We start from the raw sequence: 144,179 nt of genomic DNA, 5'->3' as shown, positions 1-144,179 counted from the left end.
TATGTTCTCCGTGACTATTTGATAAACGACATTGTGTCTGACATCATTAGTCCTCCACCTCTGATTCATGTGGGGAAGTTGGCAGTTACTTGCGGAGAACAGGTTTGTACTGGTACAGAATCCAGGAAAACTGGTTAGGTTAACTGCCCGCCGTTACATAACTGAAATACTGTTGAAAAACGGCGTTAAACCCAAAACAAACAAACAAACAAATGGTACAAAAGACATGCACAGTGAACATTGTTCACAACAATAGTCATGCGTTATGAATTGTCTTATTACTGGGAATGTGTTAAAAGTGATAAAACCATGTACTTAATTCTAAACAGCCATTTAAAACAAAACATAAAAATGTCTGTTGCATTATATCTTAAAAAAAAGCCTAAGCACTTTGTGTTCCCCCTAATTGCTTCTCTGAAATAATTATGCAGTTTGTATATAAAACTTAACTAAGGCAATAAAACGTGAAATAAAACACACATAGAGACAGATTTAAACAGTGTATGATGATAAGAAGAATAATTTGTTTGTTTGTATTCGCGTTTAGCAACAATTTTTCAATCATATAAACGGTGGCGTTTACTTGTAGCAGTGAGCGTAATGCCAATATTTACAGTACTGCCTCACTGGAATATCACGCAGAGGACACGTGATATGATACCCCACCCTGTCACATTATACTGACATCGGGCTTACCAGTCCTAGCACTTTCCTTTAAACGCTGAGCACCTAGCGAGGGAGGTACTAGTTATATTTTTTATGTCTTTGGTTTGACGCCGCCAGAGAGCGAACCCACGACCTCCCGCGCTAGTAGCTACCGTAACAATAATACAAATTTGTATATTAAAGGTCCAATACTAAGGAAAGTGAACGTTTTAATTTCTTTTAAAAAGCACAGAAACTATTTCATTTTATTGGAAAATGAAAGTTGGTATGTAGAAATTCGAAATAAATCGCAGTATATGTACAATTATTTTTCTATGAAGTATGAAGAAAGTTAAAAAGATCTGGGGGGGTCATTCTGTCGATTCATTGTAATTTCAACATAATACATATACATTTCTTTGAGTTCCAAAGACCTTCTGTAAATTTTGACCTGCCAATCTTCATTATTTAGTGTATTGCAGAAGTCTATACACTGGCTATGAAAAAAATTACCAACTCACTTTCCCTTAGTAATGGACCTTTAACAAAAACAATATTTGTTTTGCTTTTTTTAGGTTAAGAGTCACACTAACACGCAATAAGGTAATATAATACGACTTTTTATGTTCTTGATGGTAGAGGAAGACCCTAAGTGCCCCTTCGAGCGTCACAAAAAGAGTATAACATTACGTAAACATATGTGTAACTATGTGGAGAGTATCTACCGTACAAAACTTGTAGTTAATTCCCCAAGTTCAATTTAGGTTGTATTTCTGGTCTATATTTAGTTCGATAATCAGGTCACCGCGGATTATCTCACTTGTTTGGCTCGTTATAACAATCATCAGATACACATGCCTTGGAAGAATATTAGTTTACATCACCCCATCTTAAAAAGCGACGTTAGGGACATTTTCTGAATAACAAAGATATAAGTAAACATTGACTGAAATGTGACAATATTTTTGGGGGAAAACAAATCTAACAGTGTCTTTTGGAAATCAAAATGAAATACACAAAACTTTGGTGTTTTAGCTCACTTTAAATAGTGTTTCCATTTCACGTTTTGAAATTAAACAGCTCACGTTTCAAATAATTATTTCAGTTCAATCTCTTGTAAATCGATCAACAAACTGTATTTTTCTAAGGTAGAATGTACGTGTAAGTTATTGTTTGTTTTGTGACTCGTGCATACTCACTTACATTCATAAGTAGGCTATAAACAACAACACTCGGCCCAAATAGCCTATAAGAAACGAAATCGAATTTGCCTTATGTACAAACAGTCACAAACAAAAATCATGGTATGAATATGTGAAATATATAATTATACGGCGTTTAATTTTAGATAAACTGTTCTGTAAATGTGGGGATAAGGTGTGAGACGTATTTCTGCTACTGACCGACCGTTTAAAAGATACCGTCTCAATACGGTGCCCAAGTATGTTTCACTATTTCTTTGATCTATATATTGTATCTTTGTGCATATATGTTAGTCGTGTACACGCCCATACGCACAGTCATTGAGGGTTGCAATGTGAGAGGTCTGTGCTCTTGGAACTTCACCTATTGGATATTCATCCTTTTTTGCTGTCAGTTTTGACGCATAATTTGTGCCAGTGCGATTTTTCTTGCTGTTTGTTTTGTACACCGCTACTCACTTGTGGATTCGATATATACCGAAAAGATGCAAATGGTTTCGCCTGTCCTCTTTTATGGCCCCATTGAGCTAAAACGAATTCTCTGCGAATGAACCATTTTATGTATCTTCATTTAATTTGGTCCATAGCATCCTTGTATGGTCCTCTCTCAAGATTGTGCAAATAGTTACACTACAACCAGAGCTGTATATATAACACCTTTAAATGTCTTCTGCTAATGAACCACTTGGTGGATCTTCGCAACACTTGGTGTGTAGCTTTCATGTAAGGTCGCTTGTTGTTCAAGCTTGTTTTGGTTCGTCTCTCTAAGGCGCCACCAGAGCAACAAAATCTTAAACAACTATGGTCTTCTTGATATAATGTTTCATCATACAGTGTTTGTGATATTTAAATTCACGATCAAACATTCAAGATCTGGTGAACGTTAGTAGTATAATATTAATTAAATTCATTTTTGCAGAAAAGCATTACTGTATACTCAAGGTAATAGGATATGTGTAAAAATGACCTTTCAATGTCATATGTTACTTTATATGTCATTGACACGGTGTTAATTGCAAACATAATTGTGGTGTTAACATCTTATATCATCAACGTCAGAGGGTAGTAAAAATAAAAATAATATTTCCTTTCAGATATACAAGAAAATGCGCTTGAATAACATGACGTAGAAACATTTTATTTGCTAATTACAATGGCAGATGATGAAGAAGAATACGTTGAACATTTATTGTAAGAACAAAAAAAAACAAATGGCATATACTTCATATGGTAAAAAAAACACGAAAAGGCGTTTAAAAAACAACAACAGCAACACAAGGCGAAATATGCGTTAATGTCGGCACCTTAATTCTTTAGTAATCATACACAGCCAAATGTATATATATGCATGTACCATAGAATCTTAAAATAAGTATCTTTATTGGCGCCCGATTGTAATTATTTTGCAGAACAGAACAGAACAGAACAGACATTTTATTATATCTAACTTGAACATTTACAGTTCATCGTTATATACAAATAAAATCATACATGCACGCAGTAATGTAATAAATAATACCAAATAATGACAATAAACTAATGCAAGTAAAAAGAACATAATTATAATCTATTGCAATGAATTCACATGATTTGATCTTAGCTTAAAGGCTTTTTTACAAAACAGAGCCAATTCATTCAACACTTTAACATTTGTAGAATTTAACAATTGAATAAATTTTAACATACTTGGGTGTTTATAGTTATATCTAGGAATAAAGTGTGCTCTTAATAAGGCATACATTGGACAAATTAAAACAAAATGATATTCATCTTCAAGGTCGTTACTTTGACAAAGTATGCATTTTCTATCGTTTCTATCTATATTTCTATGTCTACCAGTTTCAATAGAAAGCTGATGTGAAGATAAACGTAATTTAGCTAAAATATTTATTAAACTATGACAATTCATTTTACTAATATATTCTGACATTTCAAAATCTTGTTTTAATTCTTTATATAAAAACAAAGAAGATCTTGAACATATATCTTGTCTCCAGTTATTTATATATATATCTATAAGTCTAGTGCGCAAGACGGGTACAAACATATTAATATCTATGGAAGACGGAAATATCCATACTTCATGAAAGCCTGCGCTTTGTAATAAATCCCTTACTTTTGAAGCCCAATTTACAACATTATTATTTTCAGCATCATTTCTTAAGACGTTTAAAGTGCTTGATAAAATACAGTTATTATTCTTTTCAGCATATAACTTTAAAAAATATTTGACAATTCTAACTTGTCTTGCTATATATAGTGGGTATCTTCCCAATTCCCCATACAACGCAGAATTTGATGTAGACATTTTAACATTTAGTATCCATTTCATAAATTTTCTATGTATTCGTTCGATGTTTTCAGCTCTATCAAAACCCCATACTTCACAAGAATAATTTAATATATAGGCTACATATGAATCAAATAAATTTAACATGATCTTTACAGGAACTTCTAAATCTTTTGTAATGGAGAATAATGACCCCATAGCTTTAAGAGCTTTACCTGCTAACGTTTTAGTTGCGGTCATAAAAGATCCGCCATTGGATAAAACTATACCCAAGTAATTGAAACTTGAAACGAATTCTAATTCTTCGCCATCATAGTAAATGTGTTCGTTTTCATTTATCCTTCCACCTTTTTTAAAGACTAGGACCTTTGTTTTATTAACATTTACCTTTAGCTTCCATTTATTGCAATAATCGTTTAAATTGTTTAATGAACTTTGTAGTCCTGACGCCGTCTCTGAGAAAATTACGGCATCATCAGCAAAAAGCAATAGATATATCGTTAGTTGATCTAATGTTAAACAAGAATTATTGTCGCTTTGTAAAATCATCTCTATATCATTTACAAACAATGAAAATAGTATCGGAGAAATTATCTCCCCTTGTGATAATCCAACATCACAGTTGAAAAAATCTGACAAGGAACCCATATGCCGTACACATAATTTAAATTCGTCATACAAAGATCTTATAATACAAAATAAGCGTCCATTTACACCAATTTTTAATAATTTTACCCATAATGCATTCCTATAAATAGAATCAAAACATTTCATAAGATCCACAAAGCAACAATACAATTTCTTTTTCTGTTTTAATTGTCTTTCTATAAAAGCTTGAAGGAGAAAAATAGCATCTACCGTGCTGTAATTAGATTTAAAACCAAACTGAGCGTCGGTTAGAATATCGTTCACATAGGCCCATTTTTTTAATCGTTCATTTATAATAACAGTAAATAATTTAGCAAAACAGCTTATTAATGTTATCCCTCTATAGTTTGTCGGTTCATTAGAATCACCCTTTTAAAAACAGGTATAATCACACCTTGTGACCAAGATTTCGGAAAACAACCTTTATCTAAAATGTAGTTAAATAAGATCTCTAAGGGTTTGTCTAGAATATCAATACCTTCTTTAAAGTACTCGTACATAATATGATCAAAAGAGCTTGCTTTATTTGTACCTAATTTTTTAACTGCCTTTCTTATTTCGTCAATCGTGAAAGGTAAATCAAGCTCCTCAAATACAGAGCTTAAGTTTGCATTATTGTCAAAACTATACAAATGCTCCTCTATTTCATCATCTTGCTCTACTGACAATTCTGATGCTAAATTTTTAAAATGATTGTAAAATTCTTCCATTTGTATATTATCACCAGAACCTGTAGATTTACTTTGACGGAACAACTTCCAAAAATCTTTAGGTTTCTTATTTCTCATTTCATTCATAGTTGAGGCTTGTTTTCTATTAAAATTCCGTCTTGCATTCCTACAGTGATATTTGTAATCCTTTTTACTTAAAAACAATATTTCTCTATTTTCAATTGTTTTGTTAGCATTAAATTCTGACACGGCGTTTTTATATAAAGCATATTTTTGCTTACAACTATCATCAAACCATTTGTTTTTTCTATTGTTATCGCTAAAATATGTGTGAACTGTCGTCGTACGGCAGTTTTCAAAATACACATGACCTCTTTCGGATAAAAACCTTGTAAATAAATTAACTTATATATCTGGATCATGATTATTTTGTTTGCATTCATTTAAATCTCGACAAAGCATTTCTATGTCGCGCGAAATATCGTTTATGAAATCCGCCCTGTAATCCGGGTTCCATTTATATATCGTACTTTTCCGAGGTTTTGAGCTGATTGGCGTTGTCATTACTTTCAACGAGAATGAAATCGGAGCGTGATTTGAGTGGGCGTTTAAATCATGAACATAAAACTTGGAAATATTTTCAAAATTGCACGCTTTAGTCAATAAATAGTCAACGACGCTATTCCCGTTATACGTATAACATGTCGGTTTACCGTGATTAGCGTCCATATCTAATCGCCCGTTCACAATGCGAATACCCGTTGATTTGCAAAGATCAAGTAATTGTTCCCCAAAGCGGTTTGAACCACGATCCGTCGTCGTCCGCGGTAAAAATGAATCAATATCAAAATAATCATAATCTCGTAATGATACATCGTAGTCTATAAAATCGGATTTAGTCCCAATCCTTGAATTTGTGTCCCCACACACAAATACCTTTCCTTTATTTTGATAAAGTATAATATCATTCTCTAACTGTCTAAATAAATCAGTTTCATACAGACTGTGTATTGGTGAATTTTCGGGGGCAATGTATGTAGAACATATATAAATATCGTCTTGTACTTGAAAGAAATGCTTATCAAATTTTAGCCACATTATACAATCAACATCATTTTTTATTAATTTTACACCTTTAATAATAGAGTTATTAACATAGGCTAAAATGCCCCCACTGCTCCGCTTAGCCCTTTTATTCTGAAATTTCCTATACGAATGAAAAAGTTTGTATCCATTTAGCTCTATATTTGATGATTTATTGGTCCAAGTTTCACTGAGAAATATAATATCGTATTCTCCAATGAAGTTTGTGAAATCAGTGTTAGTTCTTTTTAACTGCGAGAGTCCTTCAATATTCCAACTTATACACCGGATTTCTGCCCTGTATCTCTCCTAGCCGGAACCGGAAGCCGTCTCACCCCTGTATAAACGACCATCGATGTAGAGCTTGTCCGTTACCAGATAAGCTTCTTTTCCAGACTTCCTTGCATCGAGCATGACCGGAATCAGTTTCCGTCTTACACACAGGTACATTTTGTCTATTCATGATTTTTTTTAAAGTTACTTTCAAAAAAAAAATGTTTATGACCTTTTTCTTGATGCATTTATAATGAACATTAATACAGAATGTCTGGTTATAACCAAACTTATTGTCCATATTTTCATCTGCATTAGATTGAATAATGTTGCTGTTACACTGCCAGTTTCAAAAAAGTGACCATTAATTGTTAAACAGTATTCGTTTAAATTATACAGGTAATCAAACACATAATGTAAAATGACGGTAATGATGTTACGACGTGGCGGGTCGTCGGTATGTGTGTAGTATCATAAATTGTAAACTCCTAATTCCCTTGTCAAATGACTGTGGCAACATTGTAAATTGACGTCCATAAGTTCCCTTTGGGGACACCCTCGTATACACTTGGTTACTATAAGCATCTCTCTTGGAGGTTCATATTTTCAAAAGCAACCTTGGGAATCTGATTTACTAGATGCTCTGCGAAAAATGAAATTATACACATTTATTGATCAATGATATAGACGAACGTTTTAAAAAGTTTCATCCACTCAGTTTCAAACACTTTTATTTCATTTGTATGAAGCGATGTTCACATCATCTGACAGTACCTTTGCTATCAGCAACACCCTGCATGTTAATTCATGTGAAGGGATACTATTATGCAGCAAAAATACATCAGTTAGAAACTTATACCAATATTTTCTGCTGCAGGACAAACATTGTATTAAACTCAAACAACAGTCTGAATCATCAAGGAGATCTGCTTAATTTCAACTTCATTCTGGTAGGATATACAGAAATGGTTAATGAAATATAGTAGTTTCAAAATGATAGGATAAGAAGCTGACAGCAGACGGAAGTTGATAATTCACTGGATAGATATTGTCTTTACTTCCCCATTCTTCCTGATACCATAATAGTTTTACTTGTTTATAAATTTATTAACCCAAGGAAGCGTACCTATTCCTGAGTGAATTTATATCTCATGCGCAAAATCGTTATTTTCAATTTCTGCGCAACTGATGTGATCCATAATATCATATCACATACTGGTTCGAGTTGTAAATTCGGCCACTTTATGCGGTTTTTCATAAATATTTCTTTCGTTATACCATTGATTTGTATAACTTTTTTAGCATATGTGCTTTAATACAATCAACATTGATTGTTATCATTAACGGCCATTTACAGTATGGTAAACAATACAACAGCGCTTGAAATAACGGACAAGTTGAGCCTCTACCTTCTAAAGGTTGTAAATATTCGGCCACTTTTTAAACATAAAGCTGGTTATATTTTCAACATTTTCTTGGAAATAAATCGATGCTACAGCCAAAATCGTTCTTTTTCAACAAACTGCAATCAGTTTTCAATAACATACCTCGTGGGAAATATTTGCCAACAGAGATTTAATAAGCGCCTGTCATCCTTCTCACACCGGTATGACGTAGTTTAGTTTTTACGTCACTGTTTATCACACATTCTAGCATAAAACTGCTGTCTTTTCGGGGGTGTTTCAACAGGAGAGTAAAGAGAATCTCGCGCTCACGTGCTGTTATAACACCTTTTTATAAATGCGCGTTCCGTGGCAAAGCATAAACATATACGGCCCTACAACGGATAATTCAAAAGGAAATGACGTCAACATGAAAAAAAAAACAACGAGGACATGGAAATTCAATGACGTTGAGGGACAATTTATTCGTTTGCTTGGTTTTAACGCGTTTTATGCTAGTTAGCGCATGTTCTTTTCGTGTTATAAAGTTTAAATTTGAATTAACCCTTGCCGCGCCTCATCATAAAGGAGCGCGTGCGATGACGTCACGCGACCCGCGAGACAAAATATTTGCTTTTTAGAGTACACAACTTCAGGGAAGGACAACTTTTTTCTATTCACCTCAACTTGTTGTTTTTTGCCGACTTTGTTGCTAACGCAAGACCTTATGATGACATAGATGCGTTCTCAAGCATCTAGCTGGAAAAAAAGCTTTAATGTGGGTGGCCGAATATTTACGGCCTGGCCAAATTTACGACCCGAACCAGTACTCAACAGCGCTATTTTATTTTCTGCACATGTGATAGATCTATTATTTTTTCATATATTCCGTTGAGAGATTGATACTTTCGCATTGATCAAAAGACTGAGACGATAAATTTTCAGACGAGGTGCTTATATATACTCTAGGATTAAATTACCTTTTCTGGTGTCTACGCTTGTGTATGAACCCGGCCGATTTTTCTTTTTTTCTAATGATTTGTTTTACGTGCCAAAAATTTCGAAAACAATTTTTTATCAAATATTAAATCGAAACTATCACCATCAGACTGGAAATTATCTAACCAAGAAAATGAGTGCTCACACTTGTATATTTCGTTCAGAAATAAGAAAGTTATCACCGTTTTTCGATTGTTAATGCTATCAATTTCAACATTGGCACGATCTTTAAATATGCGCCGCATAATATATGGGTCAGTGATATGTAAACGTCTCGACTATATCTATCAAAAAAGTCTTATTACACAGCAAAGTCGCCACACTTTTAGAGTGCTCACAAGTAAGGACTCTTTAATTCTGTCTTCATTTTTTTGGTAAGTAGAGTCTAATTATTTTCAATATTACATAGATTATTTAAATCATTATGTAGATGTTAGAATATTGTTTTTAATTCAGTTTTATCAAGTGTATCAATGTATTATATTCAATTTGGTGGTTGTTAGTCATATGGTCAGTAATGGAGTCAAAGCAAGAACAGTTAGACCTACAAGCATTTGTGAGAAACTTTCACAAGTAGAAAAAGACAACTTGTTTGTGAGGAATTTGACGGCGGTGTATAAAGAAATGCACTGGACGTTTCATTTGATGCCTCAATTTCAAGAGGTTGCTAGGGACTCAGTTAGCATATATCATCAATTTAAATTTACATGGTCACTTAGTGGCCAACACTGGTATTACTATTTTCAAAGTATTAGGCATTTTTACACGAATCACGTTTGTTTACATTATTCCCTTCAAGTTACCATGATTCCAAAATTTAATCAGAACAATAAACAACATTTATAGAAGACAACAATCATCTAAAATGTTTGGACATTAAGCATTTCATTTGCTCGCTTATATATGTTTTTGTTCAATCCGATTATTCACTAAAAATATGTGTGCTTCATAATTTCATGGGGAAAATAACTGCCGTGTTTAAAAGCATGCAAGAAGCGCTTTTTTTTTGCAATGGAATTCTACCCATTATATGAATATTAAATAATTCAGTAAGAAGTAGTGCAATTTGGACTGAAAAACAAATAGTCAAACATTTTAATTCTATCAACGGTGACACTAAGACTCGTGTTACAGTGTTGATATTTTTGGTCAATTTAGTGTTGTTTTTAATTACATTTATCAGTTTCTAGAGATTGGATACTATCTTACGAATATTCTGTGCTTACCTTTATTAACATAATTTTCAGCTCTTCCGTCACAAACAGTACAACACAACTGAATCAAAGATTAACGAAGCATCCAAAGGAACTTGTCCAACTGAAATTAAACCGAGAGTTAAACTTTGTCCAGTGCATTACATGCAAAAAACTGATAGAAACAGAATTCCCCAGAATATCGTGCAAGCTCGATGTAACTGTAAACAGTGTTTCCATGACAGTTCGTCCCTCTTGGTCGGGAGGTGTGAGCGATTGCAAGTACCGAGAAAGTCGGCGAATGTGAAAATAAGCAGGACATAGAACACGTGACCCTTACATGCACCTGCGGGGTGCAACAGTTTGAAATAATTAATGTATAAATCTAGTAAATATTATGCTATTATTCTTCATTTTTCTTCAGACATTGAAAGGGGGGATGGGGGCGGGGGCGGGCTTGTTGACACCCAACTAAATGTAAAAATATAAGTATTAATCTGACTTACCTTATTTTTTTAAAATAATGTCTTGCCAATTTAACAGAAAGCCTAGACTACTCAACATTTGATAAATGTTACAAATACGAAGACTGCTTGAACGTGGTTTGGTCAATTTTATATATACCGGATAGAACAAAATATTTACCTTATATATAAAGGTTTGAATATCTTAGATGTCAAAAGTCTAATGGCAATGAACAGTGTAATCTAAGCTTTTTAGAAATGAAATATGTACGAGAGAACACGCGTAGACCATGCAGCAAAGCATAACATCACGTGTACAAGTTAAATAAAACTATAAGAGAAATATAAAACATAACATTGAATGACTAAACATATTTTACTATTTCCATGTAATATCAAATGTTTGGTGTAAAGGGTCCTGATGTAAAAACTGGCTTTCAACTGTGGACTGTTTTGAAGGATTTCTCTTTGCAAATTTTTAATCCCAGCATGCATTGCAAAGACGTACATCTAATATTCAACTATAAGACCAAGAAATAAAAGAACACCGAGTGAGAAATGTAAAAAAAACACACAATATGTTGCTAAATGATTGACCCTGGTCAGTATATTACAATAAAATTTGAAATTTCTATATATAACCGAAATGGAGTCAGATGCATCTGCAGTATACAATACGATATTCAATTTATTTTTATGTACTGTAATATATCCTTGACAATGATATACGTTTATGAAACTGTTCTAGTTTTATGTCTTGCCACATACTTAACATGCTATCATAACATCTCTAGTAGTAACAGAAATTTATCAATTCTTTACATAATACGTCTGCATAAAATGTTTCTAAAATTCATAATTTGTTATAAAAATAGACACTTTCAAAATTAAAAGTTGCGGTTTTTCACACAAGGTTTATTTTGGGATATAATGATGTGTTGCAGTGTCAAAAGCCACAAAACAAGTGTCACTTTACTTGTAAAAAGAGACTGCATCATGCATAATAATATTTGATATTTGTCCTATCAGAAGTAAATGTGTTGCATATTGGTATGTGACAATTCATTTCAATTTCAGTGTAGAAGTATGGAGACCAATTTACCTCCGGTATCAGAATTTAGTAAACATATGACTTCTTGTTTATGAGGAAACTGTGCAAACGTAATGAGAGAGACAAAGAAAACACCTTTGTATAAAACAAGCATGACACTGCAATATCAGCAACGGACGAACATTTCCATCAGACATCCGACTGAATGAGAAGTGGTTTTATCTTGGCAACTACTACAGAGTTAAACCACTCTTCTCGCGCGACATTTATGTTATTCTTAACGTAAAATATAGAATTTATCTCACTTCAACATTCACGAAAAACAAACAAATACTCTTCAAACGTCTTTTAACTGCCAGGTTACCTTATCTTTCTGATATTGACGATAGCGTATCTTATGTTTTGTTTGTTATGCCTTTTAACAATAGTAATATTCTACGTATGTGTACAGTATATTGAAACCATACTCTCAACAATAAAACAAATCCTACTAACTTACTAATAATTTGTCAATAAGTGGTCCGAAGTGAAATAGTAAAACCGGATGAGATTTACTTCTTTCTCTTTTTTTCACACACAGAAAAATATGTGACTACATCTGAGCACCAAGAACAAATTAAAGTAAGATCTCCCCAAACACGGGCTTAATATCGAAATATATTCTAGTCGGTGTCCATTCTGGTTATTCATATAACATAGTTCCACCGAAGCCGATGTCAGTGTGTTTGAGAAGTAATGCACATTTTATTACCATCTGCTATAAGAAGACACAATCCAACCAAGACTGCTATTATTTCGACTGGTAGTTTTCTATGGTTCGGTAGACTCTTCCTAACAAAGCAATAGAGCATTATTTATATACAAAATTACGAGTTGATCTTAAACTGCGTCTCTTTTACAGTAACTTTTTTTCAAGTTTGTTATGTCAAGTTCTTTCACAATTCTTCTTGTTTAAAACCTGTGTATAAGGTTTAGTAGATTAAAGATCTTGCTGGCATCAGATACATGTACATATCAACACTTATGACAAGTTTTCTTAATTTGAAGGCTTTTCATGAACGAAATATCTCACTTTAATATAGAAATGCACAATTAACCCTTGTCAGGTGCCATCAGGGTGTGAAAATAAAGAATCATCTTTTATTTAAATATCATCCGATAGGCCAGAATGGACAACTATCCATCGATCAACTTCAAAGAAACGTTTCATACTAACACCCACTGACAGCCAGAACTCTTAATACAGAATTTGATGAATGAGTTGTCAGTGTAGATAGTAGGTCTTACTTCCGATCAAAACTGTTCATCTTCCGCAGACGACCACATCAGATCTTTCCATGAGAACAAATTGATTTGTTTGAAATTTTCTCCAATCAGACAAACTATTTCGAAATCGTTTTCACATGGTCAACATTTTATGGTTAATGAATTATTCAACACAACATAAAACGCCATAGTTTCCTGCTCCTTTTGATCGATCGCAGCCGTGTAGAAATAATAAACTCTAAAAGAAGAAGCATAGAATGCATCAAAGCAAAATAATAGGCTTCACGTCGAACCGACACAGTTATTGGTCATATGGCGACACTCCAGCTTTGATAGTGGAGGAAACCCCCAGGTGCTCCTCTATGTATTATTTCATCACGACCGGGTACCTAAGTAAAATCACCGATCTTCCGTAAGCCAGCTTGATGGCTTCCTCAAATGAAGAATTCAGCTCCCCGAGTGAGGCTCGAACCCACATCGCAAAACATATAAGAATTTAAATGATTATAAATTGAGTACAAACATTACATATATGTCATATCTGTTGATTTTAGCCGGAACTTAATTATTCTAATCAGACTAAAAAGTAAAGAAGCTACATTCAATGGATATAATGGTTATAATAAATTTAATCATGATGCTCTATATGTTTTAAATTTCAATGATCAGGACCTGTTTCTATAATGTACGAGTATTTAATCTATAAACCCCTTAATCTGTTCATCCCTAGTAATACAAGTCAAAAGTAAACAACTTAGACATCTGTTAAATTTGAAATTTTTTCAACGGAAGTGATTATTATATCATTCTTTCTTCCCCGTCATTTTGGTACTAGTATAAATAATACTGTATTGTGATATTATCCATTTATTTCTACACTGATTACCAGTTTAAATAGCATTTTATATTTTATGTTTTATCTTAAATATTTTATCTAAGATACGTTTTAAAATTCCTACCTGTCTAGTCATGGTGAGAACTAGTATTAATATTTATGATAAAAGTCAATAGCTTTTGCGATCTAGACATTCCCTTCTTTTTATTTTTTAAAAAAGTTTTTGTACATTCTATATACCAAACAGTTAACTGCAGAGGCATAACAATGACAGCCAGTTTATTTCTGTTACTTTTAATTTTAAACCTAATTTGAAACTCTTTGAACGTGTAACACTATTTCCGTACCATATATTTTATGTCGAATTTGCATTTTCACAATGAAACGGCAATTATGTTAAGAGTACTACAAGGTTTAATTTCAATTTAAATTTCAGATTTGCACAGAGCATCATATTACGACGTTGTTCGTTATTGGGTATATGTTCAGTGTCGGGGGCGATGCGAAGACAGCTGAAGGACGATGTAGCAAACTGTCACAGAGAAGAAAGGATTATCTAATTGGAAATTTAACGACTGGAGATTTTGGATTACATTGGTCGTTTTGGTTATTACCTCCAATTCAACGGGTTGCTAAACAACACATTCCACCTGCTCAGTAAGTTATATCATATTATAAGATTGAAACTTAATTAGACAATTTCTATGACTAAATAAAAACAACTTTATACAAATGAAAAATACCATTTCTCTTAAATATTGTTGATTGGAGTAATTTTCGTTTACTAAAAGAATCTGCTTTGCAAATCTAACTGTAAATGATATTTTTACAGCGTTTCTCTGGCAAAAAGGTCAAGACATTCGTTTCTTTATGGAGAATTTGGACGGAGATGTCCGAAACGAAACAGACCAGGAGTAAATTTGTGTCCAGTTCATTACGTAATGCAAAACGATAAAAACAGAATTCCTGAGAATATCGTGCATGTACGGTGCAACTGTAAACACTGTTTCCATAACGATTCATCCACCTTGATCGGGAAATGTGAGAAAGCGTACGCATATACACCGGTTTGGAGAAGAAATGAAACAAAATGCGAATATGTGAAAATCATGGAAAGCGTGGCGGTTGCGTGCACATGTAACATTAGAAATAAACGAGTTTGGCCGGCAAATTCTAATGGAATTTATTTGCAACATGTTTCATAATGTGAAAACTTTTAAAATATCTTCTGAAATTGTACTAGAAAAAAAAAATCTGGTGAAAATGATGATTTAGGTTCTAACAAGTAAAGAATTGTTTCTTTATAAATATTATACGCATCAAATGGCTCATTAAGTTCCTATTCAAATATTCAGTAAAAATGTACAATCTTCTAGAAAACTCAGTTGGTAGTTGGTGAATAAAATCTTGCATTTTTTTTATCTTCATATTGTGGTCACGAAATGCACAATTACAATTAAACTGGATCCTAATAATATTTTATTAGTTTCCCACAACACAATTAATTATTGTAAAAATATGGTAAATTTTTATAAAATTATTAAATGATTTTTTCGACATTTTCATATGCAAAACATTAAGAACACGTCGCGGCTGAGATATATTAGCATTACTGCAATACACAATTGGTATTAAAATTGTGTTTCTAATACATGTGCTCATTAGATAAATTCGCAATATCTATGTGAAAATAAGGGATGTGTTTTGTATGACAAATGACTTAAACAATAGGAATTCTTATGTGATTTGGATAGACAAAACTACAGTAAGGTAACAATATATATATTATTGTTTTAATTTATGATTTGTAAGCTACAATATAGAAGCTCCATTCTAAGAAAATCTAACTAAAAGGTAGAAATAACAGAAAACTTTTAATTAGGCAATGTTTCAACATACACCAGTCCTATCAAAATTTGTCATTAGTTTTCATGATCTGACAAAATTATTTTTATCTCTCCATTCTGCATATGCATCGTTTTTGTGAGTATCTTGGTAGGACATTGTAGTGTATAACTTACTTTACATTCTACGTCAATATTTGTGTTCGAAATTGCTTTGTTGAGCTCACTGAAGTCACGTAAGAATTTCTATTGTTTTAGTTTATTTTCTTTATGCCAAACTTCGCTATTAAGATATAAGAACTGATCGCTTCTGGTAGGGAAAGGAAACTTTTTTTTATTGAATCATAACATGGCGATTTTTGGAAAGAACTGAATATTCTTTGATTTTTTTTGTCTTTCCTCACAAATTCAAAACCTGATACCAACTTAACACAGATGTTGTCCTATGAAAAAATCAAAACGTTAAAAACCCTTTTAAAGTCAAAACATTCCTTCAATCTAATTTGCCAGAATAATTGAGATTAAGGTAAATAAGTGTTTTTATAAAGCTCTTGCAAAGTTCGAAGATGTTCACAAATTCGCTGCAACAGAACAGGTTAATACGATGGTAAATAAAACTTGCAATGGGGGCTTAACCTAATATTTGAATTTTATTATATTCAGTACAAATACATTTTACAACATTTGATATGTCCTTGTGATAACTGATAAAGACCTTATGCAAGAGGCTCATTACAGCTTTAATTTCAAATGTAAATCAATGAAAATAAGAAGAAGAAAAAACCACACACACACACACACACACACACACACAGACACACACACACAGAGATGGTCAATGCCTCTGAATATTTCTACACATGATTTAAGTAATTTCAAAATAACCCTTCATTTTATAGAAAAACAGTTCTATGTAAACGACAAATGAAATGATTCTTAGTGTACTTACAGAGAAATTAGAAATCCCATATGTTTAATCCTGTATAGCACTGTTCTCAGATATACCAGCTTTAACAATGTAAAGCTATTTTCTTTTTTCGCATTGCTAATATACTATTCTATTGCACAAGAAGCTAGTCATTCTATTTTATTTCTATACTTTTCATATGCCTCAGAACTGGATTTTTGATCTTACATCTTTATAAAAAATATGTGAAAACATCCGTTGGAAGCATAGAATGCAACCAAGCAACATAATAGCCGACTCGGTTTGATTGAGTCTTTTCATAAGAGGTAAGAGAAATATGCAACACCCCTCATGCCTCCTAGCACCGGCTTATGCAGAATTCTGTTATAAGAACAAATAAATTAAAGTATATCATGATCCCAAAGAATCAGCAATTATAACAACACCGAGTCCAAACACAAGGAGACTTGGTGACAGCCAATACAAGGCACTTGAAGACTACTGTTGTTATAGTTTATAAAATATGTGAAAAGATCCTTTAGAAGAATATAATGCGATCAAGTAACATAATAGCTGAGTCCATTCTCACACCCCTAGCACCGGCTTTAGCGGCATTCTATTTAAGTTCATGTGATTGTTCTTCATGAATCCAAAAGGACCAGAAAATAAAACATTTCTGAAACATTTTATTGCAAATATTACCTGATATCTCTTTAACTTAAAACAACAATTGCACGAGCAGCACACACTAATCAGACCAATTTCGAAATTGAAATAAAATATTTATGAATGATCAAAAATAAAATTAATGAATAATTGAAATACATGAAACTGATCCGTAAATGAAATTGTCAATCAACATCAATCTACTTCATACAAATATGCGAGTTGAATCTGTTTTTAGTAAGTTTAAGTGCGCCGCGTACAGCAAAAGAAAGAATTGATTGGAACCAGTAAACTTTAACAGTATAATCTATTAAACGAAACAGATGAGGTATAGAAAGATTTCGTCTTTTCACACCTTTCTTTTCAACCATTAGAAAAATTTAAACAACAAATTTAAAAGTTACATAGTTCCCAAAAAATCCGAAATGTTATTAAAAAAGAGTAGGAAGGAAATTTTATGTTGTTCTACTTTTGAGGATAAAGTAGGTATCAAGAAACCTGTGTTGTATATACCAATTAAATTAATACAGAAGTGTCAAAAAATTTATCCGAAACTGTAAAATAGAGGATCCTAGTTTTTATATTTCTGTTTTGTTTCCTTACATCTTTTCAAAAGTGACTAAAGTATGAATTTTTTTCTATTGAAATATATTCCTTGAAAAATGTTCAAAGGATAAAACTTGATAGTTCTGAAACGTCTACCTCATTTCGTAAGGAAACCCATTCCCATACAGGTCTTTGTCGACTTTCGCTTTTGAAAGAAATATTAAGGATACGAGCACTAAACTAATGGAACAAACAAATTCGATGAATTGGTATCCCCCGCCGAAAGGATTTGTAGTGAGTAATGGCAAAAAAATATATCCGGCAAAAAGTTAAGGATGTTACTACATGTAAGAAGCAAATAGTTTCATTTAATTTAGTCAAAATCAATTTAAGAGAAAATGAATGTTTTAATTGAGATAATAAATGTATGTTGTTATGTTGATCCTGACTAATGAAATTATTATATCCCCACAAAACGAAGTGTTTGTGTGTGTGGGGGGTGGGAGAGAGGGGAGGGTATAAAGCTTGTCGGTCGGTCTGTCGGTCCGTTGGTTTTCATGGTTTCCGGGTGATAACTTATGAAAGGCTTGACCGATTTTAATACTTTTTGGTACACAGATGTAGCATTAGATAATACAGGATAAGTTCGACTTTGGGGTCAGTAGGTCAAAGGTCAAGGACACAGTGACCCTGAACAGTAAAACGGTTTCCGGATGATAACTTGAAAACGCTTGGGCCTAGGATCATAAATTTTGGTACACAGGTGTAACATCATAAAATACAGGCCAAGTTTGACTTTGAGGTCAGTAGGTCAAAGGTCAATGTCACATTGACTCGGAACAGTTAAATGGTTTCCGGATGATAACTTAAGAACGCTTGCGCCTAGGATCATAAATTTTTGTTCATAGAAGTAACATCATGAAATCTTGTCAAGTTCTACTTTGAGGTCAGTAGGACAAAGGTCAAGGTCACAGTGACTCGGAACAGTTAAACGGTTTCCAGATGATAACTTGAGAACGCTTGGGTCTAGGATCATAAATTTTTGTACACAGGTGTAACAAGATTAAATACAGGTCAAGTTCGACTTTGAGGCTAGTAGGTCAAAGTCAATGTCACAATAACACGAAACAGTTAAACGGTTTCCAGATGATAACTTGAGAACGCTCGAGCCTAGGATCATGAAAATTAATAGGGAGGTTGGTTATTATCTGCAGATGACTCCAAATGATTTTGAAGTCAGTAGGTTACAGATCAAGGTCACAGTGACCCGGAACATTTAAACGGTTTTCGGACAATAACTTCAGAACGCTTGGGACTAGGATCACGAAACTTTATAGGAAAGTTAGTCATGACCAGCAGATGACCTATATTGATTTCAAGTTCCAAAGGTCAAAGGTCAGAGTGACCCGGAATATTTAAACCTTTTTTGGACAATAACTTGAGAACACTTGGGCCGATGATCTTGAAACTTCATAAGGAGGTTGATCATGACCAGCAGATGACCTCTATTGATTTTGAGGTCAGTAGGTCAAAGTTCAAGCAAGTTCTTTTTTGACATTAGCTTAGTTCTGTGACAAGGCCATAATGTGGGGGTATAATTTGTTACTCATTTGACAACTCTAGTTTTGAATTGAATTATGTTTACTGTAATAAGCTTAGCTGTTAGAATTAAATGGAGTTATTTGAAATGTGACTTTGAAGTGTAACTAGAAAGATATAAATGTCTTCTAGTAGTTTGGCAACAAGTGTTGCTATTTAACATGAACATTTGAACTTAAAAGAACAGATGTCCTAAAGACAGCACAATCAAGTAAGATATCTTGAACGGCGGGGTGGATGTGGATGTTGAAGGTTTGAACATTTTTTAAAAATGACCGGGTGAGGGTAAAAAACTTCACATGTTGATTATAAATATTGATGGAAAATTAAAAATTAAAAAAATATTGGGGGGGGGGAGGGGTGCATGATCGGGGTGGTGGGCATGACTGGGCGGAGTAGCGAGGTGAGTACAACTTTGCATGTTGATAGATATTCATGGAAGGTTTAAAAAAAAATATTTTTTGGGGGTGGGGGTGGGGGGGGGGGGGGAGGGGGAGGTGGTGTGACCGAGGCAAGGGGGTGACCAGGTGTGGGTACATAACTTCACATGTTTATAATGAATGTTCATGGTAAAGAATGAAAGAAGTTTAATGAAATTCTACCATTTGGTTATTTTGTTATGTACAAATTTGTGGATTTTTAAACAATTAAAGGGACATAACTCTGAAGTTAGTGAAGAGATCCGGACGAAATTGTGTTTGCTCTACCACATTATGGTGATCTAAATTTAGTTTAAGTTTCATAGTTCTAGGTCAAATGTATCACAATTTATGAAGCAGAAATTGTCATATTTATAGTATCCTATATAATTAACACAAGAAACTTCTAAGGGCCATAACTCTGGGCAATCTGACTGAAACCTGCATAGCCTCATAGTGGTGAACATGTACATGAAGTTTTATTTCAATATTCATAACCACTTCCTAGGTATGGCTTCGGACGGACGGACGGACGGATAACGCCAAAACTATATCCGTCGGGGGAAAATAAGAGGAATAAAACCCTTCGGGTAATTAAAAGGAAAACTCGAAGAAAGCTTTGCAAAATACAAGTTTTATACTATAATAAATCGTCCATAAAGACTTACATAGACAAATCATTTGTGCAAATGTTTAGATTCTCTTGAAATACATATGTATTTGAAGATGAACATATTTATTCCTTATATATTTTGACAAAACAACGAAGAAACAATTTCGAAATAAAGCATATGGTAGAGAAAATCACATGAAAGCTTATAAAAGCTAACCAACTGTTCAAAGGGGACAATGATTGTTTTAAGTATTATTTTTGTTAATTTACTTTAATTTACAAATACCTAAATGTAAAGTTTTAGAGATTATTGAAACGTTTTAGTTGCAACCATTGTTGCCATTTCCATCTATATGTTACATGCTATAGATATATCAGTTTGTTATAAAGGTTTATGTCATATTCTATGAGCCTGTTGCTAAGTCTCTTTTTATTTAAATTGTTGACTACATGTACATAGTTTAAATTTCAGAACATACACATAGACATATAGAAAATGTTCTACAAACATATATTTTACATATAAGGAAATGCTTTTCTGATCAACAGTATCTAGAAAAAGATTCTACAAGAATATTGTATATAATTTCTGTATACTACGTGAGAATATTGTTTTACATATTGTTAGTATTTCCATGCAAACTATTTTGTGTAGTCTAAACTTCATGAAATTTTATGTCAAGCAATCCAGTGTCTATCTTTCACCAAAATATTTTAACTCAAATATAGAAAATCCTTTTCTAATGTATGCAGCGTTTTGAAGTATAAAGTGATTGTATTGCAGAACTACACCAAAATGAAATGTCATACGGCTGTAGTCGTTTATTTTTAAAAAAACTTCCATTGTTTTACTAGAAGTACATATTAAAACTGTGTTCAGCTTACATACATTGTGTACTATTTTAAACCTACTACATAGTATTATTAATACAAATAAACTTGTTAATTTCATTTTTACATAAACTATATGAAGTAATTGTTCATATTTTCAAATGTGATATCTTGGTATCATATACCTTTAAGCTACAAAGACAGAATCCGCGTGTAATCAGTGTTTGGATTCTATAAACTTAGGATTTTTTCAGGTATTCTTTTTAATTTTGCATTTTGTAAATTTCTTTGAATAAAGTGTGTTACTGTTATTGCTGTTGGCTTTTGTTCGAGTTACGCATGGCTCGTAAAATATTGCACAGTCATTCACATTTACTTAAGTCTTTGCAAGGTAGTTCAATTATCAGTGATGCTCAACGAACTAAAAGTAAAATAAAATGTTCTTAAAACATATAGGTCCGAGCGCGGTAATGTCTTTCCAGCTTTTATTGTTGAAGGAAGGCCACAGGTGCTCCTCCGTGCATTATTTCATAACGTGTAGGAACCTCGCTAGAACCACCGACCCTACCCACAAGGCAACGGAGGCCTCTCCCGCATTATTATAACAGAATATACATTAGTTGACAGGCCTGTAAATATTGCCCTTTAGATGCGACCTCAGGCAAATTCGGCAATTTTAGATATAAAATATATATATATGCTGGGATCGCAAAGGTGTCAATAGCATTGTTCATATATCACTTAAGCATACCAAATGGAATGTTTTAATTTAAACGTTAATCTATTAAAACTAACTAAATAATCAAGGCCTTCGCATTGCTTATCGTCTAATTTACCACGGTTCAGTGTTCAGATGCACGGACATTGAACTATAATTGCGTTAGTTCGAGTATATTAACGACAAACCGTGATAAAGCAGACGATAAACCATAAAAAGACTTTGTTTATTTGCATTCTCTCGTTAAAACATGATTAGAGAAATTCTGCTGAATGTTATTCATCCGAGTAGAATTGAATGGACGTCTGATGTCATAATTAACATCGTTATTTTCTCTCACCAGTCCCCGTGCCAACCGTTGTTTATTGCAGAATATACAACGCTTTACTTCCTTTTTTGTTTAGCTAACAATACAATTGAGCCATAAGGTAAAACATCGTATTACTAATATAATGTTATTAATGTGTAATACAAGACATGATGTGAAATAATTTGCAAACGTGGTTTATGAAGTTTCTGTCCCCGTAAATTATAAGATGATACGCACCCGAGCATAAGCCTCAATAAGATTTAATATTATGTTATCAAAGGCAAAGGTATCTTATACCAATGTTTCACACATATTTACAATTTCAATGTAGTAGGATGGATTTACAATCACCTGGAGTCATTGACAGGGTTGAGGAAGTATGTCGACATATCCGTTATATTGAATTACCAAAGAGACAGAGAAAACACCTTTCCGTAAGTCCGGAAAGACAAATACAATGAAAAAAAAAAGCCGTCTGTGTGCTACAGTGTAGAAAATGTGTGTTAAAAACGATTTTTTGGGACTAGACACCTAACGATAGGTACAATGCAGGCAGATAGTAGAGTTAGGGCCCGGACAAAATAAGTTCTGATTCGAGAGAAATCTAAATATCTCAAAAAAACATGACTTTATGGTTTATTTTCTATGTTTATGATATAAAATACTTATACAGTAAACAAGACAACAGGTGTTACTAAAAGAAATATTATGTTAAAAATGTGAAATTCTTGTCACATCTTAGTTTTTCTGAGAAATTTTCTGTTTAACAAATATCTTTCAAAAGTCGTACGAATCTGGAATTTATTGAATGATTTGTGTACTTTATGTACTAAACTCAATTCATTTGTCTTGAAAGTTAGTTTATGGGTTGTTTCAGTTCTTGGTGTTCATATTCGAATACATTTTAGATATCTAATGCATTTATACCCTAGGGTAGGCATGGTAACTTACACTAGTGCGCTGAAATTGGTAAACTGTATACTGAAGTAAAAAAAAAATGTGTATTAAAATATCTCTCATAGAAAATAATTACATTGTCTTGTAAGAGCATTCCTCCTAACCTAAACATTGGTTAAATGTATACAACTAACTGCACATCAGACAGCAAGCTCTGGAAACGGGTCTTTTATCATATATTATTATTCTTAATATAGAGAAATTAACACCTGTCATTGTCAACATTATATACAATTGGGTTGATATAAGTACCTTTATCTGCAATGTTTTATTTGCCTTGAGTGGATTTTGCCAGGCCTTGTTACCACGAAGCGTTTGTGTCGAATCTGAGCCCGTTTGACAAAATCTACCAGAACCGAACGCATTAGTTTGCATTAGTTTTGGGATAGCTACCTTTTTAAAAATTTCATTTCATTCAATTTCTTCCTTTACGGAGACCCAATTTAGTTCTTTAGCGTCGAGCTCGGCTTGGTACTTGAATAGTTTGATACAAGCGTGAGCATGCTTCTCGAATGGCGCATTTAGAAAGTACTGCGGTTGGCAACTGTTTCTGTTACACATTTCTTACATTTCGAGCAGTTCTTCCTTCAACAGTTTAGTGTTACAATATTAAAAGCTAAAATGTCTGTCTTTTTTTACCTTTGTACCTTTTGAAGATTGTGGAATGGACATTATCAACTTGAACTACATACTTTGGTGAAAAATTAGGAATAAGTATCTCATTTATTTACATGTACTTATTATTTCTAACCCTGGTAGCTGTCTTGGTCGAGAAGAGAAGGGCGACACATTCAATTAAATCCCCAAAAGCACTTCTTAATGCAGTGTGAAGAATGAACATAAGTTTCCTCAGTGAGTCTAACTTCCTCTCGGAACTGTTTCATCTTCCGTAAGAAATTCATTCTTGCGACGACCACATCACATATCTCCATGAGAACGTACTGAGACTGATTATTTCCTTCAAACAACAAAGCCATTCTTTTTAAATATTTCTTTCTATGGTCATCCTTTCTCGAAAATGTCTTTTTCTCTTATCAGCAGTTAATATTGAACAGCAGTTAATATTGACCTACCCATCGGTTGATTATGCCATTTTCCCATCTCGACTGAAAAGTTTGACAAATGACAACTCTGTCGGAGTCATCAAAAGCAAATTTATCTTGTCATGGCGTCTTGCTTTTTTGTCAGCTTCGTCAACACCACATGGAAACACTTGCACTCGTGTAGGATGATTCAATACGTAGCTGCACCAACAGCTGGTCCAGGGTTTTGAATGAGAAATCAGGAGCACTTACATCTAATACCGAACTCCATTTCTGTACAGAATATATATATAGCAGGGTAAGGGCTAAGCCGATACAGTCAATGAATACTGTCGTCTGCTAATCTTAAATTACAATTACTAGGACCTGTTTTTATATTTACTTTGCTATAAAACCCTTTTTCAATACATTCTAGTAATAAATGATAAAAATAGAAAATTAGACCATCAGAGGAAAACAGTGGTTACAAAATAACATTATATAACAATCCATAAAGCTACAACTTTTTCAACATAACGAAAAGCGGAAGTGAGTGACTATATTATTGGTTGGATTAATTCCTTTTTTTCCCCGTGAAACAAGTATAAATTGAAATGTTTTGTGATATTTATTTATTTATTTCTACATTATTTACTTGTTTTCATATCATCACTGCTCATAGCATTTTATATTTATTTTACTTTTATACATTTTATACCTAAAAAAAACTATAGTATTAGTATCTACCTAGTCATGGTGAGTATTGATATCTATGATTCTTTTTTTTCTAAAAAGATGTTTAATTTTCTACATGTAAAAAAGTAAATAAATAAATAAATAAATAAAATAAAATAACAAAAGAGGGCCGTAAAAGATACGCTAAGCGGTTTTCATATACATTCCACTTTAAAACCACATTTGAAACTCTAGAAGTGTAATTTTATTTCTACACCATATATTTTATGTTGAATTAGCATTTTCACACTGAAGCGGCAATAATGTCACGGTTACTACAAGGTTTAATATCATTTTATAATTCAGATTTACCCAGTGAATGTTTTTACAATGCTGTTGGTTTTTGGGCATTTGTTCAGTGCAAGGGGCGCGGCAAGGCGATGTGGTGAACTGTCCCAGAGAAATAAGGATAATCTAATGGTGAATTTAACAACTGAAGATGCTTTCGGATTACATTGGTCATTTTGGTTATTACCTTCAGTTCAGAGAGCTGCGGAGGAACAAATACCACGTGCTGAGTAAGATTTTATATATTTTATGTTATTTTCATGTAGAAAACAAAATTTTCCCAGTGAAATTAATTGCAACATTTTTACTAATATGTATGTTGAATAAACCCAATTTCCGTTATACGTGGAAGTGAAATAGTCTTCGTAAATCTAACAGTTAATGGTATTTTTACAGCGTTTCACTGTCAAAAAGGTCAAAACATTCGTTTCTTTATGGAGAATTTGGACGACGATGTCCTAAACGAAACAGACCAGGAGTAAATGTGTGTCCAGTTCATTACGTGATGCAAAGCGATAAAAACAGAATCCCTGAGAATATCGTGCATGTACGGTGTAACTGTAAACATTGTTTTCACAACGATTCATCCACCCTGATAGGGAAATGTGAGAAGGAATACATCTATACACCGGTTTGGAGAAGAAATGAAACAAATTGTGAATATGTGAAAATAATGGAAAGCGTGGCGGTTGCCTGTACGTGCAATATTAAAAATATTGAAATAAAACCAGCAATTTCGAAAGGAATTTATTTGCAGCCTGTTTGATAATATAATGTCTTTTTAAATGTTTCCTTAAATGTTTTTGGGGTTTTTTTTGAGAAAACAAATTGTGATAAAAGATGATTTAGGCTCTATTTAATAATGTGATGTTTACTTCATAAATATTATATTCATCAAGAGGCTCTTTGAGATTCTGTTCGAATTCTAAATAAAAATATATATTCATCTAGAAAACTCAAATGGTAGTGATTTATTCCTCATTTTAGATTTGTCATACATACTTTACTTTTGTATGATAGTGTTAAATATTCTGGTCATGAATTGTTAAATTTTCTTAATCAAAAGCCTTCACTTGGTTTCAAACAATACATTTCCGTAAAAATATTGTAATATTTTGAAACTTTCATTTGCCAGACATTTACACACTGTCCTATAAAAATGGTTCAAAAGGTCTTCAGAACTATTACAAAATTTATATAAGATTAGTGCACAAACTTGCCACAATGGGAAGAAATTCATGAGCACCGCTTTAAAATGATAAATAACTGAGATATGCTTGCAATAGGTAATGGTTCAATACGGATATATTTTCAAAATCCTGACATGGCTAACTGGTTTATAAATGGAAATTGAGACACATATGTTTAAAGGCAAATGCCTATTTTATTTCTCAATGAAAACCTTTTTGGTGTATTTTAATTTAATTTGATTAATTCCAATACAATCCAGGTAAATACAGAATTTGAATGTACTATCTGTATATCGGGTGAAGTATGTTTGTGATATTTTGACACAGCCTATCAAAATAATAGCAGACTCGCTATCATTTAGTCTATTCATGATGATAAAGTGTTCAAAGAAAAAACATGATAACCAGCTAAAGCTGATAAAAAGGGATTTTTTTGGTTGTTGTTGTTGTTGTATCTTCGTTTACTTTTGTTTTTGTTAAATCAGTTTACTTCACATATTTTAAATGTTTAGTTTTAGATGTTAATAAACTGTTTTCGTTGCAACCATTGTGTTATATTTCATATGTTATTGTACAGTAGATCCTATCACATTATGACAGTACAAGGATGTTAAAATACCGGAGGTGCTCGACAAATGAAAATTTAACATACTATTCAATGCTCTCAAATGTCAAGAAATCATAAGACTTGATGCAACAGACAATGAAATAACTTCTCCAATAAATGCGGAAAAGGAAAGTTAAGCAGTTTTGATGCGGCCAGTGAGAAAGAAAAACATGATAGAGAGAGTTTAATTTCTAGCAAACTTCGCGCTCATTCGCCAGTTATATTTTATTCAATTATGAAATAAACTATACGGAAGTGTAGATATAAATAACAGAAGGAACGTTTTGGTAATTTTGGAGCATCACGTTACCTAGGGGAAAACTTTAATAAAACGCATAACATAGTTGGACTGAGCGTCAATATTCTTTAAATAGAAACGCAAGTGGAATATTGGACAAAAAATCAAGGTCATTAAAATACTTGAAAAGAAGATGGAATGTTGGAAAAGTCACTCCCTCCCGCCTTCCCTGGTGCTGACTTTGAGCTGATCTCCATTATACTACTATGTTGTGGTCTAATAATGTACATTATACGGTGAAATACTGGGCATAAATCATGGGCATTTCAAAATGGAAGAAAAGACTCATAATGCATATGTGGAATATAGAACAAAATGTTAAGGTCATTTATGCCTCATTTGTACAAGTGATATACTGTACAAATATTCAGGAAATTCAAAGATTATTAAAAAAGTGGTAGAAATTTGACCAAATTCAAGGTTATATAAAAATATAAGAACAAGAATTGTGTCCATAGGACACGGATGCCCCACAACATACTGCGCAAATTTATATTCAGGTTCTTCACTTATGAAACTCTGAACCCATTTTTTCAACAAAGAGTATGAGGATTTGAACACACACAATTTCTTCAGTGGAATTAACAAAGGGCCATAAAATTCGTAAAAATGGTCACAGCCCATTTTTATGGCCCTATTCAGATAAGGCTGTACATCTGAGCAACTTTGAATCCTTTCCTTCAAAAAGTATATGAGACGTTGAGCACGCCAAATTTCTTCACGATGACCTATTATGTGAAATTAAGAAGTAGCCATAATTCTAGAAAAAAAATAGCCAGTGAAAAAAGTCCATTTTATGGCCATCTTCACATCAATGTCATTCATCTGTGAAACTTTAATGCATATCCTTTCAGTAGTGTTTGAGTTGGACACACAATATTTTTCTCTATATTCTATGTAGCAAAACTATCAAAGGGCCATAACACAAAATGCCCTATATTGTACAGGTAGAATTTTGGACAAAGTATCAGCAAGTAGCTTGAACATTTGACGTAAAAATCTAAGCTATTTGTAAATACTATTAAGGTCTCATATGTCATATGTAGACATATATTCCTTACTTCAGTCACGTGCACACATTTTGTATACATGCACTGGCTTCCTTTACTGCAGTGATGTGTACATGTTTTATATAAAAACTACCTTCTTTACTAAGAGATTTATTCGACGCCGCCAGGAGGCGGTGTCGAGTATATGGGATACACTTTTATTTTGGACCCTGTAAAGATGGTAAGAATAGTTTCGGAATGATAAACTGAACACAGTGAATAGTTTGTAAAAGGACCCTCGATATTCCACGATAGATTTTAGTGAATAAAAAAATGGCAAAAAAGAGAACATAAGAAATGTATGTAATGCAACTTATTATGTGATATAAAACAATGTTATCTGTCTTTCCTCTCCTTATTTGTAGAGCAGAAAATATTTTTTATTTACAATTTCGTCAAAATGTTGATCCGATTTATTGATAAGGGAGGTTACTCTGTAAGTCAAGTTTTCTATTTCTGACCTTAGCATGACCTACTTACCTATCTAATTTTCTATAAATAGAACACACCGCAGATATACCATACTGCAACGCGTGAATTGCGGACAAGGGAGCGTTCATGCATTTTACAATAACCTTTCAGTAAACTTCGAAGAGAATATTAACCAAGAGGGCCATGAAGACCCTGTATCGCTCACCTGACCTATTGACCTAAAGATCATTAAGATTAACATTCTGACCAAGTTTCATTAAGATATGGTCATAAATGTGGCCTCTAAAGTGTTAACTAGCTATTCCTTTTATTTGACCCCGTGACCTAGTTTTTGACCCAACATGACCCAGATTCGAACTTTACCTAAAGCTCATCAAGTTTAACATTCTGAAGTTTCATGAAGATACAGTCATAAATGTGGCCTCTAGAGTGATAACAAGGTTTTTCTTTGATATGACCTAGTGACCTAGTTTTTGACCCCACCTGAACCAGATTTAAACTTGACCTAAAGATCATCAAGATTAACATTCTGACCAAGTTTCATTAAGATACGGTCATAAATGTGGCCTCTAAAGTGTTAACTAGCTTTTCCTTTGATTTGACCTGGTGACCTAGTTTTTGACCCGACATGACCCAGATTCAAAATTGTCCTAAAGATCATCAAGTTTAACATTCTGACTAAGTTTCATGAAGATACAGTCATAAATATGGCCTCTAGAGTGTTAACAAGCTTTTCCTTTTATTTGACCTAGTGACCTAGTTTTTGACCCCACCTGACCCAGATTTAAACTTGACCTAAAGATCATCAAGATTAACATTCTCACCAAGTTTCTTAAGATATGGTCATAAATGTGGCCTCTACAGTGTAAACAAGCTTTTCCTTTGATTTGACCTGGTGACCTAGTTCTTAATTCTACATGACTCAGATTTAATCTGGACGACTTAAAATCATCGATATTAACATTTTGACCAAGTTTCATGAAGATACAGTCATAAATGCGGCCTCTACAGTGTTAACAAGCTTTTCCTTTGATTTGACCTGGTGACCTAGTTTTTGACCCAACATAACCCAATATCGAACTCATCCAAGACTTAATTGAGGATAACACTCTGATCAAGTTTCATTAAGATTTGGCCAAAATTGTGTACTCTAGAGTGTTAACAAGCTTTTCCTTTGATTTGACCTGGTGACCTAGTTTTTGACCCCAGATGACCCAGTATCAAATTCATCCAAGATTTTATTAAGGGTAGCATTCTAACCAAGTTTCATTAAGATTGGACCAAAAATGTGACCTCTAGAGTGTTTACAAGCTTTTCCTTTGATTTGACCTGGTGACCTAGTTTTGATTCCAGATGACCCAATATCGAACTCGTCCAAGATTTTATTGAGGGTAACATACTGACCAAGTTTCATTCAGATTGGGCCAAAAATGTGACCTCTAGAGTGTTAACAGTCAAATTGTTGACGACGGACAGACGGACGGACGACGACGGACGACGGACATAGGGCGATCACTAAAGCTCACCTTTGAGCACTTCGTGCTCAGGTGAGCTAAAAATAAAAATACGGAAAATTACACTTTGCCTGCATAAAATTCCTTGAAAAAAACGTATTAACAAATTAAATAAAGGAATCAATAAGCATATATATGTTAACATATTTTTAATCTTTTGTCTTATTTTCTTTGTTGATTACAGTGATGTAATGTCAGAATGCGCACATTTTTGCAGATTCATTTTACAGTTGTATATTTATATAATTGTTATGGTTACCTTAACTTTGAAGCATAGAATTTCCCAATTGTGACCACATGCACAACTGGTCAGAATATTTCTAAGTATTTTATAAACTCGTCTTCATTCTAACCTTGCTTATGTGTCATATACTTATTGTTTACAGATATTCACTGTCAACTAAGGTGTGCAATTAAGGGCCATCATTTGGCTGAATTTGTCAGTGACAAGTTAATACTTCTTTAAAATGTGGTTTGATCGAAATATCAAAAGCCATGGGACCATCAACTTATCAAAGCAATAGATTTCCTTGTTGAATTTATATTTTCATTAATTTTATATGACTAGTCAGTTGCTCTGGTTGTATTATATCTTGTTACTTGTTTCTTTTTTCTTCTTTTTTTACTTTTATAGATAGTTTTTTTTTTGTATCTGTCCATTCCTGTCCGACTTAAAAAAAGATTTTCATTAAAACATTTTCTACACTTTGGCAGTGGGTTATTATGCTTGCTAAATTTCTTGTAATATTAGATTTGAATCAAGTTTACCGTTGGTCAAGAAAAATGAATTCTATGATATTTCAAAAGTATATAAGAAAGATTCGTGACATTTGCTTTGTGAATAGGGGCAATATTGAGATAATTCATGTTATATCATTCTTTTCTTGGACAAAATTTTTGGTTGTTTTGACAACGGAAACTGTATAATCTGCATTCTGAAATCTGAAATGTAGGTGACTAAGGACCATGAAACTTCATCAGTAAATAGAAAACACACATTACATTATATGATAAAAAAGAATGGTTTCTGTGAACCACAACTTTGAAATAATTATCTTTCAACATTTTCTCATTTCCCAACAAACTGCATTTCTGTGAAACTTCATGCACATACTCCTGTATATAAGAACTTTTCACAGGTGCTGACCTTAGTTGGTGAAATAATTACTTTAATTTTGTATGTAAAGGGACCACCTACTCGCAATGTCAATGTCATTGCAGGTAGAGGATTTGTATTGCATGGTAATACTTTTCTATCAATCTTATTTTTCATGCTTTTAACATATATTGTATTATGTGCTAATGTTGATAATTTGTAACCAGTCAGACTAACCAAACTAATAATTAGGTGATTTCTCATATTGCAAAAAATGTACTTCAGACACAACACTTGGCGGCGTCTTTGATGCTTGCGTCAATGAATTTCCTTGTGTATATCTGGAGAAGGCTGCAATCCTTGGGCGTGGTTATTCATATTGTCCTTGTATCAATGATAGGCCTGTTCAAAATTCTTACAAGTCAAATGGTTTATCGCGGCCAGAAATTTGTACAAACCGGACAGAAGTTGCGAAATTGTCATTTGTGCAGGAAAGAAGCGTTTACCATAATGTCCAGTACTGGACAGGTATAGTGACCATGCACGGCAAGGCCAATTTTCTCAGAGGGGGTCACAGTGTACAAACTCATTACTGTTTTTTCAGGCAAGGGTGGAAAAAAAGTGGTAGACAATGAAAGCAGTAACAGTTTTATTTAAAAAAATAAACAATGAGACAAACATTTCCTACATCTTTGGACGGTTCAAAAATCCCATGTTAAACATACGATAAAGCCCGAAACGTGTGAAAATGTTCCGAATGTAAATCGGGTGAAGTAGGCGCTCTATGTTAAAGTTAGATTATGCGTCTAGATTGATTAAACTCGGCGAGTCTACTCACTTATTACTTGAGGATGAAAAAAAAACGTGTTTTTTAAATTTTGCTCTTAAACAAGGGTTGTGGTTGAACTACTAAAAGTACAACAACAGTTAATTCACAACAAATCGAACGGTATGTTTTATAATCAGTAGAAGCTAGTCGTATTTACCCTTATGAGACCTGTTTCACCCATAAGTAAAGAATTCACAGGTCCATTATGAAATATTTTCCCCAGCGCGCATATACTTGTCCTATTCAATATGATCGCGGCCTATCTTTTATATTTTCAGCTAGAGACAATTAATTTGAACAATTTTACGTTTTAATGACGTTCTTGTTTTTCGAGGTCTCTAAAATCGTATAATACCGCTTTTATTGCAATGCTTTTGTTGTCCAAAAATTCTTTTCGTGTCTTTAAATTAATTGATTATAGGCATGACGAGTCTTCATTTTTTACTTTTCCGTGACCTTTTAGCATCTTGTATTCTTTTATCTCTTATGTTTTTATATATGTGTATCAATCGAAATGTGCATCCTCCAAAAAAATGAAATGTTAAATAGAATGAAGGCGAAAGAATAATAATATGTCCCAATTAAAGATTCTGGACCATGAAAAAGGAAATCTTATTAAGAAGGCGTAAAGAAGCAAAAGACAATAAATTAAACAAGCAAGATTGTATGCTACACAAACCCACATTTGATTTGTAGTCGATGCCATTCACACCTTGAAGTTTAGTCAATGGATTATACTTTGAACTAAAAGAGCGGTTCATGTGAGATTTCGACAAAAATATGATTTTTCTGTAATCTCAATCGCAATCTGTAAATCTTGTGGTATTGTATTCAGATATGTGTAGAGGACAGAAACAGAATCGAGGCTCCTTTGACAGCATTCGGTTAACACAATCGAGAATATTAAACAGATAGCAAAACAATCCTTGAACCTGGCCATTCACGAGTGGAATGCAGCAGCATACACGCTGCAATCGAGTTTGATAAAAATTCTCACATCTATAAAGCAAGTCAGAGGGACACTATCAAAGCTATGGCCAGAAGTCGCAAACCATACACTACTGTACCAATAAAAGCTGAGACTTTCTGGACATCCTAAATCACAGATCATAAAGTAAATACATCAAGATAGTGAAGTGAAAGCAAAGTAGACAAAAATTAAGTGGAACACGTTGGCTGAAAGCAATCTACAGCCTTGGTACTTCAAATATAGAGTGAATAATTAGCAAAATACCAACACCCAAAACTGTGTAAGAGCAAACCGCGTAAAAAAGAAACAGGAATTATTCAATGCGAGTTTCAGGTCACTAAACAAGTAGATCAGAAGAAGAAGTTCTCGCAGTAAGTGATGTTGACACAGATGATTAGTTTATAGTGTAGACTATTTTAGAAGGATGATGAACAATATCTTATATATTGGCCATCTTAATACAATGTAAAATAATCAAAAAATATTTTGCATTGTTTAAGTTGTTATATAAGTTCAGAGAGTACGTTAGCCTTGGACCTATGATTACTAGACAAGCCAGTTTGCATTTGTCAACTTGAGATACTGTTGATGCACTTTTGCACTAGTTTGTTATATCAAACTAACATGCTAATATGTCAGAAAATGCACACGACTGATGTTAGGGTATGGATATATATTGTTTAGATTTTTCGTATATCAAGGTATTTCTAGGGCAGTCCGAGTTGGAGCCCGGAGTCCGAGGCAGAGACTTAGGAAATGCGTCTCGTAGATATCAAAATATTCAGAGATAATTTAGAAGATTAAAAGCTTGTTAAGATAAGACTTAAGAATTTACAAAATGTTTTTGAAAGTTATGTACAAAATGTTCTACTGTGTGAATAAACATAAAAAAACGATTCGATTTGTGTTTATTACGCTACACATCTTTTTTGTGGAGCCGTGGACCAGTATCGAACCGAAATACACTAAAGTCTTGAAGACCGGTGAGTGTTAATTTTGTCCTTTTGTACTTTATATTGCTAAAGATGACAGATCAAGAAATTGCTCGAATTTTTCAACATTTAGGGGAACGGTTACAAAATATCTCATCCATATTGGGAACACAGGATACAGAACAGGTTTTTTTTTATACCTTTGAAGGGTATCCAAAAACAAATTTAGATACTGGATGAAAAGCATGGAAAAATATAGGGTTTTAACTAGGTTAGATGGGAAAAAACTAAAATTAGTCGCATACCAATAGAGCAACGGCGCAGTTAGTGATTATATCCAAAGATATCTTCGCGAACATCCTAGGGAAACATGGGTAGATCTTAAACAAGAATTAACCACTCGATTTGCAGATATTCAAGATTCACATGTTTTTAGTCTGCTTAGAAATATAAGACAAACTCGCGGTGAAAGTGTCCAAATTTTTGCAGAAAGACTTCTCTCGCTTGCAAAGGAAGCATTTACTGATCATCAGGGCAACCGTGCTATTGTAGAAAGACAGCTAGGAGGATTTTTATTGACGGTTTATTACATGAATTTTTTTTAAAAAAATGAAGGTTTTAAGAGATAACCCAAACACATTACAGACCGCTATTAGAATCGCTATGCATGAACAAAATTCAAGGGCAAGATTTGATTGAACCACACTTACTCTGAGTCAAGGGCAGAAACGAAACATGAACCGATGGAATTTGATTATGTAAGACCGCAAAAAGGTTGTAGACTGTAAAAAATCTGGTCATCTTGTAAATGAATGTCGCCTGAGGCGAAAGCAGATAAATGCAATAACACACGAGAAAGAACAAACTGCGAAAGCAAATAACTTTCAGTCAACAAACTGGAAGTCATGCGTTGAATGCTGGGGTTGCGGGAATATTGGTCACATTCATAGGGAATGTAGAAATACCAGGAGATTGTACTCTAGGCAGCAGGAAAACTAGGCTTCTCCTATTATAATGAAGCCGATAATAGGAGAAAAACACACAAGTAAACATATAACATTGCTATTTGTGGAAACCCAAATTCTTCTTTAATTAAAATAGGAAAAAGGATTTTTCGAAGTCTTGTTTATTCAAGATCTGAGGTTATCTTATTTAGTAGGAAAACTTTTATGTCATTATAAATAAGACCAAAACTTTTGAATAAGACTGAAAATCTCCAATCTCTCAGTGCAGGTAGTTTACGTTGCGATAGGTCCGTTGTATTAAATTTTAGGACAGGAAATTAGGCAAAATCACACTTGCTTTATGTTGAGCCAAATATAAATAGGAATGTAATTTTAGGCAGAGATTTTCTCTATCAGCATAAAGCTCGTCTCTATTATGGTCTCAAGTGCATTAAGATTAATAACACCTACACTCGTTTGGAAGAAGACATACATATATCATCAATCATTAGGCTTCAAACAAATACGGTCTTACGGCCTCAAACAATGAATATTGTAAAGGGAAAATAAAACAACACAATGGCCTAGAGGCAGAGTACTACAAAGTAAAGGAATATCAAAATACTTTTCTTAAATCAGAACCACTACTTCTCTTCAACCGTGACCCTATCTTGCCTATAGATAATCTATTACGCCCCATGATAATGATGACGGTAACATGATCATTGACTAGTAGGCTCATAAGTTATTCACAACCAAAGTTTTGTTACTCAGATTATAAATTGAAATGTCAAATAGGCCCAGCAAAATTTTGTTCCTGTTTAAAAGAAACTCATGTCATAAAATGTTATTCTTCAGGTTAACAATTATGAAGTCAACAGTTTTTGACGAGAAGGACCGTCTCTTTAAGGTGCAGGTTGCCCTTATTCTTTTAAGGCAGGTTGCCCTTCTAGGTGTGACAGTAACAGATAAAAACGTCTTATCAACTACTTGAAAATGGACAGGCACATGGCCTGGGCAGGTTCATTCGTAGGAACTTCCGCGGAGTTTCTGCCTGCCTCCTTGTTCAGGCCATGGAGGAGCTTCGCTTGCAGTTGGGTCGGGGATGTAGTCTGCCCTAGCAATGGTCTCAGCCTAAGAGGACTTGCCCAGAACGTCCTTCGTGACTGGCCACACGAAGTCGCGTCCTGAGGGGTTAGGATCGATTCCTTGGCCTTTAGACGTAGAATACGCTGACTCCCTGATCTCCTCCGAGCCCCCATCCTCCTACAGCGGGACCTGAGCCTGTGGGGTCGACGATGGTCGACCCCGTCCCTTGTATAGAAATGGATCTTGCGGGACTAAATTCCTAAGAATATCATTCAAGATTTTATTCTTCCTGTCTCTATCCCTAACCATCACGCTCCTGTTGTCATGCATGTTCACGTTCTTCTAAAAAAAAACTATTACTATTGTTGCCACGTTTTATGTTTTGACACGGTTCGGTGTTGTATTTCACATGACATGTTTTGTTCATACAAACTCAAGCGCTTATTTAACATATTTTTTATGTTTCGGCACCACTTCAAAATCATGATTTTCCCCTTACTTTTTTGCTGTCTAGGGACAAAACAATGTATAGAACTTTACGAAAATGTTGTTTTAACAAAATTACCAAAGTTTCTAACACGAAATCAAATTGGAATGTCGCTTTAATCTTAGACCATTCTTCTTTTGAAACCTTTTAGACAAAATTCACAAACAACTTGTTTTGGCTGAAACATACCCAATTTTCAAATCAAAACAAAGACGGAAGTTAACATTTTGATGTACCCTCCATTCCTATCTCTATCAAAAATATTTTCAGCGAATTTTCGTACCTTAAGGAACAATACCACCAATTTACATCCAGTCTTACTGATTTCAATAAACTCTCTAGTCGAGAACGTCGCTCACTTTTACCTTTAGGAGGTGTTTTTAAACTATTCGGCACCGCTTCGGATTCTGACGTCTCGGCTATAAAACACAATGTAGTCAAACTCGCAAAAACTCAGAAAAACATCATTCTCATTTTGGAAAATAATTTGTCTATTCTAAATGTGTCCCGCACTCAAATTTCACAAAACCGTCAAACTATAAATGACTTGATTACATCCGTGGACCAATTAGAGCAAAATATCAACTATTGGAAATCAAAAATGGAAAAACATCTTGAAATAGTTCAGCAGTATAGTATACATTTCCACAGTTGACGAGCTCAATAGGATGCGCTACATTTTGAAAATTTCAAAAATCAATTAAATATGCTTAGTAGAGGAAGAGTAAACCCTAGTTTAATTTCGCCTTCACACTTGAAAGCATTTCTATATGAAATTGTATTGCAGGTTCCTCAAACTCTAGCTTTTTCCTTTAAGTATGTTGTACATTAAGCTTTGTTAAAAAAAATAATTTGCACTCTCTTTCGGTGGGTAACGAGTGTAAAATAATCAAGGATTATTTTGAATTGTTAAAGTTGTTATTTGAGGTCAGAAAGTACATTAGCCTTGGACATATGATTACTAGACAAGCCAGTTTGCATCTGTCAACTTGAGATACTATTGATGCACTTTTGAACTAGTTTGTTACATCAAACCAACATGCATACGACTGATGTTAGGGTATGGATAAATTGGATATATATTGTTTAGATTTTTGGTATATCAAGGTAGTTCTAGGACAGTTCGAGCGGGGGCCCGGATTCCGAGGCCGAGACCTAGGAAATGACTCTGGTAGATATCAAAATATTGAGAAATAATTTAGAAGATTAAGTTAGGTTTTAGACGTGAAGCTTGTTAAGATAAGACTTAAGAAGTTACAAAATGATTTATGAAATTTATGTACAAAATGCCCTACTGTGTGAATAAACATCAAAAACGGTTCGATTTGTGTTGTGTTATGTTACAACCAGAAATGAAGACTACTGTTTCATCTGACAATTCACATTAACAATTACTTCATGCTTGCATCATGGAAAAACGTAATTCAGATATCATTTTGTTTCATTTGACAATTTTAATAGACAATGAATTGGGCAAAGACATTGTATGAATGATTTCTTTTGGCATTATTTGTTATTGAATAATGTTCTGTATTTGTTATGGAAATATGTCATGTCCGAATATACCATGTTTCTACACAGTTTTTGCTGAACACCGTTATAAATTTGTCAGTGCAAAACTCATTTAGTTTCATAAGCAATGTTTTTACACAACAAGTAAGTGATACAATTAACCAAAATATGACAGCAAAAGTCATTAGAACAGTATTTTATCCTGGTGTCACTTAAATACTTTTAAATATGTATTATATGTATTTTGTCTTGTTTTAGCTATATGTTTTACACTCATGAAAATGCATATTTTGTGTGTGTTGAATGTGCATTGTTTGAATTGTTTGCAATGTATTCTGTAAAGCACTTTTGAACGTATACGTGTGCATGAAAAGAGTGCTATATATATGTGGTATAATGACAATAATAATAATAATAATAATAATATAAAAGTCCTGCATTTACAACAGCAATGTTTATGCAGGGTGTGTAATGTAGGGACTGACTCAGTCAGGGCTCCAGATAATTTTTTTGGCCAGTGAGTATTTACTCATCATATTTTTTGTGAAAGAGTAAAATTGTAAAATCTGAAACTGACTAGGAGTAATTTTACTCTTGAAAATTTATAATGAATGTAAAAAGAAAACAACCAGAAATTAGTTTTATAACATATTTATTAGGTACATAACACCCATGAATTTGTTTGTAGTTCAGTTTCAATTCAATATTCAAGTTTTTGCTTTTTTTTTCTCCCTTGGCTTGCTTTGGCTTCATTCACCAAAAAATATGAAAGTCCAATATTCAATATAGATCTACCTTAAGTTATATATTTGGGATCATTTTTGTTGGTTTGAAGAATTCAGTGTTTGTTCACTTTTCCACTCTTAGAAAAAGACATTTTTGTTGTTTACTCCGCAGTGGAAGTTGATATTTTAAATCAACGCCGCTTTAAAATACACTACCGTACCGTAAATATTAATTCCCAGCTATTTGATTTACGCACGCATTGAGTGTATAATAAAGTTTTACCTAGGTCTATCGAGTACCATTCAATGCGTGTGTACGTTCAATGTGGGAGAATGCCTTCCATGCTCTGTTAAGTAAAACATCCAGACGAATCACTTTGTTAACGCTAGTAAAAGTAATTGTGTGCGTTTCTGTAATTTTATATACGTTTTTATACGCTTAAAATTATCAGACATGCGTATATGCATTATTTCAAAGCGTAATTTACGCTAATACGCATCTTATCTGGAGCCTTGTAGGGATGTAACTTGAATATACCAGCAAAAGGTCTGTATTTGTGTTTTTTTTCTATATGGTACATTATTTTGCATTTTTGGATAGTAACAGTCACTGCACAAACATTATCTTTAAAATCAGAATCATACTGTAAGGGCAAAAACAAGTTTTCTCAAAACTCTAAAATTGCTAGCTATACTGGCAAAGGCTAACACATTATTTCAAATATATGTACTGGTTGGGACCATCACAGAACCAGTTTCCGGACACACGTAATATCCGCTTTATTTCGTTGTTTCATCTAGATCATTTAGATGTTTGTTCTTCATGTCCACAACAAACCATTATGTTACAAGGCTGTATTAGTGTCAGGTTTTATGATGATAACTCACCTGTGTTTACAAAACAACTTTCTGTCTTAACGGGGCATGAAGATAGCATTGGGCATGCGCAGTAGTTTACACTTGCCGAGGTATCAAGTGGGGAAGAAATAATTAAACTACTTAATGATTGTCTGCTGATAACATATGCTACTTTTAATTTCTCGGCAACAGTTACATAAAATGCAGGGTTGTCGAATTTTGCACTAATTTTATTCTATATCTATTGGAATTATCAAGAATTCGTGTTAGACGAAATTCGAGTTTTTCAAAGTCAACCTCGTTTTGCTTTAGTAGCTGCTATTGGACGTCGGGTTATGTTTCATGTGCATTTTTGAAGAGATGAATGATAATGAAATGTGTAAGAAATAGTTTAATTACTCATCAAAATATTTGTCCGGATACTGGTTAACCTCACTCCATATATTTTGTCACAACGCGATGCTGATAACAAGATCGGTTGCGAAAGGAGCTGAAGTTCGTGTTGTATGGGCTTCATTTATGTCAAATGTTTTATAGGGAATAATGGAGCCGAAATATGAAAATATGTCCGGAAAATGGTTCCGAACCAGTATAAAGGAATGTGTCAAAAATTTAATATATATAGAAAATACAAAGTGTTTAATTTCTCCTGAAATATTTCGAAAAAGGAACGATACGAGTTTTTTTTTACTCCAATCCGATGATATTTTTAAATTACAGAGCATAACTATATCTTTCGACTATTACTATTTGTGACCAAGTAATACATTATAACATGATAACTTTCGCTATTGAGTAGTGTTGGTGAGCGTTATGAAATCTATCATGTTCAGGTAATACAAAGCCTACGCATACTACTATCTCAAACAGTGGCATGACAGAAACGGTTTAAACATTTATCTACACCATCAAGACAAAATATATGCATTTTTATGTCTAGAAATCGACTTACTTACTTTATTTCAGAATTATTTCAAATGCGTGTGTGTGTGTGTGTGTGTGTGTGTGTGTTCGGGTTTAAGGTCTTTCTCAACAATTTTTCAGTCATATGAACGACGGGCAAATGTGTGAATAACCTATCGATAATACAACATGTACGCAGCGTTCGCGTTTACAGTAAACATTCAAAGTTGAAAAGAAACAACAAATGTTATCAAAGTCTAGGTTTTATTTCATTGATGAACATATTGTGTGGAAAACAATACATTTTAAATGTAAACAACATTACCTATACATGAGCTTACAAATCCCTAATAATTCAAGCAGTACGAACACGATAATTCAATATAACCACCTCACTCTTTAACATTGTCATTAATGGTTGACCCTAACTTACTATTTCAAGCACAAAATAAGAACGCATCACTATTTGAGGTGAATTTCCTAAAGATAACGAAATTCTGTTCACGTTCATCGTTTACCGGAAATTAATCTTGGTATTGTCGCTTGATAAAATAGTTATTATAGTTCACTTGATGAAATAGTTATTAAAGTTCCCTTGATAAAATAGTTATTAACGTTCGCTTGATAAAACAGTCATTAACTTTCGCTCAACAAAAAATATTAAAGTTCACTTGATAAAATAGTAATTAAAGTTCACTTGATAAAATAGTAATTAACGTTCACTTGACAAAATAGTTATTAAAATAAATCTAGTAACCAAAATTCGCTTGGTAAAATAGTAATTAAAGTTCGCTTGATAAAAAAATATTAAAGTTCGCTTTATAAAATATTCTTGAAGTTCCCGTGATAAAATAGTTCTTAAAGTTCACTCAATAAGATAGCTATTAAAGTTCTCGATATAAAATATCCTTTAACTTCGCTTCACAAAATAGTTATTGAAGACTGAAACAAAAATGAAAATATCAAATAATTATACCGTAATCTAATGCAAAGATTAGATTGTTCCAATCAATCCAGTCATCAATTTACAAAATAAACTCTCTCTCTCTCTCTCTCTCTCTCTCTCCTGGCAAATCACAACGCAACGCAGTTAGACAGTTAGAATGTTCTGATATTGACACAACAGGTAGTTTGCTATTGACTTAGATTCACAAAATGCCCATTTCATACATTGTATATTCTATTAACATGTTTGGAATAAAAGAACACATTTTACTACTGGCTCAACTGCTTTTGGTGAAACTATAGTCAACTTTTCATTCGTTTCTGTACATGTACAGTTAGCTAAAACATAAATAGAATATAAAGAAAAAACAAAAATGATTTTTTGTGTCTTATACAAATGTACCTGTGATGTATTCAGTTTAACCTATAGCATGCTAGATAAATTGTCGTCTGCTACAAATGTACCTGTGATGTATTCAGTTTAAACTTCAGATCAAATTTGGCGAGAACTTCGTACGGGTCATGCAGTTCAGTATTATGTCAGGCAATAATAAGCGGGGTTTGAAGCAGTGTTGAACCAATACTCAAATATAATTAAAAGTAAAGGATTGTAAGGTCACTTCGACATTGCAAATTCCTCTGTGAGGTGTGATATATCCCTGATTTTTGAAGAAAAAAATAAGCATGTAAATACGCTCTTATAAGTAAAATAAATCACTAGATTGTTAAAGCTTAAATCATACACATAATTACAACAAAACTAAATATTCTAAACAATTTGACCCCAAAAATGAAATATCAGGTTGTGCCTCAGTTTAAGATTATAGGCACACGAAATTAACAATGTTGTAAATGATTGGAAATACTAAAACAAAGTCTGCTAGTATTTTGCATGATTGTGTCCCATGCTTCAAGAGAATCCTCTTAAAGATTTTATCTAATACAGGCCTCACTGATTTTAGTAAAAATTGAAATAAAACATATAAACATTGCAGGGATTAATAATATATATCTATCAAATCTCAACTATGTAATACTATGTGTAGAAGCTATAACACTTGACCACCATTACGTTATGCGCAAAGCAAGGACCAGGAATAAAAAGCAAATTGTTTTCACCTTTTTTTTTGATATATTGTTAGTGCTATGTTTAGGAGATGATTTGCATGACCATGCTTTTTACTTATTTTATTAGCGTATTTATCATGTTTCATTCTGAAAATATATATGAGCCGCGCCATGAGAAAACCAACATAGTGGCTTTGCGAGCAGCATGGATCCAGACCAGCCTGCGCATCCGCGCAGTCTGGTCAGGGTCCATGCTGTTCGCTAACAGTTTCTCTGATTGCGATAGGCTTTGAAAGCGAACAGCATGGATCCTGACCTGACTGCGCGGATGCGCAGGCTGGTCTGGATCCATGCTGGCCGCTAAGCCACTATGTTGGTTTTCTCATGACGCGGCTCATATATATATAAATCCAACATTTTTCTGATTGCGAGACTGGTAAAATAAATGAGGTATTCAAGTAAATGCAACAATATAAAACGACTGTCAAAAACAAAACGACATCCAATTGTAACAAAATTAAAGAGATAAAAGACTGGTTCTAGCTAAATTACAAATTGAATAATAGTTCATAAATATTCATAATGTAACTGATATTATTATTACTATTATTAATATTTCATTAAGCTCACCTTAAAAACCGTAGTGCGAATTAGAAGAAAGTCAATGTTAACAAGAGATCACAGAGTGATCTTGGCGCCCACCAATGTGCCATTTTTGAGTGTTCCAAATTTCAAGACTTACTGACTAGCTCAAGGTCAAATTTCATTTCCGTACACAACACTGTGCAATGGTCCAAATTCGAAAGCTGTAGCCGGAGTAATGTGAAAGTAGGTCACTAGATCAATTTCAAGGACAAAGTTCTTTGTACACAAAACTTTGCATGTGCAACAAGTTTGAAGGCGGTAGTTTGAGAAATTTGGAAGTAGGTCACTAGGTCAATCTTAAGGTCAAAGTTTATTTTGGTACACAAAACTATGCAAGTGGTCCATTTGAAGGCTGTAGCTTGAGAAATGTGAAAGTTGGTCACTAGGTCAAAATCAAGGTCAAATTACACTTCAGAACACAAAATCTATGCATGTGGTCCAAATTTAAAGCCTGTACCTTCAAAAATGTGAAAGTAGGTCAATGTCAAGGTCAAAGTTTGTTTCGTTACACAATCCTATGCATGTGGTCTAAATTTGAAGCCTGTAGCTACAGAAATGTGAAAGAAGGTTACTAGGTCAATCTTAAGGTCAAAGTTCATTTCGGTACACAAAACTATGCAAGTTGTCCAAATTTGAAGGCTGTAGCTTGAGAAATGTGAAAGTAGGTCACTAGGTCAAAATCAAGGTCAAATTTTATTTCAGAACACAGAACTATGCATGTGGTCCAAATTTGAAGCCTGTACCTTCAAAAATGTGAAAGTAGGTCACTAGGTCAATGTAAAGGTCAATGTTTGTTTCGGTATACAAAACTATGCATGTGGTCCAAATTTGAAGGCTGTAGCTTCAGAAATGTGAAAGTAGGTCACTAGGTCAAAATCAATGTCAAATTTCATTTCAGAACATGAAACTATGCATGTGGTCCAAATTTGAAGCCTGTACCTTCAAAAATGTGAAAGTAGGTCACTAGGTCAATGTCAAGGTCAAAGTTTTTTTCAGTGCACAAAACTATGCATGTGGTCCAAATTTGAAGGCTGTAGCTACAGAAATGTGAAAGTAGGTCACTAGGTCAAAATCAAGGTCAACTCATGTCAAGGTTCATCTTGCCACTCAAAACCATACATGTGGTCCAAATCTGAATGTTGTAGGTTATTAACAAGAAGATTTTAAAAGCTTTTCCCTATACAAGTCTATATGAACCATGTGACTCCCAGGGCGGGGCCATATTTGACCCTAAGGGGATAATTTGAACAAACTTGGTAGAGAACCACTACATTAAAAATGCCAAAGCCCTAGTCTTTATGGTTTGGACCAGAAAATTTTCAAAGTTTTTCACTATATAAGTCTATGTAAACCATGTGACCCCCAGGGCGGGGTCATATTTGACCCTAGGGGGATAATTTGAACAATCTTAGCAGAAGACCACTAAATGATGTCACAAACAAAATATCAAAGCCCTAGGCCCTGTGGTTTTGAAGAAGAGGTTTTTCAAAGTTTTTCCCTATACAAGTCTATATAAACCATGTGACCCCCGGGGCGGGGCCAAATTAGACCCAAGGGAAAAAATTTGAATCATCTTGGTAGAGGACCACTAGATGATGCTTCATACCAAATATCAAAGCCCTAGGCTCTGTGGTTTTGGACAAGAATATTTTCAAAGTTTTTCCCTATATAAATCTATGTAAATTATAGAAATAAACAAAGGGCCATAACTCATTCAAAAATTGTTGAACCAGTCTGATTTTCAGGGGGACACAACTAGGGTACCAATACATCATTCTGACAAAGTTTGGTCAAAATCCCCCTGGTAGTTTCTGAGGAGATGCGATAACGAGAAATTGTTAACGGAAGGACGGACGGAATGACGGACGGACGGACGGACGGAAGGACGACGGACCACGGACGCAGAGTGATTTGAATAGCCCACCATCTGATGATGGTGGGCTAAAAAGCCTAAACTGCGATCAATAAATGACCGCGTCGAGAGTTTCCAGTTTCTTGTATATAAGAAATAAAGCTTCTGGATTTCCTAACAGTTATTATTGTCCAAATTATTTATAATGTGTCCTATGTAAGTAAGAAATTCGTTACTTAGATTCGGATAATTTATATCATGTTGGTGACCAAGTATCTGATGAAAGCGGTCGATTTCGTAGATTCAAATATATCGAGCTGGTTAATAAATACTGACGGTGGTCAATATGTAAATTTTGCACTCTCTCTGTTGATGTTTGGAAGAAAAGCTGATACTTTTTCAGGAAAAATGAAAAATATGATAAAAGACGTCATCATTACGCAGTTCGATAAGCAGAGGTTACACCTGTCAAACACTCATGTCGATTTACTACTAGTAAATAGATAAAGTTTTTGATTGGTCTGCATCAGTATACATGTTTATTGGGTTTAACATCACATCGACACAATTAAAGGTCATATGGCGACTTTCCAGCGTTTGATGGTGGACAGAACCCTCTGGTGCACCTCCGGGTATCATTTCATTACATGCGGGCACCAGGGTAGAAACAATAACAGCTGTAATCAAGAACAGCGGTGTGTGTGTGGGCAAATAATTCGAAATTAAGCATACATGTATTAGAAATAATTATAAAACACACCAACGTCTACATCGCTATATAACTTTTATGTTAGGTGCAGACAACAAAGACGCTAGAATTTATCTGTTGACTTATCCATAAAGTACTCACACACTTGCACATTCTCAAACCCTACTTATATATTCGCATATCAGTTAAGTAAACTCATAGTGAAATATCAAACAGAACCTTGCTATTAAATAACAAAACTTCAGCGAAAATCACTTTCACAATATGCACGTCCACCGGGCTCACAACTCAAAATATGTTCATTTATTCCTTGCGCTTCAATCGTTCTGTAACCGCCGCTGCTACAGCCGCCCCCTTTCCACATCTATCAACCGATGGCACCAACCAAAACTAGAAAATAGAGGACAAGAGCCTTAATCGATAATAGTTAATAATCCACTTCTGCATATAGAACTCGCAGTTATTCTGATCGAGATGATTCAAATCGCTAATAGCATTGAGTTGAATGGACATGGCAACAGGTGTTCTTTTCTTGTTGAGAGCTTGTCGATAATATGTTATTGCCTTAATAAAGCAAATGCGGCTCTGAATTTTGTATACTTAAATGAAATGAATACTTTGAATCGTGTTTTAGAAGTTATTGTATTTTCCCTTATCTCTCAAAACAAATACCTTTCTTTCACGTGCAAGAAGTTATGGCATTTTCCCATACCTAACAAACAAATGCCTTTCTTTCTCGTTAAAGAAGTAATGGTATTTTTCCCTTATCTGACAAAACAAATACATTTGTTTCTCCTTTATAAAATTAGGATATTTTCCCCTATCTAACAAAAGAAATAAATTCGTTTTCGTTCATGAAATTATGGTTTTTCCCGTTTATAACAAAACCTATACCTTTGTTTCTTGTTTAAGAAATTGTGGTATTTTCTCCATGAGAAGATCGTGGAAGAGCGGATGAAATCTGTACAGTGCACCATCTATAGCTATCCCAACCTCCGACCGACCAACTCGATCAATCAAAGTTGCTACAGCTGTTTAAAGAAAATAAAATTACAAAACTGAAACATTTGATAGAAGTATGTCACAGTATACATGTATTACATATGGATGATAACTAATAATTGAGCCGTGCCATGAGAAAACCAACATAATGGCTTTGCGACCAGCATGGATCCAGACCAGCCTGCGCATCCGCGCAGTCTGGTCAGGATCCATGCTGTTCGCTAACAGTTTCTCCAATTCCAATAGGCTTTAAAAGCGAACAGCATGGATCCTGACCAGACTGCGCGGATGCGCAGGCTGGTCTGGATCCATGCTGGTCGCAAAGCCATTATGTTGGTTTTCTCATGGCACGGCTCATATGCTTTCATCTTAATGAGCAAATCAATGTCGACAGTTATCAATTTTCGAAGTTATTGATTATTCATCCGCATAATCAGATAGTCCATATAGCAATAACCACACATACAAAAAGTCTATTACACGGTATTAATTGTTTTACTGACTGCATTGTTACTGTGTCGAAGGATAATTTAGGTCTGTAAGCAAAAATCAAACAGACAATTAAACAACATATTTAGACAACAGGTTGTACACAATGGTTATATTCAGAGAAACAGCTGCTATTATGTGCAAACAAATAAAAGTGCAACGGAAAAAGCGATGTACAAATATAAGGTTAGTAAGTACATTATACAAGGATTGTAGAGGGAAACTTACAACGTATAATTTCATTTAAACAAGAGCTGTCCGTAAGTCAGCCAATGCTCGACCATTCCAATTGTTGTCCCAGAAGCAGGAATATTACCCTTAATGTTAAAATATCTATAGAGTTTCAATCCAGTATCTGGATTAGTTTTTGAGATAGTAACTTGCATGCAAAACTTTAACAAGGATATTCCAAGTCCAAAAGGGGTTTAATTTGGCCAAAATGCATGTCAGAGTTTGGGGTCTTGTGATGTTACCATCTAGTTTTATAACCCTGAAAACACATGTGAAGTTTCAATTCAATATCTATATTTAATTTAGTTTTGGAGATAGTAACTTGCACGCAAAACTTTGACCTGGGATGAGGATTTTCTCAGTCCAAAAGGGGGCATAATTTGGCCAAAATGCATGTCAGAGTTCGGGGACGTGATGTTATCATCTAGTTTTATAACCCTGAAGTTACATGTGAAGTTTCAATTCAATATCTACATTTAATTTAGTACTTTAACCAGGATTTTCTTAGTCCAAAAGGGGGCATAATTTGACCAAAATGCACGTCAACGTTACCGGACTTGATGCTATCACCTAGTTTTTTTAACCCCGAAGATGCAAGTGAAGTTTAAAATCAATATCTGCATTAGTTTTGGAGATAGTAACTTGCACGCAAAACTTTAACTAGGATTTTCTAAGTGCAAAATTGGGTATAACTTGCCTAAAATACATTTCAGAGTTATTGAACTTGACCCAGTGAGGTTGGTAATTGACCGAGAAAAAGAAAAAAAAATAAGTTTCAAAGTCTTACTTGCATACAAAACTTTAACCAAGGTGTGACGCCGACGCCGACGCCAGGGTAAGTAGAATAGCTAGAATAGGCTAAAACTGTGCAGCGTAGCCTACATTTGATTTTAATTATATGACAGTCAACTTGATTTGTATTCCGCGGTCAGTGTTTTGTCAACAGTTTTCTAGTTGTTTTTTTTGTCTGATAGATCAATTCACAAGATTCCATGACAAAAGAAATCGACTTCCGAAAGTTTCAAAAGGTTATAATCCACAGAGATAAAATTAACAAGAATTGTGTCAAGGTCATATTTTCTTAATTAAGAAAGTTAAGAAAATGTGAGACAGAAACTGATAGTACTGAAACAGTGGGTAGAAGAAATTCGAACGCAACATGCAAATATTTTTTATTCACACAAATGAAGCCATCAAGAAACGGTTAGCACCACAGACTCGTGAGACAGAAATTTGTGAAACCAAAGTCAGTGCGAATATGCTACCGTTACAGATATCTTAATCATTTAGTAAACGAATGTATTGCGAAGAAATTTGTATTCAGGCACTTCCGCCAGGCAATCTCTAGAAGTTTGGCTAGTTGGGTGTCATTTTTTCAAAAGAAAACGGAGGGATATTTCAAAATTAAATGTGTCAGACATGCAACATTTTGTCTTTTGCCATTGAATGTTCCAGGAGTGCCATTGTGTTCCTTTGTTTGTTTGTCCATGCTTTCTAATTTTCTGACTTTGTCTGTGTATTTTTGTAAATGTGAATCATTTACACATCCTTACATACGCTTATGTACGGTTTCGTTCCTTGGAGACTTGCGTTCATGTAACGTGACTGTACCTACTGGATCTTAAGCCTTGATTTTTGGCGCCAAATTTTCAACTATTAGGGACCATCTCAAAGGTTATTGTGTTAAACATAAGATTATTATAACGTGCACAGATGCAGGTATGTAGCTTCGAGGGGTCATCTCAAACGTTCCTGTACTTCAAGACGTATGATCACGATGTGTATAAGAAAAGTACATGCCAAGAGAAGCTAGTATGGCAGCCCTCGTAGACACTAGCTGACAAACGTGATGGATAACCCTGCATTCCAGTTCTGACGGCTGAGGCAGATGCACGTCACTAAGAGCTTGTCGCACGTGCAAAAAACGGACATCCTCATCACTGAAATTTATTACTTCATACAACTTTTTAAGCAGAAGCAAAGCTAAATTGAAAATGAACAGTAAAGTATACATACTTGAAATATACTTGTGAAAGGCTAGTGTTTGTGCTAGAATTGGCCAAGAAACAAAATGGGCCCACCATGAGAAAAACAACATAATGCATTTGCGACCAGCATGGATCCAGACCAGCCTGCGCATCCGCATCAGGATGCATGCTGTTCGCTTTCAAATTAGAGAAACCGTAAGCGAACAGCATGGATCTGGATGCGCAGGCTGGTCTGGATCCATGCTGGTCGCAAATACACTATGTTGCTTTTCTCATGGTGCGGCTCAAATAGACTCCCGTCTCAAATGTATCTAAAATTTTGCCAAATGCGAAACAATCGACATGAATTTATTATTTGTTCATGTTTTCATTGTTTCATGTTTGTATATAAAAGCCTCTTCAGGGTGTGAGTACTCCAGTATAAAAAATTATTTCTCATAACCAATGCTAACAAACACCAAACCCTTACAATGCAAATTGCTGGGAGAAAAATGAATTAATTTCTTTACGTGCCTAGTGCAACAAACGTAGCTGCACGTGTGGACACGATCTGACAAATATGGTGTAAAACACGGCATTCAAACTCGGTCGCACAGGTCAAACTGACATCCTCGAATACGGCCCTTGTACGTGTGAACCTAATATCCTCATCACTGAAAAATAAGTATTACATGGAACGGCGGCTGTCGTTCACTCCCTGCGAAACACTCACTAAATCAATATTCAAGAAAATACACTTTCAATCGATCATACGTTTCAATGTTTCCAAAATTAAGATTACAAAGAAATTCCCTGGTAAAAAATTAGAAAGAAATCAAAGAAATTCCCTAATAAAAATCCAATCTCGTAAATAGTGAACGTGTTACTGGATCTTAATGGAATATCCTTTTGCAATTTCCAAGGACTAGGATACAGTAGCTCCGGTCCTCTGACTTCTTTTGGGCTATACAATTACAATATACAGTCAAACTTACTCAAGAGACCACACCTATTATGAGACCACTTGCATTAAAAGACAATTTTTCAGTTCCTTTTTGCGTTATGGAACAACACATTATTTTGTATTAAGTGACCAGTTTGTGTAAAGGGACCGCATTCTGTACTTTCCTTAAGTGGTCTTTTCATACAAGTTGCACTGTATTTGAGAATTAATAAAAAGTAGTTGTTGAAAAGGAACAGAATTGAACTGTAAAGACATTTCTATCAAACAACAATGCGTGAAGAATGATAGTTTAAGTCTTAGGCCACGAAGCATAGCGATTTTTCAGCAATTTAAAGAAGACATTATATTTTATTCCATTTATACATCTACTGTAAAACATTAAAACTGTCAAAGGAATTCAAGGCATCATGGCGTCAATTATTACTTCATTTTTGTTTTGCTCCATTTAAATGTAAAGTACAAGAGGAGAGAATCACAAGACAAGATATACATACCTGAGGACCTCGGAAACATATTTTGTATAAAATCTTTCTCTAGTTCCTAGCTCTTCAGTCCAATGATCTTGAAACAATATGTCACAATCCCTAAGTTTTTGTAGAACCTGACGAACTAGCTCTCCTAAATACTGACCGGATATCATCTTTTCAAAACTGCAAGAGACGGACCAAAAAAGTACGTTTACTTGTAAAAAAAAAAACATAACTGAAAAGTCATTTATTTCAAAATTTTATTTCCGAAAAAAAAAAGTATTTATAATCGGTACTAAGATGATCAGCATCTTGACTGTAAACCTAGTAATTTTATCTTTTAATTTTCAAATTAACACATCTGACACAATTATTAACCCATTTTCTGTGTCCTTTTACATTTTAGCTTCCTAGGAGGCAAACGGGTACAGTTATATAAAAAAAAGATTAACAAGCCTTCAAAATACCTGAATAATTTTACATACAAATTATTCTAAATGTAGATTGTACTTATTCATAAATTATGTAAATGTACCACTGTGGGCGTTTTAAAAACACACCAATGAAAGTTGAATGTGTAAAAAAACAAGAGGGCCATGATGGCCCTATATCGCTCACCGGAGTACCATTGCTCTTAATGACAAGATCAAGTTTTGACATAGATCACATAGGCATACACATTAAATATCATCAGGATAAATATTTTCTTGTAACGGTCCCTTTTGACCTATGGGTCATGTACTAGTCAGGGCCAATCTCCATATCAAGTTTGAGGGTCCTAGTCTCAAATGCTGCATTTTTGTACTAGCAAAACTATTCCTTACCCTGGAAGGCATAAATAACATTTAAAACCAATCTCATTAGATGCTGCTGAAGTATATTCATTAACATAAAATAAAGGGAGGTAATTTGTCATAAATTCAAAAGTTATCTACCCTGATTGTCTGAGTCCATCTGATGGTATAAATGAAATTTCCAATCAGTATCTTCATTGGTTACTGAGATACATCCATCTTATTTTGAAACAAAGGGAGGTAATTTGACATAAAATCAGTCCATAGTTATCTACCCCGATTGTCTCATTCCAACTAATGACAATAATTTGTTTGTTTGTTTGTTTTGGGTTTAACGCCGTTTTTTCAACAGTATTTCAGTCATGTAACGGCGGGCAGTTAACCTAACCAGTTTTCCTGGATTCTGTACCAGTACAAACCTGTCCTCCGCAAGTAACTGCCAACTTCCCCACATGAATCAGAGGTGGAGGACTAATGATATCAGACACAATGTCGTTTATCAAATAGTCACGGAGAACATACGTCCCGCCCGAGGATCGAACTCGCGACCCCGAGATCCGTAGACCAACGCTCTTACCTATTGAGCTAAGCGGGCGGGTTAATGACAATAATGAAATTTCAAATGCGTCCTATAAATACTTACTGAGATGAATCCATCTTTTTATTAAAATCAGGGGAGGTAATCATGTACTGGTATATGCATGTAGAAGGTACAGAGTACAAGCCTTTAGAAACAATATACAAGAAAAATATTCATACTGATTCACATTCAATCAAGAGTTATCTAACATGACTATTTCTTACCATGGAAGATAAAAATAATGTTTCAAACCAATCTCATTAGAAGCTGCTAAGGTATATTCATTTACATAAAAAAATAAAGGCAGGAAATTTGTCATAAATTCAGTCAATATGCATCTACACTGATTGTCCTAAGTCCATCTGATGGCATAAATAAAATTTCAGATCAGTATCTTCATTAGTTACGGAGATATACACATTTTAATTTGAAATAAAGGGAGGTAATTTTTAGGACAGGAACAATTACTTGGTTAATCGGATCTGATTCGATTACTAGGTGAAATCGGTTTCAATTTTGCAAAACCGCTAATCGCTCTTAAACAAGCAACATCACGAATCGTACTTGATCTTTATATAATATTCTTTGCAGCACATTGACCCGCAGTATATTTCCGCTAAAACACATCAATCAACATAATCAATAGTCTCGGAATCGCCTGCCATGATATATTTAAAATGAAACACACCAAAATATGACTTATTAATTTTCAAACTGCTTGCACACAGTGAAGTCCGTAAGTTCCTAATGAAGTCAGCTGCTGGAATTACCTTGATTCGGTCATCAGGAAGGCAAAGATCATTTTTAATATGGCGGCCAATTCACCAGTTCAGTTCGATTTCATACAAATGATTAATTGGTTTCAAAATTTTGAAATCGTCCCAGCTCTAGTAATTTTACAAAAAATCAGTCCATAATTATCTACCCTGTTTGTCTCAGTACAACTGATGACAATAATGAAATTTCAAATGAGTCCTATAAATACTTACTGATATAAATCCATTTTGATTAAACCCAGGGGAGGTAATCAGATATAAAACAAGAGGACCATGATGGTCCTGAATCGCTCACCTCTTCCCACATGACCCAGTTTTGAGTATGACGTCCTTTTTTCTATTATTTGATATAGTGACCTAGTTTTTGAGCTCATGTGACCCAGTTTTGAACTTGACCTAGATATTATCAAGATAAAAATTCTGATCAATTTTCATGAAGATCCATTGAAAAATATGGTCTCTAGAGAGGTCACAAGGTTTTTCTATTATTTGACCTATTGACCTAGTTTTCGAAGGTACGTGACCCTGTTTTGAACTTTATATAGATATCATCAAGGTGAACATTCTCACTAATTTTCATGAAGATCTCATGAAAAATATGGCCTCTAGAGAGGTCACAAGGTTTTTCTATTTTTATACCTACTGGCCTAGTTTTTGACCGCAAGTGACCCAGTTTTGAAACTGACCTAGATATCATCAAGGTGAATATTCAGATCAATTTTCATGAAGATCCATTGAAAAATATGGCCTCTAGAGAGGTCAAAAGATTTTAATAATTTTAGACCTACTGACCTAGTTTTTGATAGCAGTTGACCCAGTTTCAAATTTGACCTACATATCATAAAGATGAACACTCTTACCAACTTTCATACAGATCCCATGAAAAGTATGGCCTCTAGAGAGGTCACAAGGTTTTTCTATTATTTGACCTACTGACCTAGTTTTTTACGGCACATGACCCAGTTTCAAACTTGACCTAGATATCATCAAGATGAACATTCTGACCAATTTTTAGGGAGATCCATTCACAAGTATGGCCTCTAGAGAGGTCACAAGGTTTTTCTATTTTTAGACCTACTGACCTAGTTTTTGACCGCACATGACCCTGTTTCGAACTTGACCTAGATATCATCAAGATGAACATTCAGACCAATTTTCATATAGATCCCATGAAAAATATGGACTTAAGAGAGGTCACAAGGTCTTTCTATTATTTGACCTACTGACCTAGTTTTTGACGGCACGTGGTCCACTTTCGAACTTGACCTAGATATCATCAAGGTGAACATTCTTACCAACTTTCATACAGATCCCATGAAAAATATGGCCTCTAGAGAGGTCACAAGGTTTTTCTATTATTTGACCTACTGACCTAGTTTTTGATGGCACGTGACCCAGTTTCGAACTTGATCTAGATATCATCAAGATGAACATTCTGACCAATTTTCATGAAGATCTCATGAAATATATGGCCTCTAGAGTGGTCACAAGGTTTTTCTATTTTTAGCCCTACTGACCTAGTTTTTGACCGCAGGTGACCCAGTTTCGAACTTGACCTAGATATCATCAAGATGAACATTCTGACCAACTTTCATACAGATCCCATGAAAAATATGGCCTTTAGAGAGGTCACAATGTTTTTCTATTATTTGACCTACTGACCTAGTTTTTGACGGCACGTGACCCAGTTTCGAACTTGACCTAGATATCATCAAGGTGAACATTCTGACCAATTTTCATGAAGATCTTGTGAAATATTTGGCCTCTAGAGAGGTCACAAGGTTTTTCTATTTTTAGACCTTCTGACCTAGTTTTTGAAAGAACGTGACCCAGTTTCGAACTTGACCTAGATATTATCAAGATGAACATTCTGACCAATTTTCATGAAGATCTTGTGAAATATATGGCCTCTAGAGAGGTCACAAGGTTTTTCTATTATTTGACCTACTGACCTAGTTTTTGACGGCACGTGACCCACTTTCGAACTTGACCTTGATATCATCAAGATGAACATTCTGACCAATTTTCATGAAGATCTCATGAAATATATGGCCTCTAGAGAGGTCACAAGGTTTTTCTATTTTTAGCCCTACTGACCTAGTTTTTGACCGCAGGTGACCCAGTTTCGAACCTGACCTAGATATCATCAAGATGAACATTCAGACCAACTTTCATACAGATCCAATGAAAAATATGGCCTTTAGAGAGGTCACAAGGTTTTTCTAATATTTGACCTACTGACCTAGTTTTTGAAGGCACATGACCCAGTTTCGAACTTGACCTAGATATCATCAAGGTGAACATTCTGACCAATTTTCATGAAGATCTTGTGAAATATATGGCCTCTAGAGAGGTCACAAGGTTTTTCTATTTTTAGACCTACTGACCTAGTTTTTGATGGAACGTGACCCAGTTTCGAACCTGACCTAGATATCATCAAGGTGAACATTCTGACCAATTTTCATAAAGATCCCATGAAAAATGTGACCTCTAGAGTGGTCACAAGCAAAAGTTTACGGACGGACCCACGGACGGACGGACGGACGGACGACGGACGACGGACACCGCACGATCCCAAAAGCTCACCTTGTCACTTTGTGACAGGTGAGCTAAAAATAGTTCATATGGTTAAGATACTTTAAAACTGGTGGAATTCAAATGTGTTGATGAAACCTAGAACAGAATATAAATCTTGAGTTCAAATCAAAGTACTGAATAATTATTTGGATATTGATTCATTGAAATGTTTTTAAAACAAACTACAGTTTCGATATCATTTCGTTATTAAGATTTCTTTGCTTTAAGATTCTTAAAGAATTTATTACCTATTTTGAGGAAAAGGAAAATTGTTGTCAGCTGAATGGCTAGACGGTCAAAAGTCCAAACTACTTGGGCAATAGTTTTGACTATTTACCTACAAGCCATTCAATAAGCGTTTTGTAAAATGACATCAGAAATAAATTTCATATTTTTTTCAAGTTTTGACATTTATGAAAACTACTGACCAGTGATATATAAGGTGTCATGTAGTTTTTTAAAATAATTAAACAGGTGTGCTCACATTCCCTTCCCCTTGTGGTGATGTTCGTCCACCTGTCTGTCATACTCCGTAGTAATAAACTCTAAACAACCGTCTGAACCAAATTCCAGCAACTCTGTGTCTATAATAACCTGTAATTGAATATACAAAGAGAGACTGAATGCATTTGTAAGTCTTCAAGAAGGCCCTTTGGAAGCATAGAATCCAGTCCTTGTTTCATCGAGCCTATTATGACATGCAATGTGCAACACTCCTAACGTCCTATGGTATCAGCGCAAACGGAACTCTATGAAGAATAAGCAGACAGACAAATTGAACTCCATGATTCTAGATTTTTTTGTTTTTGTTGGATTTAACGTCACACCGACACATGATAGGTCATATGGCGACTTTCCAGCTTTAATGGTGGAGGAAGACCCTAGGTGCCCCTCCATGCATTATTTCATCACGAGCGGACACCTGGGTAGAACCACCGACCTTCCGTAAGCCAGCTGGATGGCTTCCTCACATGAAGAATTCAACGCCCCGAGTGAGGCTCGAACCCACATCGATGAGGGGCAAGTGATTTGAAGTCAGCGACCTTAACCACTCGGCCACGGAGGCCCCCCATGATTCTAGAGGACCAGAAAGTACAACAACACTTGATTCTAATATAATTATGCTGATTTCTGTATTGTTTGTAAACGTGGAGGGTGCAATTCATGCATCATACATCTAAAGCATTCCTTTTCATACGAGGCAGGGGTGGCAGTCGGCTGTCCCTGCAGTCGCAATCTAAAGTTTCCGTGAGCAGGTCAGAATGAATTTAAAGTTACCGAGAAACTGAAAGATGACAGGTACATAAAATATCAAATTGTTTCACTAATGATAACATTTTATCTTGGTAACATATATGTTCGATCATCAGTAAACTATCCGAAAGGTAGAAACATGTTTTTATTGTCTCACCTGTTTAGGATCATCCTTATCCCATTCCCACGTGCCAACATTCTCCAACTTCTCTACGTAACATGCGTTTACTCCTTTTGCTAGAATGCAGGAAAAACATTTGAGCCGTGCCATGGGAAAACCAACATAGTGGGTTTGCGACCAGCATGGATCCAGACCAGCCTGCGCATCCGCGCAGTCTGGTCAGGATCCATGCTGTTCGCTAACAGTTTCTTTAATAACAATAGACTTTGAAGGCGAACAGCATGGATCCTGACCAGACTGCGCGGATGCGCAGGCTGGTCTGGATCCATTCTGGTCGCAAACCCACTATGTTGGTTTTCTCATGGCGCGGCTCTTTTACGTATTAGACCAAACAACACTGTTATCATATCACACTTTACTTCATTTTCAAATAATATAAAACACAAGGGGATTCATGCCATACAGAATCTAGATCAGTACAACTGATGACAAGAGTGAGTGTAATGTTAATTGTTTTACATGTGTTTTTGCTCTCACAGATCCTATGAAAAATATTTTTATGTTTTAAACTATCTTCATCAAACACTCCTTAAGGCCTAGAAAGTTATGAAATTTGTTATAAAATGACTTACAAAAATGTCACATCTCATCAAAGGTCATGGGGAATACAGTACATAAAATTACATGTACATGAAACTTGTCTAACGCAATATCGATTATGTGTACACGAAACTTCCCAAACACAATACAAAATGTATTGATTATTATGTCCATAAAGCTTGTCTTACACAATACTGATTATTATGTCCATGAAGCTTGTCTTACACAATACTGATTATAGGTACATGAAGCTTGTCTTACACAATACTGATTATAGGTACATGAAGCTTGTCTTACACAATACTGATTACATGTCCATGAAGCTTATCTTTCACAATACTGATTGTAGGTACATGAAGCTTGTCTTACATAATATTGATTACATCTCCAAGAAGCTTATCTTACACAATACTGATTATAGGTACATGAAGCTTGTCTTACATAATATTGATTATATGTACATGAACCTTGTCTTACATAATATTGATTACATGTCCATGAAGCTTATCTTACACAATACTGATTACATGTCCATGAAGCTTATCTTACACAATACTGATTACATGTCCATGAAGCTTATCTTACAAAATACTGATTATAGGTACATGAAGCTTGTCTTACACAATATTGATTATATGTACATGAAGCTTGTCTTACACAATATTGATTATATGTACAAGAAGCTTGACTTACACAATATAACTCCTATTGCACATTTTGGATCTTCAATCGCTCCTGACATCAACGTGCCGACAGTATCATTTACAACTGCATCTATCACAATGTTCATCTCCTGTAACAGGAAAAATTGGCTATGTTTAACAGCATTCAGTGCTGTATTTTAAGCATTTGGTCGGAAACAGCAGTAGGGCAATATTTGCAAATCTTAATGTTTAGCGAAGTTCGTTATCTCTTAAGTTAGAGTTTTAGATCAGTTTTTATGCAAAATTGTCTGTCACAATACTTTAGACGAATCGCTGCAATAACCGCGTGCTTTTGTATCTATAAGAATACGGCATCAGAAAGATAGGACATTCATCAGTGTGAGCTTTCTCCAGCGGGATCTGCACTAAATAGTATGTTAACCAACTTTCTATAGTTTATTTTCATTGATTGAACGTATCTCTGTATGGATAACGTTGCCTTTAATATTAAGTCAAGTGTTATCAAAATGTCCCTAGGATAATTGAAGGATGTTTTTGTTAGAGAATGTTGTAGACGGAATAGTATAGTTTCCTGGAAGCTCTAAAAAGAGACTGCTATAAGTTCACTCACATCTGTTACATGCTCGATGAGATCCATTAAAAACTCACTGAGATCTGTCATAAGCTCACTGAGATATATCATAAGCTCACTGAAATCTGTGATTACCTCACTGAGATCTGTCATAATCTCATTGAGATTTCTCATAAGCTCACTGAGTTCTCTCATAAGCTCAATGAAATCTGTCATAAACTCACTGAAATCTGTCATTACCTCACTGAGATCTGTCATAAGCTCATAGAGATGTGTCATAAAGTCACCGAGATCTGTCATAAGCTAACTGAGATCTGTCATAAGCTAATTGAGATCTGTAATAAGCTCACTGAGATCTGTCATAAGCTCACTCAATTCTGTCATTACCTTACTGATGATGAAATCTGTCATAAGCGCACTGAGATCTGTCATAAGCTCACTGAAATCTGTCATTACCTCACTGAGATCTGTCATAAGCTCATAGAGATGTGTCATATCTGTCATTACCTTACTGATGATGACAACTGTCATAAGCTCACCGAGATCTGTCATAAGCTCACTGAAATCTGTCATAAGCTTACTGAAATCTGTCATTACCTTACTGATGATGTGATCTGTCATAAGCCTCTGAGATCTGTCATAAGCTCACTAAAATCCGTCATAAACTCTACGAAATCTGTCTTTACCTCACTGAGATCTGTCATAAGCACAGAGACATGTGTCATAAGCTCATTGAGATCTGTCATAAGCTCATTGAGAACTCTCATAAACTCACTGAGATCTCTCATAAGCTCACTGAGATGTGTCATAAGTTCACTGAGATCTGTCATAAGCTCACTGAAATGTGTCATTAGTTCACTGAGATCTATCATAAGCTCACTGAGATGTGTCATAAGCTCACTTAAATCTGTCATAAGCTCACTGAGATGTTTCATAAGCTCACTGAGATCTTTCATAAGCTCACTAAGATGTGTCATAAGCTCACTGAGATCTGTCAAAAGCTCACTGAAATTTGTCATATGCTCACTGAGATATATCATAAACTTATAGAGATGTGTCATAAGCTCATTAAGATCTGTATTAAGTTAACTAAGATCTCTCATAAGCTCACTGAGATGCGTCATAAGCTCAATGAAATCTGTCATAAGTTCACTAATATGTGCCTTAAGCTCACTGAGATCTGTGAGAAGCTCACTGAGATCTCTCATAAACGTAGTAAGACCTGTCATAAGCTCATTGAGATTTGCCATAAGCTCACTAAGAGATGTCATATGCTCATTGAGATATGTCATAAGCTCACTGAGATCTCTCATAAACTCACTGAAATCTCTCATAAACTCACTGAGATCTCCCATAAAACTTAGTGAGATTTGCCATAAGCTCACTGACATGTAAATTCGTGTTTTGAATAAAGTGGTCAAATTCAAATTTCAGCTTTACTACAGATAAATAATTCACTAGAAATATGCCAAACCTTTGTACAAAATTCAAACTGGCAGAAACAAGGTACTGATGATTATATAAATGGAAAGTATGTAACTTTTCCAAACTGACTCAAACAGATCAATTTCTATTAACCTATAACTGTGCTACAGACGTTATTCTGTAGCCCGATAGGTTTCCAGTGTTGCCAAATAATAGCATCTTTATACAAATGAGTCGCACCATGAGAAAACCAACATAGTGCGTTTGCTACCAGCATGGATCCAGTCCAGCCTTAGTGTGTTTGCGACCAGCATGGATCCAGACCAGCCTGCGCATCCACGCAGTCTGGTCAGGATCCATGCTGTTCGCTTTCAAAAGCTATTGCAATTAGAGAAACCATTAACGAACTACGTGGATCCAGACCAGACTGCGCAGAAGCGCAGGCTGGTCTGGATCAATGCTGGTTGCAAAGCCACTATCTTGGTTTTCTCATGGTGCGGCTCAAATACCCTTTTGTCTCAGAAATAAAACGTTGCAAATTAAAGAAAACATATAGATTTGTATAAGATATGGCGATGTCTGGTTTTAAAATTAGTCAATGAGACGTCAATATATGGATTTTCCGGACAGAATGCTACCATTTTAATCTGGATTTTATGATGCTACAACATTTAAAAGAAGGAAAAACTGTTGTGTTAGGATAACATTCATAACAACAGTTATGACTCCGATATTTATCGCATGTTAAGATCTCTAGTTAGTTTGTATAAAGACATATGTTTTCAAAATTTATTGATGAAAATTACTCGTGTAACAAGCTAAATTTATTGTACACGAGGAATGATAGTGGATTTCTCTCCGGCGCGCTTGTATTATCATAATTATGTTATTGCAGACTGTTAAACAAAATCTACACTGGGCTGCAATCAAAATCTACAAAGTCATTTCTCAAATCACATCGCAAACAAGATTGCATATTGAATGAGCTATTAAGTACAAACGAAACAACCACTCGGGACAAGACATGATATTTCTGTCGATGAAAGCCACTTATAATTTCACGGAATTATACTGAACAAGCCTTGAGAGAACCCTTCAACCCAGACAAGGTATTCATCTGAGAAAGAAGAAATATTGCATGCAAGCACATTTCAAGAAAACTTCGTGCAGAAAATTAGAAGTGTTTGTTTGTTTGGTCACTTTTTAAGTGACACTGACATGTATAGGTCACAAGGCGACTTTCCATATCTAATGAAGGTCAATGAAACATGCGGCTTCCCATGTCCTACCCACTTTTTAGCTCACCTGTCACAAAGTGACAAGGTGAGCTTTTGTGATCGCGCGGTGTCCGTCGTCCGTCGTGCTTGTGACCACTCTAGAGGTCACATTTTTCACGGGATCTTTATGAAAGTTGGTCAGAATGTTCATCTTGATGTTATCTAGGTCAAGTTCGAAACTGGGTCACGTGCCATCAAAAACTAGGTCAGTAGGTAGGTCAGTAGGTCTAAAATTAAAAAAACCTTGTGACCTCTCTAGAGGCCATATATTTCACAAGATCTTCATGAAAATTGGTCAGAATGTTCATCTTGATGATATCTAGGTAAAGTTTGAAACTGGGTCACATGCCATCAAAAACTAGGTCAGTAGGTCAAATAATAGAAAAACCTTGTGACCTCTCTATAGGCCATATATTTCAAAAGATCTTCATAAAAATTGGTCAGAATGTTCATCTTGATGATATCTAGGTCAAGTTTGAAACTGGGTCACGTGCGGTCAAAAACTAGGTCAGTAGGTCTGAAAATAGAAAAACATTGTGACCTCTCTAAAGGCCATATTTTTCATGGGATCTGTATGAAAGTTGGTCTGAATGTTCATGTTGATAATATCTAGGTCAAGTTCGAAACTGGGTCACGTGCCGTCAAAAACTAGGTCAGTAGGTCTAAAAATAGAAAAACCTTGTGACCTCTCTAGAGGCCATATATTTCATGAGGTCTTCATGAAAATTGGTCAGAATGTTCACCTTGATGATATCTAGGTCAAGTTCGAAAGTGGGTCACATGCCATCAAAAACTAGGTCAGTAGGTCAAATAATAGAAAAACCTTGTGACCTCTCTAGAGGCCATATTTTTCATGGGATCTGTATGAAAGTTGGTCTGAATGTTCATCTTGATGATATCTAGGTCAAGTTCAAAAGTGGGTCACGTGCCATCAAAAACTAGGTCAGTAGGTCTAAAAATAGAAAAAACCTTGTGGCCTCTCTAGAGGCCATACTTGTGAATGGATCTCCATGAAAATTGGTCAGAATGTTCATCTTGATCATATCTAGGTCAAATTTGAAACTGGGACACGTGCCATAAACAAGAGGACCATGATGGTCCTGAATCGCTCACCTCTTCCCACATGATCCAGTTTTAAATATGACGTCATTTTTTCTATTATTTGACATAGTGACCTAGTTTTTGAGCTCATGTGACCCAGTTTTGAACTTGACCTAGATATTATCAAGATAAAAATTCTGACCAATTTTCATGAAGATCCATTGAAAAATATGGTCTCTAGAGAGGTCACAAGGTTTTTCTATTATTTGACCTATTGACCTAGTTTTTTAAGGCACATGACCCAATTTCAAACTTGACCTAGATATCATCAAGGTGAACATTCTGACCAATTTTCATGAAGATCCATTCAAGGGTATGGCCTCTAGAGAGGTCACAAGGTTTTTCTATTTCAAGACCTACTGACCTAGTTTTTGATCGCAGTTGACCCACTTTCAAACTTGACCTAGATATCATCAAGATAAACATTCAGACCAACTTTCATACAGATCCCATGAAAAATATGGCCTCTAGAGAGGTCACAACGTTTTTCCATTATTTGACCTACTGACCTACTTTTTGATGGCACGTGACCCACTTTCGAACTTGACCTAGATATCATCAAGATGAACGTTCTGACCAATTTTTATGGAGATCCATTCACAAGTATGGCCTCTACAGAGGTCACAAGGTTTTTCTATTTTTAGACCTACTGACCTAGTTTTTGACCGCACATGACCCTGTTTCGAACATGACCTAGATATCATCAAGATGAACATTCAGACCAACTTTCATGAAGATCCATTGAAAAATATGGCCTTTAGAGAGGTCACAAGGTTTTTCTATTATTTGACCTTCTGACCTAGTTTTTGATGGCACGTGACCCACTTTCAAACTTGACCTAGATATCATCAAGATAAACATTCAGACCAACGTTCATACAGATCCCATGGAAAATATGGCCTCTAGAGAGGTCACAAGGTCTTTCTATCATTTGACCTACTGACCTAGTTTCTGACGGTACGTGACCCACTTTCGAATTTGACTTAGATATCATCAAGGTGAACATTCTGACCAATTTTCATGAAGATTTCATGAAATATATGGCCTCTAGAGAGGTCACAAGGTTTTTTCTAATTTTAGGCCTACTGACCTAGTTTTTGACCGCACGTGATCCAGTTTCCAATATGACCTAGATATCATCAAGATAAATATTCAGACCAACTTTCATACAGATCCCATGAAAAATATGGCCTTTAGAGAGGTCACAAGGTTTTTTTATTTTTAGACCTACTGACCTAGTTTTTGACCGCACGTGACCCAGTTTCCAACTTGACCTAGATATCATCAAGATGAACATTCACACCAACTTTCATACAGATCCCATGAAAAATATGGCCTTCAGAGAGGTTACAAGGTTTTTCTATTATATGACCTACTGACCTAGTTTTTGAAGGCATGTGACCCAGTTTCGAACTTGAACTAGATATCATCAAGGTGAACGTTCTGACCAACTTTCATGAAGATCTTATGAAATATATGGCCTCTAGAGAGGTCACAAGGTTTTCCTATTTTTAGACCTACTGACCTAGTTTTTAAAGGCACGTGACCCAGTTACGAACCTGACCTAGATATCATCAAGGTAAACATTCTGACCAATTTTCATGAAGATCCATTGAAAATTATGGCCTTTAGAGAGGTCACAAGGTTTTTCTATTATTTGACCTTCTGACCTAGTTTTTGATGGCACGTGACCCACTTTCAAACTTGATCTAGATATCATCAAGATAAACATTCAGACCAACGTTCATACAGATCCCATGGAAAATATGGCCTCTAAATAGGTCACAAGGTTTTTCTATTATTTGACCTACTGACCTAGTTTCTGACGGCACGTGACCCACTTTCGAACTTGACACAGACATCATCAAAGTGAACATTCTGACCAATTTTCATGAAGATTTCATGAAATATATGGCCTGTAGAGAGGTCACAAGATTTTTCTAATTTTAGACCTACTGACCTAGTTTTTGACCACACGTGACCCAGTTTCCAATATTACCTAGATATCATCTAGATAAATATTCGGACCAGCTTTCATACAGATCCCATGAAAAATATGGCCTTTAGAGAGGTCACAATGTTTTTCTATTTTTAGACCTACTGACCTAGTTTTTAACCGCACGTGACCCAGTTTCCAACTTGACCTAGATATCATCAAGATGAACATTCAGACCAACTTTCATACAGATCCCATGAAAAATATGGCCTTTAGAGAGGTCACAAGGTTTTTCTATTATTTGACCTATTGACCTAGTTTTTGATGGCATGTGACCCAGTTTCGAACTTGACCTAGATATCATCAAGGTGAATGTTCTGACCAACTTTCATGAAGATCTTATGAAATATATGGCCTCTAGAGAGGTCACAAGGTTTTTCTATTTTTAGACCTACTGACCTAGTTTTTGAAGGCACGTGACCCAGTTTCGAACCTGACCTAGATATCATCAAGGTTAACATTCTGACCAATTTTCATGAAGATCCATTGAAAGTTATGGCCTCTAGAGAGGTCACAATGTTTTTCTATTTTTAGACCTACTGACCTAGTTTTTGACGGCACGTGACCCAGTTTCGAACTTGGCCTAGAATTTTCCAAGATGAACATTCTGACCCATTTTCATAAAGATCCCATGAAAAATGTAACCTCTAGAGATGTCACTAGGAAAAGTTTACGGACGGACGGACGGACGCACGCACGTACGCAAGGACGACGGACACTGCGCGATCACAAAAGCTCACCTTGTCACTTCGTGACAGGTGAGCTAAAAACTAGGTCAGTAGGCCAAATAACAAGAGGACCATGATGGTCCTGAATCGCTCACCTGTTCCCACATGACCCAGTTTTGAGTACGACGTCGTTTTTTTCTATTATTTGATATAGTGCCCTAGTTTTTGAGCTCATGTGACCCAGTTTTGAACTTGACCTAGAGATCATCAAGATAAAAATTTCTGACCAAATTTCATGAAGATCCATTTAAATTTATGGCCTCTAGAGAGGTCAAAAGATTTTAATAATTTTAGACCTACTGACCTAGTTTTTGAACGCAGTTGATCCAGTTTCTAACTTGACCTAGATATCATCAAGATGAACATTCAAACCAACTTTCATACAGATCCCATGAAAAGTATGGCCTCTAGAGAGGTCACAAGGTGTTTTATTATTTGACCTGCTGACCTAGTTTTTGATGGAACGTGACCCAGTTTCAAACTTGACCTAGACATCATAAAGGTGAACATTCTGACCAATTTTCATGAATATCCATTCAAGGGTATGGCCTCTAGACAGGTCACAAGGTTTTTCTATTTTAAAACCTACTGACCTAGTTTTTGATTGCAGTTGACCCAGTTTCAATCTTGACCTATATATCATCAAGATAAACATTCAGACCAACTTTCATACAGATCCCATCAAAAATATGGCCTCTAGAGAGGTCACAAGGTTTTTTCATTATTGACCTACTGACCTACTTTTTGACTGCAGTTGACCCAGTTTCGAACCTGACTTGGATATCATCAAGATGAATATTCAGACAAACTTTCATACAGATCCCATGAATCATATGGCCTCTAGAGAGGTCACAAGGTTTTTCTATTATCTGACCTATTGACCTAGTTTTTGACCGCAGTTGACCCAGTTTCAAACTTGAACTACATATCATCAAGATGAACATTCTGACCAACTTTCATACAGATCCCAAGAAAAGTATGGCCTCTAGAGAGGTCACAAGGTTTTTCTATTTTTAGACCTACTGACCTAGTTTTGGACCGCACATGACCCAGTTTCAAAATTTAACTAGATATCATCAAGATGAACATTCTGACCAAATTTCATGAATCTCTCATGAAAAATATGGCCTCTAGAGAGGTCACAAGGTTTTTTCATTATTTGACCTACTGACCTACTTTTGATAACACGTGACCCACTTTCAAACCTGACCTAGATATCATTAAGGTGAACAATCTGACCAATTTTTATGAAGATCCATTCACAAGTATGGCCTCTAGAGAGCAACTTTCATACAGATCCCATGAAAAATATGGCCTTTAGAGAGGTCACAAGGTTTTTCTATTATTTGACCTACTGACCTAGTTTTTGAAGGCACGTGACCCATTTTCAAATCTGACCTAGATATCATCAAGGTGAACATTCTGACCAATTTTCATGAAGATCTTGTGAAATATATGGCCTTTAGAGAGGTCACAAGGTTTTTCTATTATTTGACCTATTGACCTAGTTTTTGATGGCACGTGACCCAGTTTCAAACTTGACCTAGATATCATCAAGTTGAACATTCTGACCAATTTTCATGAAGATCTTGTGAAATATATGGCCCCTAGAGAGGTCACAAGGTTTTTCTATTTTTAGACCTACTGACCTAGTTTTTGACCGCACGTGACCCAGTTTCAAACTTGACCTGGATATCATCAAGTTGAATATTCAGACCAACTTTCATACAGATCCAATGAAAAATATGGCCTCTAGAGAGGTCACAAGGTTTTTCTATTATTTGACTTACTGACCTAGTTTTTGATGGCACGTGACCCAGTTTCAAACTTACCCTAGATATCATCAAGGTGAACATTCTGACCAATTTTCATGAAGATCTTGTGAAATATATGGCCCCTAGAGAGGTCATAAGGTTTTTTCATTTTTTAGACCTACTGACCTAGTTTTCGACCGCACCAGACCCAGTTTCGAACTTGACCTAAATATCATCAAGTTGAACATTCTGCCCAGTTTTCATAAAGATCCCATGAAAAATGTGACCTCTAGAGTTGTCACAAGCAAAAGTTTACGCACGCACGCACGGACGGACGACGGACGCTGCGCGATCACAAAGGCTCACCTTGCCACTTTGTGACAGGTGAGCTAATAAAAAAACCTTGTGACCTCTCTAGAGGCCATACTTTTCATGGGATCTGTAAAAAACTTGGTCTGAATGTTCATCTTGATGATATCTAGGTCAAGTTTTAAACTGGGTCTACTGCGGTCAAAAACTAGGTCAGTAGGTCTAAAATTATTAAAATCTTTTGACCTCTCTAGAGGCCATATTTTTCAATGGATCTTCATGAAAATTGATCTGAATGTTCACCTTGATGATATCTAGGTCAGTTTTGAAACTGGGTCATGTGCGGTCAAAAACTAGGCCAGTAGGTATAAAAATAGAAAAACCTTGTGACCTCTCTAGAGGCCATAATTTTCATGAGATCTTCATGAAAATTAGTGAGAATTTTCGCCTTGATGATATCTAGGTAAAATTCAAAACAGGGTCACGTACCTTCGAAAACTAGGTCAATAGGTCAAATAATAGAAAAACCTTGTGACCTCTCTAGAGACCATATTTTCCAATGGATCTTCATGAAAATTGGTCAGAATTTTTATCTTGATAATATCTAGGTCAAATTCAAAACTGGGTCACATGAGCTCAAAAACTAGGTCACTATGTCAAATAATAGACAAGAGGACCATGATGGTCCTGAATCGCTCACCTATCCCCACATGACCCAGTGTTGAACTGAGTATGACGTCGTTATTTCTATTATTTGACAAAGTGACCTAGTTTTTGAGCAAATGTGACCTAGATATCATCAAGATAAAAAATTCTAACCAATTTTCATGAAGATCCATTGAAAAATATGACCTCTAGAGAGGTCACAAGGTTTTTCTATTATTTGACCTAGTTTTTGAAGGCACGTGACCCACTTTTAAACTTGACCTAGATATCATCAAGGTGAACATTCTCACCAATTTTCATGAAGATCTCGTGAAAAATATAGCCTTAAGAGAGGTCTCAAGGTTTTTCTATTTTTTGACCTACTGACCTAGTTTTTGACCACACGTAACCCAGTTACGAATTTGACCTAGATATCATCAAGCTGATCATTCTCACCAATTTTCATCAAGATCCATTGAGAAATATGGCCTCTAGAGACATCACAAGGTTTTTCTATTTTTAGACCTACTGACCTAATTTTTGACGGCACGTGACCCAGTTTCGAACTTGACCTAGATATCATCAAGGTGAACATTCTAACCAATTTTCATGAAGATCTCTTGAAAAATATGGCCTCTAGAGAGGTCACAAGGTTTTTCTATTTTTAGATCTACTGACCTAGTTATTGACCGCACGTAACCAAGTTTCGAACCTGACCTAGATATCATTAAGGTGAACATTCTCACCAATTTTCATAAAGATCCCGTGAAAAATATGGCCTCTAGAGAGGTCACAACGTTTTTCTATTTTCAGATCTACTGACCTAGTTTTTGACCGCACGTGACCCAGTTTCAAACTTGACCCAGATATTATCAAGGTGAACATTCTGACCAATTTTCATGAAGATCCATTGAGAAATATGGCCTCTAGATAGGTCACAAGGTTTTTCTATTTTTAGACCTACTGACCTAGTTTTTGACCCCATGTGACCCAGTTTCGATCTCGACCTAGAAATCATCAAGGTGAACATTCTGACCAATTTTCATGAAAATCTCATGAAAAATATGGCCTCTAGAGAAGTCACAAGGTTTTTCTATTTTTAGATCTACTGACCTAGTTTTTGACCCCACGTGACCCAGTTTCGAACTTGACCTAGATATCATCAAGGTGAACATTCTCACCAATTTTCATGAAGATCCATTGAGAAATATAGCCTCTAGAGAGGTCACAAGGTTTTTCTATTTTTAGACCTACTGACCTAGTTTTTGACCACACGTAACCCAGTTTCGAACCTGACCTAGATATCATCAAGGTGAACATTCTGACCAATTTTCATGAAGATCTCATGAAAAATATGGCCTCTAGAGAGGTCACAAGGTTTTTCTATTTTTAGATCTACTGGCCTAGTTTTTGACCGCACTTGACCCAGTTTCGAACTTGACCTAGATATCATCAAGATGAACATTCTGACCAACTTTCATACAGATCCCATGAAAAATGTGACCTCTAGAGTGGTCACAAGCAAAAGTTTACGCACGCACGGACGCACGGACGACGGACGCCACGCGATCACAAAAGCTCACCTTGTCATTTTGTGACAGGTGAGCTAAAAAAACGACGTCATACTCAAAACTGGGTCATGTGGGAAGAGGTGAGCGATTCAGGACCATCATGGTCCTCTTGTAATATTTATAACATTTTCAGGTGCTTAGGTAGAACAATCGAGCTTCCACAGGCCACTTGGATAACTTCCTCACCTGACAGGATTCCACATTCCGATCGAAATTTCGAACCCACTGTATAGTGAGGCAAATGTGATTTGTCACTTTGGAAAAAGCACTCTTTCCTGACAGCCACCTGCATCAAGAAGTGAAAACAACAAGTTACCCCTTTTCTTTTTATAGCCGCTTCAAGTAGTCCTACAACTTCTTCACCAACAACACCGTCACAGTGCATATTCTTTGTCCACCTTACCAAGACAGCCTTTGTTAATGACAGTCGCTGACAGGGAAAAGCAAACGTAAAACCCATCGGTATCGGTTCAGGTGTGTTGAGAAGATCCCTCTTCTTCAGGAAACGGTGCATAAAGGTCACCAGGTAATCGAACAACTGTAACAGATTAAATACACTTCCAACAAGAAATATCTTTAAAAATGATGGTCGGCGAATTGTAATAAGGAAAGAAGTTTATAAATTTTTCATCTAACATTCATCTTTCATCTAACATTTTTCAAATTGCAAAACTAAAACCGCACTTTAACAATTTAAATGTTCTCTTTTAATTTTTCGCAAAGGTTTCGTAGGGTTGCAATTTTGTTTCGTTTATCCTTAGACGAATAATTACAGCAGTATTCGATGAAGAATTCATGAAGCGGTTCATGAGAAGAGGTCATTAAACGTGTTTATATTTTTAGCTAATTGGTCCCTATCCCCATTTGTAACAAATTAGCAGGAGACCTTACGATATTGTTACACATCGAGTTTGATAAAAATCCATTAGTATTTTAGTGGTTAATGCGAAAAAGGCATATCAACTTTTAGCATAGTGGTCCCTAATAGGGCCCAAGTTCCTATATAAATAAATTTGGAAGAGGACCTTATAATGATGCTCCAGACCAAGTATGACAAAGACCACCAAGCTCTTCATGAGACGCTGTATAAAGGCATTCTAGTTTTAGCTCTAGCAGCCCCTAAAAGGGTCAAATGTCCCAGCTGAACAAAGTTGGCTGCGGGCCTAATAAAGATGCTACAAATCAAGTTTGATTAGAATACATGAGAAAAAATCAATTAAAGGATTTTTTTATTTTTATTTATTCTAAAATAGCCAACTGATCCCGCTTTAACAAATGCATATTCGCTATTCGAATCTTTTGACAATGACGTCACACCTATAAAAAGTGAAGGTCAAGCAAAACATACAATTGTTATTATTTCAATATTTCTGTTTCATAAGCAAATTTTGACCACATAGCAAAGTTTGACCGTAGTTATATCCCATAGATAAACTGTATGCAACGTACCTTCATTTCAGTGTAAAATGAGATTTCAGTCATTATATAGCATATATATAATGAAACAGATTTCAACTGAGTTCAATACTTGCATACAATACAAAAAAAAAATATTCATATATAACAAATCAGTTAAATAATTTGTAACAAACAAACCTTTTCATATACAGACGACAATTGTAACAAGGAAAATCTTTTAAAAAGCACTTCTCTACATAAAAGACTCTTATCACACCCTTATTCATGTGATCGCAGACCGTATTCAGCTCTTTCTTTAATTTGATAATGTTGGTATTGAACAGGTTTTATCATATTTATTAAACTTACTTATTATTTTGAGATATATCAATATCTTGCTCAATATATTGAGCCAAAGTTAGCTTTAAAACTGTGAGCAGCGTCGTTTAGGATAAACGCTTTGTCTACATTTCACTCAGCGTAGCACAGTCAACAGAGTGAAAGAAATTGACACTCTCGTCCAATCAGGCAGAGTGTTGCATAAATCTTCCGTTTTGATAAATTATCTATAATGCGTTATCAAGTAGTTTGATTGGCAAACTGAAGTCACGTGGCATAGGAAAACGAAAACGAATTTAGACGGCGTCGCCGAAAAATACAGGAGTGGTACTAACACCCTATGAAATCTGGTTTTCTTAAAATGTTTTATGGACCAGAGATTAAAATTTAAGATCGACTGAAGCACTTTTCTGACAATATACAGGCAAAGATCCAAACAGTAAGTACTTGTTGTTAACAAGCATAAATAAACGATGAATTAGGAAAATAAGCGTAAAGGCTGGCACATTTTTTAATCATCGCTGTTTTTTTTAAACCAGTAAATCGTAATGCGGAAATTATTAAAAAGCTAACATTATACAGCTAGTCATGCATATATTTGAATTTAAAATATGCATAAAGTAAAAAATTCTGAAGTGGTAACATTCTTTTCGTTACACAGACTGAAAGACGTGAATTTATGAAACTGCTTGCAATAATAATGCGGATGCAATATTTTTTTTTTGCATACTAGGAGATAAACGTGTGACGAAAATTGGCAACTGCATTGTTGATTTCTTCTCATCTTTTCTTGTTAAAAATGCATACCATGGTGTATTTTCGTCAGATAACCATAAAATTACAAAGATTTTGAGAAAGAAAAAAAATGCAGATAAATACAATATCGTCTTTAAATATCGTTTTATTAACTTTAAGAATTACAAGATTCTGTTCTCGTCTCAAATCATATTCTTTAGATGCATCGCTGCCTTGTTGACGCTGAATGTTGGATTTTAACGAAGTTCCATTAATGTGGACAAGCTCATATAGTACTGTCCCTAGAGGATAGGTTAATGGTCGACATATAATTGTTCGGATTCATCTGTCAATCTGCCGCACTAAAGCAATAAACAACACTGTCATTTAAATGAGGTAGAATTTGTAAGCTACTTTGTTCAATCCTATCTATTTTGCATCGACTATAAAGACGGATCTTACAGCTTAGAAAATGGAGGCCGCGGCCAAACTCGGTATCCACCCATGACATCCTGATTAGGAGTGTGACGCTCTACCCCAACTCCACACATATACTAGTGCAGCTTTATTTGTCATCCAGTGAAAACGCCAGATTTCTTTTTCCCGTCTTTCCATCAGTACAAATGAACACTAGAGTACCTTACCATAAGCAAATTAAGTCGCTGTAGAATTAAATAAGTAATCTACCGTTTCTGCATTGCCGTGTTGCATGATTTTATTTGGAACGAAGCCGTTCTGACTGTCTACGTCACATTTCCCGTTGTCGAAACAGACTACCTCGATTTTAAGATGATGGCTACCAAAATCCAAGGCAATGAATTTCCCCGTTTCTGAAAAATATCAGAGAATATCAATTGAAATTTGCAAAGAATGGAACTTTGATTCGTATCAAGGCTTCAATATTTAACCCTTACCCTGCTAAGTTTCTAAAATGGAATGGTCCATCATTCAATTTGGAAAGTACCAGTTATTATTTGAAGGGGTGTTCAATGCCTCAACTGAATTTGAAATATCAACAGTCTTCTCCAAGTCCGTTCAGAAAATACCTACAATCCGGATTTAAAATTATCGTACCAGATCATATCAACTTTTTTTAAAACTCTCAAGGTTTAATTAAGCAGTAGCCGCAATTTTGGCAAATGTCATACCACTCCAATTAAATTTTAATTATAATTAAAACATTAAGTGTTTTACGCCAGACAGCTTTTCGAACATTTACGGTTTTTAAAAGGACACGGAATTAATGTTCTCTTGGTAGTGGGTGGGGAATGCAGAGTAGACCTAACAGGAACATCTCGTCGCTTTATTTCTACAATGCCTTAACTAGCTTTTTGATAGTTTTGGGAAACAATCTTTAAAGATTTGAGTGTCGGTGACTTCACACTATTTACAGCCTTGTTGAACTAAAATTTTAGACAGATGGGGAATTTGTGTCCTTGCATTACTACCATAAACTGTTTATGGTAGTCATGCAAGGACACAAATTCACCATCTTACAGAGGTCATAGAGACATACCTAATTACACTAAAATGTCAATTCTGCCAAAAATGGACTTGCACCACTCTGGAATTAAGGCGACGACCTGTCAAACCTTGAACAAAAATTCCAATTACTGGTTATTCTTGATCTGCAGAACTTATTTCTCTGTATTGACCAGACTTAATTAAAGAGTATAAACTGACGGAGTTGATACAGCTGTCTGCCTTGTTGAACAGTTTCTTTTTGTACAAAATACAATAAACCAGTGTCAGAGCAAAAAGGCTTCAAGATGCTGAATGTGTTAGTCAATATGTTGCAACTTTAAAGGTGTATTGTTCAAACTCTTTGCAAATATTTTAACAAATTCTTCCAAAGCCTCGTTTTGAATGTTGGTAAGACGTTCTAGTGATCTAAGAAACGTTGGAAATAAATTGAATTAATGAAATACGGGCTTTGATTGATGACATTGTGTACATGTATTTGATTGTACTGAAATCTGAGTTTGACTGATAGCAATATATAACTGTGGAGATTGTTTTACTTTGCAGAAGCTAAACATTGTATATAAAAAGCTGTTCGTGTTATGTCCAGGCTACGTTTGCCCTGACAGCTATGGTCACTTTGTGACCTACCCGCTTTTAAGGTGGAGGAAGACCCATCGAGTCGTTCCATGCTTATTTTATGCACTGAAACAAAAACTTTCCGCATGCAATGTTTACAAAATTTATCGACGATAATTTCCTATAATTCGACACAGGAATGGTGCCGAAACTAGATCGATAGCATGGGTTATTGCGGCGTTGTTGGTTTCAACGTGGAACAACTCCTGGGGCTATTCAAATTTTGTATAAATATGCCCCTTTTTACAGTTTATTTCAGTTATATAGCAGCGGGCAGTTAACCTAACCAGTGTTCCTAGATTCTGTACTAGTACAAACCTGTTCTCCGCAAGTAACTGCCAACTTCCCGACATGTATCATTCAGAGGTGGAGGACGAATGATTTCAGACACAATGTCTTTTATCATATCGTCACGGAGAACATACGCCGCGCCCGGGGATCCGTAGATCTGCGCTCTCCATATTGAGCTGACATTTCCCGAGATAGAAATTCAGAAAAAAAATATTTAAAAAAAAATAGAAAGATTATGTAGTCGGCAGGCAGACTAGTATAAACTTTTTATGATCTAAATCAATTACTCAGTTTTATCCAGGTGTTGAAACTATAATTATTAAAGGCGTCCAAACATCTAAACACTGACACATTATTTTGACCTTGCTTACTTTTAAATCATAGTCATTTTTATCACGACAACACATTTTCTGGTGATTTCCTTTTTCAAATTGGATACCCGGATAAAAAAAGAATGCAATATGTACGTAACGTGACACTGTATAGTATAGGATTATATGTTCGTTATGAAATCACAATTTTTGAAATTTGACCTATTAATATTATGTAACTGATACATGTACCTTACTGGGAGTATGAAACACAATTGAAATAAATGAATTACTAAGGGATATGTCCTTAATATATTTGTAAAAATTGAACATAAAGTGTTTTTTTTGTACATTGTAGGTGTTCTGTTTAATTAAACACATTTATGTAGTCTGTACACTTTCTTCTTACCTGTGCCATTTGGAACATCCCGAACGAAACTTGGCCACATTTTGACCTTGGCCTGATCGTGTGTAGCTTTATCCAGGCCAAAGTCAAGGTTCTCATTGAACAGCTTTTGTATTTTGTTATAGTCTTCATCTGACAGACAAAATGGCTTGATGATGTTGTCATTCTGCAAAAAACAGGTATTGCGACTAATGAATTGACATGCACAATAAATAAACATAGCATGCATTCCGTTTCTTTTTTATCCAGTTTGCTCCATAATACAGTTTTTCAGCCATTTCAAGTTCAGTTGTTAAAATGTCATTTTCGACAGCCCCATAGTACAAACAAATATATGCTTGCCCTTAAACGTTTACCCGTTTCTGAATGGCATATGTTCTTTGATAAGATTTTATTAAGTTTTATCGTGTTGTTCATATAGTGAGACGGAAATAAACTATTTGAATTAAATACGAATTTGAAACAGAATTTAAAAAATAACATTAAAACTCTAATAGGTAAGTTTAATCAGTATATTGCAATGTTATTCGCCATCAGTGTTTAATTTAATACTAATTAAAACTACCGATTGTAAATGATCGCATTAAGAAGCATTGTCAGATATTGATTTTGAACTCTTATATTTTTTTAAGGAATAGAAATGCTGGATTGTTTAATGAAAATCAGCTTGTCGAATGTCCCAACGTGAAAGACTACCGAATATTCTGTTACGGATTGATTTAAGGAACAAAAAGATCCATGTGTTAAATACACGTGTTAGTGTGTAATTACCCCCCTTTAATATGAATATAATATACAAACAGCGGAGCACTTCTTTTGGTTTCAATATACGATATAATTTATAGTTTTAAATTTGCATTTGATAGATATTGGAATAGTTCAACTATCTGAAACCATTCATCACTCATTTCGCGCGAAGGGAGTTAATAATTATTTTACAAACTTGTACTTATTTCTAATAAATTTTGACTAGATGCACATCTTTAATAAATGAGTGTGCAATAATTCTTATATTGATAGCATTGATACTTTTAATAAATTTTTTCTTATGCTAAAATAACTTACCTTGACTGGTCGACTAGGACAGGAATATCAAATGTTGACACAAATAAGTATGAATATTAAAATCGAACAAATCCATTTTTTGACCAAAATCTAATTATCCACCTTTAAGTAGTTTAATCAGTATCTTGCATCAGAGTGTTGACTTACTAATTAAAACTACTGATGGTGATTGATGACATTTTAGAATATTGTCAGTTAATGAATATTCTTATTTTTTTGAGAAGGGACAGAAACGCTTTGCTATAAAAAATCAGCTTGTCCCTTTTTTGTGTATGTGTTTGTGAATGACTGCTAACTAGCTATTGTCGAATGAATATCTTTCTAATATTAAAGATTTCTATGGGATGCTGTTTTACTATTTATTCACTATCTTGTGATATCACAAAATTATTTTGTGATATCCTTAATTCATGTTATGATATCATTTAACGAATTTTGTGATATCCTAAAATACAGTGCAATTAATGATACCCCTAAAATTTAAGATATCATTAAATTATTTTGAGATATTCTGAATGAGTTAGTGATATCATAAAATAATGTAAGGATATCAGGAAATTGAAGACTGGATCTCTCTAAATACGATTAGTTTTTAGTTCGACTATTCGAAGAATAAGTAGACTATCCTACTCACCACGGCGTCGGCGTCGGCGTCACACCTTGGTTAAGTTTTTCGTACCAGTACACATTTTGACAAAGTCTTTTGAGATAAAGCTTTGAAACTTTCAACACTTATTTACCATCACCATGGCCAGTTATATGCAAGAGTACATAACTCCATCAAGGATTTTGGCTGAATTATGGCCCCTTTTGACTTAGAAATCATGGTTAAGTTTTTCGTACCAGTTCATATTTTGACAAAGTCTTTTAAGATAAAGCTTTGAAAATTTCAACACTTGTTTACCATCACCATGTCCAGTTATAGGCAAGAGTACATAACTCCATCAAGGATTTTGGCTGAATTATGGCCCCTTTTGACTTAGAAATCTTGGTTAAGTTTTTCGTACCAGTTCATATTTTTTGTAAAGTGTTTGATATATGGCTTTGAAACTTTTATCACTTGTTTAGTATAATAGTCTCTATCAGTAGGAAAGAGAAAATAACTCTGTCATCTATTTTGGCTGGATTATGGCCCTTTTTGGACTTTGAAATTGGTTCTGTTTTCATACAAGTCCATGTTTTGTCAAAACTATTTGACATATGGCTTTTAAACTTTGAACACTTGTTTATCATTATGATTTCCATCTGCACCCAATTGTATAAAGCTTGGTTAAATTAACCCTGGGTTAAACTCTAACCTTTGGTTATCTTTAACCAAATCTGGTTAGCTAACCAGTTTGGTTAACCAATTGTATAAACCAAGATAACCAAATGGTTAGTTAACCAAATTGGTTAAAATTAACCACTGGTTAATTTTAACCAATCCGTCCCGTCATGCGGTATTTTGGTGGTTCCGGTGACGTTATTTTCGCGGAATTTGTCAAAGCAGAAGACAAAACAAAAAACATGGAACCTCCAGCCTCCAAGAAACCTAGAGTCAGGGCCAAAAACTTTTCTATGTCGGAGGTGGAGGTGTTAAAGACCGCAGTTACAGATAACTTCAGTACAATTTCAGCAAAACACTGCAATGGAACAGGTGGAATCACAAAGAAAATTCAAGACAAAGTAAGTTTCAAAATGCAATTGACCAATTACCCCATGATCCCGAGATGTACTGTATATTTACACAGGTTCATCTCCGTAATCTAGCATACGAAATGTCCTTTAATTCTTTTTCAAAATGTAGACCAATGTTATTTTACTTAGTTTATTAGTTTTAATAGATTTCTAATCTCATGAAAGTGTATGCATGTTGTTTTATACTCTATAATATGCCTAACTTTCGCTTTGATATCTTACTTTTTAGCCGCTTTATTTTTGTTATTTTCTGTATTCTTTGTTTGTCGGAAAATAGCTCATGAGCAAATGTTTTTTGTTAAAATTTATTCGACGTAATATAAAGATTTGTATCTTAAAATTTCAGGCCTGGGCGACCATCTGTGAAAAGGTAAACAGTGTCGGAAATGCGAAGCGGTCCGTCGCTGAAGTGAAGGAAAAGTGGCGTAACCTCACTAAAAAGGCAAAAACTGAGACCACCATGCAGAAAGTGTCCATGCAGAAAACCGGGGTGGACCACCAGCACCATTGCCTGATCCACTCCTGGATGATATTGCTGGATTGTTCTGTTCTTCAGCCTCCTTTCACGGGATACCAGGAGCTACTGACTGTGAAACTGTCACGATAAGTTTACGTGAGTATTGACAAAAGGCTATGTATATGTTCAAATTATGTAGATTTCCGTCTACAATTCTAAAGAAAATCGATGTGTAAATGTAAACAGGCATAGAATCTAATGTTATTTAACAATTTAAACTTTAATAGTGTCAAATGTTAACTGATGCTGGCACCATCATCTATAAACAAATATTATTTACACGCACTATAGCAACAGCCAATCAAATTGAACATGGCAAGGTTATCTCCCTTGTACTTGAGGCTACCAGTGGGGTTTTTAAAACGGCTGATCTTGCTAATTAAATTAAAGCATTAATATTGCTACCATGAATGATGAGAAAGAAATCTAAATGAACCGAAATTATTTATATATTAATACAAAAAATTATCACGGGACATCCTTGTCACCATAATATTTTCTATACTGTATGCTGCAGTAATGATATTTTTCTAAACTGTTAAGTTCCTTAATTACTTTTACATCTTAATACCAGGTCTAGATGAAGAGGATGCATATGCAGATGAAATTCCTAGTATGGTTATTAATGCTGAAGAGTTGCAGAAAGTAGATGAAAGTAAGTACCTGTAGAATCTAGATCAATTTCTTAAATGTAATTAAACTTTCATTACAATGTTGGTATCAATATATCTAGACTATACATTACAGTTAAACAACTTGAAACTTGAAACTTTAATAACCTTTGTTTCCCTTCAAAGTATTTGCAATGGATCAAAGAGCAAAATATATTTTCCTGTTTTAATATCATTTACAAAAGTTAGTAAGTTCAATATATAAGGTTTTCATTTTTCTTGAGCAATCCTTTGAATACTGATGTTTGTTTTGAACCAACCATTGAATATTTCAGTATCATCAGCAGCAAATTCAGCAGCACCAATTCAAGGCAGCAGGGCTTCAGCAGCACCATGTCCAAGCAGCAGTACTTCAGAAAGAGGTAATTTTAATAAAAAAAAATTTGAACTTCAATTGCAATTCATTTTTTTGCACCTTCAGATGCCATGATGAGAACTTATAAAAGCAGATTTTGAATTTTATGAGCAACACATGTACTGAAACTTGATGATGAAAATATATTTTACATAATTATGTACAAAATAAAGCTTATTTTAAGAATACAAAGTATTTATTTCCAGTCTTGCATCCATTATATATAGTGTATACATCTTTGAAACCACTCTCCTTGTGGTTTCCTGTAAGAATTTCAGTTTAATGGCAAGTCCATTAATGATTGAGGCTGTAAGGAATATTTCTTCTCATTAATTTCAATATGATATCTTGAAACAAAAGTTAATTTGCCTATTTGATAATCATAATCAGTTTCCAAATTTCAATTTTCATATTGCATAAATTTACAATCTGGAATGTGTGTATATGTAGTCCATATATATGTGACCTATGTGATATGGTAAGCATAACAAAACTGCCAATACTCTTTAATACATGTTGACCAGTACAAATCTATATTCTGAGTGAGAAACTTTAATAACCTTTGTTTCCCTTCAAAGTATTTGCAATGGATCAAAGAGCAAAATATATTTTCCTGTTTTAATATCATTTACAAAAGTTAGTATGTTCAATATATAAGGTTTTCATTTTTCTTGAGCAATCCTTTGAATACTGATGTTTGTATTGAACCAACCATTGAATATTTCAGTATCATCAGCAGCAAAGTCAGCAGCACCAATTCAAGGCAGCAGGGCTTCAGCAGCACCATGTCCAAGCAGCAGTACTTCAGATAGAGGTAATTTTAATAAAAAAAAATTTGAACTTCAATTGCAATTCACTTTTTTTGCACCTTCAGATGCCATGATGAGAACTTATAAAAGCAGATATTGAATTTTATATGCAACACATGTACTGAAACTTGATGATGAAAATATATTTTACATAATTATGTACAAAATAAAGCTTATTTTAAGAATACAAAGTATTTATTTCCAGTCTTGCATCCATTATATATAGTGTATACATCTTTGAAACCACTCTTCTTGTGGTTTCCTGTAAGAATTTCAGTTTAAAGGCAAGTCCATTAATGAATCAGGCTGTAAGGAACATTGCTTCTCATTAATTTTAAATATGATATCTTGAAACAAAAATTATTTTGCCTATTTGATAATCAGAAATGAGTTTCCAAATTCCAATTTTCATATTGCATAAATTTATATCTGGAATGTGTGTATATGTAGTCCATATATATGTAACCTATGTGATATGGTAAGCATAATATAACTGTCAATACTCTTTAATACATGTTGACCAGTACAAATCTATATTCTGGGTGTATACAATTTGGTAGCTAATTAATCAAATCAATGAAAAAAAAAGGTTTGATTCCAGCTGACAGTTTTTACTATGTCAAGTAAAATGTATGTATTTTAAACAGCCTATAATATGTCTTCTTTCTTATTTCAGAGCCCCTTGTTTGTGACAAGTCTTCAAAACCTCAAAATGAACTAGTCAACCATTTCACAAAAATGTAGGTAACACATTCAAATATTTGCAGATTTGCAATTGTATATATAATTCTTCCAAATTTCTTACTGTTTTGTAAGTTCTCCTAAATCACATTGATAATCTATGAATAATACCCAAGAATGTGGAATTTAGAATACCCAAGAATGTGGAATTTAGGTAAAACAGAAGTCCCCTAGATTAAACTTTAGTATGGTTTTATTTAAATATTTTCTTAGCAGAAATTTCACCAAGTGAATAATGTATGTAACATTTTAAAGTCACAAAACTGAGTGATTCTGCCAGCCTCTAAATATCAGGTGTCATTCATATCTGGAGATAGACAGCTTACTTTGAAGGAAGGAGTGAAGGAAACCTTCAATTCATTTCAATTCTGAGGGTCATGCATGATTGTTATGTGCCATTCAAGTGTAGAAAACACAATCTTAACATGAACACTGCATAAATACATGTATATTCATTTATTGTAACAGGCCACAGAAAAGTCTTAAAGAGCTACAAATGGAGTTCTACACAGTCTCTATACAAAATGAGAGGGAAAAGTTTAAACTCATACAAGAACAGACAGCCTTATGCAGAGAACTTAGAGAGAACATTCCGAAGTTGTCCTTAGTTTTGGATGCATTGTGTACAAAAAAAGATGAAGAGTGACTTTTATATTGACTTGAATACATTGTTTACTTTTTGACAATTAAATTTTATCTGTACTTGTTTCAGTATAAGCTGAAGTGCTCAACATAAATAAAAATCTGCTGTAATCAGATACTTTTGTGTTTGTCAAAACTATTCAATGAGTTAGTTTAGAATTGAATAAGAGAAAGAAACAAGCAATGAAACAATTTTCAAATTTTATTTCCTTGTAATGCAATATGCTGTATGCATAGCAGAAATCACAGTCACTCCAGAACATGTTAAAAAAAGGTGTTGGTCACATAATTTCTGACTCCACGGCCATCCTGAGGTCCCTGGTATTGGTCTGGCTGAGGCTGCTCATCATCATCTTGAGGCTCCTGTGGCTCAGGTTCATTCCAAAGTATGGCCAGGTTATGGAGGACTGCACAAGCCACAATCACTTTACTGACCTTTGCTGCTTTCATTCGAACCTAAATGTACAGTTTCAATTGTTCATTTATCATTATTCTGATCTTAAAACACAAATCTATAGTATTGCGTTATAAGCAGGCAGGCAGAAAGTTCTGAAAGTTTAACCCTAACAAGTAGTTCAAAGATAAATACATTTTTTTAAAGAAAATATTCTAAACCACAAAATAATGATAATGTTGTTTAGCATTTCTCCTGAAAAAAAGTCATGACTCGAACATTGAGTAGACTGAGGACTCATTTTCACATTACCTTTATAGAAATGTTAATTATTCATTTCTTTCAGTAAAAATGTATGCTAAAATGCACCTTAATATCATACATGCTGACATAAGGTTAGCATTTGCAATAAAACAATAGAATCAAGGATGCTTGATATAAAATACCTCAGAATGCAAAACATGAAATTTCCTTTTCCACACTCCAAAAGTCCTCTCTATAGCATTTCTTGTAGATGTGTGTGCCCTGTTGTACCTGTGAGTTCACAAAATACTTGATTAAATACAATATTGTGGCTACAGTATACAAAGACACATTTGTAAAAATGGCAGATATTTAACAGAAGTTATGTGTCTGTCTTTACTGAAATGAAAATACAAAAAAAGGAAAACAAAATACCTCTCTTCTCTCTCACTGGTTGGGTTGAGATAGGGTGTCAGCAGAAATGGCCTACATGGATATCCACTATCCCCTAGCAGAACACCTTTTTCAAAACCTATAGAAAACATGTATTTGTAATCATAATCATTTCAGTGTGAATGATGGTCTATGATGAAAAATATTTCAGTGTATTTAACAGTATTGTACTGAGCAACTAAATGAAAACAAACTAAATTTACTGTTCTGCTACATTAAATCTAATCAAAACAGACAGGTGCTTGTTGTAGAGTATTTACACCTATTAAGTTTGCTTTCCAGCAAAAAAGGCACTGCTTTAAATTTGCAAACATTTATCTGTGTTCATAATTATACTGAATGTTTGATTTTTTTGTAAGATTATAATTGGTTTTGGTAGTAAAAATAGCGCACCAAAAAGTTTGGATTGATTTTTTCCAATGGAACTGCCTGGCCATGAAGCATTTATACTGGTGAATAGCCCTGATCAAAATACAACAGAAAAATACATAATGTTTAAGTAGTATCATAATCATAGAATTATGTTATATTGTGGTAACATATATTACAGTGGTGACTGGGGATGTAACTTACATTTTTTCAGTATGGTTTGAATTTAAACTTTGACATAAAATATTGACCTCCTGACCCAGTTTAATCACCTAATGTACATAGACATGTGCTTTTGACATTTAACATACTGTCACCTTAAAGAAAGAGATCATCTATTATCTGTTATGAATTTTGAAAATATGATTAATAACCAAATGTTAATTATTAATTTAGAAAATGAATGCAATGCATACACAATAAACATTAGAATTCATATAATTGCAATATATTAGCTACTTTGTGTGAAATAAAGTTATGACTTCAACAGAAATGAAATATGGAGCTGATTCCATAAACATTTGCAGTTGCCTGGAAGACACTACACTGTATATATATTTACAGTTTTTTTTTCTCATAACAAATCACCATTTACAAAAACTGTATACAGTCAAACATGTCTACATAGACCACCCTTGGAAGAGCCAAAATGTGGTCTCTATTGAGAGGTGGTCTTTATTCACAGGTTAAAATACATTGTAAATGTTAAAATGGGAAACAAAACATGTGGTCTTTAGAGCCAGGTGGTCTCTGTTCAGAGGTGGTCTTTATCACAGGTTTGGCTATGGTATATTTATCATATAGCTGCATCTCATTGCCAGTAAATATGTATTGAAGTGTATGTTAGGCCATACTACTATCAATTAACTCCCAGTCACTATTTTTAAGCCTTATATTACCAGCCCCATTTTCTAAGATCATCTATGGGATATTTCTATAAACAATGTAATAAATCATTTTCTTTCAATTCTTATTGTTTAAAAATAAAATAATTTGACAAAATTATCTATCACATGTCATTTTTTTCTCTTTAAACCTTAAGTTGGCACCTTCTAATAAAGATAAAGTAAAATATCTGCCTTTGAAATAAAAATAACATACATTTTTGCCTACCCCTTGTGAAGAAAATTTACCATTATGCTAGTAATTGATATAAAATGGCCTCAGATACAAGTTAGAAACACTAAACGTGGGTTCTGCTATTCAAGGAACATGTGAAAAGTAACTTCATAACTTTTCAGTGGTTTTGATGCATTTATATTAACTTGTTGACAGATTGTGGTCACAAAATGTTCCATTTAAGAAAGAAAAAGAAACAAGATATTTACACAAAAATAAACTTTTATTGCTATAATATTATATACACATATGATACAACCAAAACCATTTTACATAAAATAATGATGTAGGATAGTGATAAATTAAACAGTTTGATGACTTATTATCCATAAGTTATGAAATAAAAAAAATAATTTAGAATCAATACCCATTTTGTAGCTTATATCCAAACACAACACTGGTAATGTATTTCAACAATTTCAATATATGCTTTCACTAAATGTGTATTATGCAAATATTTATTCCCAAGTCTGTAATTTCTGATGCTCCAGCATGCACTTTTGTTACTGTATCATTCATTGTCCTTGGCTGTCTTCAACCTAGTTAGTGTACATGTACCTAGAATAAAAAATAAAATTATATCTTTGCTTTCCATGTAAAAATGTGAAGTGTTAAATTAAAAGAGATAAATCTCTATTTTGCTTTCAAATGTAAACTTGTTGAAAAGTAGATGCAAACTACTGAAAAAATGTTATCACTAATTTAAATGAAATATTCAATCCTGCATGACTAAACATTTAGGGAGGCTGTATATACTCTGACCTGTACTGTAATACATTCAGCAACTAAATAAAATTCTAATATGTAATTTTTTTTTTTCAAAATTGAATTACTAAACTGTTCAAACTTTTCATTACATGTACTGATATCTGTCTATACTTTTATCCTCATTTATAGACCTGTTTTATATGCCTACAGTAGAAAGAAAGTAGATAGATGGTAAAAACTGTGCAGCTTAACATAAGCCTTTATTTCAACAGGTTTTCTTTATTTTATTTTATTTTTTTTAAAGTGTGTAAGGAAAAGTTTACAATTATCAAAAAGACATACCTTACTGGCCATTGGTCACTTTCAGGTAACTAACCATCTCAATTTGTACCATAACCTAAAATATGCAGTAATATAAAACAAACACTGTTTAACCCACATGAAAAAATATCTGAATATTTCTGAATTTTTATCTGAGTCATTGCTGAACATTTCTGAATTTGGCTGAAAATCCGCTCTGTGCTAATTTCGGAAATTCAGACATGTTCAGACATAAATTCAGTAATATTCAGACATTATTCAGAAACATTTAGATCAATTTAGAAATGTTCAGACATGGTTAAATGTTCAGACATGAATTCAGAATTATTCAGACGTACTTCAGACATCAGTTAAGTTACATTTAGAAAATAATCTCAGACAACAATAAAGAAATATTAGGTCACTTCTCATCTCATTTAGGGGCGGGACACGGTTCCCTTCAGCCTGGCCCTTGACTGGGCCTGATTTATATGCGTTCAATGCTTTATTTTCAGTGCGTTTTGAGGGGTTGTTGACTTCTTAAAACATCGTCCTCTGAAACTCCACTTACATTAAATTTACTAGACAAGTGCTGAAAAATACAGAAATTGTGTGAATACATCTATCCCCCTACTGACATACTGTGTCGCTGTCACATATTACCGTTGTGCGTCAATGATTCTGCTCGATTTCCATTGAAAAGAGACTCCTATCTTATATAATAGAACAAATGACATTTTTAAAAATCTACGTACCTTATAAATAAATTCCACGTAGAATGTTAAACTATTGTAATAATTCCGCGTTTGTTTTCACATCCACACCACCAGCTACACGTAAGAAAGACAAAGCGCCCGTCATTCTCACACCGGTATGACGTATTTAAATTTTACGTCAGTGTTTACTACACATTCTAGCATAAAGCTGCTTTTATTGTCACTTTTCGGGGGTGTTTTAACAGGAGAGTAAACGTGTGTTAACAGAGATTCCCGCGCTCACGTGCTGTTAGAAGATATTTTTATATATGCGCGTTCCATGGCAAAGTATAAACGTAATACGGTCCCAAAATGGATAATGCAAAGGGAAATGACGTCAACGTGAAAAAAAACAAGGGATAATGCATTCATTTACTTGGTTTAACGCGTTTTATGCTAATTAGCGCACGTTCTTTTCGTGTCATAAAGTTTAGACTTGAATTAACCCTACCCGGGTCTCAGCATAAACGAGCACGTGCGTTGACGTCACGCGACCCGCCAGACATTTGAAATATTTGCTGTTAAGAGTACACAACTTTATGGCAACTTTTTTTCTACCTCAACTTGTTTTTTGTTGTTGTTTTTTTTTTTGCCGTCTTTGTTGCTAACGCAAGTGCTTGTGATGACACAGATGCATTTTCAAGCATCTGGCTCGGAAAAAAAGAGCTTTAAAGTGGTTGGCCGAATATTTACGAGTCGAAAAAGTATTTTTTATTTTTCAGAAACTTATTTTTTAGCAACTCTTACATTGATATCTCGTTCGGAAAATATTATTTATAGTAGGTGTTGTAAATTGTTAGTCTTAACTAGACTACCCACAAAATAACAAACACCTATTGCAATGGCAAGATGTACACTTTATTGTGCGACAAGTAAGAGGGGAGACAACACATAACAATTTCAAACATGTATATTGATCTCACAATATAAACAAATGCAATTGTATTTGATGCATAATTGTTATATAAATAAATTATTTATATAATTTCATGTACCTTACAAACAGCTTTAAAGTGTATAATACACGGAGGACGTAAGATACATGTATATATCGGAAACTAACCGTAGTACATATTTGTTATTCTACAATATCAGTCTCCCATCACAACATGCTTTACCAGAGTTAAAGCTTCATTCGTCAAAGAAATACTGGCCATACAGGAACAACCCTCTATTGAGGAAACGTGGATCCGTAACATGCGCGGAGTTTTTCAACTCCTCAGACTATTTCTCTGAATACTGAAACGACGGTATATGTTCAGAAGCATGTTCATACCTTAAGATTATTGTTTCATTTTTACTTGATATAATGAGCGTATTTACATCTTTTTCGGCCTTATTTATACACAAATACAACAATGTGTGAATTTGAATAGCATAAAGTAGATGTAACTAGTACAGAAACTTGCGTAGAACTGATTTCTTCGCTACCAAATACCCGCGAAAAATCCCGTGCACAAAATGGTTCAGTGATTTTGTGCTTCGCCGTGTTAAGACATATGTTCTCCGCTATAATACGTACCGCGGAGAACTGCAAATCAAAGCAAGGGTTGCTAGTCAGCAAATTTTCAGTCTAAAATGGCCGAATTCAGCATTTTCAGAAAGAAATGCCTGTACCGTTGATACTTTGAACTCATTAGTATTGTGTGAGAATGTGTTAATATTGAAAACGACTTGGTTGGTAGCTAAATGGTTATTTTAATGAAAACTATCATTTTTAACACTGTCACTGATGTTTCTTTTTCCTTTTTAAATTGGGGACGATCAGCATATTTGCGGCTATCGTATTCTTAAGTGCTCCAAATTGTTCCACAACAATAAAAAAGTTTGATTTCAAGTCCAGACAATTAAAAATATTTTGGACATATACATATGTTCATTAAGACCCAACACAACCTAGTGACGTACTTTTCTGTCCCACATGAACTGCGTGAAAATCATTCTGATAATCATGATTGGTATAATACTGTTGTTTTTTTTTAAGATGATATGTAGAAAAGTAAGGCACTGCATGAATTAATCTGCAAACTTCTTCAGTCAATCTTTTTCAGTATAGCGCCATAGGCTATTAAAGCGTAGCTAAATAGCGTAGAAACGAAATGCGGTCTAAACTCAGCCCTGTATTTATTGCTTTCAATTTGAGCCGCACCATGAGAAAACCACCATAATGCATTTGCGACAGCATGGATCCAGACCAGCCTCCGTGCAGTCTGGTCAGGATCCCAGCTGTTCCCTTTCAAAGCCTATTGCAATCAGAGAAACCGTTAGCGAACAACATGAATTCTGACCAGACTGCTCGCATGTTGGACGCAGTCGCATTTCTAGTAGGCCTACGTTGGTTCACTCATGGTGCGGCGGATATTATTTCAATTATAATGCATTTAAAGACATTCAACACAATGTGTCCTGGCCTTATATATATTATGTCACTGTGAATTTGAAACTGTTTACTAGTACTTTTTTGTGTAAATCAGTTACCATCATGAATAAAAAATAAAAGGCTACAGTTATCACAATTCAGTATTGCGGTTCTTCAAAGGGGATTTCAATTAGGCCTAAAAAATTGTTTCCGGTAACATGCTTAAAATAAATAGGGTAGGTAGGTCGGAAATGTTCTCCTTTTTTTTGGATTTTTTTAAGGGAGACTGTTCGGAAATTATTTTTATGTCAAAAAAATGGACACACATAAGGGGGTTATGCGTTAAGAGCATCGGTTAGATGATTTCTAACATCACTGGCCATGTTTAAAGCATAAAAAGGGCCATGTTTAAAGCATACATTTAAGTGCAGTTTTGCAACTACTTGTTAAAAAAGTTGAAAAAAAATTTTCCAAGGCCATAAAAACATTTAGGGTCGGGCCAAAAATTTCAGGTAGGTCGGGATACCGGAAACAAACATTTTTTTTAAGCCTTAGAGAAAACGTTATCGAACAGCAAAGACCATGCTGGTCGCAAAACCACTTTGTTGGTTTTCTCATGGCGCGGCCCATTTTAATAAATGCATCATAGATAGATGTGAATTTTCCCATTTGACAACAATTGTTTTAAAAATAATTACACTACAAACAATATCACTCAGCAACAACATTTGCACACAGTCATAAATGAAATGAAGTTGTATTAATAAAATATTTCTGTCAACACTTAAAACCCCATAGGGAACCCCTGGTAGGAAGGGAGGCAACCATTGTGAGATACAACAGTATACATACCGCGATGATTACAAGTGGCCTGGACATTTATGGAGTGATACCGTTTTCTGTTTACATAAGCTGCCTCTTGATCTTTCGGCGGAGAAATTATTCTAACATGTGTGCCATCTATACAACCAACAACGCCGGGAAATTGTCTTATTTTATAAAATCCCTGTTGAACAGTCCGTCTTTCGTCATCCGTCGTTGGAATCGTATGTATTCGTCCTTCAGTGAAAATAAAACGTCCGTCACCCTGGTAATAGTCCGGGACACAGTGGCAATGTCGACACCAAATGTGTCCCCGATTAACTGAAGAAAGCACCCAGATGCAAAAAATCTGAGTGCTATCAGTATTTGCTGTCGTGCAGTCAAAGAAAAATTACGGTTCGTCCCATGTCGAAGTCGATCCCCAATGAGGTCCTCTAGTCTGTCCAAATTTTCAGATCCAAATCTGTAGCGTCGTCGAAGTTCCTCGTTGTCCAAGTCGTCAGTTTGTCTGTTTACTCGTCTAAACTGTCTAGGTCGTCTGGCGTTTGGTATAAAGGCAGCCATTTTGTATATTGGTTAACTTTTAACCAGTATCAGAGAGGTTGGTTAAATTTAACCAGAAACTTGCTTTGGTTAAATTTAACCAAAGTTTTGTACAATAGAATAACCGGAACTTTTACCAAAATGATAATTTAACCAGCAGTTAACCCACTGGTTAAATTTAACCAAGCTTTATACAATTGGGTGCTGAAGGCAAGAGTAGGCCTACATAACTATTTTGACTGAATTATGGCCCTTCTTGGACTTTGAAATTGCCTCATATATTGCCATTTAGTGCAAGACTTATCAAAATCAAAGTAATACAGGAACATTGTTTGTCTAATCTATTTATTTCTTTTGTCTGAATATCCGTGGAAATATTTGACCCCATTCTTCAATCAATTCTTCGAATAGTCGAGCGCGCTGTCATCAGACAGCTCTTGTTCATATCTTAGTCGGATTTAATGATATCCTAAAATCGTTTTAGTATATCACAAAATTAATAAAACAGAATAAGATATCATTTAGAATGAATTAAGGGTACCATTAAATAAAACTGAATATAAGATATCCTAGTACTCGAATTATAGATATTACTTAATCATTTTATGATATCTGTAAATACATTTAATGAAAACCAAACAATAACGGGAATTTCTGATATTGATAAATGAATTGCTAATACATTTTTTGTATCACAAAATGAAACTGTGATATCCAGAAATGAATTAAGGATATCCTAAAATGTATTAATGATATCGAGAAATGAATTTGTGATATCCATAAATGAATTAAGGATGTCACAAAATAGTAAATAAACTGTAAAACGGCACCCCATAGAGCTTCAATGTATAGCCATATAGTTCAATGAACTTTAGCAGTAAAATTCCAGATCAATGCAGATATGAGGTCGATGCCGTGCACCAATTAACACAGAACTAGTACCCTACATCGTATTGAACGATATTTCAATGTTGATGTATTAACGTCAGTACTAACTGAAGTTTATATAAAATATTGTACATGTAAACTGTAAGTTAAAGGTCACCTACCACAAAATCGGTATAATCCGGTAAAAGCCCGAAAAGTGATTCTTTAACCTCGTCTATAGTCAGTCCTTTAATTTGTTTATTCATCATTGACCCTCGGGACACAGAGGCCCGAGGGGTAGCCTTAAACATCCCCACTAAATCTGAGCTGGAAGAAGACATTTTCAAAATATCACATGTACAGTTTATGTTTTAAATTTGCAATACACAAAAAGCAGTGTAAATATTTTCTCCACACACGCAATATGCGTTCAGTTTACACACTATGTATTGAATAAAAGGTTTAAGAGCTACTGTGAGTGTAAAGCGTCTGCTGATAAAAGATAATTATCTTTCTTATGATCCGGGAATGAATGACATTTTGTTCAGCTGTTTGTTGTGAATCTGTAATTTGTTTGCTATTTTTTATACAGAAAAAAACCATACGCAGTATCTATCACTTTGATTCGATTGATTGGTCGATCGATCGATTCTCAAACTGATACTCTTTTCAGTCATTCACTTTAGCTCATTATTCGAGATAGCATATATAGTGTCATTTTTATTGTAAATAATTTGCAAAAAAACTCGGACTTGTACACTGAAAAATTATCTATTTAGTGCAAGTTTCATATGTATCAAGCCGCATTTGCCAACTCTCAGATGAATGAATATAATGTTTTCTTAATAAAATCGTTGTTACGGGCAACAGAAATAATATGTTCAATTTTTCAAGTGCTTTGTATTCAACATCGTTCATGTCATGTTACATAATCATTGATTTCTCTAGATGGAGTCAAGTCATTATGTACTTCAAGACGGCAATGAGCATTAATTTACAAAGACACTAGGATTTCAAGCGGACGTATTAATTACCGTTTGGTTAAGAAGTTACAGTTTTAGTCTGGTAATAATCTACACAAAGATCAAAGAATATTCTCATATTCGAATAACCAAGCTGGTCTATAACAGTTTTATTTATTTATTTATTTATTTATTTATTTTGTTTGGGTTTAACCTTGCAACGTCACAATTATAGGTCATATGGCGACTTTCCAGCTTTGATGGTGGAGGAAGACCCCATGTGCCCCTCCGTGCATTATTTCATCACGAGCGGGCACCTGGGTAGAGACACCGACCTTCTGTAAGCCAGCCGGATGACTTCCTCACATGAAGAATTCAACGTCCCGACTGAGGCTCGAAACGATGAGGGGCAAGTGATTTGAAGTCAGCGACCTTAACAACTCGGCCACGGAGGCCCTTTCTGTAACAGTTATTTACACTAGGATCAAAGAACAATATCATATTCGAATAGCCAAGTTGGTCTATAACAATTTTAATTTGGTAATAATTTACACTAGAATCAAAGAACAATTAATATCATATTCGAATAACCAAGATGGTCTTTACTAGTTTTAGTCTGGTAATAATTTATACAAGTATCAAAGAAGATTATCCTATTGGAATAACCAAGATGGTTTATTATAGTTTTAGTCTGGTAATAATTTACTCTAGGATTGAAGAACAATCTCATGTTCGAATAACCAAGATTGTCTATAACGGTTTTATCTGGTAATACTTTACTCTAGGATCGAAGAACAATATCATATTCGAATAACAAAGATGGTCTATAACAGTTTTAGTCTCGTAATAATTTACACTAAAATCAAAGAACATTATCATATTGGAATAACCAAGACGGTCTATTATAGTTTTAGTCTGGTAATACTTTACTCTAGGATCAAAGAACAATCTCATATTCGAATAACCAAGATGAACCTTACTAGTTTTAGTCTGTTAATAATTTACTCTAGGATCGAAGAACAATCTCATATTCAAATACCCAAGATGGTCTATAACAGTTTTAGTCTGGTAATAATTTACACTAGGATCAACGAACAATCTCATATTCGAATAACCAAGATGGTCTTTACTAATTTTAGTCTGGTAATAATTTACACTAGGATCAAAGAACAATCTCATATTCGAATAACCAAGATGGTCTATAACAGTTTTAGTCTGGTTATAATTTACACTAAAATCAAAATACAATCTCATATTCGAATAACCAAGATAGTCTATAACAGTTTTAGTCTGGTAATAATTTACACTAGGATCAAATAGCAATTTTATATTCGAAAACCAAGATGGTCTTTCCTAGTTTTAGTCTGGTAATAATTTACACTAAGATAACAGAACATTCTTATATTTTAATAACCAAGATGGTCTATAACAGTTTTATTTATTTATTTATTTATTTTGTTGAGTTTAACCTCGCGCCGACACAATTATAGGTCATATGGCGACTTTCCTGCTTTGTTGGCGGAGGAAGACCACAGGTGACACTCCATGCATTATTTCATCACGAGAGGGCACCTGGGTAGAACCACCGACCTTTCGTAAGCCAACGTCACATGAAGAATTCAACGCCCAGAATGAGACTTGAATCCACATCGATGAGGGGGAAGGGATTTGAAGTCAGCGAACTTAACCATTCGGCCACGGAGGCCCCTTTATATAACGATTTTAGTCTGGTAATAATTTACATTAGGATCAAAGAACAACCTCATATTCGAATAACCTAGATGGTCGATAACGGTTTTAGTCTAGTAATAATTTACATTAGGATCGAAGAACAATCTCATGTTCGAATGACCAAGATCTTCTATAACAGTTTTAGTCTGGTAATAATTTACACTAGGATCAAAGAACAATCTCATATTCGAATAACCAAGATGGTCTATAACAGTTTTAGCCTGGTAATAATTTACTCTAGGATCAAAGAACAATCTCATATTCGAATATCAAAGATGGTCTATAACAATTTTAGTCTGGTAATAATTTACACTAGGATCAAAGACCAATCTCATATTCGAATAATCAAGATGGTCTTTACTACCTTTAGTCTGATAATAATTTACACTAGGATCAAAGAACATTTTCATATTCGAATAACCTAGATGGTCTTTAACAGTTTTAGTCTGGCAATAATTTACACTAAGATCAAAGAACAATCTCATATTTGAATAACCATGATGGCCTTTACCAGTTTTAGTCTGGTTAACATTTACACTAGGATCAAAGACCAATCTCATATTCGAATAATCAAGATGGTCTTTACTACCTTTAGTCTGATAATAATTTACACAAGGATCAAAGAACATTTTCATATTCGAATAACCAATATGGTCTTTAACAGTTTTAGTCTGGCAATAATTTACACTAAGATCAAAGAACAATCTCATATTCGAATAACCAAGATGGTCTTCACCAGTTAAAGTCTGGTAATACTTTTCACTATGATCAAATAGCAATTTTATATTCGAAAACCAAGATGGTCTTTCCTAGTTTTAGTCTGGTAATAATTAACACTAGGATCGAAGAACATTCTCAAATTCGAATAACCAAGATGGTCTATTACAGTGTTAGTCTGGTAATAATTTACACTAGGATCAAAGAACAATCTCATATTCGAATAACCAAGAAGATCTATAACAGTTTTAGTCTGGTAATACTTTACAATAGGATCAAAGAACAATCTCATATTCGAATAACTAAGATGATCTGCAATATATTAATCTGGTAATAATTTAAAGAAGAATCAAAGAATAATCTCATATTCAAATAACCAAGATGGTCTGCAATATATTAATCTGGTAATAATTTAAAGAGGGATCAAAGAACAATCTCATATTCGAATAACGAAGATGGTCTGCAATATATTAATCTGGTAATGATTTACAGAAGGATCAAAGAACAATCTCATATTCTAATATCCAAGATTGTCTATAATAGAATGTGTTCTGCTAGTCCAACAAGTAATAATAATATTATTTGCGTAAACCATTATACTGCGGTAAATAGGCAATTCGTTACTTTTCATCACTGCTAACCGGGGGCCGTATTCATAAAGCATCTTAAGTATAAGTATAAGAAATTGATTATTTATTTAAGTATTACTTAGGTAAGAAATTTATTTTACTTACGTATATTTGTTATTCGTAGAACAACTTAATAATTAATTCTTGGCTTTTATTGTGGACGAAAACATTAAACAAAACAACATTAATTTCAGACAGATACAACATGCACAATTATGTTTAAAGGGCTTTTATCTGAAAAACAACACTTTAATCTTACTCACGACGCTATTTTGTTTTCTGACTTAAGTCATTTCTTACGTATCTTGTTCTGTTTTATAAATAGGACTTAAGTTTTTTACTTAGACTTAAGCTGAAATCACCACAAACTTAAGTAAAATATTCAGCTTAAGTCAAAACTTACAAATAACCGACAAAGGCATGTGGCTAAGTTCACTATAAACAGCATAGGTAGGGGTTTCCAATTTATTGTATGAATTTCAAAAACGAACATGTAATATACTTTCCTTTTTTTGTAATTATAAACACCCCATATTTCACATCCATATCTTAAAATACGAACAAATATAGAATCAAACAAAGATAACTTGGTTCTAATATGAAGACCAACATTATCAAACACATTTTAGAGATTATTTTAATTAATTATTATGATCTAAGTGCTTAATCATGTAGTGCTTTTACGGCCGGTATTAATCTGAATGCAATCTTCTTCAGATTGTATGCTGTGGCTTCTTGAAATTAAAATGCTGTACTATATCATTTTCTTATAGTATATTATATACTGTCTTGTAACGCTTACAATCTCTTTAACATGCATGATATCACTTCAATTAACCGTAGAATCGTTGAATTAACTGGATATCGTAGGACCCGACTGAGCATCATTTAACAAAATATACTCAGTTCCGTGTGCACTTTTTAAGTTTAAATAAATTAAACACCTGTCCTATTTCGATTAAAAGCAACCACTTAAAGCGACTGCAACTCAAAATCTAAAATGCACACCAATTTGTTTACGAACTGATTTAAATTTTGGTACCAAACATTATAAGTTTTCATGAAAATAACCGAGAAAAAATAACAGAAAACTAAGTGCACACTTTCTTTTGGAACTGAGTGTAGAATTGCATATTTTCAAGTGTACATGAACATGCTAGACACGATTGATTCTGCCTTTGCGACCAGTGCAGATCAAGATCAGCCTGTATATCCGTGATGTGTGTTACAGCTGAATAGATAGTATGACAGGATATGATTTCGACTACACATAAAAGATCAATAATAACAAAAAAAAACAAAAAAAAAAACACACACGTATACAGGAAAAGCCACATTCAAAGAACGCAGCCGCCCATACAGCACTCCGCTGGACCTTGTCTCTTTATATATGAGCCGTGCCATGAGAAAACCAACATAGTGGCTTTGCGACCAGCATGGATCCAGACCAGCCTGCGCATCAGCGCAGTCTCGTCAGGATCCATGCTGTTTGCTTTCAAAGCCTATAGCAATTAGAGAAACCGTTAGCAAATAGCATGGATCCTGATCAGACTGCGCGGATGCGCAGGTTGGTCTGGATCCATGCTGGTCGCAAAGCCACTATGTTGGTTTTCTCATGGCGCGGCTCAATTATGGTTTATGGGTGATTTTTTACATAAAAGTTCTTGAATTTCATTTAAAACATTTAAAAGAAATGTGTCCCCTCTATCATAGCATGTGAAGGATCCCTGTGGGAAAAAATGGGTGTGTATAACTGTATATAGGTACAGAGTGACTGAGCACATGAACACATAAACGAAAACGAATACAATAATAACAGAGCAGTAACAAACAGACACAGCATGCACGAAGAAGGAACTGAGTGGTAAAATCACCACTGGGCAGTTCAAGTTACCGGCACCAGCATCACTCTTTAACGCCCACCGTGTTCCAGTATTACAAGACAGTGTAAATAATTGTGACTGCGTGATCACAGGAAGGGTGGGTTACAATGTTTGACTCGATCTCAGTATTAAGCCGTAAACACGTCCGTTTGTGAAAGAAAAAAATTAAGCAAGATCACAATCACATCTGCAGCAGAAATCGGGATTGACCGAGAATCTAGAGCGCGGTCACTCCTCTGTAGAAGACAAATTGGCCAACTACAGGGACACAGTGATATCATCATGACTGATTCCCTACAATGACATTAACCTTACACAGAACGTTTTTTTGTTATTTTTATTCACAATTCACCCATCCTTTACACATCACGGTATTGTTAGATATTAAAAAATAAATTTAATTTATATGTTTTTACGGTAAGCAGACTTTATTTTTACATGTAAATCTGAACATTCCTTACTGACAAAAGGAAACCTGTGCTCGGCGTAATGAAGATATATGATGGATTGTGAAACATATAAACTGAAGTCATACTATAAGTGTAAAACTCGCATTCAATTAATGACAAAACAATTCGTATAATAATGATTACTTCGTGTAGGTTAACTTGTTGTTGAGCGTTCTTTTGCCACACGTAAAGGGCGCATGCGCATTAAAATCAAAACATCCGGTAAAACATCCTGGCAACCAAAAGCATCGTAAAAAGGTCTATATCTTACAGGCACATCTTTCTCAGATAGAAAGATTTTTCTGAAAGTTTGCTCGCTTGTCGACTATAAAGTTTGAATTGAAAATTGCCAATAAAATATATTATGTTTAATTCAATGCGTGCTTTAATATTTTTCAAACTCAAAATCACAAAAAAATAGACAAAAATACCTTAACATTTTTAATCTTGTTTTTTGAATTCAGTCTTAACTTTTTGTAAGTTGCTTACAGACTTTATCTCAATATTACATCAGATTTAACAAGAATTAGAAACATTAAGAGGTCAGAACAATAAGCAGAAAACGATTTGTCTCATTTTCAGTGAAAAATACCAAAGATATTTTTAAAGAAATATATAGACAGACTTTATTCAAAATAAATCCCAGAAATAAGATCCAGGCCATTGCAATCTTTTAAATGCATAAAAATGACGATTAAAGAAAAAAGGACGTTTGTTTAGAATTTCAGCTAATATTGCTATAATATGAAAAGTATGGATTTTCCGATCTTTGAAACTTGACAAAAAGGACTTCTTACAATGCCTTGATATCAGCCTTAAGGTTTGTTCTATAATAAAGCACAGATGAGGTAAATCGTAACCAGTTACCATCTATATTTTTTGACAGTCTGTCTGATGAACTCTATACGCCGAGCACTAGAAAACGCCGAGCGCTGGTTCCGACACTCTACTTTTCTGATTTCGACCGGGTTTCGAAAGTTGGCTTGAACATTTCGATACATTACTCACTCGTCTTATGTCCAACAAGAGTGCCAGACTGTCACAAAATACGCCCGTCATCGAACTTGGCCTAATTCAAGGGGCATAATGCAAGAGTGCCTGGGGAGATTTGTGTGGTTATCGTACTTGGCCGAGATATTGTGCCCACAAACATTGTCAGCAAGTTTGGCGAAGATCAGATGAAAACTGTTCGACTTAGAGAGTGGACAAGGCTAAATTCGCAGTTTTTCGAGTAATTTAAAGGCCATTATTCAAGACTGCCAGGGTAATTTGGCTGATTATACAACTTGGTCGAGATATTATGCCTACAAACATTAATTGTCGGCAAGTTTGGTGAAGATCGGATGAAAACTGTTGACTTAGAGAGCGGACAAGGCTAAATTCCGACGGCTGTTTTTCGAGTAATTCAAGGGCCATAATCCAAGAGTGCCTGGGGCGATTTGGCTGGTTATCGAACTCGGCCAAGATATGTCCACAAACATTGTCAGCAAGTTTGGTGAAGATCGGATGAAAACGGTTCGACTTAGAGAGCTGACATGCTTTGGACGCCGCCCGCCCGCCACGGGTGTTCACATAATACGCCCCGTTCTTTCAGAGACGGGCGTATAAAAATGATAAAACCATCTTGTAAAGCTCAATTGAAATCAGCACATAATCGGAACTCACTGTTGAGCGGTAGCCATTTGCTGATCTGAGATGGATATGTAAAATTGTCATGTTCTCCGTAGCATGCGATAACTTCGGTCAACTTAGGTCATATATGTTATTTTGTATACATATCAAACAGTAATCGTTTTTAGCCATTTTACAGACAGTCACTATATATATGCTTTTCTTTATGATTGTGCGATGACGGGACAGATGGGAACTCAATGGTAGCTAGCTCTTAATCCACATTTTGGGACTAACTGGTTTGGTATTTGTCCCCTGCATCGATTCGTCTTGCCGTTAGTGTTGTGTCATTTGGCTAAGTCATCGAGTACATATGTTTACGTTTCCATGAGTTTTGATTATGTGTCTTTACATGAGGACATTTGTGTTTTACAATGTGTTCCCGATATCCAACTTGATACTAATCTTGCCATTTACACATTTCATGAGACTCATTCCAACACGATCATGGTGTCCTACAAGCACGAAAAGAGGAAGCATACCTGTTATATCTACATCCACTTCTGCAATGTACTTCCCAACAAATAACAATACTGATTAGACTGTTAAAAGAAGGTGCAAGGTTTAACTCAGCGAAGTTGTAGTGAAAGAAGGAAACAGTACTCCTTTGAAACAAAACACAGTTTGTTAAGTAATTATTTCCCTTTAAGTGTTATCAAATTGTTTAACAACCAAGAGAAGATTCTAAGTTATAAAGGGGCAAAACTCTGTCAAAATTCAAATTAGAGTTAGGAGATTGTTTCTACTGGAGTAGACTTTGATAGTAAATAACTGTTTTGTTTTAAGTTTTAAGTCCAAAGCTTTGATAGTAACAGTGATATTTGACTTTATTAAAAAATTCTAAGTTAAAAAGGGGCATAACTCTGCAAAATTCAAATCAGAGTTATGGGGATTGTTTCTCCTGGTGTATACTTTGATAATAAATAACTACTTTCAGTTTCAAGTCAATAGCTTTGATAGTAACAGAAATATTTGACATTTAATATCATAAACTTTAATAAACGGCGACGGCGATGCCGGGGCGAGTGCAATAGCTCTACTTTTTCTTCGAAAAGTCAAGCTAAAAAGGGATACAAGAAGAAGAATGGGCCACTCATGTACTACACCATAAGCTGCAACATCAGAGGTTTATCATAACTTGAAAGAAATTTAATTAACAGGTTTCTGTACAATTAAGCATAAATCATCTTCCAATAAAGTTTCGTTGTATGAATTGCTGCTGACGTAACGGGGGAGGCACGAGGTGGAGGGGGTATCATAGGTTAATTTTTTAAAGGTTGGAACAGTGAAACATGACCAAGGTATACACCACAATTTATAACAATTTTGATCATTTTCAATACAATACATACATGTCTTTTTGAACTTATTTCTATCTTTCTGGTTCTTAATATTAAACCTTCGAGTTTAGTATAGTCGTATAGTGCGGTCTTCAATGAAGAGGATACAAGGTCATCTGACCAATGTTTACAATAAAGACGTTTTAATTCTATGAATCCACTTAAGTCATCTGTGAGTTAGCATGTCAATTTTTTGTGGTTTCTTTCACTTACAGTTACGTCAGCAGTATTTTCTTACAGCAGTTGTATCCTGGTTCAGTACAAACAGGATATCCTAGTTTGATAAAGACATATATGTTTACGTAAAGTACATAATAGCATATTAATACCCCTTATCCTAAAAAATTTCTATAATTTACTTGTCTATCTTTCAATTTGGACAGTACCATTAACTGCTTATAAAGGGGAGCTTACCCAAAAGATACTGACTGAATGGCGAACAGTGTAGACCATAATCAGCCTGCACGGATGTGCAGGCTGATCTTGGTCTGCAGTGGTCGCAAAGGCAGAATCACTGGCCGCCAGCAGGCTAAGGGTTAATATATATGTTCACAATAAAAAAACAAGAGGGCAAAGATGGCCCTAAGTCGCTCACCTGAGTAACACACAATAACAGTGTAAACAATTATTTATTATTATTGTTTTACCTAGTGATTTCATGGAGACATTCTGACCAATTTTCATTAAGATTGGACCAAACAACGTGTAAACAAGCTTATTCTTTGATTTGACCTGGTGACCTAGTTTTTTGACCTTACATGACCCAGATAAAAATTCATCTGATATTTCATGCACACAAACATTCGGACCAAGTTTTATGCACATCAAATGAACAAGAGTGTTAACAAGCTTTTCCTTTGATTTGACCAGGTGACCTAGTTTTTGACCATAATATGACCCAGTTTTGAACTTAGCCTAGGAATCATCAAGATAAACATTCTGACCAAGTTTCATGAAGATAGGGTCATAAATGTGGCCTCAGGACTGTTAACAAGCTTTTCCTTTGATTTGACCAGGTGACCTAGTTTTTGACTCCATATGACCCAGTTTGTCATAGAAATCATTAAGATAAACATTCTAACCAAGTTTCATGAAGATAGGGTCATACATGTGGCCTCTAGGTTGTTAACAAGCTTTTCCTTTGATTTGACCTGATGACCTAGTTTTTGACCAGACATGACCCAGTTTCGATCCAGGCCTAGAAATCATCAGGATGATCATTCTATGCAAGCTTGTATCAAATCAACCTCTATATGGCTGAAAGGGCCAAACTAGAAAATTTTGCCCCTTTCAGGGGCAGTAACTCCAGAACCCATGATGAAATCTAGTCGGTTTTCGAAAGGAACTGAGATCTTATTGTGACTTAAGTTGCGTGTAAGTGTGGTTAAAATCAAATATAAAATGTCACTTCTATCGTGTTCACAAGGTAAAAATTAACAAATTTTGGCTCTTTCAGGGGTCAATCAGGGGCCGTAACTCCAGCACCTATGATTGGATCTGACAGATTCATCATAGAATCCGAGATTTATTGTTGTTAAAGATATTTTGCAAGTTTGTATCAAATCAAACCATAAATGAAGTCTCTATATGGCTGCAAAAGCCAAAATAGCACATTTTGGCCTTTTAAGGGGCCATAACTCTGGAACCCATGATGGGATCTGGCCAATTTTCAACAGGAACTCAGATATTATGCCAATACAAGTTGTGTGCAAGTTTGATTGAAGTTGATTGCAAAATGTGGTCTCTATCATGTCCACAAGCCAAAAATAGAAAATTTTTGCCCTTTAAGGGGCCATAACTCTGGAACCAATGACGGGATCTGGCCAGTTTTCGAAAGGAACCAAGATATTCTGCCAATACAGGTTGTGTGCAAGTTCGATTAAAGTTGAAAGCAAAATGTGGTCTCTATCGTGCTTACAAGCCAAAAATAGCAAATTTTGGCCTTTTAAGTGGCCGTAACTCTCAAACAAATGACGGGATCTGGCCAGTTTTTGAAAGGAACCGAGATATTATGCCAATACAAGTTGTGTGCAGGTCTCATTAAAATTGATTGCAAAATGTGGTCTCTATCGTGTTCACAAGAAATTGTGAACGGACGACGGACGGACGGACAACGGACAAAATGCGATCACAAAAGCTCATTCTGTCACTATGTGACAGCTGAGCTAAAAATGCTAAAAATCCACTCAGAATCTGGTGATCATAGTAACAAAAGACAACATTTCTTTTTTCAAACATTTATTTGAAGTAGCACAGTGCATTTTAAGAGAAAAAAAAACTATTCCTATATAGTACATGATGTGTTCTGTAAAAGTTTCCATTCTAACGTTATATAGCTGAATCAACAAATTAACAATAACACTAACATATAATGTCTCAGTAACATTACTAACACAGGTATGTTCTACTGCTAAAAGTTTTCTGAAAGACTTTCGTTTCTCTGTGGACGCTTTCAAGTGGCTGTAACACATAACATACATGCCCAGTCCCTTCACAGGTGACAGATCTTTTTTTTCCAAATTTTTTCTTTCACTTTTATGGTATTAAAGTGTTTTTTACATAGTATCTTTTAGTACACCCTACATAATTCACTTTATGGCACATTCAACAGGATATGAAATATAATTCATACACACATTAGATTTTTTTTGTTGAAAACATCTTGTCTATACGTTTTCTCCCTTTTTTTTTTTTTTTTGCTCTGTCAACCCTGTTGTGTTGGACTGGCATGTCACATAAAAAGCTCCTCAGTAAAATAAAACAGTTTCGATGCTTCAGAAAAGCTTCGGCTTGCTCTTTAAAGACCTTGACACTGGTTGATAATGCTCTGGTAAATGTTTGTAATTGTGGAAATTTTATTTCATAAAAAAGTGCTATTCTGTAACACACCAGTATTTAAGTTTTGACCAAAAGTAATAAAAGCAAATAGCACACAAACAGAAAATTTTTAAATATGTTTACATGACCTTTTCCATTTTGTTGAACTAATTAACTCTGAGCTTCAACTTTAAAAGAAAAAGTTTGTTATACTTAACAAGACACTTGGTAACAATTAGGTTAGGCTCGGCTTTATTTTTATTTTCCTCCACTAGAATAAATTCCTATAAAGCAGTTTTGGCACAAGCTAAGCCAGCAGGACATGCAGAGTGCTGGGACAAACAACTTGTTGGATCATAGATACTTTTTCAAGCAGAGTCTACTACAAACTGAATCAGAAATTCCCAGAAACCGGCAGAACTACGTCTGATTAAGCCTTTTTCAAAAAGCTCTTTTTAAGGCAAATTTACTCTGAAGATAAAAGTGTTTTTGTTTTTTTTTGGTTTGGTTTAACATCACACTAACACAATTATGTCATATGGCGACTTTCTAGCTTTTGAAGACTGATGGAAGACTTCAGGTGCCCGTATTGGTGTTATTTCACCACAGACTGGCTCCTGGTTAAAAGCACAGACGCTCCAAAATCAATCGGCTGGCTACATCACATGAAAAAAATTCTACACCCCAAATGAGGTTTCGAACCCAAGGGTCAAGTGACTAAAAGTCATCAATCTTTACTACTCGGCCATGGAGATCCATGAAGAGAAAAGTATATCTAACCATTTAATTTAAAAGAGAAAACATTTTTAACTTTTAATGAAAGTCATGATTAACTGCAACATCAATAAAAATCACAATAACAACAAAAGCATGATGATAACTATAAGTTAAAGTTACTCGACTCTGTATCAGTCTAAAATATGCATTAAAACAGGCAATAGTTTTCTGTGTGCATATCACCAGGCAATAGTTTTCTGTGAGTTTAGTTAAAAAAATTTAACGATTGCCCATCCAAAAGGCCATCAAAACTTGCATGACCATGACATGCCCAATAATGAATGCCTAAAATTATATTTAGTGTTTGAAAGATGGGGGAAATTTGAATAGTCATGTTAGAAAAGCTTTTCTGAAGAATGTGTATTTATTTCCAGATGTTAGATCACTGAGTGGTATTCAATACTGTTGGTGGTGTCTTTTACAGAACATAACCAGTATCACTGAATATTTAAGGTCTCCCTTTGTCTTAGACATGTCAGAGAAATTACTTTATTTATGTGATATTTCCCATGCATTATAGCAGATACCCTTTTAGGACTGTGTCACAGCCTGGGACTTTGTGAACAAAAAGCTTTATTCAAAAGAGGTGCTATCAAACTAACTTTAGAGAATTTAGAAGATTCTTTGGCTTAGTACTTCAAACACAATTTTAAGCCGATACAGAAATCCAGTACCATAAAACGCATGATGAGCTGCCTAGATCTTTGATCACTAAATGCAGTTGGAACTTAACACAGATACACTGATACACATCTCTCTTAACATATTTCAACTTAACTTTCCTCTAAATAAGAATATGGAAGATTTTAAAACCTAATGAGCCGACATAAATAAATCACTATTTAAAATGTTTAAAATCAGCATCTATTAAAAATTAAGTCAAACAGTTACAGCAATATACAATAAATTGTTTCATACACAAATATCTTTTTATTAACCAGCAATAGTTCATATGTTCCATGGAGCAGTTATTGCAAAAATCTAACGAGCATTGGAAAATCAATTGCATTATAAAAATCTGTGTAAATACAGAATGAATATTTCAAACAGTAAATCCTTTCCTGGCAATACAAACAAGCTAGGTTTAACAGGATGCATAAAAAATCGCAACTAAATAGTTCCTTTCCTTCTATCACTAAAATGTAGAGCAAAATGGGTACCAATAAGGTACCTACTAGATACTATCAATGTATGTGTGTTCAGGTTTAATGTCTATTTCAACAACTTTTCAGTCACGACCGGGTCTACTTGTATCAGTGAGCACAGCACCCAACTTTATAGTGCTGTCTTACTGGAATATCACGCCGTAGACACGTGACATGATATCCCACATTATACTGACACCGGGCTGACCACACAATAAGCAGACAAATGTTGTACATACTACAATATCATTCAATGACATTTACTTTTTATGTGCACTTGTTGTAGTGGAAACAAATTCTCCAAAAAGCACCCAGAATTGAAGCCTTATGAACAGAATTATGTTTACAAGAGTTGGCAAGCAAACACAAACTTAAGCTCTAATTCTCAATAGTACAGGGCTAGTTAATCTTATTTTATGTATCTTTAATCAAGCTGATTATACTGTACTGAATATTCTGTTTATTCCTAATAATACATGATAACGGTGATATACCCGGACGAATTTGTAGCCACCAAGAAACAGTGTTACCATAGTGTTATTTTATCTGATATTTTACATATATCAGACTCAGAATTACATATAACGGAAGCCAATTTTAATTTAAAATCTCTGAATGAGATATATGCCAGCAAGAGTATTGCACTTGGGCTTATACCCTCGTTTAATTATTCTAAGGGACATAGAACTTTTTTGTTGTGTTTAAATAATTTACAACACTTCTGTAATGTATCATTTCTTAAACCTTTTTAAGATAATATTCAATGCAGTTTTTTTACAACGCTGTATTTTTTGGAGTACATTTAACAAACAATATATCAACAAAATGAATATGATCAAGCAACACTGAAAGACAGTTTAACACTTCTACATAAATAAATAATGGCCGCAAACTTAACAGCTTTGTACTCAGCGTGCTGTAACATCAACCATCAAGAAATGCAAAAATTGTGTGCAAGCTACCTGTTTTTTTCTTCTTTTTTTTTTCGGAATATTAGGTATATCCGATTACAAATCGAACAGGAATGTACAAAGATATTAACGACTTAATTTCGGCATAGTACGTTAGAATCGTTGTGGCATCTGTTTGTTTGAAAACATCCTTCTTTCATTTCATTTTAACTCTGTTTCCATAACCATGCATAAAATTGGTAACATATCAATTGCACACGTAACAACTTGTTAACAATCAGATCCTACTTAAAAACCTGAGCACCATTGTCAATAATAAATATGGGTACAGTTACCTTCCAAATGTATTGAACAGACCAAAAACTTTATACAAAACTAACAATCATACTCTTAGTTAACATTATGGCAGTTTTACACCACGTCTTTGAGATATGTAAAGCTTGAAAGTTTTCTATTATGCAGCGACAAAGTGGAAAGATATGTCTAATTTCTAAAGAAACACAACATTCATTCAATCTTCTAATACACTTTTCAATACTTGGATGCCACCTAAAATGTATTTTTCTAATACAGTAAATAAAACTCCTAAGAGGTAAAATACATGCCATATCTTGTCAAAAAGACGAAAATATAACTCTATATCTTCCCCTTCAGGGAACTAACAATACACTGCCCTTCATAAATAACCATTACATATCAAGCACTTAACTTAATACAAGCTTCTTAAGTAAAAGGCGAAATTCTATGCAATAAATAATATAATTACTGATTTATTGAAAGCATATACATCTTTTTTCGGAATGAAATCTTCAGCACTTGGCTGTCGACAGACATGTCAAATAATTTATTCTTGAAAACTGACCCTCCTGTGTCATCTTTACATCATTCAGTGATCGTCTAATCACAAATTACCACTAAGGACTTCATGCCAAGGATGATGGATTCTTTTTACTGTCAAAATTTATTCTAGATTTCAACTTTTTAACACTGTGAACAATTCTCAAAATTTATTTTGGTGTTCAAATATTTTTGCAGGGCAGTGTATCTACAATGATCATGAATTTGACACACTTAAAATTAACACTGTGTTCATGAGATTCAATCACCGAAACATGAGGGGTTTCAACAATAAAAGTGCCCCTATATAACATTCATCCCTTGATAAATATTAAGCTAAAATCTTTACAGATTCCCCAATCTAAGTGAAAGATACAGCAAAAAGTCCTGGTGTGTGTTGTAGTGATACATGTTGTTTTGTACGATTGGTAGTTCTATTTATATCACTTCTGGATTATAGAAAGTCCATTAGTTTCTTTCAGGATGTTGTTAAGAAACCGAAAGATCGTTCATATTACTGGCAAGGGCATTTTGCTCTTTCTGTCTTCTGACTCTGTCGGCGACAGCAGCAACAAGGGCAGCTCCCTTTCCACTTCCGTCGTGAGACAACATTAATCGAAACTGGAATATAATAATAATTGCTTTAAACAAAGAACTAGAAACTACTGTGAAAGCATTAAAAAATGGTGAAGGATTTATTATCTTGGCTGCCCTAATCTATTAAATTAAACTGCAACAAACAATTAAAATGTCAGCCTATTTTTGTATTCTACCAATTTATGGATTGGACAATTAATTTGTTTAAAAATCTTGATGCCTTAATCTTTAGTAGTGCTTTTATAAAACACTAGAAACCGTAACTCAGGATCAAGTTCTAAAACTAAGATAAATCTTAAGTCTCCATTTTGTAAATATCAAAAGTTCAACATGTCAACTAACCAAAGCTTTAAGATAGAATGAAATGATGACTTCAGAAGTTTGACCTTTCATTGGACTACAGGCATGAATTTATATTCTTTTCCCTTAATTTACAAATTTAAACACATATATACAAAAGCAACAATCTAAGTTAGAAGTACACCAAAGTACTAACTTGTTTGTTTAACTTTTGTTGTTTAGGGTTTAACGCAATTCTTCAACAGTATTTCAGTTATGCAACAGCTGGCAGTTAACCTTACCAGTGTTCCTGGTTTCTGTACCAGAACAAACCTGTTGTCCGCAAGTTACTGCCAACTTCCTTACATGAATCACAGGTGGAGGCCAAATGATTTCAGACCCAATGTCTTTTATCAAATCGTCACAGAGAACATACACCTTGCCCGAGGATAGCTCATGACCCCGTGATCCATAGATCTACACTCTCACTACTGAGCTAAGTGTGGGGGCTTTGTTTAACTTTGTTTCAACAGGTATTTATTTCAAAGTACTGTGAAATCATCATATTTCATGGGCATAAAATTTCCTATGTTTGATCAAAACAGGTAATGCATGGGGATATGGTTGTAAATTTCAACTTTTGAACATAAATTGAATTGGAATTTTCCTTGTTCGCTGGGATTTACTAAACCATTACATCCACAAAAATTAGAACTCCATCAATATTCATGAATGATTTTACAGTAATTCATATATCCAAGTATTGTTAGAATTGAAAGGGTATTTGGGTACATACCTTAATACCAGGGGTTACAAGCTGCTGTATTTTTTCCATCATCAAATCATGGAAGTGTGGGTGGAATCTATACAGTGATCCGTCCACGGCAACAGCAACATCTGGTCTGTTCATTTTGTTCAACAAGCAAGCGATACCTATACAACATAAGTAAATACCATGTAAGTATTCGATTGAAATGGTAAGCACATGATATGTACACAAAAACACCACTTAAGTATTCAATTTCAAGGTTTATATAAACAAGGAAAACAAAGGATGTTTGCTCTAAAAGCAGCATATGTTCTGAAATTTCCCTGTAGAAAATGTATTAAAGCTTGAATTACCTATATACAATATCAATGTCTCCCAACTTCTTTTTAATACAGCAGTTTTAGATATTTTTGCATTACTAATCAAATTTTCCTAAAATTTACATCAATGCAGTAACCATAGATAAAAAGCCAGAAATAAATGAAAATATATCTCTTTACCATTATTTGTAGCATTCTTATTCTTGATTTCAGATTTACCTCCCTTGAACTGTTGTTTAGATTTCTAAATTTGCTTTTTACAGTACTAAATTTCTTAAGATGTTATGTTACCTGCAGAAGCAAGGTATGCAGCTCTGGTTGAAATAAGACAGCACACATGCTGCACGATACGACAGTCTTCCTCTGTATGACTGGGGATTCCAAGTTCTTCAAACACCTGTTTTGTGTTCTTGAAATGGTCATCTACATCACTGAAAAGGAACACAATGTGGTCTTATTGACTTATTACTTTAAAAAAAAATTACAATAGTTACCACTGTGGAGCAGTCAACACCTTACTAACTAGTTTTACTGCTGATCACCAAAAACACCGCTTTAGTACTGCGCATATCATCTTCACGAGGTTAACAGTTTTATAATCAAAGGCCTGAATGGCCTGAGTCGGCTAATGATTGATGTACTGACAGTATAGTCTACCAGTTTCAGTTTGTTTTTAGTTTTTTTCTTAAAATTTCATAACACAGCTCGATATTTACCCAAAATATTATATCCGGATACGATTACACTTTTCGCCAGTTTGACCAATATATTTTACAAATTGTGATGATACGAAGACATTTAGCAGCAATTGGCAGTATCTGACATTGAAGTTTACGGTTAAATTACCTCTTATTTAAATCTTTTCATAAAAAAGTTGTTTTGTTTCGCCAAACATAGACGATCTACTTTCGATTTCAAAAACTACAAGAAAATACAATTTAATGTTTCGCCGATTTGTTTATTTCTCGAAAAATAAGAGTTAAAATCATTTTTAATATCAGTGGTAACTAAACAAACCAGTAAGAGCTTCTTTTTCCGAGAATTTATCCGTTTACTGTCTGCAAAATTCAACCCACGCAAAGTTTATAGAAATCATACGATGCGTGTTTACGTTTAATGTGGGAGAATTAAGGCTGATCGGCTATGTTACCTAACGCATCCAGACGATTCAGATTTTGTTTTTAAAAAAAGCATTGTGTGCGTTTCTGTAATTTTATATATGTTTTTATACGCTTAGAAATTATTAGACATGCGTATTTGCATTATTTCTATACGTAATTTACACTAATACGCATCTTATCTGGAGCCCTGCTGGAACTATTTTTTGTCTTTCGCTGGATGTTACCCAAGCTTTGTAAGCCTGCGCAATTCTTAAAATGCACATTTATGCTTAATGAGTTACATTCGAGAATTGCACAATTACAAGTCATAAATATGACAGATTACATCGTATATTGGTCATAGCAAAGGGAATTGACACAACTTAACTTCATTCATGCAGTGAACTGTTTGAAGTTTGAGAAATCTAATGGAACTACATCCCTTCACTGTGTTATTTGGTCCATTTAGAGAATCGTTGGATAGCAAGGACTCGTCAAAAGGCTTTCAGCCTTTAGCCGACTCAAAAATTTCCCAGCTGTTAAGAAAATATGGAGCCGACACAACGGATGGACAGACACGCCCGAATAAAAAATATAGCCTCCAGATACTTTGTATCTGGGGCTAAAAGAATTATTTACCACCAATGTTTTGTTCTTCAACTCTATATGTTATCAGCTGCAGACATATTGTACATGGAAAAGTGATATCTTCTACAGTAATTACATACATAGTATATGGATGCTGATCAATATTGTTGTGAAATAGACAATAACACTCGTAACAGCTGCCACAGATTTCATGTTTTGACAGTAGGTAAGTAAGTATATAGAATATAAATCAATAACGTTAATGTTTACAGTATAAACATAGCTAATAAGAGTGACTGTATAATGACTAAGCTGTCAGTAAACTGTCAGTCGCTCAACCTGGAGGTCATGGGTTCAAGCCTCTCTGGGGTCATGACAACACCCTGCTATAAAATACCAGCATTGGGCTTTCCAGGAAGCAGACTCTTGAGTGATTCAATGAAGCTAAACACTTTTATCACAATCAAAGTAATAATAAATCATTACATGCAAAGTAAATATAATTTAATGCCATAAGCAAGTTAACATTGTTGCTACTGCTGCAAGAGTTGAAATATTTCACAAGTGTATGTTGTAACAGGTACTGAAAAATTTCATCAGTCTTCAAGGTTCCAAAGCTGTTGCTAAATCTTGGTAAAAAGATTTCATCAGACTGTATATACTATATAATTTAATCAGTTCTATTTTTAGAAGACTAATAGAATCTTATATATTTTACTTTCTTTATTCAAGCGATTCAATTACCTTTCAATTTCAGACACGTATTTAGTGTAGAATCTCCCCATAGTATGAAGTTCCTCAGAGCCACGACCACCGAACAAGAGACCGTGTTTGCATAACTTTGCAAGGACAAGACGAACAATCTCTCCCATGTACATACCAGATATCATTTTCTCATACCTGCAATAGTATAATAAAAGTCCATAAAGTACAAAAAATGTTGTATCACAAATAGATATTGCGAAATCATAATTACTGTGGTTTCACTTGACAGATACTGTAAAATCAATGAATTTTGTAGGCATAAAATTTCATGGTTGTGGGAAAAATGGCTATTTTTTTGGACTTAAAACTTTTTGTATGTAAAGCAAGTAATAAACAAATTTAAAGTTTTCCGCCAAAAGATGTTGCATTTTAAGTGATAAACAAAAAGTCTGTATTTACGTCTGTCTTCCAGGATTTATAGAATGTTTGTCGACTTTTCTGTCATATTCCGTTTTCATAAAGTCCATGGCTCCATCATCTCCCAGTGCTCCCCATTCTGTGTTGATAATGACTTGCTGTGGCTCCTCCCAGTCACCGTCCCATAATTCAACATTTTCTAATCGCTCAATGTAGCACGCATTTGTACCAGTACCTGGAAATAGTTATAAGGACAATTTTCAAATAAATGTCAAATTTACACAAATATTTGACAACTTCTCCACTTGAATCATACGGAACGCACCATTTACACCGCTTGGGATTCAAACTTTTCAACGTCTCTCCTTGTGTAAGTTTTGATGTAGTCTCAAGCCATACAGCCTATTTATCTTGTATACAGGGATAGTTTACTAGCTTAGTATCATCCTTCTTGAGGACCAGTAAAAAAAAAAAAAGATTCCATTGTCCAAAATATCCAAAGATGTGGACTAAAAGCCTCATAACTGCCTTGTATGGAAGGCAAGTACATCTGAACCTAAGCAGATGCATGTGTACTCATATAAAACATTATGTGAGCCGCGCCATGAGAAAACCAACATAGTGGGTTTGCGACCAGCATGGATCCAGACCAGCCTGCGCATCTGCGCAGTCTGGTCAGGATCCGTGCTGTTCGCTTTTAAAGTCTATTGCAATTAGAGAAACCGTCAGTGAACAGCATGGATCCTGACCAGACTGCGCGGATGCGCAGGCTGGTCTGGATCCATGCTGGTCACAAAGCCACTATGTTGGTTTTCCCATGGCACGGCTCATATATGTCACTAGCATGTTCAAAATGAGAAATGAGTATTTCCTTGAAACCTCAAGATGACAGAAAATATAGTGAATATATTTATGACAAGGACAAAGTTATGAAATCTTGTCTGTTTTTAATCACAAAGGCATTAATTATTTGTGAACTAGTGCATATAACCCGTTTTAGTTTGGCGTGCGGCTAATTGTTTCTGAAAGAATGTAAATATTCACATGTCTTTCTGACTGATGATATGTGAGAGCTTGCTGTTTATAAAAGGAAAAAAAAAATGTATAGATTTTTTTTTTCAATTTTATGATACATGTCAGTTTAAACAGTCTGTCATTTCACAAGAGAAAAAGTTAGTAGATACTTTAATGTCATATTTCAAGTACCAGCCTGTACAACTCTGATAATATCTCTGAACCAAGTTTATCAGTCTGTCATTTCACAAGAGAAAAATAGTTAGTAGAACCTTTAATGTCATATTTCAAGTACCAGTGTGTACAACTCAGATAATATCACTGAACCAAGTTTATAAAGGGGCGACTGCAGTAAATTAAATAGTATATAATAATTATGCAAATAACTTTCATCATGTTCCAAAATAACCCCAGCACCAATTTGCCTTACTTCACTTAAATTCCTATGATTTGTTACCTATGCGGTAACATTATGTAAATGTATTTTATTATATCATCCAGCGGAAACTTGTCTTATGAACATGCAAATTTGTAGTAAATTTGTCATAAATTAAAACATTTAAATTAATTACCGCTGGCTTTGAAGTTTCAGTTTTGTTCTTATCAGCATGTACTTAGCCAAAATAAAGAAATCTTGGCAGGGGGCTCAAATGTAACAAATAAATCACTTTTAATCAGTGCAAAACCACAATAGATGCCTTTTATTTCCATTTTATAGCTCTTCTATTTTGTGAAAGAACACTCCTTAATAAATAGATATCTAGACAGCCTTTGAGTGCACCCATATTAACATTATATTCATTTTTTATAGACACCTTTGCAGTATGTCGGCTGATAAATTGCCAAGAAAGAGTGACAACAGAGCAATGTGGCATGTTCTAGGCAGAATTTAGTAACGAAAGAAAAAACACTTTTTGAACAGAAGGTAAAACATGCAGAAGTATTTCAACTGTGTTATTCACAGGGTACAATCCTAATGCAAAATAGTACGTTTTTATCTGTACTAGACTTTAAAAAAAAAATCAACAAAATAATATTTATGATTTCTAATTATTTCAAAATAAGATTAAGTATAGGTATAGGCACAGCCGCGTGACCAATTTAATTTGATAAATGCTTACTAATAAACACTAACCTGTTTAGTGTTTGAAATTACTTTTTGTTTAATATGTGACTTACCGGGTTAATAAATGACTGGAAGTAAATGCTGATTTACCAAAATAAATTTACCAATAATTTGAAAAATACTGCAATGCCATTGGACAAAAAATAATTTCAAACACTAACCATGTTCAGAATGTTAATATTTGACATTTTTAGGGAGTCATGCCATTTTAAACGTTTTACCTTGATGTTAGCTGGACATTTGCCCAGAGTCTAAGACTAGATTAAACTGGTTAAAAATTCTGTTTTATATAAAACCAAACTGGCATTTACCCAAAACACGTGTTAACTGTTCACCATTATTGCACTTAACTACCTGGTCTTCCAACAATATATTATTCCAGTTCGAAGTTGAATATATAATTGATACACTTTATTTCTATTGATTGTAAATTTCTATATGTCAATATTGGTTTAATGGTTTGTCCTACTTAAACCCTTACCCTGCTAAATTTCTATAATGAACTTGTCCATCTTTCAATTTGGACAGTACCATTACCTGTTAAAAGGGGTGCTTACCAAAAGAGATACTGACTGAATGGTGAACAGTGCAGATCATGATCAGACTGCATGGATGTGCAGACTGACCATGATGTACACTGGTCGCAAAGGCAGAATCAATCATGTAAAGCATGAAAAGGGTTAACATCTGAAACCACTAATAATAAATTTGTCTGCCTTTAAAAAATGAAAATAAACGTTTGTGAATCTGAATATTTATTTATTCATTCTAATGTCATCGTTTTAAAAAAAGAACTGACAAACAGTATTGCAGGATATCATTTTCTTGAGAAAAATTTTAAAAATCATTAAGTGTAAATTTTTTAAAGTATTATTTCATGTAATTCTTTTTGTGCATTTCTTGGTGAAAATATTTTTAAAACATCTTAAACATGTTGAAGTTAAAATATATGCGAACAAATATTGAAATGACTGTATCCAATTTAATGTGACGTCAGTTGGAGCTAGAGTGGTAAGACTGAAAAGGTGGATACATGCAAAAAGACAGGCCTCCTTTACGTATGTGTGTCGGTGCACATCTCTAACATGATCACGCTCAAGTCATGTAGCAGTTGTAACCTTCAAACACCCTACATTTAAGTTTGTACCTTTGAATTTTGTAAACAATGTCTGTAGAAAACGCTTTAATTCTGTCCGCTTAATCCATTCATGCTCTCATGTAAGTCCAGAGCTCCAGATAAGATGCGTATTTGCATAAATACGTTTTGAAATTTACAAAAAACGCATTTAAAATCAAACCTACGCATACTGATACGCATTAAAACAAGAGCACCGCCTTGCGGGTGCTGATGCTCATCTGATTTTTTTTTGTGTAATAGAAATATTGTCCTACCCATGATTTTCTAAGTCTAAAAAGGGCCATCATTCTTGCAAAAAGCAGGATAGAATTATGTTTCTTGATGTACAGTGTCCACTTATGATGGTGAAAAACTGTTGCAAGTTTTAAAGCAATAGCTTTGATAGTTTATGAGAAAAGTTGACTTAAACATAATACTCAACCAAGAAAATGATTTTCTAAGTCCAAAAGGGGCAATAATTATTTCAAAAAGCAGGATGGAGTTATGTTGCTTGCTGTACAGGGTCAGCTTATGATGGTGAACAAGTGTTGCAAGTTTCAAAGCAATAGCTTTGATAGTTTAAGAGAAAAAGTTGACCTAAACATAAAACTTAACCAAGAAATCTGATATTTTCTAAGTCCAAAAGGGGCCATAAATCTTGCAAAAAGCAGGACGGAGTTATGTTTCTTGCTGTACAGGGTCAACTTATGATGGTGAACAAGAGTTGCAAGTTTTAAAGCAATAGCTTTGATAGTTTAGGATAAAAGCTGACCTAAACATAAAACTTAACCAAGAAAACTGATTTTCTAAGTCCAAAAGGGGCAATAAATCTTGCAAAAAGCAAGATGGAGTTATGTTTCTTGATGTACAGGGTCTGCTTATGATGGTGAACACGTATTCCAAGTTTCAAAGCAATAGCTTTGATAGTTTAGGAGAAAAGTTGACCTAAACATAAAACTTAACCAAGAAATCTGATATTTTCTAAGTACAAAAGGGGCCAAAAATCTTGCAAAAAGCAAGATGGAGTTATGTTTCTTGCTATACAGGGTCAGCTTATGATGGTGAACAAGTATTCCAAGTTTCAAAGCAATAGCTTTGATAGTTTAGGAGAAAAGCTGACCTAAACATAAAACTTAACCAGGCAACGCCGACGCCGACAACCGCTCAAGTGATGACAATAACTCATCATTTTTTTTCAAAATATCAGATGAGCTAAAAACGGGATACGTATTTTACTCGATTTAAGTGCGTAATCCAATTTTATCGTAAATCAAGCACATCCTTTTTGTAATCGAGTACAACAAACAAAATGGTGTCTCATAAAAGCAAACGCAAACGATATCGTAAAATAATGCCATTTTCTTCTTCAAGTATATTAGTGTGTGACAGGAGATGACTCGGACAATGCCTATCGCTAAGCACGTGATCTATGATATATAATGGGTAACTGTTGAAAAAGCCGAAGCACACACATGTTGGTGTTTCTGAAAAAAACATTGACAGTCAAAGTATCACTGGCTGTTGATATATCGCAGTGGTCAGTAACTGAAATTAAGATGTAGTGTAAGATGTAATGTATGCAGTAAACTAAATGTTAAAACTATTTGAATGAAGGCTCAAAAATATTCAGGAAAACAGCATTAGTCGACAAAGGCACTTCAGCGGAGCACATGAATATCAGAAAATTATACAAACAGTTATTATTATTACCCTTTTAAATGATTTCGAATTCTGAAAAACCATTTAGAATTCTAAAATACCCTTTTGAAAAAACATCTAGGAGTAAAATACCATTTGAAAAAAAAACTAGGGGGTAAAATACCCTTTAACCTAAAATCTTATCTGGAGCTCTGTAAGTCTATAGTTTTGGCATTCAGTCTATAAAGTTTTCTTATCTAACTGTGAAATGACACAGTTTTATTCAAATACATAAATATTTATATCCTTAGCCCAATAACCTATGACTTTGGATAAATAACTGATACAAAAGGCCCCGTCTACTTAGCAATGGCTTCAAACATTTGTCATTAATCTTCCAACAATCAAAATGTTTTGACAGACTATTGAATTTGGCAACATTACAAAAAGCGGTGACATTCTTTATTGACTGACTGTTGGCTGATTTAACATATATTGACTAAAACCCCAAATAAGAGATACAAGATCATTTTGCGTCATGCTTTATGTAACATATCGACAAAAACCACATTCAATATATAATGTGCCTAAAGGCAAAACATTGATGTAATGTTACTCTTCAATGATGTCAATATTTTTTTGCGATAAAGAAATACAGTTGAAACTCGGTATCTCGAATTCCTGGGGATCAAGCGTTTTACTAAGATATAACCGTAATTTGACTTAAAAATAATTTTTTGTGCATGTGTTTTTGAGCTGGGATTTGAAAATGTCTTCGAGATAGCCAAAATTTTGAGATAAGTGTGTTCGAGATATAAAGTTTCAACTGTATAAAAAAATTCTACAGGAATGACTGACTCCCATAAAAAATACTGTAAAATTACTCCCTTACTGGTAAAAAAATTTGTGTTGAAAAACCTGGTAAAAATTTTGTGACGAAAAAAGGTTATTGGGTGTTATAAATGTGAGAAATAAATTGAGAAAGTTAGTATTCAGAAAGCAATCTGAAATTAAGGCAACATTTCTGCATATTTTTAGTTAAAAGTGACACCCTGTTGCTGCATTTTGTAATTCATTTTGTGCTTCGCATCCATTTTTCATTTTTAATATTGTATCAAGCTGTGTACTGAAATGTTTAGTTTTTAACATGTGACACTTACCCAAAATAAGACCTATTGCACATAGATTATCACTGTGAGCACATGACATCAGTGCACCTACAGTGTCGTTGATCACAGCTAAACAATTCACCTTCATATCCTGCAAAGAAAACAAAAATGCAACTGATTTCTTTACATTTTCTGTACAGAAATTTACTAGTCATGTACACTTCCTGGTTTATTTTATTAGCTAGTATAAACTTATAGCCAAAATTAAGCACTTGCATTCTTCAACTTGATTTTTCATCTTGAGGCCTATTGACAAACAGAATTTTAGTCAATTTTTGAAATGTTTCAATTTCCAGTTTGGTGTTAATGTTTTAGTTATGGTAATAAAATTTTCAATAAAACTTTTTCACTGAAGCCCTATAAAAACCTGTTTAGATTAACTTTTATAATTTCAAGTGGTGAAATTCCCTGCATTACTGGACAGCAATATGTAACATATAACAGCAATAAAACCAATCTTTCCTTCCACTGGAAAAAAAACCCCACTATCTTTAAACAAATGTCAAGAGTTTCTCAGTTCTTACCCCTCTCCTCTGGATGGCTTCATGCAGTAGTTTGACAATATCGTTCCCCTCTACCCCTTCACATTTGAACCCCTTGGTCCAGTTAGTAAGGATGGCCCTGTCGAGTCCCTCCTGTCGACAGGGGAACGAGAACGTGAAACCCAGTGGCAAGTGTTTGTCCATTAACTGATGGTCTTTCATAAATTTAAAGATACACTCTGCTATATGGTCAAACAACTGAAAACAAAGATAGCAAAAATAAGGTCATATTTTCTTTTCTTTTTTTGTCTCACATTATGCTCTAATGTTTTGAGCTATGTCATGTTCACATGACTGATAATATCTATCTGGTCAACATGAAATATAATGGAAATTTTGCATACAGATGACTTCCTTATACGCTACTTGTTCAATGAAAAATCAAAACCTGATGTTAAAAAGTAGATCTATCTTCTATTCAATGCATACATTAACACCAAAATACGCGATGTAATTTTACAATAAAACAGGAAAGAAAGCGTTTTATCGGGACCAGTGTTATTATGTCTAGTACATTTTTTTTATCAACTCTGGCTTAATTTGTGCAAATTTACACTGCACAAATGTAAACTTTCATCTTTATTTACTTGTAAAATGTCACCTATCAATGTTGTTTCAACAAAGTGGACTGAAAAATCCTTGCATTGTCATACATGTTTGAATGAAATATTTTCATACATGTTTAAATGAAACAGGATACTCGGTTAGGGGATACAGAACATTTAAGATGTAGCTGACCGGCTGACTGCGACAGTTAATGATGATATACAATATTTATTTCATCTATATATATGTCAGATAAAGCTCTGAAAATGTAATAATTTCTATTTTAAGACACAGAATGAGAATGTGTGGGCGAAACAACAAGTCACAGATTTTTTCACTGTAAGATTATCAATATCAATATCCAACTTTCATGTTTGTTTGATAGATATGTTGTACGCATACAGAATTTGTCAATAAAAAAAAAAAGCAAAAATGATGCAACAAGTTGCGCCAACATAAATAGTACTCAACATATCTATCGTAAATGGTGCCCATGACCAAATTATCTCAGGTATGATAGGTCGTCTATGTTCAATATACCAGATGAATGGCTTCCATCAACCACTGCAAGGCTCAAACCTTTACTGCTTGGTCATAGAGACCACTGTGGTCTTAAGTTTGACAGACTTGAAAGATATACATACCTGTGTACCAGACCCGACCATGATATGCTGAGGTATAAGGTAGATTTTGCTCTCCATCTTCACTTCTTTCTCATCCAGCGAGATCAGAAGTACACGGAAATTAGTACCACCCAAGTCAAGGGCAAGGAAATCTCCCTTCTCTGTAATATAACAAAACTTACAGTAAAAATATAGCCAAACTACTTATAACTGTCTTTAACAACTCTTATTGGCACAACTTAGTCTTATTTTACATTTCAAATGTTCCAATTCTCATAATTTTCACTTAGTGCTTCAGCAAAACTTGTATTTTACTGGACATGAAGGACCTTATATATAATATTCCAAGGTTTAGTAATCTTCCAAAGTACTTGACAACTTCTCCACAAGTAACTGACAGCTTCCATATAAGTAATTTACAGCTTCAAAACAAGTACCTGACAGCTTCCCCTCAAGTACCTAACAGCTTCCCCACTAGTAACTGACAGTTTCCCTACAAGAACCCGACAGCTTCTCCTCAAGTACCTAACAGCTTCCCCACTAGTAACTGACAGCTTCCCTACAAGAACCTGACAGCTTCTCCTCAAGTACCTAACAGCTTCCCCACTAGTAACTGACAGCTTCCCTACAAGAACCTGACAGCTTCCCCACTAGTAACTGATAGCTTCCCTACAAGAACCTGACTGCTTCTCCTCAAGTACCTAACAGCTTCCCCACTAGTAACTGACAACTTCCCTACAAGAACCGGACAACTTCCCCTCAAGTAACTTACAGCTTCTCCACTAGTAACTAACTTACTGCTTTCCTACAAGTGATTGATAGATTGACACCTTCATACAAGTAACTGACAGATTCCCTAGATGTAACTGACAGTGCTTCCTCACTAGTAAATGATGGCTTCCCCACAAAAACTTGCCGCCTTCCCCACAAGAACCTGAGATGCTAAATGTTACGTACAGGAATTTCTACATGTACAAATATAAAATTGCAACCTCTGCAATATGTCCCAATATCTTACCTGTGCCATCTGGTACAGACTTTACGTATGTCTGAAACATCTTAACAGCCGCCTGTTTGTTTGACTCTTTTCCCAATCCTTTATTAAAGTTGTCCAGCATAACGCCCATAATTCTATTGTAGTCATCGTCACTCAGTATAAATGGCCGCACTATATTTTCAATCTGAAATGTAAAACAGAGTTCTGAACATTCATGATAAAACCAATCCTATTTCAAAACGAAACAGAATTTTATAAATACACATGTTTACAATTTTTTTTTTTTTTTTATATGATGCGTATTATATAATTATGTAAGATATACCTTTCTACGTCCCATCTTATCACAATGGTGTTCAATTTTCATTTTCTGTCAATACTTTTAAGAAAGTACAAATTACAATTGCAATTAATAAATACTAGATATAACGAGATAAAAACGACCCCTGGAGCAAATTCTGCGCAAAAAAAAAAACACACAGTACTCAAGCTAATTGTCACTGTTCAAACATATTTCATTGTTTATATTTTTTTCTAAAAATAGAACTTTGTCACAAGAATCAATTCCTCAATATTCTAATCACATTCCTAAGATAATGATACTCAGTCTGTAACAGTACATTCCCTTACTGCTTAAGTTGAAAGACATTTAAATATTGACATATTCGTAAACTTTTTAAGTCACACACATTACTTCTACATTACATCCACTCGAAGTGGAATTCCAAGAAGTTTTAAAAATATACAAATGTCATATCTGAAAGTAAGAATATAAACACACAATTAATTTCAACATGTAGCACTGATATTTCGAAAGTATCTTTAACTATTAAACGCACAAATTAAAATGTAGTTATTATATATAAAATGTGACAACGTATTAGATGATGATGCAATCAAATATTTAAAAGTTTCTTTGAAGTTTGTAGCATAAAATAAAGATAACAAAACTGTCAAATTTGATCACATGACAAAATTAACTCCACAGGCATTGGTGCATTGCAATTAAAAATGTTGTAAGTCATGTATTTATTAAGTATAATGCCAAATACACTATAAAACTGCTTCATCTGTTACTGTTGCAGTAGAATTAACCAGTCTCGGTATCGCTATATAGAGCAGTTACTTCTTTTTCCAATGGGGATTTGAATCAAAGACCTTCTTAAGAACCTCTCAGAAAAACCTTCAAATGGTTTTCTGTATAACCATTCTTCCAATCCATACTCAGGCTTAAGAGCTACATCAATAATATAAAAAAGCTTTCCTGAGTTTCAACCTGTTTTTTGCTACACTGTTAAATCGATATATGCCATACTTGACTGATCTGTCTTTAAAAATAGATACAAAAATGCAAACAAGAGTAACAAATCTTCCTGTTTCTTTAACCTTGATCTTGAAAATTTTCTCAATAATTTAATAACAAGGAAAATATATCTTCAAAATCTACTTTTAACTGACACCAAATCTCAGTGACCTATGAAAGGAGGCAAGGCCAACAACCTCAAAAAACCTTGTCAAGAGGCATGTGTCGTGAATTCATATATATTCAAATCAGAGCTTTATCTATGGTAATAAAATATCCTGAATTTAAAGTCGATCAAAATAAAATGCCTTAAATCAAAATACTATACCAAATACGTCGGAACATAATCTATTTCGTGACACGGCTGATAAAAATATGTAAATAAACTGAACGACACAAAGTCACATGTCCATTTGTAAACACGATGATGCAATTGTTTCTCATCCTATTTCTTTAACCCTTATAATGCTGGACACAAGTGATTCTGTCTTTGCAACCAGTGTAGATCATGATCAGCCTGCACATCTGTGCAGTCTGATCAAGATCTGCACTGCTCGCCATTCAGTCAGTATTTTTTTTGGTAAGCACCCCTTTTAACAGTTAATGGTACTGTCCAAATTGAAAGATGGACAAGTTCATTATAGAAATTTAGCCGGATATGGGTTAAAATACCATACCAAATACGGAATATAATAAATTTCGTGACACGGCTGATAAAATATGTAAATAAACTGAACTGCACATAGTCACATGTCCATTTGTAAACATGATGATGCAATTGTTTCTCATCCTATTTCCTCTTTTAACAAGGTACATTCACTTGAAGTTTTCATTATATTTGGCCATTTATATAGATCTATAAGCCCTAATGAAGCTAGTAAGAATTATGATTTCACTGCATACTTCTATTAACATTCAGTATCTTTTACTTAACAAGAGCACCGCCTTGCGGGTGCTGACGCTCATCTGATTTTTTTTGTGTAATAGAAATATTGTCCTACCCATGATTTTCTAAGTCTAAAAAGGGCCATCATTCTTGCAAAAAGCAGGATAGAGTTATGTTTCTTGATGTACAGTGTCCACTTATGATGGTGAAAAACTGTTGCAAGTTTTAAAGCAATAGCTTTGATAGTTTATGAGAAAAGTTGACTTAAACATAATACTCAACCAAGAAAATGATTTTCTAAGTCCAAAAGGGGCAATAATTATTGCAAAAAGCAGGATGGAGTTATGTTGCTTGCTGTACAGGGTCAGCTTATGATGGTGAACAAGTGTTGCAAGTTTCAAAGCAATAGCTTTGATAGTTTAAGAGAAAAAGTTGACCTAAACATAAAACTTAACCAAGAAATCTGGTATTTTCTAAGTCCAAAAGGGGCCATAAATCTTGCAAAAAGCAGGATAGAGTTATGTTTCTTGCTGTACAGGGTCAACTTATGATGGTGAACAAGTGTTGCAAGTTTTAAAGCAATAGCTTTGATAGTTTTGGATAAAAGCTGACCTAAACATAAAACTTAACAAAGAAAACTGATTTTCTAAGTCCAAAAGGGGCAATAAATCTTGCAAAAAGGAAGATGGAGTTATGTTTCTTGATGTACAGGGTCTGCTTATGATGGTGAACAAGTATTCCAAGTTTCAAAGCAATAGCTTTGATAGTTTAGGAGAAAAGTTGACCTAAACATAAAACTTAACCAAGAAATCTGATATTTTCTAAGTACAAAAGGGGCCATAAATCTTGCAAAAAGCAAGATGGAGTTATGTTTCTTGCTATACAGGGTCAGCTTATGATGGTGAACAAGAGTTGTAAGTTTCAAAGCAATAGCTTTGATAGTTTAGGAGAAAAGCTGACCTAAACATAAAACTTAACCAGGCAACGCCGACGCAGACGCCGACGCCGACAACCGCTCAAGTGATGACAATAACTCATCATTTTTTTTCAAAAAATCAGATGAGCTAAAAATGCCTTATTAGCAAAGACCTTGATTTTAAAGCTTTTTAACTCAGGTATTGCAGGTGAAAATGAAACAAGACCTGTTTAAACCAACAGAAGCAATCTCCACAGACCTAACCAATCCTCTTCTGAGAAACTTCAACAAAAAAGCTGTCTCAAGGGACAGTAATAATTTAATGAATACATGGTAATATCATAGCACACAATTCATTGCATAGAAAAGAATCAATATCCCTGTACCAGCTATTTCCATATATACATGTATTGATTATACAGAAATTTCTGTTTAGATCTATTACGCAGTATTTAGAAACAACCTTCAAGAAAACATTCCAATAACAAAGTCGACCTTGCCATTCAAAGAATACCAATACATACCTAATATGTTACAGAAGTCGTATAAGGAGAAGTAATCAATCAATTCTGTCTGGAAGAAATTCTGAGATGATAAATAAGGAGTTCGAAACAATATATTTGGGGCCTACTAATTCAAACAAGTATGTACAGACATAGAACTTTGGATGAATGCACAAGACCAGAGAGTGAAAATCTGTATTTTCCCCCAATCCTGAGGGGATACACAAACTGCTAGCATAAAAAATATCTTCCTCTTCCAGTGATTTCTTACAGCAATCACACAAGATCAAAATTACTGATAAACCTTTTACACTAACGTTTCCTATGCTAACCTTTGATAATCACTTTTCCAGAAAAAAACATGTTCAAAGTGAGGTATATCTAATTGGCCTACTAACAGAAACGCGCCTATGACGCAAAATGCAGTATACGATGCACCAGAAATATCACAGATGACGCAATAATTCCAAGCTTATTACTATATATACAGGTGCTACATTTGAACAGGGTGCCAAATTTTCTACCTACTGTTGTATTTAATCTTTATTGTAAGTCATTGACTTAGAGAGTATATACCTTCTGTAACTTACTGGCATACTCCAGAAAGCATGAAACCCGGAGTCATTTTTTCTTCACGAAAATAATTGTATCAAAATTTCTATTTCTATGGATAGAGCACAGCCAATACTGCTTTGATAACCTGTTTTTCACTTATGTCTGCATAACTCAGCATTGTCTGACAACTGATCATTAAAATAATTATGTGATGCACAACAGTTTCTGCACTTTTAATGTTGAGCATGCAAACAGTATTAGTTAGGCTTTTTACAGCTAGAATAAGAGCTGTCATTATTGGTGACAAATGCCACCCCCCACCTCCCATGCATGCCACAGTTGTTTGTGTGAAAAAATCACACATCATTATGTGACGTTGACCTTGACCCGAGAGGCACGGGTCATAAATGTGACACACCTTCTCAATATGGTTAACATTTGTGTCAATTTTTTTCAAATCCCTTGATTAATGGCAGAGTTATGGACCACTGAGTGTGACCTTGAACTTGGAGCTTGGGGTCTGGGTCTTGCGCATGACATGTCATCTCAATATATGGAGCATTAAATTTTTGACTTTATGGATGGCAGAGTTACAGATACAGAAACCAATGCTAGAACAAAATTTAGCAGTAAAAGCTGGGGAAACCCAATTTCCAGTAAAAATGCATTGGTAAATCCTTTCATGGTTTTTCCCTACTTCCTGAACAGGAACCTTGTAACTAAATATTGTAACTTGTTCCTAATAATAATTTTGTTTACTTGTTTCCAACAAAAGGCTCCACGCGTAAGAGTATGCATGGTGGCATTAAATTATATTTGCCAAGTTAAATTTAGTCGATACTTTATCTAAATTTTTACCAATGAAACTCCCCAATCGGGAAACACAGGTATATATATTTACAATGAATTGCATTCAGTCACAATTATGACTCCTTTTCCACTAAAAATCTTTTTTTGTTTTCAGGTTTTTGTTAGAGAAACTCATTTCAGTGCAAAATGCAATGGCAATAGCCAGAGAAACTCATTTCAGTGCAAAATGCAATGGCAATAGCCAAGGAAACTCATTCCAGTACAGAAAGCAATGGCAATAGCCAGGGAAACTCATTCCAGTGCAGAATGCAATGGCGATAGCCAGGGAAACTCATTTCAGTGCAGAATGCAATGGCGATAGCCAGAGAAACCCATTCCAGTGCAAAATGCAATGGCGATAGCCAGAGAAACCCATTCCAGTGCAGTGGCAATAGCCAGAGAAACCCATTTCAGTGCAAAATGCAATGGCAATAGCCAGAGAAACCTATTCCAGTGCAAAATGCAATGGCAATAGCCAGAGAAACCCATTCAAGTACAAAACACAAGAAACCGATTCAAGTACAAAACACATTGGCAATAGCCAGAGAAACCCATTCAAGTAAAAACACAATGGCAGTAGCCAGAGAAACCAATTCAAGTACAAAATGCAATGGCAATAGCCAGAGAAACCACTTTAAGTAAAAAACACAATGGCAGTAGCCAGAGAAACCCATTCAAGTACAAAACACATTGGCAATAGCCAGAGAAACCCATTCAAGTAAAAAACACAATGGCAGTAGCCAGAGAAACCAATTCAAGTACAAAATGCAATGGCAATAGCCAGAGAAACCCATTCAAGTAAAAAAACACAATGGCAGTAGCTAGATAAACCCATTCAAGTACAGAACACATTGGCAATAGCCAGAGAAACCCATTCAAGTAAAAAACACAATGGCAGTAGCCACAGAAACCAATTCAAGTACAAAATGCAATGGCGGTAGCCAGAGAAACCCATTCAAGTAAAAAACACAATGGCAGTAGCCAGAGAAACCCATTCCAGTGCAAAATGCAATGGCAATAGCTGCAGAGAAACCCATTCAAGTGCAAAATGCAATGGCAATAGCCAGAGAAACCCATTCCAGTGCAAAATGCAATGGCAATAGCCAGAGAAACTCATTTCAGTGCAAAATGCAATGGCGATAGCCAGAGAAACTCATTTCAGTGCAATGGCGATAGCCAGAGAAACTCATTTCAGTGCAAAATGCAATGGCGTTAGCCAGAGAAACCCATTCCAGTGCAAAATGCAATGTCGATAGCCAGAGAAACCCATTCAATTACAAAACACAATAGCAATAGCCAGAGAAACCTATTCCAGTGCAAAATGCAATGGCAATAGCCAGAGAAACCCACTCAAGAACAAAACACAATGGCAATAGCCAGAGAAACCCATTCAAGTACAAAACACATTGGCAATAGCCAGAGAAACCCATTTAAGTAAAAAACACAATGGCAGTAGCCAGAGAAACCAATTCAAGTACAAAATGCAATGTAAATAGCCAGAGAAACCCATACCAAGACAAAAAGCAGCGATATTAAAAATTGGAGATATACATTCCAGTCTAAAAATGCAATGGTATTAAAAGCTGGAGAAACCCATTCCCTTACAAAACGTTACGGTTTAGGACAGAGAAACGACAGAGAAATCTATTCCAGTACAAAATGTAACATTTGGTAACAGCCCTGTAGAGAATGCAATGGTAACTAATAGTGAGTGATAAAGTATAAAGATACAATGGTATTTAAAGTCCGAGAAAAACATTCCAGTACAAAATGCAATGGCAACAGCCAGCGAAACCCATTTTAAATGCCAGTGGTAACTGTGGTACAGTTATGCAACAGGTTAGGTACATACAAAATACAGGCATTTTTCTTTGAACAGTAGGCAATACTTTGAACATATGCTTTTCATTACATTTTTCTTTGAACAGTAGGCAATACTCTGAACATCTGCTTTTCATTAGAAGATAAAACACTGCAACTATCAGGATGATATCAGAACAATTATAAGTTATGACTTCACATCTGCTGTGAACATGCTGTCTAGCTGTAACCTGTTTATGGCTTAGCTCTTGGCTTATATTTGGCTAAATTTCACATTTTTTATATAAATTAGACCCTACTGGCTAAGTTTGTAGCTAGAGCTTTTGACAACTAAACAAATGAGAAGGAAGTTTGATTTACTAGCCAACTGGTTTTGTACATTCCTCACTTAAACCATCTTTCATTCACTTTTGTTAAAACTACTACATGAAGAGTGCGCGTGTTTGTTGTAATTAGTAAATTAATAAATTGTATGCTAAACTGGCCAAGAATGTCAGCTTATGACAGCTGATCCAGAAGACTTGAGATGGGATTTACTGCTGAATTTGTTCATCCTCCCAACAAGAAGTTTTATTTCTGGTACATATATTATATAATGCTCGAAACAGCTGCAAGTATAATAATAGATCTTCAAGATATTGCTGGTAATATTTATCATTTTAGCCATCTGAGTATATGTGTTGGATTTAATTAGAGATACAAGCTTTGCACGCAATGCATAACTATTATTAGTTTAGTGAAACCAGTGTTGCAATGCATGTATTTGTATAAGAGTTAGCTCTTGTGGTTTATTCTCACATGTTGAAATTGTTGCCCTGAGTCATAACCATTATCCTCAATCATTTCTCAAAAAAAGTTTAAAATGAACAGGAAACTGTTTGTAGCCGACAGGAAATTGTTTATTTGCATGGGTTTTAACATCATTTTCAACAATATTTGAGCCGTGCCATGAGAAAACCAACATAGTGGGTTTGCGACCAGCATGGATCCAGACCAGCCTGTGCATCCGTGCAGTCTGGTCAGGATCCATGCTGTTCGCTTTTAAAGTCTAACTGCAATTAGAGAAACCGTTGGCGACCAGCATGGATCCTGACCAGACTGCGCGGATGCGCAGGCTGGTCTGAATCCATGCTGGTCGCAAATCCACTATGCTGGCTTTCTCATGACGCAGCTCATTTAAGCAAGTTAAGTCATGTAACAGCAGACCGTTGACCAAACCAGTATTCCTTGAATCTGCACCAGTACTAACCTGTTCTCCACATAAAACCAGAAATTGAGATTTTTCACAAAATCTGCCATCTCTATAGCAAAACACCTTACATAATTACTAGAAATATTATTAGACATTATCTAGAGACCGTACCATAGCTCTTCGCATACTTTGATTTTTCAAACTAAAGTGATTTTTACAAGTGCACCGGTTACGATAAAAATGTAAACAACGGACTCTGTCTATGAAACTTTGAAATGAATGAATGACAGTCGATCTCAGTCATAATACTGATTGACAGTGAATGCTAATGACTCCATGTGTTGCAGAAAGGTATTTAGTTTGTAACTGTAATTTCCCATCAATTGAAATCCTCTCAAAACTGGTAAAATAATTACTTATATTTGGACAAATCTCATCGTCTTTGCCGTTCGGCAGCTGCAAAAAGGGCAAATATAAAAGATTCAGTGTAAGTAATATTTTACTGGTACTGCCAGTTAGTAAGTTCATACTCTGAACAACACGTCAGAGAAATTTGGGCACATTTGACCAATTATGACGTTGGCAGCATTAGATTATATTTTTTCTTTACACAAAAATTGCCGTTAGGTAACAAAGCGAATACGCCGATAATCCGGAGTTCACCGATTATTGTTCCAGTTCACGCAATGTAATCCAGCAATTAAACTGCATAGCTATTAGCTACTGCTGTTATAGGGAAGTGGTAGAGTGTCTGCCTTAGGGGTGAGAGGTCCTGGGTTCGAGTCCCAGTTAGAGCTTAACTCTATTTAGATTCTGCTAAAGCATAGTTTTGCTGTTAATAGACTGTTCCAGATGTTCTAAATTTTTAGCACACAGTATCATGGATCATTATTTAGCAATCCAGATCAAAGTTGAATGTTAAATCAAATGCACCCAATTAGAAAATATTGACTATATTATGTCCCTTTGATGTTTATGCTCTCCATGTTCAAGAAGAGTTACATTTCCTTGATCACAAAATTTTCGTTATCATGAAAATATTAAATGCTCATAACTCCGCACTTCTGGTTAAAATATTGTCTATATTTCTGTTTTTGAGAAATATATGGACGTTTCTCTTCATTTCAAAGCTTTTTAACTTCAAACCTATGATTTGAAAAACTTAGGTACTATCTCTACATTATCAAGTTCAGTTTGTCTCTGCAAAGATTACTGGTGAAATTTCTAATAAAAAGGCATCACACCATCACACCTCTACTCAAAGCTTTATTTGCTCAAAAAGTAGAGTGAAACATCATCAGTTTGAACAATATATATAGTACTCATCTTTTCATACAAAATCATACAATATACTTCAAAAACATTCTTAGTTACAACAGTTATTCTGTTCAACCTTTCCAAATCTTCATTTTCCTCAACCATTTAACTGTTTATCTATCCCATTAAAAAACATAGATAAAAAACATGAAAGCATGAAAATCTCAAGGTTGTCAAGAAACCCAGATTAGTCATAATGAATTTGCAGTCATACCAACCTGTCTCCGTTTTTCTTCTATATTAAGTCTGACATTTGCACTTAACGAACGTTTTAATTTGGGTCTTTGTCTCCTTGCAGCGTCCACCATATCCACAACCTTTTCACTCTGAGATCTGTTAAATGGTGGATGGGCCACCTTGACACCTGCTGACATTTCTGTCTATTGCTATATATCCGAATTATAGTGCTCTTTTCAATTATAAATTTTATACAAGTATTTTAGCACAAAATTTGATCTCTCTTAATCCAAACTTTAAAATATAATATAAGCGTTGTTGTAAACCTCCTGCATATAGGTTAAGTAATCTTACTATGTCACTGACTTTAATGTTATGTTACGTTAATGTGTAGTAACCACAGCTTTCTTTACACACAATTACAATCCCCGAATATAAGTCTCCAAAATGTTTAAAGGATGGTCAAGTATGTTGTTATTTGTTTACACTGGCGTTTAATAGTAAAGCATTTATAGTAAAGACAATATAACCGTTTCCTACTAACTAATGTAATTTAAATTAATATATCCTGAACAGAGGTCGAATAAATAATTTCAACTCTTGTATTCCCAATTACTGAATGAATACATGCATACAATCAATAAACAGTAAACACTGGGTTTGCCGCAATGATTCACCTTAGTTATGATAACCTATTTACCACTAGTATATAGTTCTGTAGAAAAATTACTCCCACACTTTCCTTGTATTAGAAAAACTCCTGAGATTCTGCTGCTATAGCTTCTGTCAAAAGCCAAGTGTTAACATAATTTATATGTCTATATGTTAACTTGTAACCTTTCGGTGTCTAACACTTTACAAACTTAAACTAAACACTGAACCATAACTGTATTTAAACACCTGTGAAAAAAACACTGTTTCATTTAGTGCTACTTTAATTACATATGCTGTTTGGCATGTATCTCACAGCATGTATTTTGAAATTACTTCTCCAATTTCAAAACCCACGTTTAAACCTGTGTATTTTTTGTTCTTCTACAATGTTAAAGTAACCTAGCTTAGTTTAGATTAAGCAACAAAATACAGCACTAAACCGGCAAATAACAAGTCTCAGGAGTGACCAATATGGCTTCCACCATTGAGAAAAATTAATCAACTGACTGGTTCAAGAGATTATCAAGGTTAAGGGCATATCCAGAATTCATGTAAACAGTTCCAGTCTGTATAATATTGGCTAACTTCAGAAAATTCCAATAGTTCTCTCAGACTCATGTGTCTCTGAGAGCATTGATGATGAAATACCAGAATTATGTAACACAGGGAGTGTTTTGTGTTAAGCTCAATGACCTTTAGCAGTGTGTGGGGGAGAAGGGGTGTGGCAGGCCCGGATCCAGAAATATTTTACTGAGGGGGCACAAGTTTAGAACAAAGGTGTCTAACATGCGTCAGATGCACAGTGCCGAGAGGAGGTAGGTACGTCGAGGAAGACCTCTGTCCGTGTTGGGGGAAGAGTGAGGGATTATCCCCTGAAAGTTTTTGATATACATGTATGAAATGGTGGTCTCTGATGCACTTTTTGTCTAAATTTTGAGGTACTGGAAGGGTACTCCCATCATTTTAGGGGGTATCAGGGGGCTCTCCCCCTGGAAAATTTTGAAACACGGGTATGAAATCCTGGGCTCTAGTGCATTTTTAGGTCTAAACTTTGATGTATGGGAGGGGGTATCCCTGTCATTTTAGTGGGGGCTTTGGGGGGGGCGGGATTTTGAAATACAGGTATGAAACAGTGGCCTCTGGTGCATATTTTGGTCTAAATCTTGAGGCATTGGAGAGTAACTCCCCTAATTTTTTTTTGTCGGTGTTGCGGGGGGGGCGCGCGCATCTGGCCCTGGATCTGTAGAGGATAGGGCAACAACTTTTGCATGTATGGCACTGTCAAATAGTAGTCTGAGAATGCTAGTGTTCCTTGTTTATTTGTTGGAGTCGATCACGATAATGCACTAACTGTAACATCAGAGTTCCCACTCACATAAAATACTACGTAAATCACGTAATAAAAATAAAATTCACGCAAGAATTTTTTACTCGGTGCGAGATCGCGCGCGTACGAAACTGCCGGGGACGAATCCGCTAAGCTGGAATCCCACGCTATGTGTACAAAAATAAACCTTGGAAATACTGCCGCAGTGCGCCATCTGCGAATCCATTGGCTTACAGCTCTCTGACGTCAAAAATGTAGACGGGTTGTATCTTATAACGCATTGGTAAATGAATGTACACTTATTAAATGGTTACCGATCTTAACATCTGGGTCCCCGGGAACTGTCTCGTCTGCAAGAGTATACAAAATAACATGTCATCGGTCATATGATTTTTTAAACATGTACATGTGACCTGAAAATTAAAGCACTTTGTAGCTACCGTTCAAACTATGTGTTTGTTGTTTTATGTATAGCCTTAAGCATGGAAAATTTGATCTTGAATTTTCATACCCCCAAAATTTGTGTTTTACCCCCAGTTTTTGTACCCAGGGGGTAAGTTTACCCCTGAAAAAAAATCTGAGTGGGAACACTGAACATGGTTGTAAGCATGATGGTGCAGTTGTGATGAATGACTGGTGTGTATGGGAGGGGTGTCCCCTCCCCTCACAATACTGAGATTTTTTGAAAGAAGTAACATGAATGTAGCTATTTCCAGGCCTTTTAATCCTTTGTAATAAAGTTTTCATCATACACATCTACCCCTCTTACCATTCAATTTTTGTTGCAGATTTAGCATTTTCATATTTTTCATTTTTGAGAGAAATGTGTAGGCACATGCCAATTAAAAGTGCCTACAGGAAGTTACACCAGTGGTGGAGTTGATCACTTCATGTTCAAAAGTTACAAATCTACATTTTTGTATGAAAAAAGGATGGTTTTTTTTGAAGTTTTTATCACAGCTTAAGGAGTATCTTTGTGTGTTATATACCTACAAATTTTCTGTCTAAAGGAAACACAGCTTGTATTTCACAAAGCATAATGAAATCTTGTATTCAACTTCAATCAGATACTGAAAATTCTTCGATGGTTGGACTATCAAGACTTAGTGTTGCTTTACTGTTGTGGACATCAAATATCAAGTTAGAAATGATGTACTGATGGTGTCATGGTGTCTTGACTTTGCATGCTTCGAAAAGTTCGCAATTTCAAACAAGTTTTTTAACTTGACTAACTGCAATGTTCAATGATGTATGTTTGGATTTAGCATCTTTTTCAACAATTTTTCAGTCATGTAAAAGACAGCGTCTACTTGTAGCAGTGAGCATAATGCCCAACTTTATAGTGCTGCCTCACTGGATAATCACCCTGTAGATCTAGGACATGAGTGCTATCCTCTTAATGTTGAGCGCCAAATGAGAAAGTTACTAGTACCCTATTATACATTTGATAAGATGCGACCAGGGAGCGAAACCACGACCTCCTGCACTCAAATTGGGCGTATTAGGTTTTCAAATATAGAAGCTTTTAATGCCACCCTTTTTGGCAGCAGCGTTTGTGGCACAGAAGTTTTACAAGTAAGCAGCTTTCTAAAAGTCTTTGGCCAAATGCTTTCAAACTTCACACGTCTTTCGGCATCAAAAGATGACATTTCAAGGCAAGTTACATAATTCAAACTTTTATTTGTTAAAATAGTGTCCCTTTTTAACACAGAAGTTTTACTGAAGTATTGCATGTAAGCAAGATTCTACCAGACCAAATGGTTTCAAATTTGGATGCACAAATTGATCTCACATGGCAGACTTATAGTAGTTAACACTAAACACTGCACATCCATGCAGTCTGATCAAGATCTGCACTGTTTGCCATTCAGTCAGTATCTTTTTGGTAAGCACCCCTTTTAGCAGTTAATGGGACTGTCTAAAATGAAAGATGGACAAGTTCATTATAGAAATGTAGCAAGTATAATAACCCTTTTATCATATCCAACAGACATTTCAATATCATCTGCTTCTCACTGTTCAATAATGTTTACATTTTCTTTTAAATCAGATGAATTTTCACTTCGCAATTCAACATCAAAAACTTTCAAAATACCATCTTTTCACAAAAATAAATTATTCAAGATTTTTACGATAATGACGGAAATTCAGTCATGCAAAAATGTTATGTTCAATAAATGAACGACACACTGACGTCAAAACAGACACGATCAATAAAATGAAAACACTTAACATTAAAGTACAGATAAGTCGTTGTATTTTTATTTAAAAAATTTACAGCTGAACCTGCCTTAGCAACCACCTGTACGTGGCAGCCACTTGTAGCAGTTATACCACCTGTATGTGGCAGCAACTTGTAGCAGTTATACCACCTGTATGTGGCAGCAACTTGTAGCAGTTATACCACCTGTAGCAGCCACTTGCTTTAAACAGTCAGTTACTTAACTTTACAAACAGATTTGTTGTTCTAATTTTAACTTGTCTTAAGCAGCCACCTGCCTTAAACAGCCAGACTTTGTAATTCCCTTGACTGGCTGCTTAATTAACCCTTACCCTGCTAAATTTCTATATTGAACTTGTCCAACTTTCAATTTGGACAGTACCATCAACTTTTAAAAGGGGTGTTTACCAAAAAGATACCGACTGAATAGTGATCAGTGCAGATCATGATCTACACTGGTCGCAAAGGCAGAATCAATCGTGTCCAGCATAAGGGTACAGGTCTGACTGGAGTAAGATCATACTGCTTGTTCATTTCTATTTCATATTTAAACAAAATGTTTGGGCTTTTTTTTGTAGTGTACGTGTGACTGCCTATAATCACATTTTAAGATCAACAACAGAGGGACAACTTCTCCTCACAACACCAATACAATGCAAATCTAACAATGTTTCAAATTAGTAAGGAGAGTATAAAGCTTCTTAAAATCAAACCTGTACTGGCCAATCTACTACAAGTTCGTTGTTGTTGATAGGTTTAGTGTCACTCCAACAAATCTTCTGTCACACTGGTGCTAGACATATACTAATCCCCAATGATAAACGTGTTTCCGACACAAACAGCCCAGTATGTATAATGGCAAAATAGCTCAGTCAGGTATTAAAATACACGTACCCATAGCAGATCATCAAATTCTTTTGTATTACGTTCGAACCTTCATGAGCATTATTTTTCAGGTCATTTCTTTTCGATCAATTTTCCCTCCTGTTCCCTTATTGTTTGTTTCTGACCTTGATGCTTTGTATTTACATTATATGTTTTTCCATATTTCTTTTATTCAGCGTTTATGTACAAAAAAAACCCAAACGATTGTATGCAGGGTTTTTTTTCGGCCGTTTTTAAAGCCGTTATTCGGCTATATTCCCAATGCCAAAAAGTATGTATTTTTCCGAAAATGAGTGCAAAAATTCCCAATCTATATTCTGAAAAAAAAAAAAATCATCAAAATTGCACAAAAAATGACCAATTATGGACAATTTTGTAATGTAAGTATGTTAAAGAGGTTCTACAATGTGAAACAAGTGTATGAGAAAGTGCTTAAACACTTCCTTACTATATTCTATGGGACTAAATATTTCCAAATTTGGAACATTTACACGTCAAAATTACCAATTTTAGGGGTATAGGCTATGTTCCCAAATTAGCCAGAAAAAACCCTGGTATGTCTAACATATGACTATTAACATAAAATATCTTAATTAATACTTTTTGTTTTCCTCGATCTTTTCTGCGTTATAAGAAAACATGCAAAATAGCAGATCTTTTTTTCTCTCAAGATCACCTTTATGTGAAGGTAAAACACAGACACTATAAACTTGACCTTCTTCCTCTTTTTCATGACCTTCAAGTTTCTAAAAATATATTGCAATAGCTGTGTTGCATGTCAATTAAGACATCAACACCAACATTAATTACTTGATGCTTGCAACAATTCCCATTAATTCAAGCAATAACAGTTTTGTTCTATATTTGTGTATTTACATGCTTTACTTAAGGTTTTAGTACTAGTTAATCATTTGTAATATAGTTCATAACTATTTCATGTGAAATTAAACATAAATACACTTAAATGATGCAATCTAAAACCTAACCTCAACGTACTTGAGTAAGTGGTTTTCTTATCTGATTTGATGTGAAAGTGGCGCACCTCTAAGATATTAGCCAATCAGATTGCTGCCTGCTGTCACACCCCTTTACATCACTAAATTGTAAACAAAGGCATTGATTCATTGAAATCTAATATTTTAAAAACATCAGCAGCAAAAAAAACAAAAGAAAACAAAAAATATCTGCAGAATCAGCAAAATATGAAGTTTAAAATAGTCAAGTCTTACTTCACTGCTGAAATCTAGTAAATACAACATTTAATATTTCAGAGACTTGTATCTTCTTTATCAGGACGGCTAAATATTCTATGATCTTATATTTTATAGCTGCCATCCCTTTAACAGGGACAGTGACAGTCAAAAGTTATCGCTTGTCCCTAAACGTCCAAGTGGTTAATTAAGCTACTGACCGGTTACTAAATTTAAATGGCCACTGTCAAGGTTAAAGACACATAACCTTAACTTAGTGTACTGTTTCAGGAACTGATCAGTTTATTCCAGTACTTGATTATTTTCTGCACTTTGTTTTGTTTATTTTCAGATAGTTTCTATAGCAACCACAGCATAATATATAGAATGATACTGTTAAAGCAATCTGGCATAACTTTTCTTTTGCCTTTGCCAAACAAATTACATAAAAGTCAAAAGCTTAAGGTTTAATGACTCGAATTCACAGAATTCTGGTAGTGGCAAATGCAAATTTACATTATTAGTTTGAGTCATCAACAAAATCAATATCCCCAGTAACAAGTCTGCCTTCAATAAAAGTGACAAGAAACAGTGATGATGCAACCAGTACCCACACAGATAAATAACTTGACAAACAGATAGACAGACTGTGAAGAATCAACACTGAAAAAAGCCAAAAATTAAGACAATAATATGGCGGCAGGGACTTTGTTGACACCTGGGTTCCAGGTTCAAACCCTAAATCTGCTGTCAGTGATTCTCTAATGGAATGATCAGATGAAGTGGTGGATTGAAACCCAAAATCGAAAGTTACTTTATACTTAGACAGTGTTGAACTGAGAAATGGTACAAGTCTGTGTTTACTCACAAGTGTGTCCTCGATATTCTGCGGCATCATCTTCACAAGGGCCTTGAGGATCTGGTGCATGCCAACCTTCATGTTCTGGTCCTTGAGGCTGTTTTTCACAGCCTGAAGCTCTGGCGAGTTCATGTCCAACATTTCCTCATCTAATACACCACAGCTTGCCATTTTTAATTATTTATTTTCCTTGTATTATAAAATTACGTACAAATCAAATTGTTTAAAAAATGTTCTGCTTTTTTATTTCCTTTAAAACTTTTCTCCACAATATCTCAAGTCAATCAGACTTTTAATTCCTTCTGGTACTTTGTAAATGTCAAGTCTGTTTTATAAAGTAGTTAGTTTGTATTGAATATTGGATTTGTATGCAGTGAATGAAATGTGGTACACACTTGCCACAGATATATAATATCAAACCAATACATGTGTATAGGAGGAGGCGGAGCTAACCTGAATAACTGACAGCCTTAAAGAAGCCTGCTTATATAATTATCTGACATGGAAATTGGCAAATATAATTTCCAAGAAAATGGAAGATTGACAAAAATGCAAGTAAACATTGTTTGTTTTCTATATGTTTTTTGAGTGACATTTTACATCTAGTTTTTCAAAGTAAACAAGTTGAATTGAAAATGAGCAGGTTTTTTTTTCAAGTTGCACTATCAAATCTTTTTACACATTTTTTTCTTTCTTTTTTCTTTTTGCTTCTGGTCCTTTAACTGTCTAAACCAGTTATATCTATATAACATAATAATAAATACCCGATGAAATTTAGGGCCATAATACAACCTTAAGTTGCTCACCTGACATTGACTATTTGACCTTGAATAGGCTGGTAACATTGCCCGATCGGGCTTATGACACAAAAAGTAATATTTCTTGAAAAATAATGAAGATATTTCTTTCAAACTTGGTCCATTTGTTAAGCATAACAAATGATACAAACTAGAATAAAAATAACTTATTTGCCTTCAGTTTTGGTAGAATTATTTCCCCTTTTCAGATTTTTATGACACATAATCTTTGAAGTCCAAAAAAACAATGTTCTAATGCCAAGTTTAATACAAAAAAGGGTTAAATGGCTTTCTAATGCTCTAAATCATTGCGCTAGTACATGAATGAAAACATTTTACTTTGTTTTCACTTACAACATTATAGAGAAATGTTAGTCCTAAAAAAATTGCTCATACATCTGCACTAGAAACAAAGTATTTACCCTAAATATATAGAATAAAGGTATTACGCACAAGTTTGGAGCACTAGAAAGCCATTGAACCCTTTTCTGTTTTAAACATTGCATTAAAACATTATATTTTTGGACTTCAAAAATTATGCATCATAAAAATCTGAAAAAGGGAAGTAATTCTAACTAAACTGAAGGCAACAAAGTTACTTCTACCTTGATAAGCATTATATGTAATGCTTAATAAATGGATCAAGTTTGAAAGAAATATCTTCATTATTTGTCAAGAAATATTACTTTTTGTGTCATAAGCCCGATCGGGCAATGTTACCAGCCTGTTGAATATAATTAATGGCACACAGAATTATGAATTGTCACAACTGTGTTTAGTATAAAAAACATGAAACAGATCAAGTGCCCCTATTTCAACAAATCTGAGAGGGGATTTTAGAAGATGCTTTTGGACCGAGTTTAATGAAAATTCTCCAAAGAGCGTATAAGGTAAAACATCATTTAAACATATTTCTAGCTTTAGTGGCTCCTATGAGGGGCCAACTAACCTCTTTGAAGAAATTTAGCAGAGGACTTTATGAGCAAGCTATAGATCAGGTTTAATGAAGATCTATCAAGCAGTTCATGAGATGTTGTTTAAAGGTATCTCTATCTTTAGCTCTGATTATAATCAGTCCCAAAAAGGGGTGAAGACAAAAAGAAGAGCAGACCTGCCATGATGCTATCGGCAAAGTTTGGTGTAATTCTGACTAGTAGTTTCAGGGAAATATGTTTATGTATAAATTATGGATGATGAACACCTGACGATCAATAATACTAAAAGCTCATTCTGAACAGAGATCTGTGAGTCCTATTTAAAGCTACAAGAAGCCAATGTCTACAGAGGCTCAAGATTTGGCTTGGAACTACATACTGGAGACAACACTGAGAGTGAGACACTTAGGCATCACTATCTGAGAGAAGCCACAAGTAGCTTAGAGGATACAATGTCAGGCATCATAATTTGAGGGAAGTCATAAATAGCTTAGAGAATACAATGCCAGACATCACTATCTGAGGGAAGTCACAAGTAGCTTAGAGACAATGCTAGGCATCACTATCTGAGGGAAGTCACAAGTAGCTTAGAGACAATGCTAGACATCACTATCTGAGGGAAGTCACAAGTAGCTTAGAGAATACAATGTCAGACATCACTATCTGAGGGAAGTCACAAGTAGCTTAGAGAATACAATGTCAGACATCACTATCTGAGGGAAGTCACAAGTAGCTTAGAGAATACAATGTCAGATATCACTACCTGAGGGAAGTCACAAGTAGCTTAGAGAATACAATGTCAGACATCACTATATGAGGGAAGTCACAAGTAGCTTAGAAAATACAATGTCAGACATCACAATCTGAGGGAAGTCACAAGTAGCTTACAGGATATAATGCTAGGCATCACAATCTGAGGGAAGTCACAAGTAGCTTACAGGATACAATGTCAGGCATCACAATCTGAGGGAAGTCACAAGTAGCTTACAGGATACAATGTCAGGCATCACAATCTGAGGGAAGTCAATAGTAGCTTACAGGATACAATGTCAGGCATCACAATCTGAGGGAAGTCAATAGTAGCTTACAGGATACAATGTCAGGCATCGCAATCTGAGGGAAGTCACAAGTAGCTTACAGGATACAATGTCAGGCATCGCAATCTGAGGGAAGTCACAAGTAGCTTACAGGATACAATGTCAGGCATCGCAATCTGAGGGAAGTCACAAGTAGCTTACAGGATACAATGTCAGGCATCACAATTGGAGGGAAGTCACAAGTAGCTTACAGGATACAATGTCAGGCATCGCAATCTGAGGGAAGTCACAAGTAGCTTAGAAAATACAATGTCAGGCATCACAATCTGAGGTAAGTCACAAGTAGCTTACAGGATACAATGTCAGGCATCGCAATCTGAGGGAAATCACAAGTAGCTTACAGGATACATTGTCAGGCATCACAATCTCAGGGAAGCTACAGGTGGCTTAGAGAATACAATGTCAGGCATCACAATCTCAGGGAAGCTACAGGTGGCTTAGAGAATACAATGTCAGGCATCACAATCTCAGGGAAGCTACAGGTGGCTTAGAGAATACAATGTCAGGCATCACAATCTCAGGGAAGCTACAGGTAGCTTAGAGGATTATAATGTCAGGCATCACTATCTCAGACAGAAGTAACAAGTAGCTTAGAAGATACAGTGTCGGACATTACTATCTGAGGGAAGTCACAGATAGCTAAACGGATGATACAATGTCAGACATCACAATCTGACAGAAGTAACAAGTAGCTCAGTCTGTGCAATGTCAACGACCGGTTACCTTGAGTTAGGTAATGCCATTCATAAAGGAACCTACTTCATGCAACTATGAAAAGTCAATTGAAACATTGCCACAAAATGAACTGAAACAAACTGTGGAAGTGTTTTCAGACATATAAACAATACCAAGAAATTTCCAAAACAACAACCGGTTTAAATTCCTGGAAGCTATTCTGACATAATGACAGCTTTCTGAGAATAAAAAACAACATGACGGAACTATCTCAGAATGAGGCTTCCTATCATCCTAGAAAACAATAATAAATTGTCCAATCAGACTGAGCAGTGAATTTAATTCCTTAGAGTGTTTCTAAAGAATCTTTTTTGTTTTTTGTTTTTATTAGCCTAGGGTCTATCATTCAATTTAAATGCCAAACTTTTAACAGAATGGGAAACATATACTGGAAAGACAAACATAATTATAGATAGTTTAGTCCATGTTTTTCTCTCATCAAGCTAGGTAATGGGAATATCTTCTACTGTAGTACCAAAGGAAATCGTGAGTAATGATCCCTATGTGGAATGTTAAATAAATTATGTTTTTTCTAAAACAACGCCTTGCATCATAACAAACACACTAGAATTCACTGTCTTATTAAGTTCACGTTTTTGGCACATCCAAATTTTGGCAAGGTGAACTAATCTCTTGGCAAACAGTGTAAATGTCATTGGCAAAAATGTATATAAACATTGTATATTTAATACCAGCCTTGAAGACTTTTTTTAACGTTAAAAACAACTTTTATAGGATTCAATCTGATATGGACTGGCCCACTTGGCATTTCCGAACATAGAACAATTACCAATTATATTCATGAATGTGCCAATTATTATAAATATAATATAGTACACTTAATTTTCAGCCAGTGTTGAAACTAGAGCTTTTCTAAGACAGCCGATCTAGTAGCCACTGACCAAAGACAATAATGCTATAAAATTTGATGGTCATAAACCCCTAAGCTTTCACTACTTTCCATAACCAATCATTAGATGAAGTCTGACAGTCTAGATCAAAGCATTCTCCAGTTTCAATCTCAAGGTCACTGTGACCTTGACCCTTTGACCGCTGAAGATATTAAGTCCGATGGTGGTAAACACAAGTTTTCTCAAGCTATATCAAAAAAAAAAGAAAGAAAAAAGAAGGTCACAGTAGCATATAGAGACCTTTGACTTTGTATGCATACGAAGTCATATTTTGACGTTTACTGTTGAAGATGAAAAGGACCTTCTGAGTGTGGGCACCTTAAACTCTGTGAAAAAACGGAGCGAGACTGATGCTTGTCAGGTAGTGAACAAGTTTACGAGCATACAAAATCTTTACAAAAATGAAACTGGGCATAACTTTATTAGAAAGTAAATAGTTATGGGAGCTGTGCATAGTAATATATCTAGTTATCAAGTGACAAGTGTGTGAAAATCCAGTCGGGTAATTCTAAGGTAATATAACATAATGGGAGATAATCAGTAAAATTTATTCACCTTACCTTATATGCAATGCAGCCCCTTGATTTGATGACAAACAACTACCAAGTAATGGGAGGTAATCAATAAAACTGACTACTTGACTTAACATATAAGTATAGCCCCTTGAATATTTCATGAACATGATATAAAATAAAGCAAAATGCCTCAGTTTTGTTTGTTTGTTTGTTTTGGGTTTAACGCCGTTTTTCAACAGTATTTCAGTCATGTAACGGCGGGCAGTTAACCTAACCAGTGTTCCTTGATTCTGTACCAGTACAAACCTGTTCTCCGCAAGTAACTGCCAACTTCACCAAATTATCAGAGGTGGAGGACTAATGATTTCAGACACAATGTCGTTTATCAAATAGTCACGGAGAACATGCGCCCCGCCCGAGGATCGAACTCGCGACCCCGCGATCCGTAGACCAACGCTCTTACCTACTGAGCTAAGCGGGCGGGCTGCCTCAGTTTTGCTGCTCGTAACTAATACTGTAGAATTTTTCTAACAATAACACCAATTACACCACCATGCAAAACAGTGTTTTATAAATAAAAAGTTTTACTGAATCATTTTTTTATACAATTACTTTTGAATTTTACTATTAGTTACTACTGAACATGTAACTATCTGAAATTTTCAAGTGTCCATCTTATCACAAAGATTTTTTGAAAGTATATTACAGCTTAAGCTGGGGTAAAAGTGACTTGACACACAATGTCTACATTGCCCAGGTGAAATTCCTGGGGTAGTCTTAGGTTCTTTTCAAAGACTACTGAAACAATGAATATTTATAATAAATAGAATATTAAAGTCAAATTTCAGCTTAAGCAGAAAAAAGAAATGTTTTTCATATAATCTTAATACCATACAGTTGAAACTCGTTGTCACTAGCAAGCGTACTACTTCGAGATAACCGAAATTTGACTTAAAATGATATTTTATAAACATGTTTTTGGGGCGGGACTTGACAATATCTCCAAGATAGCCGGAGTTTTGAGATTTAAGTGAGTTCAATATATCGAGATTCAACTGTATTTCAATTAAATGTACACCATCGTACAAATTGTATTCAAAGCATCTTATTATTCTGATAAAAACTTCCAAGTATTTAGGAATGAAATTATAAAACGGCACAATTTCTACAGCTCTACTGAATCATGACTGCATGAATTTTATCTGGTTATTTGTTAACTGTATTTTGTGATCTTTTAAAAATTTGTGATACACATAATTATAATTCGACATAATGCCAGTTAACATTATACATCCCTTTTAACCTTTACCCTACTAAATTTCTGTAATAAACTTGTCCATTTTTCAATTTAGACAGTACCATTAACTGTTAAAAGGAGTGCATACCAAAAAGATACTGACTGAATGGCAATCAGTGCAGACTATGATCAGACTGCACTGCATTTGATCTACACTGGTCGCAAAGGCAGAATAAATCATGTCCAGCATGATAAGGGTTAAATACAAATTGTGTAACATTGTTAGCAAATACTTTTGAAAAAAATAACAACAACAACAACAAAAAACACCAATAAAATCACTCAATTTACAACTTAAGTTACTCAAGAAGATTGTCAAATTAAGGATTGAAACTCTACAGAAATTATGTAAAGGAGGAAAACTCTTGTTAAAACATTGCTTAACAACTCTGAGTAAAAATCCTTTTCTGTTGCAAATGGACTGACAATTAAATCTGTCATTTAAATATCAATATATGTGGTATTAAACGCAATTAAATAATTCATTACATGCAAGTTGACACTCAGTGGATATCATTTTTGCAAATACTGACATGATATAGTAGTCGCAAGTTGACCGCGATGGTTGACCTTTGGCTGATTATTCATATCGATTATTTCATTGTAGAAATAAGGAGTGATTAGGGTAGCCGTGTATATTTATATGAAATTAGTTTGTATACAGTGTAGTATGCAAAGAGGTGAAGCGTTTTACGTACACTCCTTTTCAGTAATAGGTTGTGCCTCATTATGTATTATAATACAAAGGTCACCATCGGGGTTAAGTTGCGTCCACTATATAACAGATAGATTCTATGTGTGGCAAGGAAACATGTACATATTTCAAGACCCTTCCCCTCTTTAATCCTTACCTCCTA

The 144,179-nt window shown here is 34.7% G+C and overlaps 5 protein-coding genes and 1 long non-coding RNA gene across 9 annotated transcripts; 3 read left to right on the top strand and 3 right to left on the bottom strand.

Annotated features, from left to right (window-relative positions):
- The first annotated feature begins 14,464 nt into the window (after window positions 1-14,464).
- On the top strand, window positions 14,465-15,414 carry LOC128559698 (uncharacterized). Its single transcript, XM_053552054.1, has 2 exons — window positions 14,465-14,659; window positions 14,835-15,414. The coding sequence occupies exons 1-2, from the start codon at window positions 14,484-14,486 to the stop codon at window positions 15,205-15,207; spliced, it is 549 nt and encodes a 182-aa protein (XP_053408029.1). The 5' UTR covers window positions 14,465-14,483; the 3' UTR covers window positions 15,208-15,414.
- Window positions 15,415-25,411: 9,997 nt separating this feature from the next.
- On the top strand, window positions 25,412-27,408 carry LOC128559697 (uncharacterized). The gene is made up of 2 exons (XM_053552053.1): window positions 25,412-25,687; window positions 25,854-27,408. The coding sequence occupies exons 1-2, from the start codon at window positions 25,500-25,502 to the stop codon at window positions 26,221-26,223; spliced, it is 558 nt and encodes a 185-aa protein (XP_053408028.1). The 5' UTR covers window positions 25,412-25,499; the 3' UTR covers window positions 26,224-27,408.
- A 13,729-nt stretch (window positions 27,409-41,137) lies between these two features.
- On the bottom strand, window positions 41,138-43,206 carry LOC128559528 (uncharacterized). The gene is made up of 2 exons (XR_008372438.1): window positions 42,303-43,206; window positions 41,138-42,240 (listed from the first exon to the last, which is right to left on the bottom strand). It is a non-coding gene; the product is annotated as an uncharacterized LOC128559528 (long non-coding RNA).
- Window positions 43,207-44,521: 1,315 nt separating this feature from the next.
- Window positions 44,522-137,428, bottom strand: LOC123546218 (hexokinase-2-like). The gene is made up of 22 exons (XM_053550579.1): window positions 137,045-137,428; window positions 120,402-120,564; window positions 119,405-119,544; window positions 118,197-118,412; window positions 117,664-117,763; window positions 111,651-111,843; window positions 111,231-111,386; window positions 109,090-109,229; window positions 108,506-108,642; window positions 107,327-107,454; window positions 92,932-93,157; window positions 91,147-91,332; window positions 75,559-75,721; window positions 73,135-73,277; window positions 70,292-70,513; window positions 58,627-58,726; window positions 57,370-57,449; window positions 56,443-56,552; window positions 51,259-51,414; window positions 50,335-50,474; window positions 47,006-47,142; window positions 44,522-46,501 (listed from the first exon to the last, which is right to left on the bottom strand). The coding sequence occupies exons 1-22, from the start codon at window positions 137,204-137,206 to the stop codon at window positions 46,415-46,417; spliced, it is 3,285 nt and encodes a 1,094-aa protein (XP_053406554.1). The 5' UTR covers window positions 137,207-137,428; the 3' UTR covers window positions 44,522-46,414.
- LOC123562493 (uncharacterized) lies at window positions 77,862-82,036 on the top strand. Of its 4 annotated transcripts, none has more exons than XM_053551477.1 (7): window positions 77,862-78,285; window positions 78,644-78,910; window positions 79,389-79,469; window positions 79,761-79,847; window positions 80,568-80,654; window positions 81,326-81,389; window positions 81,859-82,036. In XM_053551477.1, the coding sequence occupies exons 3-7, from the start codon at window positions 79,430-79,432 to the stop codon at window positions 82,034-82,036; spliced, it is 456 nt and encodes a 151-aa protein (XP_053407452.1). In that variant the 5' UTR covers window positions 77,862-78,285; window positions 78,644-78,910; window positions 79,389-79,429. The 4 variants fall into 4 exon arrangements, with proteins under 4 accessions (XP_053407452.1, XP_053407454.1, XP_053407455.1 ...); XM_053551479.1 differs by having other exon boundaries at window positions 79,710-79,847; XM_053551480.1 differs by lacking the exon at window positions 79,761-79,847.
- On the bottom strand, window positions 82,222-83,419 carry LOC123544655 (putative nuclease HARBI1). Its single transcript, XM_053551481.1, has 3 exons — window positions 83,105-83,419; window positions 82,873-82,960; window positions 82,222-82,488 (listed from the first exon to the last, which is right to left on the bottom strand). The coding sequence occupies exons 1-3, from the start codon at window positions 83,212-83,214 to the stop codon at window positions 82,297-82,299; spliced, it is 390 nt and encodes a 129-aa protein (XP_053407456.1). The 5' UTR covers window positions 83,215-83,419; the 3' UTR covers window positions 82,222-82,296.
- Window positions 137,429-144,179: the final 6,751 nt, after the last annotated feature.

Source organism: Mercenaria mercenaria, chromosome 9 (genome assembly GCF_021730395.1).
Source record: "Mercenaria mercenaria strain notata chromosome 9, MADL_Memer_1, whole genome shotgun sequence".
NCBI classification, from domain to species: Eukaryota; Metazoa; Mollusca; class Bivalvia; order Venerida; family Veneridae; genus Mercenaria; species Mercenaria mercenaria.
The sequence above is the reverse complement of the archived record's forward strand: the minus strand, read 5'-3'. Positions and strand labels throughout refer to the sequence as shown.

Bases quoted from the DNA above. Each gene is read 5' to 3' on its own strand.
- LOC128559697 (XM_053552053.1), top strand. From the start codon at position 25,500: ATGCTGTTGGTTTTTGGGCATTTGTTCAGTGCAAGGGGCGCGGCAAGG. The intron at 25,688-25,853 runs GTAAGATTTTAT...GTATTTTTACAG, and splicing joins GAACAAATACCACGTGCTGA to CGTTTCACTGTCAAAAAGGT.
- LOC123562493 (XM_053551477.1), top strand. From the start codon at position 79,430: ATGGTTATTAATGCTGAAGAGTTGCAGAAAGTAGATGAAA. The intron at 79,470-79,760 runs GTAAGTACCTGT...TGAATATTTCAG, and splicing joins GTTGCAGAAAGTAGATGAAA to TATCATCAGCAGCAAATTCA. The intron at 79,848-80,567 runs GTAATTTTAATA...TGAATATTTCAG, and splicing joins CAGCAGTACTTCAGAAAGAG to TATCATCAGCAGCAAAGTCA.
- LOC128559698 (XM_053552054.1), top strand. From the start codon at position 14,484: ATGTTCAGTGTCGGGGGCGATGCGAAGACAGCTGAAGGACGATGTAGC. The intron at 14,660-14,834 runs GTAAGTTATATC...ATATTTTTACAG, and splicing joins CAACACATTCCACCTGCTCA to CGTTTCTCTGGCAAAAAGGT.
- LOC123546218 (XM_053550579.1), bottom strand. From the start codon at position 137,206: ATGGCAAGCTGTGGTGTATTAGATGAGGAAATGTTGGACATGAACTCG. The intron at 109,230-111,230 runs GTAATTGAATCG...GTTCCTTTTCAG, and splicing joins TACGTGTCTGAAATTGAAAG to TGATGTAGATGACCATTTCA. The intron at 47,143-50,334 runs GCACGTAAAGAA...TTCTTTAAACAG, and splicing joins AGCTACGTTTGTTGCACTAG to CTGTAGCAACTTTGATTGAT.
- LOC123544655 (XM_053551481.1), bottom strand. From the start codon at position 83,214: ATGTTTTCTATAGGTTTTGAAAAAGGTGTTCTGCTAGGGGATAGTGGA. The intron at 82,961-83,104 runs GTATTTTGTTTT...GTGAACTCACAG, and splicing joins ACCAGTGAGAGAGAAGAGAG to GTACAACAGGGCACACACAT. The intron at 82,489-82,872 runs GTATTTTATATC...CTGTACATTTAG, and splicing joins TTCATGTTTTGCATTCTGAG to GTTCGAATGAAAGCAGCAAA.